This window comes from Garra rufa, chromosome 12 (assembly GCF_049309525.1).
Source record: "Garra rufa chromosome 12, GarRuf1.0, whole genome shotgun sequence".
NCBI classification, from domain to species: Eukaryota; Metazoa; Chordata; class Actinopteri; order Cypriniformes; family Cyprinidae; genus Garra; species Garra rufa.
The window spans coordinates 46,791,559-46,935,737 of NC_133372.1; the positions used below are offsets into that span (position 1 = coordinate 46,791,559).

Genomic DNA, 144,179 nt, shown 5'->3' on the forward strand with positions numbered 1-144,179 from the left:
ACACTTTAACACCTGCATAGCAAGACCCTGACAACAGCACAGCAACACCTTGACAACTGCATAGCAACACCCTGACAACAGCACAATGCGTTGACATCCACATAGCAACACCTTGACACCCGCATAGCAACACCCTGAAAACAGCACAGCAACACATTGATACCCACATAGCAACACCCTGATAACAGCACAGCAACACCTTGACACCCACATAGCAACACCCTGGCAACAGTTGTTTAACCACAGTTAAACAACACCCTGACAACTACATAGCAACACTCTGACAACTACATATCAACTCCTTGACAACCACACAGCAACACTGTGGCAGCCACATCACAACAACCTGACAGCTGCATAGCAACACCTTGACACCTGCATAGCAGTACCATGAAAGCTACATAGCAACACCTTGATAAATGCATAGAAACAACCTTACAATTGCATAACAACAGCTTGACAACTGTACAGCAACATCTTGAAAACCACATAGCAACACCCTGACAACTGCATAGCAACACCTTGACAAATGCATAGCAACACCCTGACAACCACTTACCAACACCCCAACAGCCGCATAGCAGCACCTTGACAACCACATAGCAATACCCTGACAACTGCATAGCAACAAAGTGACAATTGCAAAGCAACACCTTGACAACCACCCACAACACACGGCAACTTTATGGCAGTGAGTTTTGCACTAGTCCTTTTCTTTTCTGAAAATTATTTCTTAAAATTTTATTTTTTTAAAGTATCATCTAATATAATGATATACAATATTTAATACTGAACGATATGCAGTAAAATAAACTATTTCCCCAGTAAATTTCAACCAGATTCAGAGTCTATTCCAGACTCGTGAGGCTGTTACTCATGATTGTACAGCGTTTGCTCTCAGTTTTCACACGAGTGTCAGTGTCATAAAACTCAGCCAATGTATTTCAGAAAAAAAAATCCTTTTAAATGGATGATGGCAAAAAGCCTCAGCGCGGTGAGTTCACATTAGCAGCGGCGCTAAAGTGACGGGACGCCGTTGGTAATTCAGTTTTTAGAACAATGCATCCCGTTCCCATCACACCCCGAAAAAGAGCTTCATAAATGAAAGAGGAGAGCAGCAGAAATCAGCTCTCGGAGTAACGCCGTGAATAATGTGCATATTAGAGGATGTTATTGCTGCTTTTTACTGTCCACCCCAATAATGAATTTATCACTTTATGGCAAAATCCATAATGGAATTACATGAAGGTGTTGTGCAGAGAAGTCATTACAAACTGAATTATTTGTCTCTTTGCGTCTCTCTCTCTCTCTGAGTGATGGCGAGTTTGTGGCTTGAGTCGTGACGGGCCGCACCGACGCCAAACAACAGCCTGCAGCCAACATCACAATCACACCAACAATTACTATGTGCTGCTCTCTTCTCTTTTCTCTCTGCTGTAGTGTTATGAAGCTCGTCTGGTTTGATCAGATGACCTGGTTTGCGGCTGAACTGCTCTCTGCTTATGTTCCTGACACCAAACTGAGTCTCAGGTCTGTTGTGATGCAGAAACACACAGAGAAATGCAATAACAATATAAAAACAAACCATGTAATCGTATTATGTTCACAACTGCGTGCCTCTCTCCCACACTGCTTCCGCTCAATCTCTGCTGTCTTAAACAAAAATAACTGTTAAATATTAAAATGTGAATATCATAATAAATAATTATATACACTGCTGTTCAGTAAGACTTGTAATGTTTTTTAAAGCCTCTTATGCTCATCAGGGCTGCATTAATTTGATCAAAAATACAGAAAAAAACTGTAATATTGTAAAATGTTATTACAAAATAAAAAAAATGATTTCTATTTTAATATACTTTAAAATCTAATTTATTCCTGTGGTTCAAAGCTGAATTTTCATCAGCCGTTACTCCAGTCTTCAGTGTCACATACTTAATACTTAAGTTTAGCAGCTGCCTTAAAAATTTAAGTTAAATCAACTTAAGTAATTTCAACTCACAAGTTAAATCAACTCATTTTTATAGAAATAAGTTAAAGTGACTTGTAGTTTTAAGCTGATTTAACTTAAAATTTTAAGGCAGATGCTGAACTTAGGTTTTTAATTTGAATCTGGTGAAAACTTTTTACAGTGTATGCAATACTGCCAAAACTGGCAAAAATAAAACCTTGGTGTATTATACACGTATTTAGTATGTGAAAGTTTGATTTTAAAATGTTTTTTTTTTCTTTTGTATGATAACATGAAGTCTTTGTTTCTTTGTGTGCAGGTCATCAGTTGGGAATCATGGGGAGGTACTAAGAGTTTCACCGATCCTCCGGTTGAGCCTTGGCTCCGTCTATTAAAGAAGGTCATGCTCTTCTTCTTCCGTTCTTCTTATCAGAGTTTTTGAGGGCATCTTAGTCCTCAGACCAAAGCTTGTCTCCTCTACCTTCAATTAATCCCATTTCTTTAGTCAGGAGATCTCAAACAACAGCATCATCTTTAAAGCGTCGTCCAAATGGTAGAGATCCACCGCTCCATATTTTGCTTTGATGGACCCCCATATTGCAAAATCGATTTCTCGCAGTGGTGAAATATCAGCGAGCGTGTGTGGGCTGATTTGTGTCCGAGTCGCGGGTTTATTATGTGCCGAAGTTAATATTATTGATATTACGCTGCTTTGGAAAGGAAAGACCCTCGATGCGTGACAGATGTCTTTCATTTGAAGAGGAACGCTCGATATCTTCCATCATTATGGAGAGAGCTGAAGGCGTGAGACGTTACGCTTCTCCTTCTGTCGTGGAGAGGATCTCATTTGATCTGCTTCGCTCCTGGTGAACTGGTTGGGTGTTAAAGCGCTGGTGTGTGTTGGAGGGTCATCTGTGAGCGTCTGGTTAGCAGTCTGAGGAGCAGCTCACGCTCACATTACTCTTCATTATGGACGAGTCGAAGTACAGCGCCCTCGCGTCTCTCACGACAAACTCAAATTTATTGAGCTGCCCGACTCGTGCTAATTGAAAGAAATTGTGTGTCTGTTTGCGTTCCAGTCGCTTTGAGGAGCGCGCGTGGTGGCATGTGAACGCGGAGGAGCGGCGGCTCGTGAGCGCCACCTACAGACCGGCGGATGCGGGATACAGCAGAGGTACTCAAAGAGATCCAGAACTAGCTGAAATCAAGTGTTTGTAACACATCACTTATCATCACTATAAATAGCTTTCAAAAGTTTGGGATCAGTAAGATTTTTTTCTGCTCACCAAGACTGCATTTATTTGATAAAAAAAAATACAGTAAAAACAGTAAAAGTCATACACTACCGGTCAAAAGTTTGGGGTCAGTAAGAGTTGCAATGTTTTTAAAGAAAGTCTCTTCTGCTCATCAGTGCTGCATTTATTTAATCAAAAATATAGAAAAAAACTGTAATATTGCGAAATGTTATTACAATATGAAATAATGTTTTTTAGTGTAATACACTTTAAAATTTAATTTATTCCTCTGATGCAAAGCTGAATTTTCATCAGCCATTACTTCAGTCTTAAGTGTCACATGATCCTTCAGAAATCATTCTAATATGCTGATTTATTACTAGAATGATCTATATTCGATCTATATTGGATTATATATTGCAACAGTTGCCCTGCAAAGTATTTCATTTAGAAATTGTGATTTTTTTTTTCAGGATTCTTTGATGAATAAAAAGCTCAAAAGAACAGCATTTATTCAAAATATAAATATTTTCTAACAATGTAAGTATTTGCTATCACTTTTTATCAATTTAACACATCCTTGGTGAATAAAAGTATTAATTTCTTTCAAAAAAAAGAAGAAGAAGAAAAATTTACTGACCCCAAACTTTTGACCGGTAGTGTATATTTATTTGGGTATAGATGATTTTTCCTTTTTTTTTTTTTTTTTTTTTTTAATAAAAACAGTAAAAATCATATATTTATTTATACTGTTTTTACTGTATTTCTGTAAAAAAAAAAAAAAACATTTCCAATCTCACAGTAGCCTACATTTTGGCTTTATTTATGACTTACTTTTATTCAAATGTGTTGTATGTTCAGAAGTGTATTAGCTAACAAAAAAAAAAATATATATATATATATATGTATGTGTGTGTGTGTGTGTGTGTGTGTGTGTGTGTGTGTGTATAAAGTTTTTGGTTTGTTTGTTTTTGTTTGTTTTTTGCTTTAAAAGCATTTAAAAATACATTTTCTTTAAAAATCATAAAAAATCTTACTGATCCCAAACTTTTAAGGTGGCAGTGTGTGTGTGTGTGTGTGTGTGTGTGTGTGTGTGTGTGTGTGTGTGTGTGTGTGTGTGTGTGTGTGTGTATGTATATGTGTATATATATATATATATATATATATATATATATATATATATATAAAAATATATATAATATATATATATAATTATATAATTATAATTATAATTTATTCCTGAAAATATAAATACGTATGTCACATTTGAAGAAAATAATTTTGTTGGCTATAACAGTAAAAATAATGAATGAATAAAGCTGAAATGTAGGTTACTGTGAGATATATATTTTCTTGCCCTTGAAACACATTTTAAAATATATTTATTTAAATATATATTTATTTATTTGTTTATTTATAATGAAAAATTTCTAATCTCACAGTATCTTACATTTCAGCTTTATTCATCCATTTTTTTATTGAAATGTGTTGTGTGTTCACGTGTTTTGCTTACAAATTTTTTTTGTTCAAATGTGACGTGTATATATTTTCTTGGAATAATATATATGCATAGTATTTCACTATAGTATTGTGAAATATTATTTCAATTTAAAATAACTGTTTTCTATGTGAATATATTTTAAAATATAATTTATTCCTGTGATCAGCATCATTACTCCAGTCTTCAGTGTCACATGATCCTTCAGAAATCATTATAATATGCTGATTTATTATCAGAATTATCAACATTGATGATAAATCAGCATATTTCTAAAGACCATGTGACACTGAAGACTGGAGTAATGATGCTTTGTAAACACAAAAATAAATTACATTTAAAAAAATATTCACATAGAAAACAGTGTCAGTGTGTGTGTGTGTGTGTGTATATGCATATATATGCACTGTTTTTATTGTATTTTTTGTATGTATTTTAATAATAATTATAATAATAATTTTTTTTTCTTTTTTTTTGCCATGTGGGATATAGCATTTTAGAAAATACAGTTTGTTTAAAAGCAGATTCATAGTAAGTTTAAAAAAAAGAAAAAAGTATGATGTAAACTTTATCAAATATGACAATAATTCAAATTTAGCTGTAAAGCTGCTTTATAAAAATCAACACTAGTGTGAATATTGAGCTCCAGTGAGTTCAGTAGTGATTTGACTGTATTTTTAGTGTGTACTGTGAAGTAAGCTGATGTTTGGGTTGTATTGTGGATTGTCTTTAGTAAGGATTGTTGATTAGTAAGAGTAAAGTGTGTGGAGCTGGTCTGCGGTCAGTGATGTTGCTGTGGCCGTATGGCAAATGAAACGCAGCCGAGACGAGCGTCGGTCGGTGAGTTAAAGGCAGAAACACACAAACCCCCGAGCTGTCAGAAAACACTGACACCACTGCGCCTTTCTTCTGCCTTGGCTTTATTCCTCTGTCAGCACTGGAACACCTCGTATCTCCAGCACTCAAACTCACAATAATTGCCTGATTCAATATTCACAGTCAAATCGGCACAGAAATGCACCAAAAAGACTTTGTGGGAAAATAAATAACTCGTCCTGTGAGAGTGGCACATTTAAAATCAGTGCTGTGTGTGTGTGTGTGTGTGTGTGTGTGTGTGTGTGTGTGTGTGTGTGTGTGTGTGTGTGTGTGTGTGTGTGTGTGTGTGTGTGTGTGTGTGTGTGTGTGTGTGTGTGTGTCACCTCAGTCATGATGCACAGAGCACACAAGTGCAGAAAGAGAGAGAGAGATGGAGAGATAATGTGAGAAACTGAAGGAGAACGAGTGATTGCTGTTTGAAGTGATTCTTTTGATCATGTGATCAGCGACTCGTCCGCTAATGATCCTGTCCTTTCAGAAGATCACGGGACTTTAGTGCTTTTGATTTATTTCTGACCAAAAATCTAAAATGAACTTTTTCTTGTTTGTATTTCTGTTTTGCTTTCCAGTGCAAACATCAACCATTCATAATGCTTTGGGAGAACAATGACTTCAAATTTCAAGTCTTATTTGTTTTTTAAAAAATTAAGTTTTTGCTTAGAACAAGTAGAATAATCTGCCAATGTGGTAGCCAAAAAAAAAAAAATCTTATTTCAAACAGAAAACTAGATTTATTTTTCTTACCCCATTGGCAGATAATTTTGCTTGCTCTAAGCAAATTTTGACTTGTTTTTTCTGAAAACAAGACAATTTTTACTTGTCTAGAAAATCTTTCTTGATGTAAGAATTTTTAGACATTTTGGCTGGAAACAAGACAAAAATCTAAATAAGAAAAGCATTTTTGCAATGTGCATTGTTTAAAAAAAGATACACAGCAAAAAATGCTTTTCTTAAATTTTTTGTCTTGTTTCCAATTCTTAAATCAAAAAGAAAATTTACTTGTCTAGAAAGTCTTGTTTTCAGACAAAAACTGAATTTCTTTTTACTTAGAACAAGCAAAATAATCTGTCAGTGGGGTTAAAAAAAAATAATCGCATTTCAAACAGAAAACAAGATTATTTTTCTTACCCCATTGGCAGATTATTTGGCTTGTTTCAAACAAAAACGCCCTTAATTTGGACTTTTTCTGAAAACGAGAAAATAATTTTTACCTCTCTAGAAAATCCTTCTTGATTTATGAAAAAGTAAAAAAGCATTTTTTCCAGTGTGCATTGGTTAAAAAAAGAAAATATACACTGCAAAAAAAATGCTTTTCTTAGATTTTTTTACTTGTTTTCAGCCAAAATATCTAAAAATTCTTAAATCAAGGGTTGCTAGACAAGTAAAAAAAAAAAAAATGTTTTCAGAAAAATAAAGTGTGTTTTTGTTTGTTTCAAGCAAAATAATCTGCCAATGGAGTAAGAAAAATAATCTTGTTTTCTGTTTGAAATAAAATCATTTTTTCTTACCCCATTGGCAGATTATTTAGCTTGTTCTAAGCAAAAACTCACTTAATTTTTAACTTGTTTTTTCTGAAAAAAAGAAAATAATTTTTACTCGTCTAGAAAATCTTTCTTGATTTAAGAATTTTTAGACATTTTGGCTGGAAACAAGACAAAAATCTAAATAAGAAAAGCATTTTTTGCAATGTGCATTGTTAAAAAATAAATAAATAAATAAATAAATAAATAAATATACACAGCTAAAAATGCATGCTTTTCTTACATTTTTTGTCTTGTTTCCAATTCTTAAATCAAAAAGGATTTTCTAGACAAGTAAAAATTATTGTCTTGTTTTCAGAAAAAAAACTGAATTTCTTTTTGCTTAGAACAAGCTAAATAATCTGCCAATGGGGTTAGAAAAAATTATTTTATTTCAAACAGAAAACAAGATTATTTTTCTTACTGCATTGACAGATTATTTTGCTTGTTCTAAGCGAAAAGAAATTCAGTTTTTTTTCTGAAAACAAGACAATAATTTTTACTTGTCTAGAAAATCCCTTGTTGATTTAAGAATTGGAAACAAGACAAAAATCTAAATAAGAAAAGCATTTTTTGCTGTGTATATTTATTTATTTTTTAACAATGCACATTGCAAAAAATGCTTTTCTTATTTAGATTTTTGTCTTGTTTCCAGCCAAAATATCAAAAAATTCTTAAATCAAGAAAGATTTTCTAGACGAGTAAAAATTATTTTCTTTTTTTTTTCACAAAAAACAACTTAAAATTAAGTGAGTTTTTGCTTAGAACAAGCTAAATAATCTGCCAATGGGGTAAGAAAAAATTATTTTAAGCAAAAACTCACTTAATTTTTACTCGTCTAGAAAATCTTTCTTGATTTAAGACTTTTTAGATATTTTGGCTGAAAACAAGACAAAACATCCAAGTAAGAAAAGCATTTTTTGCAGATAATAAGAGGACATTCGAGTCCTGAAATGCATGTCATCTTGTGTTTTAGTGTGTCTTTGGTTGTTGTTGTGGATGATGAGGGTTGTTGAGAAGCGCTGCTGTATCTTAATGTTGAGATATTGTCCAGATCTGATGTCTCCTGGTCCATGAGAGGATGTTGCGCTGGAGTTTGATGCGCTGACACACTGACCGTCTGCTGTGAAACTCTCCACAACCGCCTTCCTCCATATTGGCACATTTGGGCTCCTCAGACAGCGGCTCCCAGGAGGCCTCGCTGCCGTCTGTAGGGTTTGAAAGCGCTTTCTGACAGCGTCCGGGCGAGCAGCGCTGCGACGGCCGATCACTGTCACCAATTTGTACATAGCCATGAGGGCCATGCAGGGGACAGACATGCGGCCGGCCCGCTGCTCCGTAATGAGCCTCACAGGACGGCCTTCTGTCCTCAAACACACACACACAGGTGCTCACTCACAGACAGATGCTTCAGTGTCTCTCCAGACTGTGTGTGAAACACATTTTCTGAAATGCATAATCTAGTATCTGCACTGCTGCTGCACATGCACGAAAAAAAAAATGCTTGAACTGGCCATATAGGGAATGCAATTAAATAATCAGGGAAGCAAGATTTATATTGTGAACATAAAGATGATTTTAATTCTACTAGGAGTCATTAAATCAATATTAGCTATGATAATGTTTAGTCTTCTTTGACATAATAAATCTGCTTCTTTCTGCATCGCTTTCTGTGCTAAACACACTCATAGTTGATTAATCACACACAGAGGAATATTAATAATGTGATCGGAACAGAATAATGATCAAACACTGACATCTACTGGCGACTGAAGGCACTGCGACTCATTCATTTATGGAAGGAAGCATTAAAATGTTTTAAATACGTGCTAACTTTTGTTTCTATAGGTCAAGGTGGTAACATTAAACTTCTTTAGGTTTTTCACAATAATACACTGCAAAAACTGCTTTTCTTATTTACATTGTTTGCCTTGTTTCCAGCCAAAATATCTAAAGAATTCTTAAATCAAGAAGGATTTTCTAGACAGGTAAAAATGATTTTCTTGTTTTCAGAAAAAAAAAAAAAACAAGTAAAAATAAGTATTTTTTTGCTTAAAACAAGCAAAATAAACTTACCCCATTGGCAGATTATTTAGCTTGTTTCAAACAAAAACGCACTTAATTTTGACTTGTTTTTTCTGAAAACAAGAAAATAACTTTTACTCGTCTAGAAAATCCTTCTTGATTTAAGAATAGATTTTTGGCTAGAAACAAGACAAAAAAAATCTAAGTAAGAAAAGCATTTTTTGCTGTGTTTATATAATATATATCAAAAGTTTGGAATCAGTAAGAGTTTTAATGCTTTTAAAGACGTTTCTTATGCTCATCAAGGCTGCATTTATTTGATCAGAAATACAGAAAATATCTGTAATATTGTGAAATATTTTTTCAATTTAAAATAACTGTTTTCTATGTGATTATAATATAAAATGTAATTTATTTCTGTGATTCAAAGCTGAATTTTCAGCATCATTACTCCAGTCTTCAGTATCACATGATCCTGGAACCTGTGATTTTTTTTAATTTATTTATTTTTTTTTATTGTTTCTTTAACAAATAAAAAGTTGAAAATCTCTTGTAACAATATAAACTACCGTTTAAAAGTTTGGGGTCGGTACATTTTTATTCTTTTGAAAGAAGTTAATACTTCTATTCATCAAGGATGTGTTAAAGGTGATAGCAAAGACTTATATTGCTAGAAAATATTTATATTTTGAATAAATGCAGTTCTTTTTAACTTTTTATTTGAGAATCCCGAAAAAATAATCACAGGCAGAACAGATGTTTCCAAGACTGATAATAACAGTAATAAATCAGAATATTAGAATGATTTTTGAAGAATCATGTGACACTGAAAACTGATAAAAAATTCAGCTTTGCATCACAGGAATAAATTACATTTTAAAATATATTAATATAGGACACCATTATTTTTTTCTGTATTTTTGATGAGCATATAAGAATTCATTAAAAACATTACACATCTTACTGATCCCAAACTTTTGAGTGGCAATATATATATATATATAAGTTGCTGTTTTTTTATTTGGGGTGAGCTATCCCTTTAACATTTATATCATACGTTGTTTGGTATGGTATGGAGCATGAGTTTTTATTTCAGAAATGTCCATCTCATTTTTGAGCACTAGAGAGCGCTGCTGATGTAATGAGAAATGTAGAACATAAACACATTGTATGTTGTAGTTTTCTTTTACTCAAAGTGAGGCATTTCCAGAAACACCACTGATCTCATGAATACATATACATATACAGAAACATGTTCTGGGTTCTTTTATGCTGTGCTTTATTTTTCAAAGAGTATATGGAATGTCATAATGGACACTTTTGTGAAACAATGTGATAATATGTTTATATAAACATGCTCTTTGCAAGTAATTATGAATATTCCAGAAATTTCAGATTTTATGATTAAATAATAAATACATCAAAATAAACTGCTCTTTTATTTCTTTGTGAGTTTGTAAAAATATTTTGAGTTTCAAGTACAAAACTACTTTCATACTGTTCTGATTTGCATCTTTGTTGAAGTGAATCGTGCTCTATAAAATACATAAATTAACTCAAAAATATATAATACTTAATATCCATTAATATGATTATTATTATGGTAAAACCTGCACTGAAAAAAGGGATGCATGTGTGCAATAAAAAATGGTGTGTTATAAAATATAAAACTTGTGTTGTATCCATCTATTATATAATTACATTTTTAAAAATTGGAAGCAGCAAAAGCATCACAACTCATAATCGCAAAATTTAGTATTTTTGTTTAAATGACAAATACAGTGAAAACTAATTTTCACTTTATTTTGTCATTTTTTTTAAGAAAACAAATTTTTGCAACAAAAGCATCATAACTCATAATTGCAAAAAATAGTACTTTCTCTCAAAAATGACAAAAATAAAGCAAAAACTAATTTTCACTTTATTTTGTCATTTTTAATAAAAACAAATTTTTTTGCAACAAAATTGTCATAACTGATAATTGCAAAAATTTGTATTTTCTTTAAAAAAAATTTTTTTGCAAAATTTTGTATTTTCTTTAAAAATGACGAAAATAAAGCAAAAACTAATTTTCACTTGTCGTCATTTTTAATAAAAAAAATTTTTGCAACAAAATTGTCATAACTGATAATTGCAAAAAATTGTATTTTCTTTAAAAAAATTTTTTGCAAAATTTAGTATTTTCTTAAATGACAAAAATAAAGTGAAAACTAATTTTCACTTTGTCATTTTTTTATCAGCAATTATCAGTTGTGCTTTTGTTGCAAAAAATTTTTGCAATTATGAGTATTAGTATTTATTTAATATTGTTTTGAACTTCTATATTTAGTTTATTGACTTATTTATTTTTGTAGGAATAAGTGTGTCATACATGTGTAATAAAAGTTAAAGGAGATTTTTTTTCTCCATCTCTGAAAAATGTTTGTTTTTCTATCGAGATTAGAATATATTTTAGCTACATTAGAAAATGACATGATCATCAGAATTGAATTTCTGATGACTCTTCCTGTCTACAGTTTAGCAAAAAAAAAAAAGGCAGAAAATTCACTTATGCAACAACAACAAAAAAAAAAATCCAAACAGTTAGTCCTTACAGGACAAATATTTTATTACACAATTAAACAGCCAAATATAACATTGTCTTTTTCAATATTAAATTTCTAATAATATTACACAATGAAATTTTCAAAATAATTAACAGTCGCAAAATTGTCCTGAAATCTCCTAAAAAGCCCGTTTGGTAGAGGTGATTAACATTAGTGTGAACTAAATCAATTCAACTGTCTTACAAGAAGACAAACCAACACATTACAGTCCTTCATTCACTGATAAACTTACAAAAATCACAGCTGATAAAATCAAGAAATGTCAGAAATCACACAAGGACTGTCGAGCTTAAAACTGAAGAACATTCATGAAAGTCCTGATCAGAAAAGAAGTCAAATCAGCAGTGGTTTTGTGAGAGGCACTCGATTCGTCACGTTAATGAACGATTCCACCCGAAGCATCAGATGAGGTACTCTACGCTCTAGAAACGCGCTGCAGGAAGTTAGTGTCGTAGTGGTGCGTGAATGAAGTGCTCTGGAGAAGCTTATGAAGGTTGTGGTTAGCGGCGCTGGAGCTCAAGGGCCGGACGCTCTGGCTCTGAAGAGTCCCGTCTTCCTGAGGTGTCTGACGATCAGAGGCACGGACACCAGCGTGATGCTGATCCGCACCGGAGCGAAGAGCTTGTGGACGGCGTACGCTAAAACAAACGTACTGGTGCCCGCCGCCATCCTGGACTGAACCACCGACTCACTGAAGCCCAGCTTACACAGCAGAGCCGCCATATCCAACCCACTGAAACACAACAAACATCAGAGCATCTGCTAAATCAACCAATGCAAATGCAATGAAACACATCAGAGATTTGACCACAGTATAATCAGTCTAATAGGGCTGCAACTAACAACTATTTTAATAGTCGACTAGTCACCGACTATTGAAACGATTAGTCGACTAATCGGATAATTATTCAATTTTTCTCAAATTTAGCATGAGATTGCTTTAATTATGTGGAAAATTATAGTAAATACAAGAAAGAAGGGGGTACTTCAATGAAAAATGCATATTTTATTGAACTTTGCTGCTGATAGGCCAATTCATACTAAAAGTAAATAAAAATGCCCTGTCTAAAACCATTTAGGCACAATAATCGGTCAGTACAGACATAAATGCATAAATTAAGAAACTCTATAATCTTTTTAAAGGACAGGCACATTTGTTTTATAAGAAAAAATAAATTAAAATCAAGTAAACATTTTCTTCCTGTAAACCAGGGGCAGGCACATCAGCAGCAATAATATCGTAAACAAACATATACATAAACATATAAACGTATATCCAAAACAAAACGTATTGGCTTCCATGTTATTTAAATCTTACCGAGGCCAGCCAAACTGGTTTCATTTAACTGTCCGACGTGCTTTCTCTTTAAATGTTCGTGCATCACAGAGGTGCTGCCGTGATGCACAAGGACTGCTTTACAAACCATGCAGGTAATCTTTTTATTCGCCGTAGCAGGCTAAAATGCTCCCAAACTTTATGCCTGTTTCACACATACTCAGTCTGCATTGCGTCTACAGTCCGTGTGCGTTACGTATGCGGTGCAGAAGCAGCACGGACTCGTTTTGCGCTCACACAGAACGCGTTTACAGTCCGTACATTGTGAACGTTGTAATCCGTTAACATGGGTGTGGAAAAAAAATACGCACTTTAGACGGAGTATGTGTGAAACGGGCGTGTTTTGGTACGCGCAGCTGCTGCATTCAGTGCATTGGACGCCGCCATTTCTGTATGTTATCGCTCAGCATAGAAGCTAATGCCTATGTGCGACTCTCGGCAGAGAGATGCCTCACTCGGTCAGAGAAAACATGTCTGGCGACAACATCGACAATGAAATTCATTGTCGACTATTTCTATTATCGATTTTTGTCGACAACGTCGACGAATCGTTGCAGCCCTACAGTCTAATACAGAAATTTGTGACAAAATATTAAACACATATTGTAATACATAAGCATAACATAATATATTCTAAAATAAACTAAAACAAATAAAAACTGTATAGACAAAAAAAAATATTTTTGTATATTATGTAATTTTTTTAATAATATTAATATAATTTATTTAATATATATTTTTTGTTTTATTTTTTCTTAAATTTTTTGTAGGAATAAGTGTTATGTTGGCTGTCTAAAGTTGCAAAATGTGAAAAATGTGTAAAAGGTTAAAGGTTTAAAAATAGTCTTGCATCACATCATTGTATTTTCTCAAAAATGACAAAATATAAAAAAATATTTTAAAAAATAAACTAAAACTGAAAAAAAAAACTGTATAGACAAAAAAAATACTTTATTATTTAAATTAAAATTATTAAATTTCATGTATTATTTAAATTAAATTTATTATTTATTAATTTTTTTTTACTATTAATTTATTTAATATAGTTTTACTTTTTTCTTTAATTTGTTTTGTAGGAATAAGTGTTATGTTGGCTGTCTAAAGTTGCAAAATGTGGAAAATTTGTAATAAAAGTTAAAAGTTTAAAAATAGTCTTGCATCACATCATTGTATTTTACTAAATACCATCTAAATTTTTAATTTTTCTGGAAAATATTGGTGACATAAAATATATAACAAAATATTTTAAAAACAAACTAAAACAGAAAAAAAAACTGTATAGACAAAAATAAAAAAATTACTACTTTATTATTTAAATTAAAAGTAAATTTAATGTATTATTTAAATTAAATTTATTAATTTTTTTTTACTATTCATTTATTTAATATAGTTTTACTTTTTTTTTTTTCTTTAATTTTTTTTGTAGGAATAAGTGTTATGTTGGCTGTCTAAAGTTGCAAAATGTGGAAAATGTGTAATAAAAGTTAAAAGTTTAAAAATAGTCTTGCATCACATCATTGTATTTTCTCAAATACCATCAAAAATTTTTATTTTTCTGGAAAATATAAGTGACAAAATAAAACAAAATATTTTAAAAATAAACAAACTGAAAACTATAGACAAAAATAAATAAATTAAATGTATTACTTTATTTTTTAAATTAAATTAAAATTATTAAATTTAATGTATTATTTAAATTAAATTTATTATTTATTAATAATTTAATTATTTAATATAGGTTTAAAAAAAATCTTAATTTTTTTTGTAGGAATAAGTTTTATGTTGGCTGTCTAAAGTTGCAAAATGTGGAAAATTTGTAATAAAAGTTAAAAGTTTAAAAATAGTCTTGCATCACATCATTGTATTTTACTAAATACCATCTAAATTTTTAATTTTTCTGAAAAATATTGGTGACAAAATATATTTTAAAATAAACTAAAACTGAACGAAAAACTGTATAGACAAAAAATAAATAAATAAAATTTAAATGTATTAATTTATTATTTAAATTAAATTTAAATTTAATTACTTAAATTATTCAATTTAATATATTATTTAATTTATTATTTATTAATTATTAATAACTTATTTAAATGTTCTATCTAATATAGTTTTTAAAAAAAAATTGTAGGAATAAGTGTTATGTTGGCTGTCTAAAGTTGCAAAATATGAGAAAATGTGTAATAAAAGTTAAAGGTTTAAAAATAGTCTTGCTTCACATCATTGTGATTTTCTCAAATAGCATCTTAATTTTTTTTTTTCTGGAAAATATTAGTGACAAAATATAAAACACAAAATATTTTAAAAATAAACTAAAACTGAAAAAAAAAAACTGTATAGACAAATAAATAAATTTAATTTATTACTTTATTATTTAAATTAAATTAAAAATATTAAATTAAATGTATTATTTAAATTAAATTTATTATTATTTTTTTTTATTATTATTTATTTAATATAGTTTTTTTTTTTTATCTTTAATTTTTTTGTAGGAATAAGTGTTATGTTGGCTGTCTAAAGTTGCAAAATATGAGAAAATGTGTAATAAAAGTTAAAGGTTTAAAAAATAGTCTTGCATCACATCATTGTATTTTACTAAATACCATCTAAATTTTTTCTGGAAAATAGTGACAAAATATAAAACAAAATATTTAAAAAACAAACTAAAACTGAAAAAAACAAAAATAAAAAAAAATTATTACTTTATTATTTAAATTAAATTAAAATTATTAAATTTAATGTATTTAAATTTATTTATTATTATATATTTAATATAGTTTTTTTTTTTTATCTTTATTTTTTTTGTAGGAATAAGTGTTATGTTGGCTGTCTAAAGTTGCAAAATATGAGAAAATGTGTAGTAAAAGTTAAAAGTTTGAAAATAGTCTTGCATCACATCATTGTATTTTACTAAATACCATCTAAATTTATTTTTCTGGAAAATATTGGTGACATAAAATATAAAACAAAATATATTTTAAAATAAAAACTCAAACTGAAATAAAAACTGTATAGACAAAAATAAATAAATAGAAATTTAATTTAAATGTATTAATTTATTATTTAAATTAAATTAAAATTTAATTACTTAACTTATTCAATTTAACATATTATTTAAATTATTTAATTTATTATTTATTAATTATTAATATAACTTAAATTTTTCATTTAATATAGTTTTTACAAAAAAATTTTGTAGGAATAAGTGTTATGTTGGCTGTCTAAGTTGCAAAATGTGGAAAATGTGTAATAAAAGTTAAAGGTTTAAAAATAGTCTTGCATCACATCATTGTATTTTCTCAAATACCATCTAAATTTTTTATTTTTCTGGAAAATATTAGTGACAAAATATAAAACACAATATTTTAAAAAATAAACTAAAACGAGAAAAAAAAACTGTATAGACAAAAATAAAAAAATTACTTTATTATTTAAATTAAAAGTATTAAATTTAATGTATTATTTAAATTAAATTTATTATTATTATTTTTTTTAACTATTCATTTATTTAATATAGTTTTACTTTTTTTTCTTTAATTTTTTTGTAGGAATAAGCGTTATGTTGGCTGTCTAAAGTTGCAAAATGTGGAAAATGTGTAATAAAAGTTAAAAGTTTAAAAATAGTCTTGCTTCACATCATTGTATTTTCTCAAATACCATCAAAAAAATTTTTTTTCTGGAAAATATAAGTGACAAAATATAAAACAAAATATTTTAAAAATAAACAAACTGAAAACTATAGACAAAAATAAATAAATTAAATGTATTACTTTAAATTTAATAATTTTAATTTAATTTAAATAATAATGTATTTAAATTAAATTTATTAATTTTTTTTTTACTATTCATTTATTTAATATAGTTTTACTTTTTTTTCTTTAATTTTTTTTGTAGGAATAAGTGTTATGTTGGCTGTGTAAAGTTGCAAAATATGAGAAAATGTGTAATAAAAGTTAAAAGTTTAAAAATAGTCTTGCATCACATCATTGTATTTTACTAAATACCATCTAAATTTTTAATTTTTCTGGAAAATATTGGTGACATAAAATATAAAACAAAATATTTTAAAAACAAACTAAAACGGAAAAAAAACTGTATAGACAAAAATATAAAAATTACTTTATTATTTAAATTAAAATTATTAAATTTAATGTATTATTTAAATTAAATTTATTATTTATTAATTTTTTTTTACTATTCATTTATTTAATATAGTTTTACTTTTTTTTCTTTCATTTTTTTGTAGGAATAAGTGTTATGTTGGCTGTGTAAAGTTGCAAAATATGAGAAAATGTGTAATAAAAGTTAAAAGTTTAAAAATAGTCTTGCTTCACATCATTGTATTTTCTCAAATACCATTTAAATTTTTTATTTTTCTGGAAAATATAAGTGACAAAATATAAAACAATATTTTAAAAATAAACAAACTGAAAACTATAGACAAAAATAAATAAATTAAATGTATTACTTTATTATTTAAATTAAATTAAAATTATTACATTTAATGTATTATTTAAATTAAATTTATTATTTATTAATTTTTTTTACTATTCATTTATTTAATATAGTTTTACTTTTTTTTCTTTAATTTTTTTTGTAGGAATAAGTGTTATGTTGGCTGTGTAAAGTTGCAAAATATGAGAAAATGTGTAATAAAAGTTAAAAGTTTAAAAATAGTCTTGCATCACATCATTGTATTTTACTAAATACCATCTAAATTTTTTATTTTTCTGGAAAATATTAGTGACAAAATATAAAACACAATATTTAAAAAACAAACTAAAACTGAAAAAAAAAAAAACTATAGACAAAAATAAAAAAAATATTACTTTATTATTTAAATTAAATTAAAATTATTAAATTTAATGTATTATTTAAATTTATTTTATTATTTATTATTTTATTATTATTTATTTAATATAGTTTTTTTTTTAAATCTTTATTTTTTTTTTGTAGGAATAAGTGTTATGTTGGCTGTCTAAGTTGCAAAATGTGGAAAATGTGTAATAAAAGTTAAAAGTTTAAAAATAGTCTTGCATCACATCATTGTATTTTACTAAATACCATGTAATTTTTTTATTTTTCTGGAAAATATTGGTGATATAAAATATAAAACAAAATATATTTTAAAATAAACTAAAACTGAAATAAAAACTGTATAGACAAAAATAAATAAATAATTAAATTTAAATGTATTAATTTATTATTTAAATTAAATTTAAATTTAATTACTTAAATTATTCAATTTAATATATTATTTAAATTATTTAATTTATTATTTATTAATTATTAATATAACTTATTTAAATTTTTTATTTAATATAGTTATTAAAAAAATTGTAGGAATAAGTGTTATGTTGGCTGTCTAAAGTTGCAAAATATGAGAAAATGTGCAATAAAAGTGAAAGTCTTGCTTCACATCATTGTGATTTTCTCAAATAGCATCTTAATTTTTTCTGGAAATTTTTTACTGTTTTTCTTTTATATAATCAAAAAAATAAAACCAAAAAAATGCTTTGTGAAAAGTCTAACTATCGAGATGATATAAAATGTATTTTTACATGAGAAAATGACATGATCATTAGAACTGCATAAATGAATGAATGCAAATGCAATGAACCACATTAGTGATTTGACCACAGTACAATCAGTGTAATACATCATTTAGCAATAAATAAAATAAAAATATATATTTTTTATTTTATAAAATGTAAAATATATATATATATATATATATGTGTGTGTGTGTGTGTGTGTGTGTGTGTATGTGTGTGTGTGTGTGTGTGTGTGTGTGTGTATATATGTATATATTAAATATTAAAATATTAAAAAAGCCTGTTAAGGTAGAGCTTGCACTGATGAAAGTGTGCAATAAATAAAGTCAAGAGTGTTATAAAATACAAAACTGTGTTGTATCCATCTCTCTCATGGCTGCCCAACCCTGTTCCTGGAGATCTAACCATCCTACAAAGTTCAGCTCCAACCCTGAACCAGCTAATTAACCTCTTAGGTAGCACTTGATAATTACAGACATCTGTGTTGGAGCGAGCAGGAACAAGGTTGGGCACCCCTTTTTATGGTTTATGCATTATATAAAGATAACAATTAAAAAAACTTTTTCTTGTAAAGTGTACTCCACCCAGCGTTAGATTTTTCCAGTGTGAGCAAACATTGGCAGAATTAGTCGATATCTATATCACTCATTTACAAACCACAAGTGCTTTATTGCTTTTATGAAATGGGCAGAAAAGATTACACACACATACATAAATACCATAAACACATACTTATTTCAGCTAGTTGAGGAGGAAACATTTTTATTTAGATTTAGTTTCACTTCATATCATAAAATAAACTATAACTGACTATAAAATAACACTGGCTCAAAAAACATTACATTAATGATAATCATTGCAATAAATCTATAAATCTTCAAATAACAGTGATTAACAGGTTTGGTACATTAGTAAAATTTGATATACACACTGTTTTTTTTTTAAGAAAATAGTTATATATAGTCTTAGAAAAAATTAGTGTCAATTCTGTTAAAAAATGCTAATTAAATTTGCATGAATATATATTTAATTATATACATTTGACTGTTTTGTTAAACAAATGAATCTGACTAGTATACATTTTTATTTAGATTTTTCAATAGTAAAAAAAAATACATTTCAATAATAAAATGTTTTCATTGATTGGTTTATTTTTATTATTGATTTTAAGAAAATCTTTATATTTATATTAGGATTTTAAAACAAAAAAAAACAAAAAAACAAGTACATATTATTCAAAAACATGGAATTTTTTCCTCATATTATATTATATTTTTATTAAAAATAAAAAATCCTGACTATGGCTCTGACCTGGATACGGCGAGGTAGAACATTCCCAGAGATATGAGGGAGATTCCGATGTGGAAGGAGACGCCGACGGCACCGTACTCCTTAAACACCTTCCTGAGCTGCTGCGTCTTACTGGGCTTCTCATCTGACCTCTGACCTTCAGATCCGGACACAGACGACACCTGATCCTGCCGAGACACACAGACCAGAACCATCAGAGGAAACACTTCATACATCAGACCGCTGAAAACAACAGAGTCTGACGGAGGGATTCAGGACCAATCTAAAAGCAACTCTGAGCGAAGAAAAAATAAACAAAAAAACTTCATCTTAGTGAGAAGGCAGGGTTGCTAGTTATGACACAGCCTTTTGAAGACTGTGATGGTTGGTTGTTCAAGATGAAAATAAAAGAGCACTTAAGTGTAAGGTCTAGAATAAGCTGTCACTTTGGAATTACAGGCGTAATATATATATCTCCGGAGATAGATATATAATTAGATATATTAATGTGTGACCCTGGACCACAAAACCAGTCATAAGGTTAAATTTTACAAAACTGAGATATATACATCATATAAAAGATCAATAAATAAGCTTTCTATTGATGTATGGTTTGTTAGGATAGGACAATATTTGGCCGAGATACAACTATTTGACAATCTGGAATCTGAGGATGCAAAAAAATCTAAATACTGAGAAAATCACCTTTAAAGTTGTCCAAATTGAGCTCTTAACAATGCATATTACTAATCAAAAATTACATTTTGATAGGTTTACAGTAGGAATTTTACAAAAAATCTTCATGGAACATGATCTTTACTTAATTTCCTAATGATTTTTGGCATAAAAGAAAAATCAATAATTTTGACCCATACAATGTATTTTTGGCTATTGCTACAAATATACCCCAGCGACTTAAGACTGGTTTTGTGGTCCAGGGTCACATATACATATATATATATATATATATATATATATATATATATATAAATAAATAAATTACTTAAAATAATTACTTTTTTCTTCACTAGGATCTTTTCTTAAATTTTAATTTTTCACACTTAGATTTTTTTTTTATGAATACAGGCCCTGAATGTTCTAACCAAGGCCTGTGAAAGCTGCCAAAAGCCCCCCCCCCCCCCCAGTGGGAGGAGCTTAACAGCCCACAACCAATCAGAACGCAGCAGCTCTCCAACGACTCCGGCAGGAGCCAATGACTGCAGTGCTGCCGTGAACAGCGTGAGTGAGGATTCAGAAATAAACATCAGAGCTCAATTTAGCTCTAATCGTCCAATAGAAGTAGATTTGACTGTCTGTGCTTCAGTGAATTTATAGTGTTGGAGGTTTCGAAGAAACTCCGAGTAGAATCCAAACACTGGAGAAACCAATGAGAAGCGTCTGTTTACACGACAAATCAGCGTGTTTGTGTTGGTCCTCGTGTGACAGTGCTGATTATGTTAACCTATGAGCCACAAACGTGACCTAATTCAACCTCCAACAACACAAAGAACACAGCCTTTCATCGCCATGGAGACGCCAGCCGTGTGTGTGGCAACGTGCCAGCGTTCAAACAGACACAATGGTGTGTTGTGTAAGATAAGAGTGTTTGAGACTCACAACATCACAATCTACACACATGCAGACGTTACAGCCCTGAGGATCAAATGAAATACACGTCTACATTTATTACAGTTTGTGTGCCTAAAATACTAGGGTTGTTGCCATGACATTTTGACACTTTCCAGCGATATCGTATACTATTTGAACTGAACTGACCATGATATCACTGAATTGATGAACTGCCTTTAACGGAAAATTGATTGTTTACAATAATGCGTTACTTACACACTATGGTGCTGTTTAAATACTGTGAAGCTGCTTTGACACAATCTGTATTGTTAAAAGCGCTTTATAAATGACTTGACATTTTCACTGTGCCACAAGATAAAAATCAATATAATTAATATTGATATTTAAATCTTGGAAATCATAAAAAATAAAAAGTTCTAAATGCAGGGTTTCCACTCTAAAGGTCATTGCTCACTGAGTCCGAAATTTTCATATGCGTCTTGTTTTTTTTTTTTTGGTTTTTTTGTATTCATCATCCTTTTCTATTCAAATGCTTGCTACTGATGCGAAAACACAGAACATCAAAGCTGATCCGATTTTTTATTTTTTGTGACGGATGTAAGTTTCAGAGTTAATGGGGTTGACATCATGAGGTTGTATTTGTTTTTTAACGTGTGAAACATTCATATGAAATGCAATGACCTTAAGCCATATGTAAAATTTCCCAACTTTTCACTGACTAAAATGCTGAATTTCCATTATCTATAATGAACAGATCCACTTGCAAGCTTTATTTACTTGTTCACAGACATTTTTAGTACAAAACACACTACTCGTTTTTTTTTTTTTTTGCCTTTACCCATTAAATGCACTTTGGCATTATTCTCTACAGAAACTAATTTTTTTTTTTTATGCCTTTAAAGGATACAGATCTGGCCATTAAAAATGCGTCTATTTTCACGCGGCAGCCTGCAATTCGGCACGCGTGGGCACGCGTCCTGCCGCAGCGGCTTTTTTAGATTTTTTTACAACGTTGTTGCACTTCATATAATATCCACCAGGTGGCGCAAGGAACAACATTCTGTAGCCAAACACCATGGCCAGCTCTAGGGGGCGTTGGTCACAAATACCAGTACAATAGTTCAATGATTCCTCTTTCCTGAAATTATGGTTCAAACCAATAGCAAAAAGATAGCCTATTCATAAGCAGGTGCAGTTGTATTGTTATTTTGTTTTCTTTCTTTGTTTTCCTGACGAACATTTATTAGACTGCATCGGAAACAGAAATGTTAATTTCGGTTATTTTATTTCTCCAACCGACAACTGACGTAAACCGCTAAATTCGTTTTCAGGGATTAATTATACACAAGCAAGAAGCAGCATAAACATCAGAACCTCACGTGCAGAGCTTATGCACAGAGAAAAACCCAACAAACCTATATATAATAATAAATAAAATAGGCCCACATAAGAAATATATGTTTTTCTTTTCTGAATGAATAATAATTTAACAAATTAATAAGTAGCAAGCCTATATGCAGAATTTTAGGCAATTTCTGTGATGCGCCCTTAAACCAGCATCTTGTTTCCATTTTTTTTTTTTTTTTTTACAAATAGCCTACACGTTTTTTTTTTGTTTTTTTTTTTATTTTTATTGTGATTGTACACAAATAACAGAAATATGTAAAATATCATAGTTTTAAGCAATGCCGTACTCTTGAACGAGTATTGTAAGCTGTATCCACTTTATTAAGGGGAAAAAAACCAAGTGATCCTGACGGCACCGCAGGCAGTTAAATAACTCGACAACTTTCACCTTCACAATAACATACATTATATATTTCAGCGTTTTAAAGCAACATCAAATTAAGATATGCATGTTTAAGAGGTAGTTCGTCTTTTTCTTTTTCTAAGATACACAATTTTAGATACACTGACAATTAATTTGAGTAGAGACAGATAGAAATGGGAAGGATAAATATAAACTACAGTATTTTTGCGATTTTGGTGCTTAGAAATTTATTCTAAGCGGGCCGCGGGCGAATAATATAGTTAATATAGCGCGGAGCGGGTGGATGCGGAATAAAACCTCGTGGAAGCGGGACTGGAAAAGCACTTTGTTATATCCTATAGACTATTTAGATACTTCATCATCAAGCAAAAATTTATTCATAAGCAGGAGCAGTTTTATTATTATTTTCTTTTATTTTTTTCCTGTTGAACTTTTATTAGACTGCATTGATAATAGAAATGTTAATTTCTGTTTTTTTTTTTTCCAAAGGACAACCGACGCGTTTAGTTATTATTAACGACAAGATTGTCTTAAATTACATTTAAATTGAATCGTGGCTGTGACACATTAATAACAGTTAAATTCGTTTTGAGGGGTTAATTGTACACAAGCAAAAAGCAGCATAAACATCAGAACATCACGCGCAGATCTTATGCACAGAGAAAACCCAAAAAAGCTGTATGTAAAATAAATAAAAATGCCCATATGCGAAATATAAATTTCTTAATGAATAATAATTTAACAAAACGAAATAAAATAAAATTAATAAGTAGCAAGCCTATATGCAGAATTGTAGGCAATTTCTGTGACGCGCCCTTGAACCAGCATCTTGTTTACATTTTTTTTTTTTTTTACAAATAGCATACACATCTGTTTTTTCATTGTGATTGTACACAAGTAACAGAAATATGTAAAATAGCATAGTTTTGAGCAATCCCTTACTCTTGAACGAGTATTGTAAGCTGTATCCACTTAATTAAAGGGGGAAAAAAACGTGATCCTGACGGCGCCGCAGGCAGTTAAATAACTGGACCACTTTCACCTTCAGAATAAAATACATTATATATTTCAGCGTTTTAAAGCAACATCAAATTAAGATATGCATGTTTAAGAGGTAGTTCCTCTTTTTCTTTTTCTAAGATACACAATTTTAGATACACTGACAATTAATTTGAGTAGAGAGGAATAGAAATGGAGAGGTTAAATATAAACTACTGTTTTTATAGAGTTAAAAATTAATTAATTAATTTATTAGTATTATTACTATTATTATTTTGATTTGTTTTTGCGATTTTGGTGCTTAGAAATTTATTCTAAGCGGGCAGCGGGCGAATAATATAGTTAATATAGCGGGAGCGGGTGGATGCGGAATAAAACCTTGTGGAATCGGGATTGGAAAAGCACTTTATTGTTATATCCTGTAGACTATACTTCATCATCAAGCATGGGCGTCGGGAGCAAAAAAAATGTGGGTGGGTCCTCCCCCAGAAAAATAAATACTTTAGTATATGCCATTTTCTGTAGTCTGGTGCCTTTTATTTAATGTTTTTACACAATGCAAATACTCCATATTTACAAATATTACAAAAGACGGCTGTTCTGCAACATTTTCAGTGGCGTAAGTGATAATACGAGTAACACATCGTTTTTGACGCGGGAGACCCGAGTTCGCATCCGCCTTATGGTGAAATCATTTTCGAAATCGTCTCCCTTTTCACTTATATCACATCGGAAAGGCATTTGTTTATTTGTTAATTAATGAAATAATTGAAAAGTTGAAATAAAGTATCAACTAGGGTTAGGTCACCTACCGTAAGTGTATCTGAGCACTATACTGTACTTTTAGGAGTGTTAATAATTAATTTTATTATTATTATTATTATTATTGTCTTTAGATTTGTTCTTACATTTTGATGCCGTACATTATTATGACGCACTGCCCATGCAGTTTTTTTTTTTTTTTTTTTCTTAAAAACTAATTGAAGTGAAAGGGAAGAAACCCATGTAGATTTGGCCTAATGTCCATAAATACTATAGCCTAGTATTGTATCCTAATATAGAAAATAATTTAGACAAATAAACAGAAGGCTCACTTTTGAAAACAATAAAGCTTAGCCTATATGACTGACAACGAATACAACAATTGTTAAGTATCAAAAGTGCTCCAGTGAGTTATGCAATTTTTTTCCACCTTTTTTTCTTTTTCTTTTTTTTTTAAAGTGGAAAAGTAGTTCTTCTATTTCGGAGAAGTTCATTAAGTCTGTCTCTTAACAGCTTCCAGTCACGAACTGCGGGTACTCCGACCAACGATCAGTAAAAGTTTTTTTTTTTTTTTTTTTTTTTATTCATCTTTAAACAGCTCCGATTTACATCATTTTAGCCTGGAACTAGGCTTAAGTCTGTTCTGGGAAACCAAAGGGAAGTGTAGTTTTTTTTTAATTTTTTTTTTATCAGTTTTCTGAAAAGTAGCCGTTAATGAGGCATCAGAGTTAAGCGGCATGCAGTATAAAGAGCGAAATGTTTATGAATGGCAGAGTGGGGGTGGGGTGGGGTGTTGAATGCTGTCTGTTGCCTTGTTGTAATCAACATTTGGAGACTTGGGGGTGGTGGGGGCGGATTCCGACTGCATTCAGTTGCATTTCGAATTCAGCATTCAAATGCATGCCAGGGAGAAGGGGAAAGCTTTCCTCACACGCTCCACTTTTTTCAAAACATTAGTGTCCAACCTGACACGCGGGTCAGTGGATAAACAACCCGAACCCGACCGTTTTCAAATAACCCACCCGCAACTCGGACCGCAGAATAAAAAAAATAAATATTGTACCCGACCCGCCTCCTGACCCGTATGTTTAATACTAAAGTGATTAAGCTGTGGAGATGCAGTCTGAAATATCCCGACATCAGAAATCCATTGGTGTACAAGCTAAAAAATAAAATTAAAATAAAACAATGTGTCCTGTTGTAAAGTCGTTGCCGTATTGTTGTGTATGAAGTTCAGATGTTATTATTTTAAGAAATATATATGTTTTAGGATTCTCCTTATTTTTGTTTTAGACATCCATCAATTACGGTGAATAAAAAAAATTCCGCGCTGGTGGAAACAAGACTTTCGCTTCTACTTTTGAGACCGGTGTTCTGACGTTTTTCTAAAAAAAAAAAAAATAAGAATTCAAAATTCAAAATTTATTGTCATAAAAACAGAAGGTGAATATAATTCAAAAATGTTAAGTATTTGCTGATTAAAGAAAACATGAAGGATGCCGCTTAATATTTGGCTTTTACGTGAACTTTAAAGCATATCCCTCATTCCATTTGTTTTCTTTGTTTTGTAATCTTTATATTATTTTCGTGAAATGTATTTTTGCTCAACATGCATTTCTCGTGGCCACGAGTTTAATGAATAAACCAACCTGCGTGACATTAGTAACCCAGAATTATTTGAGATATTTCGTTTTGAGTTAAGAAATTGTTTGCCTATATTAATTGTTATAGAAATTAATACAATATTAAATAATTATACAGGCGATGCTGTATATGCTAATGCTGTCTGTGCGCAATGTAGACAGCTTTCACAAGTGTTTACATGTATTACATGTTGGCCTACTTCAAATTAAATAGCCCTGCAAGAAACATTTCATGCATCCCACAATCTTGTCCATTGACTGACCTTCTTTTTTTCCCATTATATTTGTATTATTCGTTTGTATTCGTTATTTTTTCCTTCATTTTGATCTCGTTACATAACATTCTGAATGTAAATGATACTGTAAAGGTGCTATGACTGGGGTTTTTACTGGAATGCAGTTTAAAGGTTAAATTTAACATATATTGTATTTTATTTAGTCTAACTAATAGACAAATAACTGAAGAGTGAATCATTCACATAGTTTCATTTGGAAATAATTTATCGTCACACAGTAAAATAGGCCTACATTCCTTCTCTTAACTAAAGAATTGAACATATAAAATATGAATTGAACATATTTTATTTTGTTTAGTCCAATTAACAGACTAGACTATATAAATATTAAACTGTTTTACTGAGAAATGAATCATTCACGTAGTTTCATTTGTAAATGAAAACATCATGTATCGTCACACACGGGGATAAATACAATCAAAAAGTCAAAACGTAATTGGCATAATTGTCAGGCGTTAAAAATAAATAGCCCTAACCAGGTATTGAAATAATAATAACCTATAATAAGAATAAATAATAAGTGATTTAGAGCTATCTACTTTTTTCTTTATTGTGAATCGCTTAACCTAAATAACTTTATATATGCTATTTGGCATATATTTAGCAAATATTGTGAACTACAATTATGCCAATAAAGTTTTGACTTTATGATTGTATTAATGCACGTGTGTGACCATACGATTTACAAATGGAACGTGAATGATTCACTCGACAATGAAACACTATATAGGTTATAATTAGACTAAAAATGAATATATGCCATATAGTATAATCAAAGCTTTCATGGCATGTCAGCATTTATCATTTAGATTCGGAATGTTAAGAGATCGAAATTAAGGGGGACATACTGAATATAAACGAATAATACATTTATTACAGAAAAAAAGGATCAATTAATGGATAAGACTTAAGGATGCATAAAATGTTTCTTGCAGGGCTATTTAATTTGAAGTACTTATATGTAATAAATTCTTGATAAACTTTTGAATGCTGTCTACATCGCGCACAGACATTCGCATATACAGCATTGCCTATTGTTAATATATAACTTAATATTGCATTAATTTCTATAACAATTAATAAAAACATTTCTTAACTCAAAATAAAAAATATTAATAAACCTATCTCTGATAATCCTGGGTTATGGTTACGCAGGTTTGTTTATGCATTAAACATAAGGATGTCGTTACCTCGACAAAATAATCTTGTGGCCACGACATAATATGACATTCCCAGGAATTAATATCTCGTGGCAATGACAAAAAGTAATATGACGTTCCTACGAATTCATTTGTGTGGCCACGACAAACATAAGTGAACCGAAGGTGTCCCCTCCAGGTTACCGTACCTTTTAGTTTGCAGCAATGTTTTCAGCCTGCTCCAGTCCAGTGCGTTACATGACTGCCCCCTACTGATCATGTCTTTCCTATGTCATTGTATTTTCCGTGTTCCTTTGGAATACACCGGCGTCACGCGAGACCACTTTACTTCCCGCGCGCATTTTAAATGGCCAGATCTGTAGCTATTGCCAAAAATGCAACCTGGGCTGTTTTTTTTACTGTAAACGAGACAAACTTAAAAGCATAATTACGACAAATGAGCCGTTTTTGAGATTGACCGTAATTTCGTTTTGCGGTCATTTACAATATTACAATAATGCGTTACTTACACACTATTGTTCTGTTTAAATACTGTGCAGTTGCTTTGACACAATCTGTATTGTTAAAAGCGCTTTATAAATAAAGGTGACTTGACTTGACTTGACTAATGCCTCGTTTCCACTGAGTGGTACGGTACAGTACGGTACGGGTCGGGTCGGAAAACCATGAATTGGCTAGCGTTTCCACTGCCGACAGTACCCTTACTTGATAGGCGTGGTGTATGCCGGAAAGTAGTGATAACGTCACTTGATAGACATGGTGTATGACGGAAAGTAGCTTGACGTCATTCTTGCGCAAAGAAGAAAGCTAAGACCGCAAACATCAATGGAGGACATTCGCGAGTTATGTTTCGCGGTGGCATTGTTTTGCAAGGTGTTGTGTGTGTTTTAAAAATGGCGCCTCTTGTGTTGCGTTGTCGTTCTGTAGCACGCGCAAGTGACGATTCTCTGTCAACCAATCAACGCTCTGCAGTGAGTCTAGCTCCACCCTTTAGTACCGTTCCACTGTGCTAGGTACCACAACGGAAGGGTACCCAAAAAGTGGTACGGTACAGTTCGGCATTTTGGTACCATTCACAACTTTTGATAGTGGAAACGCAAATAAATGCGTACCGTTCCGTTCCGTACCGTACCGTACCGCTCAGTGGAAACGAGGCATAAGGCCTTCTCAACACACCATGAAACTTTGCTGGAAGTATGGCCTGGGTCTCTACACATGAACTCCAGCATTGAGAACATTGTTTGTGTACACAGAGTTTACTAAAAAGAAAGGTTTTGAACAACTCACTTTCACTGTTTGAGTTTCCGCTCGCGTCCGTCTTGCCAGTCAAGAACTATTGATCTCCGAATGCGAATGAATGACTCCATAGGACGAAATATTAGGCTTATATGAGGCTATTTTTACAACTAGAAGGTTCATATTGTTTTTCACTTGCAACAAAACAACGAATTACCCCTGCATTTATATGGAAATATGCTTTAGGAGCTATCCATCCTCGCATTCGGAGATGGACACTTGTTGACTGGCAAGACGGCCGCGAGCGGAAACTCAAACAGTGAAAGTGAGTTGTTCAACACCTTTCTTTTTAGTAAACTCTGTGTACACCAACAATGTTCTCAATGCTGGAGTTCATGTGTAGAGACCCAGGCCATACTTCCAGCAAAGTTTCATGGTGTGTCGAGTCTTCTTAGTGGTAAAAAAATATTGATTTTGATGCGCTCAAAGTTATGCCCCTAGTTCTCCCATTCACCGGCCACTGACCACAAAACGAAATCACAAATCTCAAAAGGGGCTCGTTTGTCGTAATTATGCTTTTATATAAGTTTGTCTCGTTTACAGTTTAAAAAAAAAAAAAAAAAAAAAAAAAAAAAAAAAAAACAGCCCAGGTTGCATTTTGGCAATAGTTATCCTTTAAGGCAGTAGTTCTCAATCCTGGTCCTGGGGGACCCCTGCTCTGCACTTTTTGCATGTCTCCCTTATTTAACACACCTGCTGAGATCATCAGCTCGTTAGGAGAGAGATACATAAACTGAACTAACGAGCTGATGATTTCAATCAAGTTTGTTAAATAAGGGAGACATGCAAAACGTGCAGAGCAGGGGTCCCCCAGGACCAGGATTGAGAACCACTGCTTTAAGGGTTAAATGCCCTGAAAGACTTTTTGCTTGTTCATCATTCAGTCTTTCTATATAGTCACATTTAGGTTTTGCTTTTCTATCGTTTACTTTCAACACCTGAAATGGTCATTTTGTAGCCAAAGACCTTGGAATTAACATTTTCCTGGCATGTTTGCCTAAGTTAACAGGTACAGCCTAACTGGATTTGACTCAAGAGATTGCTGGTGAATGAAGGGAAAGTGGAAGGAAATAAAAAGGCACTGAAATAGCCTTACCATAACAATAGGCAAAACACATGAAACAACACAATTTAAACAAATGGTATAAAAAAAAATTAATTTTGATAAAAGGAAACAACAAAGCAACAACCAAAAATCTGTGATATTCCATGCTTAGAATAGACCTTTTAAAATTCCATGATATTCCAGAAATCCCATGACCTGAGGGAATCCTGTTCATGGACCTGTTGTTATAAAAGCTGCAGTGTTAGATTTTTTCATTTATTAGCCAAATGACAATTGTCCTGTGGTGTGAATGTCTCAAGCATGGTTCAATAAATTACAACTTTTATAAATTAAAAAGAAAAGCATAAAAATGTTGCACAATTGTACAAGTGTCTATTTTAGTAAATGGCAATCATTTTTTTCCATCCATATTTTTCTGAAAGTGTAGGAACTTGATACATTTTGTCTCTAAAAACCATGTCCTCTGGTGTGACACCATCAGCCAATTCCAGAAAAAAAATAAAAATAAAATGTAATTAGTTGAAGAAGCCCATTCATGATCATGTTACTGAGCAGCCAAATTGTTTTTAAAAAAAAATCATTCACATCTTAATAAATATAGTTTGGAAATCAATCATATTTAGCTGTACCACACATGCAGGCTCTAGAAGAGTTTCAGTCACATACTGATTGACTAAGAGACTAAACTGAGACTAAACTTAAAAAAAAAAACAAAAAAAAAAAACGTTAATATTGTTTGTATCAAAATTAAACTTTCTCCTTTGACTTCTTCAAAATTAAACAGAAATACTTTTAATAACTATGATTTCTGTCCTTTAGTGTGACAAAATGTCCTATGGTGTAACACACAAAAGAACCACGGATTTGTTTTTCTGTCAAATTACCTTTAAAAAAAAACAACGGTTGAGTATTGCAATAGGGGAGATATAAATATTGCTCATCTTAAAATGGTATAATCTTCTAGCAAAGTTCGTCTTGAAATTGTCCAACAAGTCATGGAGAAAATTTTTTTAATTATAATTTTATATTAAATAACACTATATGAAAATAAGTGTCTAACAATGAAGATTTAATCACTCATGCTTTTTGCTCAGTTTTTGCTATGTCACACCATAGGACACATTTCTGGAACAGTTCAGTAATAATGTTTTAAAAAAAAAAAAAAAATGAAAGAATTGACGAAGTTAGTGACCTTTTATATTTTTTAAAAGATCAGACTTCACACTACAGAAATATGCATTTCTTCTTTAAAAATCTTTTAAAACAAAAAAAATTAATTCCTGTCTATTTGTCAACTACCCACTACATTCATTACTATACTTAAAATCAAATTTTGACTATTTGAGGTCAAATTATTCTTACGCACATATGAATATTTAATTGCTCATATTTTAATTGAACATATATGATTATATCAACACTTCAAACAATTAGCCTATATGCTTTAATGCAAGCATATTTATGACTTATGCAACCTAATTAATTACAATACAATGCAAAGTCTTAAGTATAAAAATAATGAAATTATGACACATGACCAGAAAAAGTATTTTTTATGGAGAGAAAATATAAAAATAAATAATAATAATAATAATAATAATCTATATATATTTTTTATTATTTGTTTATATTAACATTTATTGTAGTTTTTTTTCCTTCACAAACTAAAATTTTTTTTGCTACAGATCACTATTTTCCAGTTACAGTTTAATCAGTTGACTCTCAAAACTGTTTTAACTCATTAAATGTTCAGATGAAACTGCAAAATCAATAATTCAGCCATTCATCGAGTGTTTTTGTGCCAGTCAAGACAAAATATTACATATGATAAACATTTCATCAATTATTTATAACCTTATTTTAATACTATTTTATTGCGGTTTGTTTTTGTAATATTGCATGTAAACACAACCAAGCCAATAATGTACTTTACAAGTAAAAAAACAGCACAAAACAGCTAGAAACTCGTTCATGAATGTGCTTTTGAACAATGGTGTGATTAACCTTCACAAACCCAGTGCCTCTGGAAATCCAGTGTAGGTCATTCAGACTCTTTTATGTGAAATCTGCAAATGTTTGCAACCCTGTCTTGATAACCAGACTTGTGTGATTACTTTCAAGAAATAGACTAAAAATGTGCTTGTTAAACAGAATATATAAAGCTAAAAGCCACAGGAAGGATGCAGATGACGTAAAGGCTGCGTGTGACCCTTGACCAGGAAACAAACACACACTGAGCCAACTTTTAAAACCTGGAGAAATGCCAGACGCTCTCACTGACCTCAGCAAACCAACCACACCAAAGACTAGTGTTGATGTTAATGTTTTTCTACCATCTAACTCAACCTGTATCACGAAATTACCCAGAACACTACATTAAGATCAACAACAGTGGTTTAAACTAGTGGCTTGACAAAGTATTTCACAATAGAAGCCTCACTAATAAACACACACACACACAAACACACAAACACAGAGAAACCAGAAGAGCAGCGTCATCAGGAACGGTCTGCATTCTAGTTTGACATTACAGTGAAAGTGAAAGATGACTAACTACTAGATCAGCTGTTGATGTAGAACTAGACGAACCAGTCGATGCAAACACCATTAAAATACCACAGCATTACCATCAACACCTATGATACTGCAATCAAAAAATTCCATATCATAACTAAATTAATATAATAATGCATCTGCACCATGGTAACACCAGTGTACCATAGTAAACAGCGTCCAGCAGAACAGAGAGTTTGTAACTTCGAAGAAGAGTTTCTGTATCCAGAGGAAGTAAAAATGGACCACAAAACCAGCCAGAAGTAGCACGGGTATATTTGTAGCAATAGGCAAAAATACATTGAAAGTCAAAAATATTTTTTTTCTTTTATGCTAAAAATCATTAGGATTAAGTAAAGATCATGTTTCATGAAGATATTTTGTAAAATTCCTACAATATATCAAACCTTAATTTTTTAATGAGTAATATGCATTGCTAAAAACTTCAATTGGACTTTAAAAAGAACTTTAAAAGATTATTTTCACAACCACAGCATTACCATGAATGCCTATGATATCACAATATTAAATTCTATAAATCACAATAAATGAATATAATAATGCATCTACAGTCCATGGTAGCTCCATAGTAAACAGCCTTCAGCAGAACAGAGTTTGCAGTAACTTCAAAGAAGTTTCTGTATCCAGAGGAAGTCAAAATGTGACCCTGAACCACAAAACCAGTGTAGCAGGGGTATATTTGTAGCAATAGGCAAAAATACATTGAAGTCAATTTTTTTTTTCTTTTATGCCAAAAGTCATCATGATATTAAGTAAAGATCATGTTTCATAAGATATTTTGTAAATTTCCTACAATATATCAAACCTTAATTTTTGATTAGTAATGTGCATTGCTAAGAACTTCATTTGGACAACTTTAAAAAGTTATTTTCTCAACCACAGCATTACCATGAATGCCTATAATATCACAATCTTCAAATCTATAATCACAATAAATGAATATTTATTAGCGTTCAGCAGAACGGAGTTTGCAGTAACTTCAAAGAAGTTTCTGTATCCAGAGGAAGTAAAAATGTGACCCTGAACCACAAAACCAGTGTAGCAGGGGTACATTTGTAGCAATAGGCAAAAATACATTGAAGTCAAAAAAACAAAAAAACAAAAAAGTTCTTTCATGACAAAAACCGTTATGATTAAAGATCATGTTTCATGAAGATATTTTGTACATTTCCTACAATATATCAAACCTTCATTTTTGATAAGTAATATGCATTGCTAAGAACTTCATTTGGACAACTTTAAAAGGCAATTCTCTCAGTATTTAGATTTGCATCCTCACATTACATAGTTTTAAAAATGTGTATCTGGATACATCAATAGAAAGCTATTTATTCTGGAAAAAGTGACTGGTTTTGTCGTCCAGGGTCTTAAATGACAACATAAACACTGAGAAAAAAAACGAGCCCGAACATGAAAAACTACAGAAAATGTAAACACTACACAAACTTTCTGTGACTGTGACGTTAAACGCTCAGAACGGAACAAAGAGCGCGTCAGCTCGATTACACAAGCGTTCTGCACACAATACAACACGCTCAAGAATATTAGACACTCGCTGGATCCACCTGTCAATACTGTAACTAATAATAAACCACAAATAAACAGTAAGTGTTTTATCGTAACTCCAATATGTTGACGTACCGTTTCAATATTAGCGGCGCGTTCAGCTTGCGTTTTCTCGGGCGTCGTGGATGATTGTCTCGTTTGGATCATGACTGGAGCTGAAGAACGAACGTTTAGAAACGATTCAAGTTCACTGAGTTTAAGCACGTTTCGATCGCCGTTCCTCGAGTCGCTGTATTCCCGCCGCGGCGCTGCAGCGTTCAAAGCAAACGCCGCCATTCGCGCTTGTGCAACGAGATCCGGCGAGGATTCCAACCGAGTCCCGTGTAAACAGGAACGGAGTAGGACAGGTTTGCTGGCAGTTAATCTCCGGTAAACAAGACAGCAGCATGTCGCGCGGTAGTTACGCAATGAGCGGCTCGCGTCGCCGGTGTTGTGAAGTACTTGCAGCGGTCCGGTGAAGTTGAAACGCTGCAGAAATAAAGCCGCTCCAGAAACGTTCCTCCGACAGTGGAACATCGCTCCGACATGAACGGGAATAACGCTAAATATGATACGAGCGTGTGCGCGTGACGAGCCCGCCTCAGCTGATCGGTGATGATCCGTGAAGACCCGCCTCTCTCTCCGTTCACTGACAAACGTTCAAATAAGAGTTGCACATCATCACCAGCCAGGTGCACAATCTCACTGGAAATGTCACACAGTGTAAAATGAGATGAGTGTCTCCAAGTGTCCTTTGCTCCCGCGATCCGGATGTAAAACTATCCGTGTCTTGACATGTTAATGACGAGGGCAAACCGCCAGAGAATGAAATGTAACACGCGAGACTGATATGAGCTCAGTGCCAACATCAATAAAACTCCAGCGTGCAGCGCCGCTCTCACTTTTATAGTGTTTGTTAATTCAGCGTCATATTGCGTCCACAGGATGTGGTTAGACTTTCCACCCTCATTTAAATATAGTTTGAATACCTCTGACATTTCACCCCCCGACTGACACACTGACTGACTGACTGAGAAGAAACTGAGTCACTGATGAAGCTGCAGCCGCTGATGTGGAATTCACACGTGCTTTATAACGGGAAGCTGGAAACCCGCCATCAAAAACAAGCTGAGACACCTGATCACATCCGTGCAACACACTCACTGCGAAAAAAGCTTTTCTAGCGTAGATTTTTGTCTTGTTTCCAGCCAAAATATCTAAAAATTCTTAAATCAGGAAGGACTTTCTAGACAAGTAAAAATTATTTTCTTGTTTTCAGAAAAAACAAGTCAAAATGAAGTGAGTTTTTGCTTAGAACAAGCTAAATAATCTGCCAATGGGGTAAAAAAAAATGTTATTTCAAACAGAAAACAAGAGTATTTTTCTTACCCCATTGGTAGACTAGTTTGCTTGTTTCAAGCTAAAATGCACTTAATTTTGACTTTTTTTTTTCTGAAAACAAGACAATTTTTACTGGTCTAGAAAATCAAAGTGTTCTTCAAAATGAATAAAAACACTGAAATTCAATGCGAACCTGCAATAATTAATCAATCCCATTTAATTAACCGATGTCTTTGCTGCCGACCTTCGATGATCCAATTCATCCATACTAATAAGAAAAAATTACTCAAGATTTGTTCTTCTGCGGTCTACTGTACAGACGGAGATTTTCTTTTCTCTAAGTCTGAGGCTTTTGCTGTGAAAAGGCTTTTACATTTGACAAAAATAGAACTTTTTATATTAAAAACAAACAAGTAAGCCCTGCCCAGATTTAAAAAGTAACACAAAAGTAACGTAACGCATTACTTTCCATAAAAAGTAACTAAGTAACGTAATTTGTTTATAACTTTTATAACTTTTTTAAGAAGTAACGGAATATTGTAATGCATTACTTTTATCAGTATAAAACACTAAAATATACATAAATATAGTTTTTATTTATGTATATAAGGCTGCATTTATTTGATCAAAAATACAGAAAAATTGTGAAATATTATTAGAATTTAAAATAGCTGTTTTCTATATGAATATCTATTAAAATGTAATTAATTGTTGTGATCAAAGCTGAATTTTCAGCATCATTACTGCAGTCTTCAGCAGTGTTGAGGAAAGTTACTTTTAAAAGTAATGCTTTACTCCCTAAAAAGTAACTAATTACATTACTTAGTTACTTTTTATGGAAAGCAATGCGTTACGTTTCTTTTGTGTTACTTTTTAAATCTGGGCAGGGCTTGCTTGTTTGTTTTTAATATAAAAAGTTATATTTTTGTCAAATGTAAAAGCCTTTTCAAATTCACACCAAAAGACTCAGGCTGAAGGAAAAGTAAATTGACGTCTGTACAGTAGACCACAGAAGAAAGTTCAACACTCACAAATAAAAAAATAAAAAGAACAAATGTTATTTTTGCTTATTATTATGGTTGAATTAAATCATTAAACATTTCAGCAGCAAAAACACTGCTTAATAAAATGGGATTAAATACACAAAGGATATTTGTATTATTTAGCATTTAATTATTGTAAGTTTGCATCATATTCTGAGTAGCATTTCACTGTTTTTATTCATTTTGAAGAACACTGTGTCTGTTTTTTAGTGAGTGAGATGAATTAATGCATGTTCACATTTATTCTAGAACTAAAGGAACATCTTACTCACAATTTCTCTCAACATGGGGACAGGAGAGCTTTTGATCAATAAATGGAGGAAAAGTAACTCAGATATTTTCTTGTCAATTAAAAAGTAATGCATTACTGTACTAGTTACTTAAACTACTTGTTGCATATTAGTTGTAATATAAATATTATGTTTGACGGATCACTGCTGTCAGGTTAGAATCACGTTCACAATGTTTCTTTGAATAAATAACAATAAGCTCAAAATCCTCCGTGTGTTGTTGTGAATGTGTTGCACAAGTGTGAACATAAAGCTCTGTTGTGCAATCAAACTCAGACTTTTGTTGAGCAATAAAAACACATCAAACCACAATCATTATGTTTCATAAGAACGTTGGAATAATTAAAAGAACATTATAGGTAGTTCTTTACAGTAAGACACATCATGTTTCTGAATCTGCAACTTTATATTCTTTGATTTGGTTTGATCAAAACACTCTCAAACATTGATGTGGACGCATTAAATTGATGATGATTCATGTTCCTCGTGGTGATTTATGAGCTGTTTGCATGAGTTCAGCAGCTTTTATCCACACTAAACAAGAACTGAGACCTGCTGAATGAATGTATTTCACCATTAGAGGCGTTTCTTGAAGATTGCAAAGGACTGGTCTGTTCGGGTGGAGTTCAGAAGATTAGTCCACCATCGAGGTTCAACAAAAGACAAGAATACAGGTTGGAAACGTCACACCCTTCACTCAGAGCTGCTTCATGAGATAGAGACGCTTTATAAAGGTCACACACTGCAGTTTATTCATTATCTGAGAGTAAAAACCCCACAGAGACCAATGAAAGTGTGTGTGTAACAGCCTCCTCCTCATGCCATTCACTCCCGCTGTGCCTTTGTTTATCTGTTTAGTAACTAATGTTTCCTCTGCTGTTTGAATCTCCAAGACGAGCAGTTCATTAAAACCAAAGAGAAAAACAGCATTATTTTTCTTCTCCCTCTAAGAGTTTGAGCCTGCGATTGATCGCATTCACAAAAACACCCAGACTCTAAGAGAACAGAGTAAACCAGAATATTATCAGAACAAAAAGTTGATATCTATATATATATACAATTAATATATTTTAATTCAGCAAGGATTTGTTAAATTCATAATAGGTGAGAGTAAAGACTGTAAAAATTGTTTTTCTTAGATTTTTTGGTCTTGTTTCCAGCCAAAATATCTACAAATTCTTAAGTCAAGAAGGAGTAAAAATTTTCTTGTTTTCAGAAAAAAATGAAATGAAGTGAGTTTTTGCTTAGAACAAGCTAAATAATCTGCCAACGGGGTAAGCGAAAAATCTTATTTCAAACAGAAAACAAGATTATTTTTCTTACCCCATTGGCAGATTGTTTTGCTTGTTTTAAGCAAAAACTGTCTTAATTTTGACAATTTTTTTCCTGAAAACAAGACAATAATTTTTACTTGTCTAGAAAATCCTTCTTGATTTAAGAATTTGTAGATATTTTGGCTGGAAACAAGACAAAAAAGCATTTTTTGCAGAGAAGACTTTCTAACAAAAAAGAAAAAAAATGTTAGAAAATATTCACATCAAAAAAAAAAAGGCTTGTCTTACATAGTGTCTTTGTCTTGTTTCTAGTCAAAATATATATCTAAAGATTCTTAAATTAAGATGCATTTACTAGATAAGCAAAATTTAGTCTTGTTTTATGCAAAATGCACTTAACTGAGCTTTTCTCCAGAAAACAAGTAAAATACTCTTGTTTGAAAAATATTTTACGTACCCCACTGGCAGATAATTGTACTTTAAAAAAAATAAAAACGTTCACTTAATTTAGTTTTTTTTTTTTTTTTTGGAAACAAGACTAAATGTATTACGTCATTTTGCTTATCTAGTAAATGCATCCTAATTTAAACATTTTTTGACTAGAAGCAAGACAAAAATACTATGTAAGACAAGCCTCTTTTTTTTTTTTTGAAGTGAATATTTTTTGTTAGGAAGTCTTTACTGTCATTTATTATGAATGTAACGGATCCTTGCTGAATTCAAATATTAACTTCTTTCAAAAAACTTTTGAATTACAAAAGATTTCTATTTCAAATAAATGCTGTTATTTTGAACTTTCTATTCATCTGTGAATCATGAAAAACAAAACATGACAGTTTCCACAAAAATATTGTGCAGCACAGCTGTTTTCAACATTGATAATAATCAGAAATGTTTCTTAAGCAGCAAATCAGCATATTAGAATTATTTCTGAAGAATCATGTGACACTGAAGACTGATGCAATGATGCTGAAAATCCAGCTTTGATCACAGGAATCAATTACATTTTAACAGTTAGTCACTTACAAACAGCTATTTCAAATTGTAAAAATATTTAGCTATTTTTATTGTGTTGAGTAGTTCTTCAACAAACTCCAGACTTTTTCATGACAATTAATCTCAATGCAATGCAATTTTGTTTTATTCTGTAAGTATAACATTTCAAATTTTAATTAAATATAACAATTTTAGAATATAAAAACCAGGATCAAAGAGCAGGTATAAAGACGCTCCAGCGGATGAAAGCAGACTGAATCAATATTTACAGTGAGCACGTGTTTGTGTGTTTTCTTCCTCGTTGGTGGATCACTGCTGACTCACTGCAGCTGATCATTTGCAAACACGCTGATGACTCAAAAATCACTTCCTTAAACATTGCCACATTTCCCCAGCAATCCCAGAGATCTCTGATTGATCAGACACACTTATCAAAGACACAAACGGTTTAGAAACTGATCAAAATATACAATTTATTGAAAACATGTTAATACAGTGATCAGTATATTCCAGTAATTATAAAATCAGTAGTTGTGATGCTCTTTTCAATTCATGTTGCTCAGTAGAAATGGAAGCAGAACTCCTCACATCAACACATGAACTCATATTCTATTTCAGTTTCAGAATCACAGGCTACAGAATACTGTACGAGTGCAGGAGTGCAGGAGTGTATACGCTACGTCTTTCTGCGCCGTCGTTTCCATCATCCGAAGGAAACGCATTCCAAGCATTATTTACATTCCTTCCCGCCTCTGACGCACAAATGCAGGGAGTGTTGCGGAGTGGGCGGGGCTACGGGAGTGGCACTGGAACCTCATTGGCCGTTTCTGCCGTCCATCATTCCGGAAGACTTTGGCACTCGAGAGCAGAGCGTCACAATCAAATAAATAAAGCCTTCATAGGGAGCATCCCGTGCAGTACGTGAAGGGTTCGGTCAGCGCTTCCTTCATAAAACACATCTGAGTCATATTTCACATCAAATGAATTTAGATTTGATTTGGGACTGTGACATTTACTTACACTTAAAGAAGTCTGTAAAATTATTGTAATAGAAAAAAATAACAATGCATTTAATTTGATATGTTATTTCAGTTATTTAGCATTTATGCACCATGTTAGTATTTACTGTGCTGCTGATTTAAATTAAATTACAGTTTTTTTCTGCCGTCATGAAAATGCATCACAATGCTTTGAGTGTGAAATGTAAGTTGGACGTGAGATGCGTTCAAATACTTCATCTGGTCATCATAACACTGTCATAGAAAAATACTGACGCGTCCCGAACTCCATCCGTCACTTCATCTCTCTGGAATACAATAAATAATCTTATAGAAGAGTGGCTCTATGCACATATACAAATAAATACTGTACAGGAACACATCTGTCTGTCTGTCTGTCTGTACAACACCACCAACGTGAACATCATACAGGTGGAATGAATGGTCGCTGTTGTTCAGTCAGCGGCCGGAAGTGAAAAAGAGAAGCACAAGTCACACATTTAACCTGGAAGCCTGAATGAGATCATTTCATCATTTCCTTCCGCCTTTGAGAAGTACACATTCCTGCACAGGGTTCATAGAGGGTTCATCAGACCCTCCCAAACGCCTCTTCAGACTTCCAGGATCGGAGTGAGAAATAAAAGCGCTGACGCTTGGGATCTAGGAGACGCAGCAGCAGCTTTGAGGTTTGGGATCCTCGTCTTCTATTGGCTGCTTGAACCTCAGCAGGGGCGGGTCTCCGCTGGCCGGAGTGAAGTAAACCGCGCTGCCATTGGACGAGACCAGCGGCATCCGTGGATCTTCGGGACTGGCTTTGGTGGAGCCGTTTCCCAGGTGGCCGTTGAGGACGGGCTGAGCGAGGAGTTTGGCGGCGGCGCGCTGCTTCTTGAGTTCGGACAGCGTCTGCGGGCGATCTTTGGGCTTGGGCTCCTCGGCGGAGGGCGCGGGGTCGGGCTCGTGGTTGTGGGGGTCGGGGGTCACGGGGTCGCCGTTAGAGGTGGGCGCCGCCGGAGAGTTGGAGATGGAGCCGTTCTGTCGGCCGCCTTCTTTTAGGATCCCGGCCGCTCGAAGAGCATCGTCAGGCTGTGTCTGCAAACAGGAAGTCAAAACATCATGTCTAATATTCAGATTCGCAGTGAATCTGTGCACTCCCAGGTTTCATTAAAATATCTTCACTTGTGTTTTAAAAATAAAACACATTCTCAAGTCTTATGGGTTTGAAATGACAGTAATGATGACAGAATGAAATATGTGACCCTGGAGCACAAAACCAGTCATAACCATTAAATAAACAAGCTTTCTAATGACGTATGGTTTGTTAGGATTGGACAAAATTTGGCTGAGATACAACTATTTGAAAGTCTGCAATCTGAGGGTGCAAAAAAATGTAAATATTGAGAAAATCACCTTTAAAGTTGTTCAAATGACATTCTTAACAATGCATATTACTAATCAGACAATAAGCTGAGATACATTTATGGTAGGAAATTTACTACATTATGTTTTAATGGGACATAATCTTAATATCTTTAATTATGAATGTAAAAGTGAAACATCTTAAATTTAAAATGTTAAAAATGGCTGTAAAATACACTGTAGTTTGTTTTATAATAACTATAAGCACTATCTATAAAAAGTTATAATAATAATATAGTATTATTAGTATTAGTAATATAGTATTATTTGGCAATAATGTAAATTTGTTAAAAAGTTAAAAATATGAATAAAAAATAAAGGATGAGCTTAATTTTTTGTGTAAAAAAATAATTCTCTTGCTAATATGCTTATATTTGAAAAAAATCTATATTATTACTTTTTATTATTATTGCTACTACTAATAATAATAGGTTAAGATAATATAAAAAAATCAAGTTGATTGGGTTTAAAAAATAAGTAAAATAAATAAATAAAAATAAAATTCAATCAACAAAAAATATTATTTTTGGTAAAATTCTAGGATTTTTAAATTAATGAAATGTATCAATATTTTATCATTTTTTTAAATGTTGCATGTTTTGTGTGTATACAAGTGTATAATAATAATAAAAATAATAATAATAATATATGACTGGGTTCCAAAAAAAATTAAGTTTTAATAGGCCAAAGACAGATGAAGCTAAAGAAATTGAAACAAAAAATACTGTTGCTAAAAATAATAATAATTATCATAAATATTATTATTATTAATATTGATAATATTTTAACATTACTATTATTATTATTAACAACATTAACTCTTTCTCTGCCAGCATTTTTGAGAATTTCCCCAAACATTTCATGCTCCCCAGAATATTTTGTTGTATGAATATCTGAACCCTATATATATATATATATATATATACTAGGTTTCATTAAAAAAAAGCAATAAAAAGCTGAGAAAACTGCATTTTTATCATACTTAGTATTATTATCAAACCAAAGATGCAGTAGAATACTTCCATCAGCACCTCCAAAGCATCACAGTCCTTCCTAGATTGCCATTTCACTCAATAACATTGTGCAGTTTTTTAATTCATAAGCTGTTTATTGTTGATGATTTCATTATTTTTCATATGCATATGCTTACATATGTGATCACTCATTTTTGCGTCTTCCTCATTTGTGTTTGATCAACACATTCCTAACTGTATAATAGTGAGAACACGGAAACCCAGACGTTACTGTGTTTGGGAAAGAGTTAATAATAATGATGATATGAAAGAGATGTAGCATCTTGTGGACTCACTGAAGGAGCTCTGTGTTTGGTTTTGGAGTTCAGTGATGGTTTTACTCACCGAATGGCTGTTTTCCTGGTCGGACTCTCGCTCTCGCTCTTCCTCTCGTCCTCCTCTCCATACGATGGCTTCGGTCTGATACTCCTTCCTGCAGAGATTGTGTCTGTCGGACAGACTGGCCCTACGCACCACTTTCCTACACACACACACACACACACACACAGACACAGACACACACACACACACACACACACACACACACACACACACACACAGAAGAAACAATGAGTGTGACATAATCACCACAGAACACAGACAAGTGTAAGACCTGATGATTTCATTCAATAGAAATGGAGCAAAAATTACTAACTTGAAATGAATCATATTTGACCCTGGAACAAAAAACAGTCATAAAGATCTGAATAAATAAGCTTTCCATTGATGTATGGTTTGTTAGGAGAAGACAATATTTGGCCGAGATACAACTATTTAAAAAAAATCTTGAATCTCAGGGTGCAAAATAAAAAATAAAATAAAAAATAAAAAATACTGAGAAAATTACCTCCGAAGTTGTCCAAATGCATATTACTAATCAAAAATTGAGTTTTGATATATTTACAGTAGGACATTTACTAAAAAATCTTTACTTTGACCCATACAATGCATTGTTGTCTATTGCTACAAATATACCTGTGCTACTTAAGACTGGTTTTGTGCTCCAGGGTCACATTTATTAAACTTAAATAGTAATAAAAACAACAAAAATGAAGCAAATGTGAAAAGAAATGTTTTTGTGTGTTTGTGTGTGTGAATCTCTGCAGTGTGTGTGAATAGCCAGCAGGTGTCAGTATGTGTGTTTAGGCTTATTTTAACCATATTTTGAGGAAACTTGTTCCCAGAATTATAGTATTCCCAGATTATAGTATTTATGACTATACCTGTGTCTGTAAACACCAGGGCCCCTATTCACAAAACATCTTCAGGCTAAAAATAGCTCATAACTTGCTGATTTAGGAGAAAATTAAAAAAAAATAAAGGGCGTGTCAATCCTAAATGTAGGACTCCTAAATTTTTGCTCTAAGAGTATTTCACAAAGCATTTTAACACTAAAACTAGCTCCTAAATCTGGGAAACATTAGGAGTAGTGAAGAGGACTCCTAAGACACTAAAACCAAATCCCAAACTAGGCCTATCCTCTCTGCTGAAAAAAAAAACAACCATCACAGAAATTATAATTGTTTCTACTACAAATACCATTACAGATATTACAAACCATCAACTTTTATCCATTAAAAGCATTATTAAATGGATTCCTGTACTGTTTTTTGGGACATATTCCATTAGGATTTAGTGGCCACCAATAGAAGGTGAGCAATTATCAGTAGAGATTAACAGGCACCAATACAGTTACCATTAAAACCAATACTATTTATATTTTAACCAGTAAAAACATATCCTTTTTTTTTTTTTTTTTTTTAAGCAGGGCTTAACTGGCTGTTGCAGGCTATCTACCTTGGAACATAAACATTTTAGAAACATGTTGCATTTATTGGCACACATATGTTTTCCTACCCATCTTTTTTGGTTTTGGAGGTTATCCATATTCCAAATTTTCCATTGATTATATCCTTGTTTTCATTGGGTAAGAAGCTGTTCTTTTGCGTTAGCATGTCTTACTATCAGCCACGATTATTCTAGTCAGTCAATTAAAATGCTGTTTATATGCATATCTGCTAATTGTTTATAAGAAGCACACATGTAAGAGGCTGACCATTAGCTAAACATATACTTGTTTAGTTAGTGACACTATATGATATTAGTAGCAACAACCTTTATTTGAATATGGCAGCATAATATCGCCCTCTACAATATTTTATGAATAAATCTCTGACAGAGACTCCGCCCTATCAGCCAATCACAGTGTGCATAGTTAATGAGCATGCTGACATCATCCATAGCAACAAGGTCAACTCCAACCTTCCTCTCAGCTTAAGACTTCTCTTTATTCCTGAGTAAAAGTTTGTCTCAGCAGCTTTGTTAATAGGTTTTAAGAAAAAATGCTTAGCTAAAAAACTTTTACTGCTATTTAAGAGAACTCTTAGTAATAAGATCAAATGTTTTGTGAATATGGGCCCAGAAGTCTGTGTCATGTCACCAGTTCACTGAGGAAGCATGTGAGCATGTGCAGCACTCATCAACAGCCAGCAGATGTCAGCATGTGTACAGTCGTGGCCAAAAGTTTTGAGAATGACACAAATATTAGTTTTCACAAAGTTTGCTGCTCAACTGCTTTTAGATCTTTGTTTCAGTTGTTTCTGTGATGTACTGAAATATAATTACAAGCACTTCATACGTTTCAAAGGCTTTTATCGACAATTACATGACATTTATGCAAAGAGTCAGTATTTGCAGTGTTGGCCCTTCTTTTTCAGGACCTCTGCAATTCGACTGGGCATGCTCTCAATCAACTTCTGGGCCAAATCCTGACTGATAGCAACCCATTCTTTCATAATCACTTCTTGGAGTTTGTCAGAATTAGTGGGTTTTTGTTTGTCCACCGCCTCTTGAGGATTGACCACAAGTTCTCAATGGGATTCAGATCTGGGGAGTTTCCAGGCCATGGACCCAAAATTTCAACGTTTTGGTCCCCGAGCCACTTAGTTATCACGTTTGCCTTATGGCATGGTGCTCCATCGTGCTGGAAAATGCATTGTTCTTCACCAAACTGTTGTTGGATTGTTGGAAGAAGTTGCTGTTGGAGGGTGTTTTGGTACCATTCTTTATTCATGGCTGTGTTTTTGGGCAAAATTGTGAGTGAGCCCACTCCCTTGGATGAGAAGAACCCCACACATGAATGGTCTCAGGATGCTTTACTGTTGGCATGACACAGGACTGATGGTAGCGCTCACCTTTTCTTCTCCGGACAAGCCTTTTTCCAGATGCCCCAAACAATCGGAAAGAGGCTTCATCGGAGAATATGACTTTGCCCCAGTCCTCAGCAGTCCATTCGCCATACTTTTTGCAGAAGATCAATCTGTCCCTGATGTTTTTTTTGGAGAGAAGTGGCTTCTTTGCTGCCCTTCTTGACACCAGGCCATCTTCCAAAAGTCTTGTCCTCACTGTGTGTTCAGATGCGCTCACACCTGCCTGCTGCCATTCCTGAGCAAGCTCTGCACTGGTGGCACTCCGATCCCGCAGCTCAATCCTCTTTAGGAGACCATCCTGGCGCTTTCTTGGACGCCCTGAAGCCTTCTTAACAAGAATTGAACCTCTTTCCTTGAAGTTCTTGATGATCCTATAAATTGTTGATTTAGGTGCAATCTTAGTAGCCACAATATCCTTGCCTGTGAAGCCATTTTTAAGCAAGGCAATGATGGCTGTACGTGTTTCTTTGCAGGTCACCATGGTTAACAATGGAAAAACAATGATTTCAAGCATCACCCTCCTTTTAACATGTCAAGTCTGCCATTCTAACCCAATCAGCCTGACATAATGATCTCCAGCCTTGTGCTGGTCAACATTCTCACCTGAGTTAACAAGACCATTACTGAAATGATCTCAGCAGCTCCTTTAATGACAGCAATGAAATGCAGTGGAAAGTTTTTTTCGGGATTAAGTTCATTTTCATGGCAAAGAAGGACTATGCAATTCATCTGATCACTCTTCATCACACTCTGGAGTATATGCAAATTGCTATTAGAAAAACTTAAGCAGCAACTTCTCCAATTTCCAATATTTATGTAATTCTCAAAACTTTTGTACATATATTAAACATACATAAAACTGTACATATATATATGTGTGTGTGTGTGTGTGTGTGTGTGTGTGTGTGTGTGTGTGTGTGTGTGTGTGTGTGTGTGTGTGTGTGTGTGTGTGTGTGTGTGTGTGTGTGCGCATGTACCCGCGGCTGCCGGCGCTGCTGGTCCGGCGACACAGTGACGTCTTGTGCTTCAGCTGTGATTTCATGATGATGTCGTGTTTGTGCTTCAACTCCAGCAGATGATTCCTGAACTCCTCATCCTCACACAGATCTGAACACACACACACACACACACACACACACACACACACACACACACACACACACACACACCATTAATGCTCCTGGGCTTTTACTGTTTACTGAGATTTATTCATGAATTTGTCCTATTTAAAAAGGAATGGGTGCTATGAATCACGGGAGATTGGACTGTCAATCCGGTCTGGAATTTATGAGGGATATTTCTCATCATGTCTCTCACTGCTGTTCTCCTGATCTGAGTCTCAGTGTTTCCAGACCAGTGCAGGTTACGGTAACTAACTAATGTCATATTCAGACAATCAGATGGCAATAAAAACGGCTTTAGAGGAGAATATTAATTTTATGGTGAACATAAACCTTCACAGATGAGCAGACGCTCAGGAGTCTCCAGATAAACCACAACACTCGCTCACAATAAACCACTGAGAGACTTCAAACGCAGGAAGAAAAGCAGATTGTAATGTCATGTTTTCCAGTGTTCATCTTGTTGATCCTATTCTGCATTGTAAACTAGGGATGCACCAAAATGAAAAATCTTAGCTGAAGCTGAATGAAATGAAACGATGGGCTGAAGGCCAATTACAGAACGAATTTTCATCTTTTTCCCCCATGCCAATTTTTTTTCACCATTGCATTAAATAAATAGCCAATATTTGCTTTTTATAGTTTTGTCTTGCTTTTTTAAAGAAACTAATCAATTACAAAACAACAATTTAAAAATATTTACTTAACACTGAACATTTTAACATTCTAGTAGACATTATAGCCCACCAACAAACCACAGCTGAACTTAAAATGAATAAGTTAGTAAAATAATATTCTTTGGCCATTTTTAAGAGCCCCTTCTTGAATAAACACAATTGGTGTCTGGTGTATTAGACAACAGAACGTTCTGGAGTTGATTTCATTCATCATACAGTAACCTTTCTCTTCTCATGAAGACATGCGATGCGCTTCTAAACAGTCTAAATGAGTTTTGAGTCTTTCTCGGACAGTTTTAAATGCTTCCACACTGAACACGTTTTCTGCATTAGTGCTCGCCTCTATTTGATCACGTCATTTATTTGGCCTTTTTGCTTAATCGGTTGCCAAACATTTGGTGCATCCCTATTGTAAAGATTTTTAAGCTCAAATCACTGTCTACACATATATTGATGTGCTGTAATGAGCAGAATCATGTCCAGTTTTTATCTGTGATGATGGGTTTGTACCTATGGGCGTCTCCTCCATGTACGTCTTGGCGTTTAGATTGGCACCGTGAGAAACCAGCAGCTCAGCCACATGGACCTGCGGAAGGACATTCATCATTTTTATCATTCATTAGTGTTACTATTAGCAGAATTCATTAGCATTATTATTAGAGAGTTATGAGTCTGACACATCCATCTCTATATCACTTATACTGAGGACATGGATGCCAGGGTTATTATTGCAACTGAAATATATTTTTGTTAATTAAAATATAGCTGAAATAAAATATAAATAATAGATGCACTCCCAAAAAATAAATGCTTTTCTAACTTAGATGTGTTTGTTTTCTGAAAAAAAAAAAAAAGTCAAAATTAAGTGAGTTTTTGTTTGAAACAAGCAAAATAATCTGCCAGTGGGGTAAGAAAAAAAGCTTGAATATTTTGCTTGTTTCAAACAAAAACTCACTTAATTTGTTTCTGAAAACAAGACAATATTTTTTTTACTTGTCTAGAAAATCCTTCTTGATGCAAGCATTTTTTTTTTAGATATTTTGGCTGGAAACAAGATAAAACATCTAAGTAAGAAATGCATTTTTGCAGTGTGAAGACAGAAAATTAGAAAAGCTGCTTTGGCAACTAACTGAAATTAGTTTAGGCTGAAGCACTAAAATGAATAACCTGAAATAAATAATATGTGACCATGGACTAAAAAACACAAGCTGAATAAGCTTTCCATTGGTGTATGGTTTGGCAAAAAAATCTAAATACAGAGAAAATCGCCTTTAAAGTTGTCCAAATGAATATTTCTTAGCAATGCATATTACTAATAAAAAATTAAGTTTTGATATATTTATGAGAGGAAATGTACAAAATATCTTCATGCAACATGATCTTTACTTAATATGCTAATGATTTTTGCCATAAAAGTGCTCCAGGGTCACATATATTAAACTTAAATAGTAATAAAAAATAACAAAAATGTAGCAAAGCTACGTAACATTTCTAATTTAAAATGAACATGAAATCTGAAAAAATAAAAACAGTAAGCATGTAGCACATAAATAATTCTAAAATAACCGGTTGATGCTCATTACTGGTGAATTATTAGATTTTCAGAACTCTTTATAGTCTCATTTGTAAGTGGTTTTGGATAAAAGCATCTGCTAAATGAATAAATGTGAATGTAATGAATACACTGGCCGCTCAATCTGCTGTGACGTACAATATCATTAACTTGATGGATTACACTAAACGTTTAACTCTTCAAGAGCTCTTAAAGACACTTCACAGGCGTTCAACATCTGCCTGTAGATTTCAAAATACTTTACAATGTTGTGATGCCTAACCTCACTTATAATTAAAATGACTGATTTTAGTTTTTTTTTTTTTGGACAAAAAATATAGATTTGTAATATAATAACAACAATTATAGTCATTTATAAAATATATAAAATATAATATAATTTATACTTATAATATTTATGAGCCAAATAATGTTTTTTAACCCTAACATACATAAACTACTGGTCAAAAGTTTAGAATAATTAAGATTTTTTTTTGTTTAAGTCACTTAAAATGAGATGGGAGTTTTTCGACATGACTGTCTTGAACCAGAGTACACAGAGATGAGCATTTGAGGTTAAAAAGTATATCATTTATAATAATATATAAACTATTTTTTTCAGACAATAACAATCTAGATAAGACACTTCTTCCTCGTCTGGGATAGTTTAGAGTCCTTTGAAGCTGCATTTTTAACCTTCAATCCATTGAGCACCACTGAAGTCCATTATATGGAGAGAAATCCTGGAATGTTTTCCTTAAAAATGTAATTTCTTTGCAACTGAAGAAAGAAAGACTTGAATATCTTGGATGACATTTTGACATTATCAGGAATTTTTTATTCTGGAAATGGAGTAATCTTAGCATTTCTGAACTAGTAATGAGCAATGCAAATGTTTAAATGTTGAAATGAGTTTTTTAATCAATTGGATTTTCACCATGCAATCAGACTATATCTGTATTAATGTGTTTAAATTAGAGTGTAAGTTTCTTTTGCTCTTCTAACTTTTTAAAATAACTGTTTTATGTCGGAATAATATATCAAAATATTACTGTTTTTACTGTATTTGTGTGTGTGTGTGTGTGTGTTTGTGTGTGTGTGTGTGTGTGTGTGTGTGTGTGTGTGTGTGTGTGTGTGTGTGTGTGTGTGTGTGTGTGTGTGTGTGTGTGTGTACCTGTCCCCAGCATGCCGCAGCGTGTAACGGCGTCCACCCGTCCGAATCCCTCATGTCTGTTCTGGCTCCGCCCTCTAACAGCATCTCTGCAGCCTGTGCGAAACCATTCGCTGCTGAGATGTGGAGCTGAAAACAAAACACACACAGATAAACATATGATGACCCAAATGATATTTCACATTTTGTTTTGTTGCAGCATTACTTTAAACTGCTTTAAATGAGTTTTCCCCCACATCAGTTTACACTCCACACACCATAATAATGACAAAGCAAAAACCAGATTTGCAAATTTTACAAATGTATTAAAAATAAAACACTGAAATAAGTAGATTACATAAGTATTCACACCCTTAACTCAGTCCATAGTTGAAGCACCTTTACAGCCTCAAGTGTTTTTGGGTCTGATGTGAGCATCTTTGCACATCTGCATTTGGCAATTATCTGCCATTCTTTGCCTCACCTTTTCACCTCTCCATCTCTGTCAGCTTGGACATTTTCTAGAGTCCTAGTTGTTCCAGTCGTCTTCCATTATGGAGAATGCTTCTGTCAACCTTCAATGCAGCAGATTTGTTTCTGAACTCTTCTCTAGATCATCGCCTTAACGCAAGTCTGTCACTGAGCTCTACAGGCAGTTATCTTGGTTTTTGCTCTGATGTGCATTTTCAGCTGTTAGACCTTTTCTGAGAGGTGTGTGCCTTTCTAAATCAGACTCATTCAGATGAATTTGCCACAGTTTAACTCCACTCCAAGTGTAGGAACATCTAGAAGCAATATGAATGCTCCTGAGATAAGTTTCCAGTGTCCCAGAAAAGGGTATGAATACTTATGCAACGGGATCTTTTCAGTTTTTTATCTTTAATAAATTTGTTACAAACCTGTTTTCTGTATGAGATGTAGATTGATGTGGGGAAAAAAGTAGTTTAACATATACTGCAACAAAACGTGAAAAAAATGAAGGGGTATGAAAACTTTTGCAAGACACTGTAGTAGTATTTACATCATAAAAACTAGATTTGCATGTGCAACACAACTACTGCAGATGGATCTCTATCATCCATCAGGACCGGCATTAAAACACATTAGTATGGGTGGATCCGCTTCCCATGAGGCCAATCACTAGACTACAGCAAACAGGAGCGGGACGCGTCTGATGAAAACATCAGCTCAGCATGTTGTGATGTTCATTCTGAATACTCTTTATCTCATTTGTTTGCTTTCATTCAGCAGCTTCAGCTTCATAAATACATGAACGCTCCGTCTGAGAGGCTCTGAACGCACTCAGCTTGTCGGAGGATGCATTACGTGACGCTGATACAATGCTCCGGTAAAAGCGTCTGGTATCTGAATGATGAAGGGACAGCTGTGGTGCATTAACCCTGATCACACTCACACCAGAGAACTCAGAAAACAAGAGAAGACCACTGCTGTAAATAACAATCTGGTTCTTCAGTGTTTCAGAGCCTGGATAATGACTCTATATTATAACAAGTTCAACTCCTACAGCTATTACAACCATCAGCAACACTTCTGTTCTGATCTGATCATGAAGATGTTAATATATTATAAACATTAACATCACGATCGTCTGCTTCCAAAACAATGCATATTGTGAAAAGATCTATATAAATAAACTTGACTTTATTACACCTGAAGTATCAGTTTAATACACTAACTTTAATTTCCTAATAATTTACTCACCCCCATGTCATTCAAGATGTTCATGTTTTTATTCAGTTGCAAAGAAATTATGTTTTTTGAGGAATACACTCCAGGATTTCTTTTCATATAGTGGATCAACGGTGCTCAACAGAATGTAGAATGGTCTCATATCATTTATTTCAAGTTATTCATTTTAGTGCTTCAGCCTAAGCTTGTTTCAGTTAGTTGCCAAAGCAGCTTTTCTAATTTTCTGTTTTCACACTGTAAAAAATGCATTTCTTACTTAGATGTTTTGTCTTGTTTCCAGCCAAAATATCTAAAAATGTAGTTTCAGAGCAGCTTCAAAGGGCTCTAAATGATCCCAGCTGACGCATAAGTGTCTTATCTAGCAAAACGATTGGTCATTTTCTGAAAAAATGTATATTTATATTAGTGCTGTCAAACGATTAATCGCAATTAATCGCATCCAAAATAAAAGTTGTTGTTTACATAATATATGTGTGTGTACTGTGTATATTTATTATGTATATATAAATACACACACATACAGTATATATTTTGAGAATATTTTCTATATTTATTTTGAAATACATTTTTATTCAACAATTAATATTATATATAAATATATTTAATATATAAACATAACATATTTTTCTTAAACACATCCATGCATGTGTGTGTATTTATATATACATATTAAATATACACAGTACACACACATATATTATGTAAACAACAACTTTTGGATGCGATTAACCACAATTAATCGTTTGACAGCACTAATTTATATACTTTTTAACCACAAATGCTCATCTTGTCTAGTTCTGCGATGCATATGCGTGAGATCTGGTTCAAGACAGTTAGGGTATGTCTAAAAACTCCCATCTCATTTTCTCCTCCAACTTTGAAATCATCCTCCATCGCTGCAGAAGAACCGACCCAGTGTTTACAAAATGAACGTGCAAAGAAGATCAAACACACTTTACAAAAAAGTTAAACAATGATGTAGGACGATTTTGAAGTTGGAGAATTAAATGAGAGTTTTTTGACATACCCTAACTGTCTTGAACCGGAGTGCATCACGTATGCATGCACATCGCCGAGAATTTGAGGTTAAAAAGTATATAGATTAAAACAATTTTTTAGAAAATAACCAATTGTTTTGCTAGAGAAGACTCTTATTCCTCTGCTGGGGTCTTTTAGAGCCGTTTTGAAGCTTGCATTTTTAACCTTCAATCAGTTGTGCACCATTGAAGTCCACTATATGGAGAAAAATCCTGGAATGTTTTCTTCAAACTTTTAAAAACAAATTTCTCTGCAACTGAGGAAGAAAGACATGAATATCTTGAATGACATGCGGGTGAGTAAATTATCAGGAAACTTTTATTCTGGAAGTGGAGTAATCCTTTAAAGTTGGTGCATTAAATTTATCCTTTTTGGTGCATTAAAGTCAAGTTTATTTATATAGATCTTTTCACAATAAGCATTGTTTTCAAATCAGCAGCACAGAGTTAGACAAGATGAGCATTTGAGGTTAAAAAGTATATAATTTCTTTTTTTTTTTTCAGAAAATAACCAATCATTTTGCTAGATAAGACCCTTATTCCTCGGCTGGGATCATTTAGAGCCATTTGAAGCTGCATTTAAACTGCATTTTAAACTCAAAGTTCACTATATGGAGAAAAATCCTGGAATGTATTTCTCAAAAAACTATTTTCTTCTTTGTGACTGAAGAAAGAAACTCACCTTGAGGTGAGTAAATTATCAGGAAATTTTTATTCAGTAATCCTTTAAGGCGAGACACCGCAGAACAAATAACTAACAGTTATCACCTTATTTACTCAGTTGATTAGTTACATTGATAATTGCAAACATTTCTTGTATTACAAGTTTTCTAAAATGTGCTAATTTGCATACATTCCTAGTACAAAAATCTAAACACTGGACCAAGTCAGTTTCAAAATTTAATTTTTTTGACATATTATAGTCAAATGCTTTTACAAAAGGAATTTTGGGAATCTCAGAATCTCATTTTAATTTTTTAATTTTTTTTTTCAGATTTTTGTAGAATAAAATGTATAAAATCAAGCAAATAATAGATGAATAAATCCCTCTGTAAAAACCTTCAGGATATAGACAGGAATACAAATGTAAAGTGTGGTGTGTGTAAGTGCTGCTGAAGTGGAGATTTGTGGCTCAGTGTAGGAGAAAAAACTCATTTTTAGAAAACAGCCTTTAAAAATATGCATTGTAATTGAAATCTATTGACACAAATAGATAAAGTGCTATAAAAGAAACACTTAACAGTGTCTTTTTGGGTGTTTTCTTTCCACTAGTCTGAAAAAACACTATTAAAAACCAAAAAGCCTAAAATCTCAAACTTGACAGGTGCATGAAAAAAACAGTTTTTGCCTGCAGTGTCTCCCCTTAAACAATGAGAAATGCATTTTTGAACTAGTAATGAGCAATGCAAGTATTTTAAATGTTGAAATGAATATTTAATAAATTGGATTTTCACCAGAATATATCTGCGTATCAGTTTAAATGATAGTGTAAGTGTGTGTGTGTGTGTGTGTGTGTGTCTGTGTGTGTGTGTGTGTGTGTGTGTGTGTGTGTGTGTGTGTGTGTGTGTGTGTGTGTGTGTGTGTGTGTGTGTCTGTGTGTCTGTGTGTGTGTGTGTGTGTGTGTGTGTGTCTGTGTGTGTGTGTGTGTGTGTGTGTGTGTGTGTGTGTCTGTGTGTGTGTGTGTGTCTGTGTGTCTGTGTGTGTGTGTGTGTGTGTGTGTGTGTGTGTGTGTGTGTGTGTACCAGTGTGGCGCCCTGTGAGTCGTGTTGGTTGACGTCAGCTCCGTCCTGCAGGAGGTTCTGAATATCTCTCAGCATCTTCCTCTCCACCGCCGCTCTCGTCTCATTGATCATCTCCTGCGTGATTCCTGTCATGCACACAATGATTGGTCAATACAGCTGTCAATCAAACAGAGCTGATGTGATCCAGACTGTGATTGGCTGAGGCCGTCACACACTGACAATCACAAATCATCAAACACTGAAATAATGAGCATCATTGATTGAGTGAAACGAGACGAGCAGGACATTCACACTTGAATAACATCAAGATGAATTCATCTAGAACTACTCTAGTTATTAATAGCTCACTGTTTGACTGACTGCTGGGTGATGAATTTTACTAATGTTGTTTCTGTTCTTGTTCCGTGTTTACGTCATAATCGCAGTAAGTAAAATCCAAATCCTTTTTAAATCTCCTCTCATCATTCAGTGATGAGATCTGCTACCTGAGTCTTAATATCTGGACTATGAAACACTCGGTTCTTAATCTTCTGAAACAAACTCATATAATGAATCAAACGTCTGATGACATCAGCACAGTCTTCCTCCGTGATTGGAGGATCTGAGGTTCACCTCGGTTGGCCATGGCGGTCTCGATGATGTCGAGCGTGGGGTCGTCCTCACAGAGGTCATAGGGCATGTTACCGTCTGAGTTCACTGCTAAGAGATCAGCGCCGCTGCGGAGAGACCAGATCAGACCAGATCAGACCATGCTTCTGCGTTAAAAGAGTAGTTCACTTCCAGAACAAAAATTTCCAGGTAATGTATTCACCCCTTTGTCATCCAAGATGGTCATGTCTTTCTTTCTTCAGTCGTAAAGAAATCGTTTTTTGAGGAAAACATTTCAGGAATATACTGGATGCCCACAAGGTTGAACTTCCTTCAAAAATGCAGTTTCAATGCAGCTTCAAAGGGCTCTAAATGATCCCTGCTGCAGAATGAGGGTCTAATCTAGTGAAGCAATTGGTTATTTTAATTTGGTTCATTTTAATCAAGCTCTGCGTGAACTCTGTGTATTCTGGTTCAAGACAGTTAGGGTACGTCTAAAAACTCCCATCTCATTTTCTCCTCCAACTTCAAAATTGTCCTACGTCGTTGTTTTTTTTTTTTTTCGTAAAGAGCATTTGATCTTCTTTGCACGTTCACTTTATAAACACTGGGATGGTTCTTCTGCAGCGATGTAGGGCGATTTTGAAGTTGGAGGAGAAAATGAGATGGGAGTTTTTAGACATACCCTAACTGTCTTGAACTGGAAAGTTGTAGCAGAGCTAGACAAGATGAGCACTTGAGGTTGAAAAGTGTTCAAATTGTATATTTTTTTTAGAAAATAACCAATGGTTTTACTAGATAAGGCCCTTACTCCTTGACTGGGATCGTTTAGAGTCCTTTAAAACTGCTCTGAAACTGCATTTTTAAGCTTCAATCCGTTGAGCACCATTGAAGTCCACTATATGAGAAAAATGTTTTCCTCAAAAAACGTAATTTCTTTGCAACTGAAGAAACGACATGTGAGTGAGTAAATTATTAGGAAATTAAAGTTGGTGTAGTAAATTGTTGAAGCTGCATTTAAACTGCATTTTGGAAGTTCAAACTCGTGGGCACCATAGAAGTCCACTATATGGAGAAAAAAATATTTACGACTGAAGAAAGAAAGGCATCAACATCTTGGATGACAAGGGGGTGAGTATATTTTTTGTAAATCTGTCAATTTTTGTTCTGGAAGTGAACTAATCCTTTAAAAATATACACACTATTCATCAAAGGGTTGGGTTTTTACTAAAGAAACTTTTATTCATCAAGGATGCAACTGAACAAAAGACATTTCTAATGTTACAAAAGATTCCATTTCAAATAAGTGCTGTTCTTTTGAACTTTCTATTCATCTGTGAATCCTGATGAATAAAATGTATCACAGTTTCCACTGAATATAAAGCATACACACTATCTCACACACACACACACACACACACACACACACACACACACACACACACACACACACACACACGCACACACACACACACACACACACAGAGAGAGACTCACTGCTGGATGAGGAGCTTGACGAGGCCGGTGTGTCCACATGTCGCTGCAGCATGAAGCGGCGTCCAGAGCTCATTGTCCTGAGCATTGACCGTCGCTCCATGAGCCAACAGGATCCGCACCATATCCTCATAGTTATCAATGCAACACTGAGACAGACAGACAGAAAGATGGAGAACTTCAACTACAAGTCAAAACTTCATGGGATGCTTTTAAACATCAGTGTGATGCTGCTGCCTCCTTCCTTCACACTGCAACTCAAATATTTCAATATTTCATTAAAGATGTAGTTCACTTTCAGTACGAAAATGTTCAGATAATGTACTCACCCCATTGTCATCCGAGATGTTCATGTCTTTCTTTCTTCAGTCTTGAGAAATTATACTTTTTGAGGAAAACATTTTAGGATTTCTCTCCATATAATGGACTTCTATGGTGCCCCCGAGTTTGAACTTCCAAAAGCAGCTTCAGAGGACTCTAAACAATCGCAGCCGAGGAAAGAAGTGTCTTATCTAGCAAAACCATCCATTATTTATTTATTTTTTTAAACTACAATTTATATACCTTTTAACCTCAAATGCTTGTCTTGTCTAGCTCTGCGTGAACTCTTGTGTATTCATTTTCTCCTCAAACTTTAGAATCGCCCTACATCGCTGTTTTACTATTTTTCTGTAAAGTGTGTTTGATCTTCTTTGCACGTTCACTTTATAAACACTGGGATGGTTCTTCTGCAGCGTTGGAGGACGATTTTAAATTTGGAGGAGAAAATGAGATGGGAGTTTTTAGACATACCCTAACTGTCATGAACTGGAATACACAAGAGTTCACGCAGAGCTAGAAAAGACCAGCATTTGAGGTAAAAAAGTATATAAATAGTAATTTTTTCATTTCGCTAGATAAGACCCTTCTTCCTCGGCTGGGATCGTTTAGAGTCCTTTGAAGCTGCATTTAAACTGCATTTTGGAAGTTCAAACTCGGGGCACCATAGATGTCCACTATATGGAGAGAAATCCTGAAATGTTTTCCTCAAAAAAAAACAAACTAAAAGTTCTTTACGACTGAAGAAAGAAAGACATGAACATCTTGGATGACAAGGGGGTGAGTACATTCTCTGTTAATTTTTGTTCTGAAAGTGAACTTCTCCTTTATGTGTCCATTTTCACAACATGTGAAGTTCGAAAACAAAAGCTGCAAAACAATGTGATTTTCCAGCTCCAGTTCAGACGAGTGTGTGTGTGTGTGTGTGTGTGTGTGTGTGTGTGTGTGTGTGTGTGTGTGTGTGTGTGTGTGTGTGTGTGTGTGTGTGTGTGTATATGTGTGTGTGTTGGGTGGGGATGGAATTTTCCAGTAGGATTCAGGATGTAGGTTCATATGTTGTCAACAGACTGACACCAGTACAATCAGGGCATGTCCAGTAATTTGTTAGAAATGGTGGATCTCGCATGTTTTAAGTGTTTTTTGCATGCTGCTATCTGGTTTCTAGGGTTCTGAAGGGTTAATACACTGCAAAAAATGCTTTTCTTACTTAGATTTGTTCTTGTTTCCAGCCAAAATATCTAAACATTCTTAAATCAAGGAGGATTTTCTAGATGAGTAAAAATCTTCTTCTTTTCAGAAAAAAAAAACAAGTGAAAAAGAAGTGAGTTTTTGCTTAGAACAAGCAAAATAATCTGCCAATGGGGTAAGAAAAATATTATTTTTTTAAACAGAAAACAAGATTATTTTTCTTACTCCATTGGCAGATTATTTTGCTTGTTTCAAGCATAAATGCACTTTTTTTCTGAAAACAAGTAATTTTTACTTGATTAAAAAATCCTTCTAGATTTAAGAACTTTTAGATATTTTGGCTAGAAACAAGGCAAAAAAATCTAAGTAAGAAAAGCATTTATTTCAGTGTACTTAGGTCTGGTCTGATAACTATTAACACCACTGCAAAAAATGCTTTTCTTACTTAGATTTTTCTAAGAGGTTCCAGCCAAAATATCTAAAAATTCTTAAATCAAGGAGGATTTTCTAGACAAAAAAAAAAAAAAAATTTGTTTTCAGAAAAAACAATTTAAAATTAAGTGAGTTTTTGTTTGAAACAAGCAAAATAATCTGCCAGTGGGGTAAAAAAATAATCTAGTTTTTTTGTTTGAAATTAGATTTTTTGCCTACCCAATTACCCCATTGGCAGATTATTTTGCGTGTTCTAAAAAGTCACTTAATTTTGACTTGCTTTTTCTGAAAACAAGAAAATAATTTGTCTAGAAAATCCTCCTTGATTTAAGAACTTTTAGATATTTTGGCTGGAAACAAGACTATCTCTAACTAATCTAAGTAAGAAAAGCATTGGCTTAGGAAAGACCAGTAATGACGTATCCAGACATACACATTAAAACCAGACTGGTATGAACATAAAACACTGTGACCAGCTGAGTAAAATGAGAGATGTTTGCAGGAGATCAGATGGAGCGCTTCTGTTTGTCCTGATGATGTTTGTTTTCAAGCTTTTATTTCAATTACCATCAGAAATACCTTCAGATCAAAGAGTTGCATAACACTGTGACAGATAGAGAGGATTTGTTTACTAGCAGTAATCCAGAGAAGATACGACACTCTGAAACAAACACACACGCTGCAGTCTGTTTGTCTGCCGTTTAATCCTGACGATCCGGCCTGGAGAAAGAGTGTGAGGCATTCTGGGAGAGAAATGCACTGAAAGAGGGAGCAGACCAACACAAAGAGAGTCTTTCATCACCGCTGAACACCCACAGACAGATGGACTGACCGACTGAGACAGACACACAGACAGATGAACGGACACCACAGAAACACACTCATCTACAGTCAACACTCAAAACATTTACATCAGTAATAAAGACTATGATGGAGCTGCTGGAACTAATGAATCACCAGACGTTCAGGTGCAGGACTGCAGCAACACAGTGAACATAGATTCAGCCGTTAACAAAAACTACGATGAAAAATACCCATGCATGACCTTTTATTCTAGACAAAGATGAGACAACACTGATAGGCCTACTGTAAAATGAAATTCCAGGACTTTAAGCACTACTTCTTTGATCTTCAAGGACTTCAAACTAAGATCTCACTTATCAATGTCTTTCAAATTCTAAAAAATAAAAAATACTAATATTACAAAACAGCAAAAATAAAGCGAGGCATGTGCAAAATATGTATAAGGTCACCTTTAAGAACTGAAAGAGAAATAAAGCACATTTAAATTGGACTGTCAATTGTCATCATATGTGTTAGTGCTGCTCGATTATGGCAAAAATCATCATCACGATTATTTGGGTCAATATTGCAATCACGATTATTTAATACGATTATGAGTGGGTCCGGAACTTTATATGATTGATTCATTTAAAGATAGCAATACAATTAAAAAAAAAAGATACAAGTGTATCAATGTATATAAATTGAATGTAAAATAAACAGCATAGTCTTCACTGTAAGAATTAAACATGCTTGGTTTCTTATAAAAACTACAAAAGTCCCTCCGTCGAGAGCAGGGAGTGATTTAGTCTTTGTCTTTTGTTGTTTGATGAACATTGAGCACAGAGACGACAGAAGGAATATCACTTGTGGACACTTTAAGAGCTGAACGGATTTTCGGATTTTAATTCTCAACTGTTTACGTTCATTTGAGACATAACTGATGAAGGTTTACACGAATAATCAGCAAACGGCACATTTTGACATATATTTGCATGTATTTGAGTGTTTAGGTACGCAACTTAAGATAAACGTTCACTTTACTTGTCCGTGTTCTGCTCCGTCTCTGAGCGCAAACACAGAACAGAGCAAATTTTTTTCGTGCCTTTAAAAACACCACATCAAATAAACATTAATAAGTCAAGCACGACCCATTTTATGCAAGTCACATTACATGATTTCACTGATTTGCATCTGAAATTGGGCTTTTATAGAGGAGCAAAAGCACACAAAGGGGGAGGAATCGGGTGCAATAATTGTTTTATCTCGATTATTGTATTTTCACAATTGTTTGAATTCGAAATCGAAACTAAATTTCAATTAATTGCACAGCCCTAATGTCTGTCCTCTAAGGTGTACACTAACCATAGTTAACCATGGTATTTGTAGTAAAACTGTGGTTATACAAAAAACATGGTAACTTCACTTTTACTATAGTAAAACCACAGTTCATTTTCTTTAGGGATTTGTAGTTGTGTATAGTTTTTTGTTTGTTTGTTTTGTTTTTATAACTATGCTGCCTTAATGGTTTCATGTTTTCTATAATTGAATAAAAAGCGAGCCCACTCCGAAGTCCTAAACCAAACTGAATCAAGTCCTTAACTGAATCAAAAGATTGACGATCAGTGCTCCTAAATTCCGATTTGAATCAAGATTCATAACCTGCTCCGATGCACGCTCAGAAGTTTCAATAAGAATAATGATTTGCGAACTATCAATTCAGATCAGGACTTGAAGCATGGATCGAAATCATTTCATTTGCTAAATAATTCGGTCCGATCCGATTTGTGATCCGATGGTAAACAGTGAATCATTTTGCAAGGCAATAATTTAACTGATTCGGAGTTTCGGAAAGCTTAGTATCAGCCATCACTATGTAAGTGCTTTTTAAAATAATTACAAGCAATGTTGAAAATTCGAAAATGAATGGCTGTTTTAATTCGATCTAGTTTTTGCTAGTGAATCGCTTGAAATGAACGGGTTTGAATCAATCAGAGCGGTTCCTCCGTAAATGATTGTCTGTTCCTCCACTTTTGGTGTCTTCAGCCATGTTTACACGACACTAGGTGCTTCCATCACAGATTTGCGCAAAACTTTGACACTATTTTATAAACATCGATTAGAAAGTAATGCGAAATGACAGTGTTTCCATTAACCGATGTTATGCGACTAAAACATATTTTTTTCCTCTCGGGATAAGTCATGGAAATGGATTTTTGTATGATTTTGGCCATATTTAATCGAATGTGACCTGTAAATGCGAAAAAAAAAGTTTCCATTGCTGTTTTGTAAAACATTCTTTTTTCTAGGATCTAGGGACATATTGAGGTGAGGTTAGCAGTTTACTGTTAACTAAAGAATCACTCCATTAATATGACGAGCTGAGCTCAAAATACATGTTAGATGAAAATATTGTGCATTATGATGGAGTTAATTCACTATAATTGAAATAGTTTGAGCTGCAGTTCAGTTGCTGACAGTTCAATGGGAAATCAGCTGAAAGCATTCAGTCATCTCATTCCATTCAACTCAATCTTACATTTATCAGTATATACTGTAATAAATATTTAAAAGTAATAATGATTGTAATGTTTGCAGCAGTGCTGAGGAGGGTCGGGGCTACATAAGCTCAACAATCAGACGGGCCGCAGCATTCATTTTGAGTGATAAGATACGTGCTTAGTGAAAAAATTAAACACTTATTTCATAGATACAGTGTCTTTCAATAATTCAAGCACCTTTCAAGTACCTCTTCAGGAATATTGCTATTTTCAAGGGTTTTCCAAGCATTACATTTCAAAAAGTCAAATCCAAGTACTTTAAGCACCTTGTACAATCCCTGAGTGGCATCATTAAACCCTAACTGTGACTAGATCAATGTGCAATATCTAAAACTACTAAAAATGTAGTTTAAAAGATAAAAAAAACGTATTCAAAATCTCTCTATAGTTTATTTAACAAAAAAAGTGGGAACAAAATCTAGACTTCCAAGAGTTTTCATGCTTGCGGTTGCCAGACATCAAGAGTTTGAATCCCCCAATCAGAGCTTCACTTTTAAAAGGACATATTTTCTTCTGTTTAATTTATCTTCTCAAACTGGCAACCGTTCTCATTCACTCTCTACACTGTAGAAAAGGCACTGATGATCTGAAATCATCTGCAATCATGCAAGTTTGAGTTTATTGCTCTCAATAAGATGTTCTTCTCAAATAAAAGTCTAAATACAGCCAGTTTGTGTTGATTCACACCATCATAAAACTAAATCTGCCATCAAACTGTCTCATGATGACCTGTAATAAATCCAAATACAATCCATCCTCTGCACCACAATACAAAGCTATTTTGGTGTTGTTTATTAAAAAATATTGGAATTAATATAAGAAATGTTGCAGTTTTATCTTTTGAGTTTTACTAGTTATAGCAGAGAGTAGCTCTGTTGAAAAAAACAGCATCTGCTGGTTAGATAGGCATTGATGTTGGTTTATGCTTAAACCAGCATAGCAGCATCAAAACCTACCTACTAATGTTAAAATGCCATTTATATGTAATGCAGTAAAGCAATACTGTTGTAGGGGTGCTTTCTTCTCACAAAAAGTGAAACATGTCTGCTAGTTATATTAGAATCAGAACCAGAATCAGCTTTATTCACCAAGTGTACACAAACACAAGGAATTTGTTGTGGTTTTACAGGAGCTCTTGATACATACATATATATATATATATATATATATATATAAATAACCATATATACACTACCGTCCAAAAGTTTGGGGTCAGTACATTTTTATTCTTTTATTCACCAAGGATGTATTAAGTTAATAATTACAAGCTTATTAAAAGTTAATAATAAATAATTTACATTGTTATACAAAAATATATTTTGAATAAACACTGTACTTTTTTAACTTGTTATTCATGAAAGGATCCTGAAAAGAAAAAGAATCACAGGTTCCAAAAAATATTTGGCAGCACAACTGTTGATATTATCCAACATTGATCATTCTAATAATAAATCAGCATATTAGAATGATTTCTGAAGAATCATGTGACACTTAAGACCGGAGTAACAGCTGATAAAAATTCAGCTTTTCATCATAAATTCTATTTTAAAGTATGTTAAAAAAAAAAAACATTATTATTGTAAAAACATTTTGTAATATTACTGTTTTTTCTGTACTTTTTAATCAAATAAATGCAGCCTTGATGAGCAGAAGAGACTTCTTTAAAGACTATTACAAGTCTTACTGACCCCAAACCTTTGAATGGTAGTATATATATATATATATATATATATGACACAAGATTGTAAAAGTTTGAAGAACTGACTCAGTTATTGCATATCACATTTTTCTTCAATAACGCACAGCCCTAGTAGAGAGTGTGTATATAATTATGATAATATCATAAATCAGGAATCTAGATGAGGTTAAATAAAGCGTGTGTGAGTTGACATTCTCTTGATTTGTGTTTATAGATGAAAATGCAATAGTTCAACAACAATCATGATCAGCAATCGAGATTACATTATCAGTTTAACATCATGCAGCATGACCAAAATGTGAGCAAACTTTAACTGACTAAAACTAGACTAAAATTCCCAGACTCTTAGTCAACTAAAACTTGACTCTACAAAAAAGCACAGGTTTCAATAAACACTATTGTGCAGAAGATCTGAGAGATGAAAACACAAGTCCATCTATTCACTGTGAAGTAGATGAGTAATAAGCAGGCTAGTGCAAATGAGAAAAGACAGGTTCATAGTGTGTGTGTGTGTGTGTGTGTGTGTGTGTGTGTGTGTGTGTGTGTGTGTGTGTGTGGTGTGTGTGTGTGGAACGCCTCCTGAAATGCACTCTGGTCTTTTCTCAGCGTTCTAAAGTTCTTCCCCTTTAATCTGCCTCTTCAAACACACACTTGCTATTAATGGACAGCTATGTTTGACGCCAGCAGACAAGAGAAGCTGATTGAACAAGAAACAAGGACAGAGAGAGACACTATCAGCTCATGCGTTTCATTTCTCACAGCAGCGGAAATGAAGATGTGCTGAAACGAGCTGTAGAATAGAAGAGAGGCTTTGTAAAACACACTTGTTTAGAGTCAGTGGTGTAGTTGTGTGTGGTTGGCGTGCCATGTTTACAGTCACACACACAGACTCACAGAAGACGAGGAGAAAGATCCTCTTGGTGCGGCGCTGCATTCCTGCGCAGGGAGGAGACGCAGAAGCAGACGCTTCCAGAAAGATAAAACCCACTCCGATAAACACACAGACAGGAAGCGCAGAGCCGCGCCCATCTTATCAGCGCCGCTCGTGAGGATGAAGAAGATGATGAGGGTCAGCGCTCTGAGCGCTCATGTGGGTTCGTGTCAGGACCTCTAGTGGGCTTTAATGAGCGGAGAGATGACTTGCACATTCATGCACTATCAACAGATGCATGCACTCTTTATTTTCAGCGTCACACGACTCTGTTCAGCTCCTCATCAACACACAGATGATTACAGTAATCTCTGCAGGACCAGCAAACACTCAAGAGTCAATAAGCTGCTAGCACAAGCTCATGATTTTCAACCCTGATCAGAGGAATTTAACAACACAACACATCTTTCAGCGTTTATATGCATTTATATATAGTATATAATAAAATAATAAACTGTATCTAATCAAAATCAGGGTTTCTCATACTGGAGCTTGTGAGTTAGAAAAAAATATATATAATTTTTTTATATATTTAATTACATTTTTTATTTTATATATGTGACCCTGGACCACAAAACCAGCCATGAGCGTCAATTTTTCAAAATTTAGATTTATACATCATCTGAAAGCTGAGAAATAAGCTTTCCATTGATGTTAGACTAGGACAATATTTGGTCGAGATACAACTATTTGAAAACCTATAATCTGAGGGTGCAAAAAAATCTAAATATTGATAAAATCGCATTTAAAGTTGTCCAAAAAGTTCTTAGCAATGCATATTACTAATCAAAAAATTAAGTTTTGATAAATTTACATATATTTGTATTAAAAATATATATATATTTTTTTTTACTCTTGGCTATTGCTACAAATACACTTGTGCTACTTAAGACATAATTTCATATTTTAGATTTTATTTTAATATTTTAGATTGTATTTCTAAATATTTCTTGTAATTTGTTACTTTATTTTATTACTGACTGTTTAGCTCAATAATTCAACAGCTCCATTCCAAATTACTAACATTGTTTTTGTTGATGTTTTCAATAAAGGAATTTATTAAGCAGCATATAAATTAATTTTAATATTTAAAAAATGTATATATTAAAATATAAATTAAAAAAATTATATTAAAAAAATAACATGTATAAAATAATATTTAAAAAAATTATATAAAATATAAATAAATAAATTATATTCCACGTCCACTGACCAGATAAGCACATGAATAATTCATTAAACATCAAATGCTTATATAATTAAGCCTTGAATGCACATTAAAGATCAATTATATATTATTATAAACACTTATATTTATCATATAAGTATATAAATCATATTAATAAATCATAATAAATAAATAAAAGTAAAAAAAAAATATTTATATATATTTTTTTATTTTTTTATTTTTTGCATTCATTAAACATTTGTAAACAAATCTTTACATTTGTTACTTTTTATTTCATTTCTTTTTATTACTGACTGTTTAGTTCAATAATGCAACGGCTCCATTCCAAATTAATAGATTTTTTAATTTCACATTTTTTGTGTTTTAAATAAAGGAATATGTTAAACAGCCTGTCAATCTGAGAACATTAATAATCAGCTATCAGTTTGATAATGCGCAGTAAAAGCCTGGTGTTTGTTCACTGCTGTAATAATCAGACGATCCGTCAGTAACGGAGATGATAATGAGTCTGTGAGACGATGATAATGATTCTGATGCAGATATTCAGATTACAGCTCATCACGGCAGCGTCTGATATGAATTAACAGATCAATAAAGATCAGCGAGGATATCTGGCGGCATCCGAGCAGCCGTTTCTAAATCTCCTCAGTTAATTTAGTGATATTCAGTGCTTTAATAAAGCTGTGAGTCACTGACGGTTCGCGTAATGAGAGCGAGACGCTTCACGCTGAGATGAAAGCTCCAGCGCCGGCCTGAATTTAGCAGATTCACTTCATCAGAGAAACACAGCCAGCAACACGTTACTGATCTGATGACGCTCACGGCACAGAAATGCACCAAAATATCTGTAAAACACTTCTAATGAACAATTACAGGCTGATACACAGAAACAGCTTTGACACTTTGACTCTAATGGGTTAACATGAGTTAACTAGAGATTAGAGCTTACAATAACTCTCATATCTGATTTTTCTTTTCACGTCACAACCATGTTAACCAGACGACATGATGTGTGGTAGAATACTAGATACAAAACACACCCGCAGAACATTTCAACACACTTTATATTCAAAAAGGCTTATAATTCCCTACAAACGCACTGTTCTTCTTCATTATTTCCAGCACAAATATCTATTCAAGACACATCACAGGAAATGCACAATGACAGAAGATAAGAAATGTTTAAGCGAAAAAGAAGCAAGTTTATGTTTAAAACAAGAGGGAATCCCTGCCAATAGGTTTAGAAAAATAAACATAATTCAAAAGAAAAACAAGTTGATTTTTATGACTCCACTAGGAAATATTTGTTCTAGGGATGCACCGAAATTAAAATTCTTGGCCGAAGCTGAACATGTTTGTGTTTTTCCCCCATGTATGTTTGCTTTTTACAGTTTTGTCTTGGTTTTCAAAGAAAAGAATCAATTACAAAACAACAATTTAAAAATACTTACTTAACACTGAACATTTTGAACATTCTAGTAGACATCATAGCCCACCAACAAACCACAATTTAACTTAAAATGGAATTAGTAAAATAAAAAGTAAAGCAAAGTTAGTTAAATTCAGTTAATAAAATAATATTCTTTGGTCATTTTTAAGAGCCCCTTCTTGAATCAGGCATGTGTTTTTAATGGACAAATAAATGCAGCCTTGCCGAGCAAAGGAGAATGTTAGAATAAATGAATTAATAGAGCTGTTGGAATGATTTTTGTGTTACTTTTTTATTTTATTTTACAGCAATTTGGCCGTCCACATCAGACGCAAAAGCCACAGAATCACTCAACTATCAAAGCCAGTCAGAAGCGCAGAAGTGCACTGCACTCCCAACGAAATGGACAAGTTTATAATCTAATTCATAAATAAACCTTTTTAGCATTATCAATACTTTATACTGGGTGACTGATACCATCTTTGTCATTGAAAACATTTGTTGGTTCAATTTAGTTTGCAGTTTTATTGTACATGTTTGCTTTAATGTATTTTCAAGGTCTGAGGTAAACTATCTGTTGAACTATCTGTTTAAAAATATTTATTTTTATTTACCACTGAGCATTTTTAACATTCTAGTAGACATTATAGCCTACCACAATTTAACTTCAAATTAATAAGTTAGTAAAATAACATCCTTTGGTCATTTTTAAGAGCCCCTTCTTGAATCAGGCATGTGTTTTTAATGGACAAATAAATGCAGCCTTGCTGAGCAAAGGAGAATATTAGAATAAATATTTTAATAGAGCTGTTTTAATGATTGCTATCATTATTTTTGTCTTACTTTTACAGAACAACAGTTAAATGCCAATACTAACATTTCTGAATGTTGACTTTTATTTAATGGTAAACCCACAAGAAGAGCTCAGTCCTAGTTTTTGCTGGCAGCAGCAGATTTGTGAATGATTGTCATCTTTGGTCTTTGAACCCTGGCTAAGGAGCTGCTGTCAGAATAAACACAATTGGTGTCTGGTGTATTAGACAACAGAACGTTCTGGAGTTGATTGACTAATGGATGATTTCAGTCATCATACAGTAACCTTTCTCTTCTCACGAAGACATGCGATGCGCTTCTAAACAGCCTCTCGCTGTCGCTGCTTGGAATAATTTTTGCGTCTTTCTCGGACAGTTTTAAATGCTTCCACACTGACCACATGTTTGATCATTAGTGCACGCCTTTATTTGATCCTATCATTGTTCGCTATCATTTATTCTTGTTATTTTAAGCATAAACTTCACTTGAACACTTCATATCTTCTGTCACTGTGCATCTCCAGTGCATTTATGAATATTTAGAGGCAGAAATAGTGAAGCACAGAATGTAAGGATCTGTAAGGAATCAACAGAAGCATCAGGGTAAACAAGTTTCTGAAGAGATTCTGAGAGCCTCTTCTAACTACTCGTACTCAAGTCATCTCTCAAACATCTGCTTTACAGCATGAAATGCTTCTGTGAACTGTCTGTGTCAGTAAATAAACAGATTAGAGGAATAAACCCTCTCCTTCTCTCCATCACAGACTTGTCCGTGTGTTTCTGGAGCTTCATTTAACATTCATGAAGTGTGTTAGAGCTGCAAAGTGTTCACTTTACTGCGCTCACTCTCTTTATAGACATGCTGGGATCTTCAGATGGACGAAAGAGAGACGATCTGTCCTCTGATCGCTGATGAACGCCAGTGTACACTGAACATCTAGTGCACTACAGAGTGACCATCAGAGCGCCGATCAAACTACTGGATACTACTGTGTGTCCCATATTCACAACAGCTGCCTCCATCAAATATTTATTCAATAAGAGCGTTAATGAAATATTGAAGATATAAAGCAGCAGTGATGAGGACGGATCAGAAGAACCATGATTTTAAATTACACTCTTAAAAATAAAGGTGCTTCACGATGCCATAGAAGAACTTTAATGTCTAAATGGTTTCATAAAGAATCTTTAACATCTGAAGAACCGTTCTGTTTCACAAAAGGTTCTTTGTGGAGAAAGAAGGTTCTTCAGATTATAAAAAGGTAAGAAAGAGATGGTTCTTTAAAGAACCTTTAACTGAATGGTCCTTTGTGGAACCAAAAGTGGTTCTTCTATGGCATCGCTGTGAAAAACCTTTTAAAGCACCTTTATTTTTAAGGGTGTACATGACAAAAATTGTAGTTAGAAATATAATCCATCACATTACACATTTTAGGTAAAATAGTTAGACTGCTTTTGACCTGACTCATTTATCAAATTGCTTCAAATAGGATAATCTTGTACCATTTTGATATAAAAATACAAAGAGTAAGAAAATGTATTCCATTTGTTGTTATAAACAACATGAAGTGCATCATCATTATATATTACGTCAAGGTTTCCCAAACTAGTGTTTGTGAAGGAATTGCAGGGGTTTTATGAGTTTAATGTAAAACTGTCCAATAAAAAAATGTTAAGATAAAATATATAGTTTTAAAATCAATTAAAAAAAAAAAATTCAATCTGCATTCTCATACCTATTATTTACTCAATTCACTATATACACGGAAAGTTATTCATCTGAGAATAATATCATCTTTAGTTTTAGTGTCAAAAAGCAAAAATAATCAACTGGAATTAAGAATTTGTCAAAAACAAGGCACTTCTGTATATTATAGACTACTGCAGAGCACATAAACATTTTAATATGTAATATTATAGATCAGTATAAACCATTTTTACTAAAATATTATAGAACATATAAACCATTTTTTAAAATATGAAGAGTTTATTTGCAAAAAACATTTATTTATTTTTTTCAATTTTTGAAAATCCTGATTTTATTTTGTTCGCTAGCTGTATATTTTAGTTCCCTTTTACTTAATCAAAATAACCCAACTGAAGTTTGACTGGGGTTAACTGGAATGCACAATAAAGATTTTGTTTTTTAATTGCAGTTATCTGTTTTTGCAAATGAACTCTTCATATATAACTAGAACAATATAAACCAATTTTTTAAAATATATATTTTATATGAATATATTTTCATTCTCAACTGTTTACATTAATTTGAGACATAACTGATGAAGGTTTACACAAATAATCACCAATCGTCGCATTTTGCATATATTTGCATGTATTTGAGTGTTCAGGTACACATCTTAAGCTAAACGTTAACTTTATTGTCCGTGTTCTGTTTCGTCTCTGAGCGCAAACACAGAACAGCGCATCAAATAAACATAATATAAATCAAGCACGTCCCATTTTATGCAAGTCACGTTACATGATTTTACTGATTTGCATCTGAAATTGTTTTTTATAGAGGAACGGAAGCATATAATAATATTTTTATATAGAATAATATTTTTTCAATTTTCTGCAGAAGTAAGTCTTTGATATATCCATACGGATACATGATATCAAAGCTCTCTAGTGCTCTACAGTGATGCATGATGGTCCTGGTGCAAAACACACAACCGTGTTCACATGGGAATCACTGCTGCCGTCATAATGAGTGTTTATCATGTGATCTCTGGTGGAGCCCAAACGAGCCATTACTGAAGAATGAAAAACATTTAATCCACATCCCTGATCACACACACACACACACACACACACACACACACACGTTGGGTTTACATGTTTTATGGGGACATTCCATAGGCGTAATGGTTTTTATACTGTACAAACCATATTTTCTATCGCCCTACACCTAAACCTAGCCCTCACAGGAGATTGTGCACACTTTTACTTCCTCAAAAAAAACTCATTGTGCATGATTTATAAGCCTGTTTCCTCATGGGGACCTAAGAAATGTCCCCACAAGGTCAAAATCTACTGGTATTCCTATCCTTGTGGGGACATTTGGTCCCCACAACGTGATGAATACCAGGTACACACACACACACACACACACACACACACACACACACACACACACACCCAGAGCAGGCTGGCATGAGGATATATAGGTGGATGTAGTGTTGCTGAATAGGCAGCGAGTGGTTTTCGCTTACTAAACTACAAGCTCATCTGATGTACACACACACATAAAACACACACACACACACACACACACACACACACTCAAATCAGCTGCAATTAACAGACTGGAGGAACAGTGATATAAACATCAAGATACAGTAAAGTGCTTCTGAAATCTTGTCAGATCTTATTACCCGCTGCAGTGTGGGTCCTCAGGGTAATAGGAATGCACTGCATTTGATGGTGGATTATCATCACTCACATAATCAGAAGAACATGTCTAAATGTAGTTAATTATTCATGAACTGAATATCTTCACATATCTTCCTTTGCATGCGCAGTAAATGCAGTCGCAGCATTTGTGACAGTGATAGCAACAGCAGCAGCAGCGCTTCACGGAATGTTCTAGACGGCCAAAGAATGTTAATGTGGAGTTCTGATACAAAGACAGTGAGATACAGAGAATGAGCAGTGACCTGATGAGGACTGATGAGCGCACACACACACACGCACGCACACACACACACACACACACACACACACACACACACACACACACACACACACACACACACACACACAGTGTTGGGGAAAGTTACTTTTAAATTTAATGCATTACACCGTGTACTAACTACACACGACACCACAAGATTCCAGCTACAAGCAATTTGGCCGTCCACACCAGACGCAACGCCACAGAATCACTAACTATCACAGCCACTCAGAAGCGCAGAAGTGCACTGCACTCCCAACGAAATGGACAAGTTTATAATCTAATTCATAGATGAACCTTTTTAGCATTTTCAATACTTTATACTGAGTGACTGATACCATCTTTGTCATTGAAAACACTTGTTGGTTCGATTTATGCCAAGCAGTGTTGTCACGATACTGGAATTTCTAACTTCGATACGATACCTTGAAAAATATCGATATTTTACAGAGAAAAAAACTGCCACAATATTAAAGAAGTAAATTTCTTTTTTAATCTAAAGATAAATATAACAAGATAACATGCCAATGAGTAATGTGCATATGTTCACTGCTACAGCCCTGTTCAGCTTCTTAGCTTCATTTGAGTTTGTTTCACACTTTATTTGCTGTTCAAATACAAATACAGCTGCTAGTGTAGGTTGTGAGTGTGTTGTTTTTGTTGTTTAACAAACTTTTTTTTTCTTTTTAGACCACACTTTTAAAATGAACTGAACTATAACTAATCTTAGAACTTAAGTTAATGGTAATAGATATTTGTTAACATTAGTTAACATGAATAAACAATGAAAAATACTTCCAAAAAATGTATTAATCTTAGTTAAAAGTTAACTTAAACTAACATTTAGTACTAATACATATATTAAAATAGTTTTTATTGGACCAGAGCTAACATGATCAGTTGTAATTTTATTACATACCGTTATCAAAAATTCAAATATATTGTAACAAATGCATTGCTCATCGTTCATAAATGCTGGTTAATACATTAACATTATTTGACGAACAGATTTTAATGCCAGATTCACATGTAATCACTGATCCGTGCAAACGTGCGACAAATCGGTGCTCGTTCACGCGAGTGACAATCACACAGTGTGAACTATCAAAGACGCGATCTGAGAGAATCGCCGACACCCGTGACATGTTTCATTAAAACAGCAATTAAGATATTATTGTAGATGATATTTATCATAACATGAGGAAGCAGGATTTATTGACAGAGGACTGGAGACGTCAGATCTTCCTGTGTGTTAGCGGCTCATTCACACGCGTGTGTTTGAGAACAGACCGTCTGTCAGCGGCTCTCAGTTTGCTAGTAAAGTCGTACGGCGGATGGGAGGAAGCAGATCTGTGGAGCTCCAGACAGATGGAGACGGATCCATCAGACTGTTGCTCTGATCCAGATCAGACGTGAACCGGTTCAAACACACACTCGATCTGCACTGGCTCATCATCGTTTGCACCTGTGTGTTACCATTCACAGGAAACCAAAAAAAAAACAGGAAAGTAAAGCAGCATCTTGTGGTTGTTGACTGATTTTCTTTGAAACAGCATCTGAGAGATATTCAACAACATGTTTATTCAATAACAATATGACTGCAGTTCTTCATTCACTGGCCGTCGACGCAGAGACTCAATAAACCACAGATACAACAGAAGACTTCAAATGCGCTCAGCTTCCTCTTTCTCCTCTGTCTATTTCTGGTCAACCTGTTTACCCAGAATTTACCAGTCGTTTAAAACAATAAATGACCAATGTCTACCACTTCAACTCAACATCCTCATCTGCCAATAAAACAAGACATGTGTGCATGAAATGCATTGCTGTCAGCGGTTTGTGCCACACATTAGTGCTGAACGATTAGGGAGACAAAAAATTGTAAATTTACGGTAACAAATTGCACTGCAACTGTAAAATCATAATACTAATGCACTAATTTCTGTGTTTATAAATGCTGAACCATCAAGCTTTTATATTCATGCAAAACCAAAGAAAGCTTTTAAAGCTTCTTGTTTGTTTGCAGATTTCCAAATGCTACTCATTACAAATTTTACAAAGTAATTATATAACATTATTTTGATTACATTAACATTTTTTAATTTTTTCAAGTTAGAGAGCCAACAATTTTTCATTGTGTTACAAGTTACACTGGTCGTTGATGATTCATCGTTGAAAAGTTGAAACAAAAATGGTTAAATAATTAATCGTTCAGTCTTGCTACAAATGATAAACTTATAAACAGACTAAAATCAGCTGCAATCAAGTGACAGACGAGCAAATCGATAGTGTGTGACATGACCTCAATATGGAGCAAACATTGATTTCCAGCATGCCAGCCAAAATGTTTCCTAATCCAAATATAAATTCACATCAATATGGATATAAGCAGCGTCCATTAGCAGCGATTCCCGCTGGATGTTGTGTGTATGCAGCTGAAGAAAACCATTTAGGCGCAGCAGTGCAATCTAGGAGCCGTTTCAGACACTTACTGTACGCTCAATGTCACTCCACCGGCCTCTCAATGACAGATTAAAGGGGAAAATAGACAGGAATTTACAGAAGTAGGGTTTTAAGATTTCAGTGATACAGATAATATAGACATATTCACTGAATCGAGCCATTAAAACAAAGTTTAAAATATAATGCAGAATATCATTCAGTTTGAATAAATACATTGAAAGTACGACTGTACACTTAATAAAAAGGCCTCATCTCATCTGTGAATATTGAAGTTCTGCACTGTAAATCTGAAATCGGCATGTTGTGAATTTGTCTCAGCATTTCACCATTTCATTCGAGAAAACACAGAAATTCACAGATCTTCAATACTCAAAGTTTGGTTTAACTTAAAGAAATGATGACAAATATATCACTGGTGTACAGTGGAATGTACTTCTCAAAATAACTATTATTATTATTATTATTATTATTACTACATTTTTCTTCCATGTTTTAATTTAAACAGTAAACCTCTCTTGAGCAGCACTTTGTTGAAATTCGATTGCATTTTAAAAGATTAATTAAATTGCTAAATTTTCATGCATTTTGTTACCACCGTTTTTGACGTCATAAAAATACAGCATTCAAAAATAGACAACAAAGAATTTCAGAAAAAAAAATACTATTATTAATTATGCTTTTTAATCATTATAATGTAAAAAAAAACATTAAAGGATTACTCCACTTCCACAATAAAAATTTCCTGATAATTTACTGACCCCCATGTCATCCAAGATGTTCATGTCCTTCTTTCTTCAGTTGCAAAGAAATAAATTTTTAGTGAGCAAAACATTCCAGGATTTTTTCCATATAGTGGACTTCAATGGTGCTCAACGGATTGAAGGTAAAAAATGCAGTTTCAAGGGTCTCTAAATGATCCTAGCAGAGGAATAAGGGTCTTATCTAGCAAAATGTATATACTTATAAATGCTTGTCTTGTCAAGACAGTTAGGGTATGTGGAAAAACTCCCATCTCATTTTCTCCTCCAACTTCAAAATCGTCCTCCATCGCTGTAGAAGTACCGACCCAGTGATTACAAAGTGAATGTGCAAGAAGATCAAACGGCCTTTACAAAAAAGGTAAAACAGCGATGTAGGACGATTTTGAAGTTGGAGGAGAAAATGAGATGGGAGTTTTTCCACATACCCTAACTGTCTTGAACCGGAATACACAGAGTATGTATCGCAGAGCTAGACAAGACCAGCATTTGGGGTTCAAAAGTATACAAATGTTTATGTTTTTAGAAAATGACAGTTTGTATTCCTCGTCTGGGATCGTTTAGAGCCCTTTGAAACTGCATTTTTAACCTTCGATCCGTTGAGCACCATTGAAGTCCACTAAATGGAATGTTTTCCTCAAACTTCATTTATTTACGACTGAAGAAAGAAAGACATGAATATCTTGGATGACATGCGGGTGAGTAAATTATCAGACAACTTTAATTCTGGAAGTGGAGTAATCCTTTAAATCAGAATGTAGAGAGAGTTATAATGCTTCCACACTGACCACATGTTTGCTGCATTAGTGCACGCCTCTATTTGATCGCTATCATTTATTCAGCCTTTTTGCTTATTCAGCCGAACACGAAAGAGCTTTTTCCCTATTTTTGGCCGAATAATTTTGGTTGCCGAACATTCGGTGCATCCCTAGTTTCTGGGTGAACTAGTGCTAGTAGACATCAGCTGCTGTAGTCTGAGTGACATTATCTGTGATGGACAGAGCTGTAGATCAGACAAAGCTAAACAAGCAGCAGAATCACACTGACATGGACACAGAACAACATCCTGAAGAACAGCCTCATTCAGACAGACTCTCATCCAAACACAGTAAATGATATGTTGGAGAAACACTGCTCTGCTCCAGGGTGTGTGTGTTTGTCTGTTCCTTCTCTTTCTCATGGCTGTCTATAAAAATAAAGCTGCGTCTGATCTCAGTGAGGAATGTTTAATAAGACACACACGCCTCGCTCCCTTTCTCCACACATGCAGACAAACCAAACCGAACCCGGAGCAACAGATCAGCTCATCACAGACACCAATGAACTACAGCTGCAGATGACACACACACACACACACACACACACACACACACACACAACACAACACACGCACACGCACACGCACACACAACACACACGCACACACAACACACACGCACACACAACACACACGCACACGCACGCGCACGCACGCGCACAACACACACACACACACACACACACACACACACACACGCACGCACACGCACAACACACACACACACACACACACACACACACACACGCACGCGCACGCACACGCACACACACACACACAACACACACGCACGCGCACGCGCACGCACACTCACAGACACACGCACACGCACACACACACACAACACACACGCACGCGCACGCGCACGCACACTCACAGACACACGCACACGCACACTAGAGCGATTTAACAGCTCCAGATCAATAGCTCAGGTTTAATTATACTGATTAACAGATCAATAATAACGTCGCTGGAACAGCATCACTTGGACTTATTACACGCTTGTTTGGAAACATCTCAGAATTTTCCTCAGACTGCTGACATGAGTGGGTTATTACAGTTTACTACAACTAAAACATTAAATCCCAAACCCAAACCCTAAAACATTAAATGTGTAAAAAAAAAAATAGTTATTTGAAATAAAATGAAAATAACTGAAATAAAATATTCAAAAACATGAACTTATTTATGTTTTTATTTCAGCTAGTTGGCAAGATTTCTCATTTTAATTTAGTTTAATACACTAAAATAACTACATTTAGCTTTAAATGTACTAAAATAATTAAAACTAAAACTGAAATTAAAATTAAAATGAATGTAAACTATACAGACATGAAAAAAAAAACACTAAAATGGAACTAAAACGAAAAAAAAAATACTTCAGTTATTATATTATAGTTTACTGCAAACAAAACATCAAAAAAATAAATAAAAATGGTTTTATATATATATATATATATATATATATATATATATATATATATATATATATATATATATAATAACTAAATTTAGCTTTAAATGTACTAAAATCCCTAAAACTGAAATTAAAATGAAAATGAATGTAGACTATACATACACTATACACTAAAATGAAACTAAAACAGAAAAATGTTCAGTTATTATATTATAGTTTACTACAACTAAACCATCAAATAAATAAATATAAAATTGTTATTCGAAATAAAATGAAAATTAACTTAAATAAAATATTTAAAAACACACTAACCCCCAGTTTCACAGACAAAGTTTAAACCTAGTCCCAGACTAAAATGTAAGTCTAAACTGTTTCAACTGAAGGACACTTGCACTGACTGATCTTAAAATCTATTAGTGCCTTTGTTTTGTATCAAGATGCACAGCACTAATGTTTTTTCTAAGGCTTGTTCATAAAAGTATTTAAATGTCCTAATTGAATTATGGCCTAATTCTGGTTTAGTCTAAACAGGGTTGCAAAAATTCCAGTAAATTTCGGGAACATTCCAGAAATTTGGAAACTTTCCAGGATCTTCCCGGGATTTGTGGAAAGTTTCCAAAAATGTACGATATTTTCCACCCCTTTGCAACCCTAAGTCTAAGCCCTGTCTGTGAAACCAGTCCTTAAATAACCAAATCTAGCTTTAAATGTTCTAAATTAACTAAAACTGAAATTAAAATAAATGTGAACTATATAGACATTTAAAAAAAAAAAAACACAAAAATGGAACTGAAAGGAAAATCTAAAATTTGATTTAACGATGCTAAAATTAAAGATTTACATTTTCATCGACAGCTGTGATGATGTAACAGCAGAATTTGCATACTGAACTCTGACTGGTTCCAAAATTATGTGTTTATTTGCATAATCATTCCTGATTGGTCTGCACTTTCTTGCATCCGTTGCATCATCTCTAGGTGTTTTTACTCTAAAAGAACAGAATCACGTTTCGATTCCTACAGACGGCAGAAAACAGGATGCTGAACTTGTTCACACATCTTCACACTAAACCAAAGACGCGTCATCATTATTATTCTCCCGCCGTGTCAGTCTGACAGCTGATCCGTTACGCATCTGCTCATTTACCACGGTATCTCTGAGGTCGTGACCCGCTTTACCTGCGCTTAATGTGATTAGTAAATATGAGATGACAGCCTAACCAGCCTGATTTAATCTCCTCATTAATGAATTACAAGATGCCACGACTGATGTGTGAAACGAAGGAACATAAAATAGTGAGTCAGAATGATAAAACACAAACGGCTTCTCTTATTCTCTTACACGACCAGCACGTGTGGCAAGCCGATTTAGCCGAAAATATACTAAGCATTACTCGCTGTAATTGCATTTTTACTAGTAACAATTCCATTTAGAGAGCTCTCTAATTTAATTATTACTAGTAAAAATGCAATTACAGGGCTCAATTTTTACTAGTAAAAAACTACATTAAAAATATGTTTATTTGCAGAGAACCAATATACTAGAGAGCTCACTAATTGGAGTTATTACTAGTAAAAATTAATTGGTAGAGCTCTCGAACTGTAATCATAACTAGTCAATATTGATTTAAAAAGCTGTCTAATTGGAATTGTTATTTGTAAAAATGCATTTACGACGAGTAACACTTATGTATATTTTAGGCTAAAATGGCTTGCCATAAGCACGAGCAGAAATGGAAACTACCAAACATCCTCTGAGAACCTCAATCATATTAGCAGCTTTGCTTTATCCGGAAAACTCCGGCTAAACCGACTAAATGTTCATCTAAAGCTGGTGTATGAAGCACTGCCATCTGTCATAATGAACCCAAAACTCTTAATCAATACAACGCTGAACGGGTTAGTCTGAGCAAAAATAGCTCCATCAAGCACAGTGTAATCGCCCAGGCTGAGATTACGCCGCAGTCATAATCTGGATTAAAGCGCAAACAAATCCAGGCTGAACTGCAGCCGCAGCGCATTTCTCAGCGCATGCATGGACTGCATCTTCTCCTGAGAACCGCAGGCTGTTTTCATCATTTGGCTGTGGAATGTGTTCCCAGGCTTTCAGAAAAGACAGCAGACGCTCATTTGACCGCCGCTGTCATTTTCCGCTGCTTTCAGCCCATTATCTCACACTCAGAGCGTCGCTGAAGAACTCGCTCTCCACCACACGGCAATTTCGGCGTTCTGGCGGCCAGCGGCACTCGGACGGGTTTCAATTTGAACACAGCAATCAGGGCGACGGCACTGTTTTTAACGGCTTGTTAAATGACGTGGGAAAGCAGACTTCACACGACACCGCTGGCAGATGCATAAACAAGTTTATAAGGTCAATCGTCGTTCAGACGCTCTCTGTTCCATTAATTATTCTGCAGAGGCAATGCACTGCTTTATGGATTCACAAGTTGTAAAAAAAATATTGCAATTGGCCTAGGGGTGGGAGTCTTCGGTCACGATCCAATTCCAAAACAATTCTTGATCTACATTTTTCCCCAATTAATTCTTCCGATGTGCAAATTCATCTTTGTTTAATTTTAACAAAATGTAAAATTGCAGTTTCTATGCTTTTTGTAATCTCTGTATGTCAGGACTGCCATCCTAAAAGTAGGGCTGTGAATCTTCACAATCTTCTTAATTACGAGTTTCATTATCAACTAAATATCACGATGCGTCACGTTCCCAGTTTTCAATATTACTGCACATGGCTACATTTTCAGATACATTTGTGACCCTGGACCACAAAACCAGTCGTAAGTGTAAATTTGTCGAAATTGAGACTCTTACGTCATCTGAAAGCTGAGAAAATAAGCTTTCCATTGATATATTGATGTTGATATAAAATAGGACAATGTTTGTCTGAGATACAACTATTTGAAAACCTGGAATCTAAATATTGAGAAAATCACCTTTAAAGTTGTCCAAATGAAGTTCTTAGCAATGCATATCACTAATCAAAAATCAAGTTTTATATATTTTATCGTGTAACGCCGTCGCATGTAGTTAGGACACAGTGTTACAATTTGCATCACTTCCTTAAAAAAGTAACTAATTGCGTTACTTTTTATATTAAGTAATGCATTATGTTACTTTTATGTTACTCTCTCTCATCTGAGCTGGGATTGTTTATCCTTAATATGAAAAGTTCTATTTTTGCCAAATGCAAAAGCCCTTTCACACCAAAAGTGAAATGAATTGTCCTCAGGTTGAAGGAAGTGTAAATTCACGTCTATACAGGAGAGGTCACCACTATTTACTAATGGATGATTTCAGTCATCATACAGTAACCTTTCTCTTCTCATGAACAGTCTCTCGCTGTCGCTGCTTTAATGATTTTTGCGTCTTTCTCAGACAGTTTTAAATGCTTCCACACTGACCACATGTTTGCCGCATTAGTGCGCGCCTCTATTTGATCACGTCACGGCATTGTTTGCTATCATTTAATCTGCCTTTCGGCTGAATAATATCAGTTATACTAATAAATCCAGTCATTCTCACCTTCATCCGGATCGTTCCTCGCCGAGGCCTCCAGCAGAGCAACACTCGCCGCAAACGAAACCCTTTTGCGGTTCTCCAGCAGGTTCCCGTGGCCGCGGCGTTTGTCGGCCTTGCGTTTCTTGTTCTGCATTTCCTTCTCGTAGACGGCCCATCGCTTGAGCTGCTGCGTGCGCCGCTTCTGCGCGGCCCGGAGGCGTTCCAGACTGGGCACCTTATCCAGCTGCTGCAGCTCCGTCAGCAGCTCCAGGTGATTGGCCATGATGGGCTGCAGGAGCGAGGAGGAAGCTGGAGCGCGCTGATGATGATGATGATGGTGATGGTGATGAAGGTGAGGCGGTGAATCTAGCAGGGGCTGCAGCTCCCTGCCAAACCTCCACCCTTCATCCTGAACCTGGAAGACGACACAGATTGAGAATTATGATCTGATCCCGACAAGAACAAACACTCAGATCAGACGATGATTCGACGCAAAACACAAAGCAGCTCGTAAAACAAGATCCACTGGGTTTAATGTGTGAAACTGTGATAAATCACAGCAGAAAACCAATAAGAGTTCAGCGTTTGTAATATAACGCCACTGGGTAGCTACAGTATAAAGTTCACCAGCTGTTATTTTATCACAAATATGATATTTGTCTACTATTGGCTTCATGTTTGGTGAGCAGAAAAATTTAAAAATGTTCTTGCTTTGTGATGTTTCCTCATATGTGAAATATGCTTTAATATCTAAAGATTTATCAAAACATATGTGACCCTGGACCACAAAACCAGTCATAAGGTAAAATTTTACAAAACTGAGATGTATACATCATATGAAAGCTCAATAAATACGCTTTCTATTGATGTATGGTTTGTTAGGATAGGACAATATTTGGCCGAGATACAACTATTTGAAAATCTGGAATCTGAGGATGCAAAAAAATCAAAATCCTGAGAAAATCACCTTTAAACTTCTCCAAATTAAGTTCTTAGCAATGCATATTACTAATCAAAAATTACATTTTGATATGTTTACAGTAGGAATTTTACAAAAAATCTTCATGAAACATGATCTTTGCTTAATTTCCTAATGATTTTTGGCATAAAAGAAAAATCAATAATTTTGACCCCTACAATGTATTTTTGGCTATTGCTACAAATATACCCCAGCGACTTAAGACTGGTTTTGTGCTCCAGGGTCACATATATGCATGGTAAAAACAGATGAACTGAGGTGAATATTTACTTCTGGTCTATTAAATGCCATGTCTAAATTAAAATAGAAATCTGTGTTAAATGACTTAATATTTAATTAAATATAATAAAATATATTTATAAAATATCTATGATTTTTGGGGCAGGAGGACACATTAAATCGATCGAAAGTAAAGACTTAAATGATGCTGTTCTTTGAACTTTCTATTCATCTGTGAATCCTGAAAAATAAAATGTATGATGGTTTCCACTAAAATATTGGGCTGTGCAACTGTTTTCAACATTGATAATAATCAGAAATGTTTCTTGAGCAGCAAATCAGCATATTCGAGTGATTTCTGAAGGATCGTGTGACACTGAAGACTGATGTAATGATGCTGAAAATTCAGCTTTGATCACAGAAATAAATTACATTTGAACAGATATTTACATTGAAAACAGCCATTTTAAATTGCAATAATGTTTCACAATTTTACTGCATTTTTGATTAAATTAATCCAGCCTTGGTGAGCAGAAGAGGCTTTCAAAGCATACACATATGTGACCCTGGACCACAAAACCAGTCTTAAGTCGCTGGGGTATATTTGTAGCAATAGCCAAAAATACACTGTATGGGTCAAAATTATAGATTTTTCTTTTATGCCAAAAATCATTAGGAAATTAAGTAAAGATCATGTTCCATGAAGATTTGTTGTCAAATTCCTACTATAAATATATCAAAATGTAATTTTTGATTAGTTATATGCATTGTTAAGAGCTTAATTTGGACAACTTTAAAGGTGATTTTCTCAGTATTTAGATTTTTTTGCACCCTTAGATTCCAGATTTTCAAATAGATGTATCTCAGCCAAATATTGTCCTATCCTAACAAATGAAATATATCACTAGAAAGCTTATTTATTGCGCTTTCATATGATGTATACAACTCAGTTTTGTAAAATGTAACCTTATGACTGGTTTTGTGGTCCAGGGTCACATATGTGACTTACACTGAATGGGTCAAAATTATAATTTTTTATTTTATTCCAAAAACTATTAGGATATTACATAAAGATCATGTTCCATGAAGATATTTTGTAAATTTCCTACCGTTATTATATCAAAACTTAACTTTTGATTAGTAATATGCATTGCTAAGAACTTCAATAGGACAAATTTTAAGGCGATTTTCTCAGCATTTTTGCACCCTCAGATTCCAGATTTTCAAATAGTTGTATCTCAGCCAAATATTATCCTAAAAATTGTCCTAACAACTTTGCAAATTTATTAGAAATAAAAAACTGAAAAGATCTCGTTGCATAAGTATTCATACCCTTTTCTGGGACACTCAAAATTCAGCTCAGGAGCATATCAGAGCAAAAACCAATGATCTAGGGAAGAGTTCAGAAACAAATCTGCTGCATTGAAGGTTGACAGAAGCATTCTCCATAATGGAAGACGACTGGAACAACTAGGACTCTAGAAAATGTCCAAGCTGACAGAGATGGAGAGGTGAAAAGGTGAGGCAGAGAGTGGCAGATAATTGCCAAATGCAGATGTGCAAAGATGCTCACATCAGACCCAAAAACACTTGAGGCTGTAAAGCTGCTTCAACTATGGACTTAGTTACTTATGCAATCTACTTATTTCAGTGTTTTATTTTTAATACATTTATAAAATTTGCAAATCTGGTTTTTGCTTTGTCATTATTATGGTGTGTGGAGTGTAAACTGATGTGGGGAAAAACTCATTTAAAGCAGTTTAACATAATGCTGCAACAAAACAAAATGTGAAAAAAAATGTTAAAAAGTGCAAGGCACTGTATGTATATATTTGTGGTGACTTTTATCACATATGTAACACCTTCCCACAACATCCTGCAATGCACTGAAAGCAGCCAACGCATAGAACTGTTCTGTTGGGGGATGTTGAGATTGTTCTATATAAATGCACCAGCAAAGCCCAATATAGCACATGTGTTTCTGCCGTATGTGTGGGGATTTACCAGTCATTTATCAGGCCGCAGTCAGAGACCTTCTGAGGAACGTGGGCTTTACACATTAGTGAGCAGATGAAGACGCCACACTCGCAATTTTCCACTGGTGAAGTGGGCAAAAACTGCAACACACACACAACTGTCACATCCTGTCACCACCGGACGCCATCGACACACACGCAAACAAGCCTCACCATTTCCTGTGCTTATCGCAGACACTGATCTCAAACGCGCTCATCCTCCAGAGGAGAGAGCAGGTGAATCATACTTTTTCCACTCCTAGCCCACGACACACACAACTTCCCCTCGCAGACGTCTGAACCCCTCACACACAGGTGACTCTCAGGACACCAGAGACACATCCGCTCATTATCAGACAGCTTCATTCAGCATCACTAATTTTGCTCACGCTAAACTCTGATCCGAACTCTTCTGTAGACGTCTCCGATGTGTCAAAGCATTAGCGTTAAACTTCTGGCCGGCACACGCTCTACAGACCACAATAAAAATCACAGAGTGATCATAAGATTAGAGGTGTGCCATATGAATCTGCTACTATTGTTTTTTAGAAAATGTGCGAGCTGACAAACAAAACAACACCAAAGAGTCCATGCACTGACTGTGATGTACAGTCACAATAGTAATGCTCTTCATTGGCATTGATGAAGAACCTTTAACATACAGGTAAAAAAAAAAAGTTAAAAACAATCTACTCTTTAGATCATCAAAATATTCTTTTTTTTTGGCATTTTTGCCTTTATTAGGAAAAAAATATTATTTTTCTTTTTTATAAAAAAAAAAAATATATATTCTTTTAATATTGAAAGGGATGTAATGATATCAAAATCTCATGATACGATAATATCACGATTTAAAGTCCATGATATGATATTTATTGTGATTTTTTTTAATAAAAAAGACAAATAAACACTTGAAAAATGTTAAATTATTCTATTGCACTTAACTTAACAGCTACTAAGAAAGCCTAATTCAGTGAATTGTACCTGAACTTTAAAGGGGACTCAACCCTGTTTTTAGTTGTGATATACTAGAAGCCAAACAAATTAGAATATAATAATAATAATAACAACAACAGTGACAGTAATAGCCATACATCATAAAACAACTGCACTGCAAAATAAATGAAAATGAATATTTCACAGATCTATTATTTTTGCTTTACACTAGAGTAGGGAAATTGCAATACTTCTTTTCTACTTCCTACACCTGAAAGAGATGTTTTAAATTTGGACTGCAGTAACGTTACCCATTTTAAGCTTTTATTTTGACGGAAAACTCCAGCTTCAGTGAAAACAGGCGCACGTAAGTAACTTACACGCATTTAAATAATTAAAGTGCATTACACCTGCATCGCATATATATTTAATTGAATCGTAGCTTTTGCGCTTTTTTAATGGCATTATGCTTTATTATCATTTTAAATGGGTTTAATATGTGGAATGCGTATTTCGGCGATATTCGTCGAATATTCGACACAGGCAAAAAGCAATCAAGGATTTTTTAAATCGAATACTCAAATAGAATCGAGGAATTATTACAGTCCTATGAAAATGACTCTGAAACTAAAACAAAGGTGGGGAAGGTGATTTAGGAGAGGCTAGCAATAACAAGCTAGATTTGAACGCATAAGATCCCAGCCTCCCGGCATAATCACTCTCCAAAGACACGCCTCCTCCAAAAAACATGAGCAGAGGCGGACCAGCGACACGACGAGAGACACCAGATTACCTCACGTCTCTCTCACCGCTGACTAAACATTACAGTACAAACGCTTAATATTACAATAATAACAACACCTTCCCTTCTCACTCTGTCTAATGGAACATGCTGAAGACAGATCACGTCTGCATCAACACGAGCTGCGGAGAAATGCAAACACATACGTTGACAGGCAGAATATGCCATCCACAGACAATATCAATACATTTAAATCACTTAACTTACTGACTGCTACAAGCATAACAAAACTTGTTTTTGAACCAAATCACCGACTCTGCCTTAAATGGAAAAATTAATTTATATCACTGCTGTACAGAATATGATATATATGAAAAGCTCTATGAGACAGCCATGAACAACAGGCCTAAACCTGTCAAAGCACCAGCATGAAAACACACTCAGAAGATAAATACTGCCTTATTATCGTTATGAAACAAAATCCCAGAAAACACTGAGATATCATTATCTGTCACTATCCAACTCCTACAAGACTGCAATAGAAAGCATGTGTGTGTGTGTGTGTGTGTGTGTGTGTGTGTGTGTGTGTGTGTTCACAGGGATGTACGTTACTTTTTTAGCACATAGCACTGGTGTTACAGAGGTTGAAAGTTTTGTAGCACAGGCCAAACAGATGTAGCACAAGTTAGGGGTTGGCGATATGACAAAAATATCAAATAACAATTTTTTTCAGGAATATCATGATTCTTTGTCACGGTGGCTTTACTATTTACTGCTAATTTCCCTATTGTACAAAAAAAGCCTTTCAAGATTAGGGTGGAAAAAGTCCGGGAAATTTCTGGAAATTTTCTAAAAATCCCAGGAAGATTCCAAAAAATCCTGGAAAGTTTCCAAATTTTCAGGAATGTTTCTGAAATTTACTGGAAATTTTCCACATTTTTTGCAAATTCAAGATAAAAAAAAAAAATAAAAAAAAAAAAGGCAGACATTTAGGCCAAAGTGAGTGAAGATAAAAATCTTTGTCATTATTTTATGTGTTATTAGAAAATAAGAACAAAAATATACATACAAAACAAACATTATGCTGCTTTATTTTTCAGGTACAGTTTTTAGCAGTAGCCAAACATTTAAGAAATTGAATGAATAAATATTCAAATAAAACACTATATACATCAATTATATTTTATATTATATTTAAGCAACTGTATTAAAGTTTATCAGTCATGAGCAGTGAGTGATTTTTCTCCGTTTTGTTGTTTTATTAACATTAAAACTGAAAATTCTGTCAACTGTCTGTCAATCCTGTCACTGTGTTTTATTTTTACACCATCATTTACTCACTCTAGTTGTTTTAAACTAGAATTAGTTTCTTTCTGCCGAACATAAACATTATGTTAAAGAATGTGGGTAACCAAAAAGTTGCTGTAGACTTCCATAATATTTTCTCATCTACTATAAAATGTAGACCAGCTACTGTTTAGTTACCCACATTATTTGAAATATCTTCTTTTGTGTTCAGGACAAGAAAGAAATTAAAAGAGGTTTGGGACAACATGTGAGTGAGTAAATAATGACAGAAATTGTATTTTTGGGTGAACTATTCCTTTAATTACAAGTGGCACTATGTTTAGTTCTGTTGCTTTAAGAGCAAGCACCTGTTTCTCTCTCAACCATTTACTTTCATTTTAGGACATAAGCAACTGTGTTTATGTTATGTGCTTTTGACAGATGCAAAATCAATCAGACGCGGAGGACAACTTAATCAGGAGCTGTGTCAGAAAAAGTGCAAGTCAGAACTGCATGTGAATTAAATGTATAACCCACAAGGATTTAAAGCAAATGCAAAAAATGCACTTTTGTGATTGTGAATAAGTGCAGTTTTTCTTCTGCGGTCTACTGTACAGACGGAGATTTTCTTTTCTCTAAGCCTGAGGCTTTTGCTGTGAAAAGGCTTTTACATTTGACAAAAATACAACTTTTTATATTAAATACAAACAAGCAAGCCCTGCCCAGATTTAAAAAGTAACGCAAAAGTAACGTAACACATTACTTTCCATGAAAAGTAACTAAGTAACATAATTAGTTACTTTTTTAGGGAGTAACTCAATATTGTAATGCATTACTTTTAAAAAAGTATATATGTTGCACTGTACAGCTCTGGTTCATCAGTGAGAGTGCAGGTGTGCTGAGAGGACAACAGCATCAAAGACACACACACACACACACACACACACACACACTCTCTCTCTCTCTGTAATGCTGGGTCACACTAACCGCAGCTACTAGAACATGCAGTTTCAACCAGGACAAAACATCCTGCACAAATAAAGCAATAGCAGCAACTCATTTTCCCATTTGACCCCATGACCTCATGATATCAGCTGATCAGCTGACACTACACTCCCAAAGAACCTTTTAGTGAACAGTTCCTAAAAGAACCATTTTGAAAAACATTTTTCACCTATAAAGATGCTTTTCTGCATTTCAAAGGTTTCAAGGATGTTCAAGGTTCTTAGGAACCATTGATGCCAATATAAAACCTTTTTTAAAGTTAAATAATAGACTGCACCAATCACAGTTACCTGAATAAACCTTTAGTGTCAAAACTATCAACAATATGCAAATGTAATCCAATGCAATCCTCTCTCCTCAGAATGCCCCGCCCCTTTAATTATAAACACCACCCACTACTGACAAATTAAAACAAGTGAAATCACAGAGATGGCAACTAAAGACTACTAGCTATTTAAATCTTCACTATGCCCCACCTCAACTTTAATAACATTACATTACATTAAGAGACATGTGAACTGAAGGAGGAAAACGGGTTCTCATGCCAGCATATTATGCACTAACCACACGCTCAGACACGCTCATCAACATCAGCAATCACCTGCATCATCCAGAGACGAAGAAAGATGCAGACGCTGAACTGAACCAACAATGAAGCAGCGCTTGACTCAGCAGAGCTCATCTGAGACAGAGAACATCCGAAATGAAAGAGAAGACCAGCCCTTGATTATGGGATTATTCACTGCACTAAACATTTACATTTTCTACTTGAATGATGGGGTCTGCTTGGAAAAAATGAATTCTGAGCTAAATGTATAAATTATATGCCTTTTGACAGTATTCTATATGCAAATTACTCTTGAACAAAAAGTGGTCAGAGGAAGACACAAAAAAAAAGCATTTTTGTTGGTGACAAAAAAAGTCATTCATTAGACATTTTTTGTTAACATCTAAAAATCTGATATTTTAAAAGTTAAAAAAATTTAAAATAGTAATAAAACAATAATGATTGTTTTTATTATTATTAAAACATTAAAAAAACAAATTCAATAGATTTCATAGGCCTTGCCTGCTAACCTGCACAGATTTTTGTTGATCATCTTTTTATTGACGACAAGAATCTAGGGTCATTCCATGTCAACTCAACTAGAGATCCACAGCTTTCTGATTTAGCTCAAATTTATTCTAAAGAAAGATAGACATGTATAGTGTTGAAAGCCAAAATATTAAATGTCATGGATAGATATTTACTGAGTAATCCGCTATTTTGTAGAGCGAGGTCAAAATGGCAATTTTCAAGATTCAGAGTCAAATTTTAGGGGGTAAAAATGACTTCAGAAAAATGGCAGCATCATTATATTATTTTTACACATAGATTGGCAGGTCTGTTAGTAAAATCTGTTGACTTTATCAATCTTTGTTGCATTATGTGCCAATGGTGACCTTTCAAAAATGGTGAAACAGCCAAGTTGTTCTAAAGTTTGCATGCCTGTAACTCAAGCAGTATTGAAGATATCTTAATGCCATCTTAGATATTGGGTCTTAACAAACTTTCCTTTTGGCATCTTTATTTTTATTGGTCTGTGAGATTTAGTTCCAGAGATATTGGAATTACAGTGTGGCTCCAGGAGTAAATGGTTCAAATGTACACATTTTCAGTGGTCAAAAACCAAATGTTAATCAGTTTGGAAAAATATGATCATTCTTTATTTTTAAAGAGGAATGTCTGCTCTGAAAAAATAATGTTAAACTTGAGATGTGTCTTGTTTCATTCTGTCAAGACAACCGCATTGAACACACTTTTTGAGTGCCATAAGTGTTCTTTTTCCAAAGTTTGCGAGGCTATAACTCAATAAGCATTAAAGATATCTCAATATGATTTCAGACTCTAGTTTTTAATGAACTATTCTTTTGGAATTGTAATTTTCAGGGCCCTATATTATTCAGTCCCAGAGATATAGGGATCTCAACGAGGCTACATGTCCAAAATTGTTGAGTATCACCCATTTTCAGTGGTCAAAAACCAAATGTTGATGACTTTGTATACAACTGATACTTATTTTATTTAAAGAACAATGTCTGAAGAAGAAATAATGTTTCAATTAAAAATGTATCTTGTTTCCCACTATCAAAACAAAACTCTGGAAAAATAATATTTATGGCACTCAGACAAGTATGTTCAATGCAGTTGTCTTGACAGAATGAAACAAGATATATCTCTAGTTTCAACGTTTTTTGTTCTTCAGACATTCCTCTTTAAAACAATAGAAGTCTCATATTTTTGCAAATTGACCAACATTTGGTTTTTGACCACTGAATGTGTGTACAACTTAACAATTTACTCCTGGCGCCATATTGAAATTCCAATATCTCTGGAACCAAACCATGTAGGGCCTTAAAAATAAAGATACCAAAGGGAAAGTTTGTCAGGACCCAATATCTAAAAGGGCTCTAAGATATCTTTAATACTTCTTGAGTTACAGGCATGCCAACTTTGGAGAAAAAAACTTGAAAAGTGCCGTTTCGTCATTTTTTAATGGTCACCATTGGCACATAATGCAACAAAGATTACTAAAATCAACAGATTTTATCAATAGATCTACCAATCTCTGTGTAAAAATAACATTATGATGCTGCCATCTTTCTGAAGTCATTTTACCCCCCTTTAATTTGACTCTGAACCTGAGGTGAAAAGTGCCAATTTGACCTCCCTCTACAAAATAGTGGATTACTCAGTAAATATTAATCTATGACATTTAATATTTTGGCTTTCAACACTATACATGTCAATCTTTAATGAGAAAAAATATTAGCAAAATCAAAAATTCAAGCCGGGGAAGTGGGGAAAGTGAAATTGAATTGATTTGATACAAAATGACCCTATATAATAATTAATATATATAATGATTTGAATCGAAAATTCTAACATTTTAAATGGAAAAAATAGAAAAAAAAGTCATGTTGATGTCAAAAAAAAGGTTAAAACATTTTAAGATTTTTTATATAGGGCCTTTGGTTACCTGCACTGATCTCCGTGGAACTTTTAATATTTCGTATGATTTTGGTATCTGAGACTGATCACACAGGTTAAGTGTAATCTAATCAACACCCACCAGTGTATTTCATCACCAGAGATGATTCAGATCAGATTAATAAAGTGTCTCATTTATGAACCCTAACCACTAACCCTCATCAGCAAACGCACAGAATGATGGAATGTAACCGGCGCTTCATATCTCATCAGCATCATCCATCAGACGTGTGTCAAACAGCAGTAAATGTCAGCGGTGTTGGGTTAGTGCAGGTTAACTCCGCTGTTAACGTGTGATGTGTCAACAGCCATGATCTGTTTAGAGGCAGCGGATACTTTCAGGCTGTTTTCAGCACTTAACAACATTAGAGACGCGCACAAGAGCCGCCAGCGCCCACTGATCCAATAACAAGAGAAGTAATTACATTACCTGACACACACACACACACACACACACACACACACACTCGTGACATGGAAGGAGTTAATAAAGAAATGTTACATGCTGACCGGGTCGAGCCGCTGTCAGTCAGGAACTCCTGAGCGAAACTGGAGAAGAGCAGAGATAAGACAGACTCCTTTAAGACACTAATGAAATCATACAGACTTTTGAATGGCAATATACAATAACCAATACATCTGTTTTCTACAAAGGGGGCTTATTACAAACCTTTGTTTTTGCTCTCATAAAAGTACAGGTACTTGTGTTACATGCAAAGAGTGAAACCTGCATTTAATATCCAACAACATTATATTAGCTTTTTGTTATTAGTGCAATCACATTTTCTCGCACACATCTATCTGTGTGTCTGTAAAGTTTAACAAATGCTCACTATCTGTCAGAACGAGGCTTTGTGCAAACATTTATAGATGAGAATACTACTGGACTATGTACTATAAGTCATGCTGAGGAGAAAATGCATCTCCTTTTTTTTTCTTTAAAATGTATTAAACAGCACATGCATCTGACAGGAGGCCAAAACCACTTTAAACTATGTGTGCAACTTTATTTTGATGCTTTTTAAGTACAATATGCATTGATGTAAATAGTCATTGATCATCTCAACTCTCGTCTGAAAATATATTGATATATCTTAAATATAATCTTAAATAAAACCACCCAGCCCACATGTGTTGAACACTAGAACAGCACAAGCAGGACCTAAAATTAACACTCAAGAGCCAAATGAGAGTAAAAATCCGCATTGGTGAGTATATAAAACAGTGCTGCTTAATAGTTGGTCGAACACTTTATTTGTGTGTCTAATAGGGATGTAATGATAGAAAATCTCACAATACCATAATATTGCAATATGAAGTCTTTGATACAATGATACAAAAAAAAAAATTTTAAAAATGGAAAAAAAACTAACATTTTGTACATTTTGAAAGTTAAATCATTCTATCTAATGCACTCTGAGAGTAAGAGCTCCAACCTATGTTCTTGACTAAGAAAACTAAAAAAAAGTCAGTGAAGTGACTCAACCCTCTTTTTAGTTGTGAAATACTGTCTCAGTCTAAATTACATTCACACTGGTGTTTTAAGAAGCCAAACTAATTAGAATATAATAATACTAATAACAACAATGACAGTAATTGCCATGTATTGTAAAACAATTGCACTGCAAAATAAATGAAAATGAATATTTCGCAGGTCTATTTTTTATTTTTATTTTTTTGCTTTATACTAGAGAAGGGAAATTACAATACTCATTTCTACACTTGAAAGTGATATTTTGAATTTGTACTACAGCAACGTTACTCATCCAAACCATTCACTGTCAGCAATTCATCCTGCACTTTTTAGCTTTTTATTTTGATGGAAACGGCAGTAGAGCTTTTATTTTGAAGGAAAACTCCAGCTTCAGTGAAAACAGGCTAACAAATGCGTATTACTACAAATCTAGTGAAATGCTGTAATCATCTGCAGTGAAAAAAAAAGAAAAATTGGTGGCTGTTGTATTTCCAAATGCATGTTAAACTCACAGCGCATATAAACCAGTTCACTGCATTCAATCACTGTGAACTGAGCCGTTCTGATGCATGGAAAACACCAGATCACGAGCTGATCGCCTAAACGAAGAGCCGCTGTGAAACGTTAAGGCATATTGTGCTTTCAGTTTACGTTCGTTTGACAGATACTGTGCCCAAGCATAATGGCCCAAAACACAACTTTAAAGACCTTTTATGTTAGAATAAAAGTTTATGTGATCATGATAGCATAGAGACAGTTTTGCTATCGTGATATCACAATCCCTAATGCCTGAGAATCTGATATGGTTTAGTCTACTTATCTAATCACAAAGACTGCTTGTGATCATATAAATATGTCATCTGAAATGCTGGGATTGTTTCACAGTAAACACTGCTAAACATGAACTATTGTGAGTCTATAACGTGTTTGAAAATGCAAAAACATCTAAATATCTTTCCTAGTTTGTAATGAGAAGTGTTTATGAATCTGTTGTCTACAAAAGAGAAGTTTACCTGTGGTTTTCCGCTAAAATGAAGCTCTTTGGTTTTTAGTGAAATACACATACAGTTTCACAGCTGGTAGAAAATATATAGATGGTACATTTTCACTGGACAAGAGCAGGTGTGACCAAATACATTAAAACTCTCCCATCACAAATAAAAAAACACATGAAAGAAATAAAAAAAAAAAAAAAATAGATTTTGAGGTATAAAAGTCATTTTTGGATTTCCAGTATTTAGTTTTACTTGTTTATTGTCTAAACTACATTACTGAATCAAATTAGTGTGAATCAAAACAGAATTAGAGTTTTTTTTAGAGTTTTTTCTAAGCCTGAGGCTTTTGTTGTGAAAGGGCTTTTACATTTGACAAAAATATAATGTTTTATATTAAAAACAAACAAGCAAGCCCTGCCCAGATTTAAAAAGTAACGCCAAAGTAACGTAATTAGTTACTTTTTTAGGGAGTAACTCAATATTGTAATGTATGACTTTTAAAAGTAACTTTCCCCAACACTGATTATATCAAACAATTCTGACTTTATAACTTGCAATTCTGAGTTAATTATTTTTTTTAAAAAGGAGAGAAAAAGAGAATTATGAATTATGAGATAAGTCTCAATAACTGTTATTTTTATTCAGTGGCAGAAACAGACTCCCACAGATTCTTGCGGGACGCCAGCTGAACAAAACCAGTCAGTATTTAAACTTAGTTTTGACCTCTGACCTCCTCACACATGTGACCCTGAACCACACACACACACACAGAGACATGATATGAGTAGTGTGTGAGGGAAAATGTACGGTGAACGCCTTATAAAATAAACACAGACCCAGTGATCAGGGTCAGAAAACCACCATAAACCGGTTTACCTTGTGATGATAACCATCATATATCCGGTTTAATAACACAGCAGTTCAATAAACAAACATCATACACTGATTGGAGTTGAAATGCCTATATAAGCAGACAGAGAGTGTGTTAAATTATGAGATATGGAGGAGTCACTAATCAATGATAGATTTACAGTGCCTTGCGAAAGTATTGATTTTTTTCACATTTTGTTATGTTGCTGCGTTATGTTAAACTGCTTTAAATTACTTTTTCCCCACATCAATCTACACTCTCAACTCCATAATGGCAAAGCAAAAAATAGGTTTTTAATATTTGTGCAAATTTATTAGAAATAAAAAACTGAAAAGATCCTGTTGCATAAGTATTCATACCCTTTTCTGGGACACTGGAAATATTGCTTCTAGATGTTCCTACACTTGGAGTGGAGTTAAACTGTGGCAAATTCATTTGAATGAGTCTGATTTAGAAAGACACACACCTCTCAGAAAAGGTCTAACAGCTGAAAATGCAGATCAGAGCAAAAACCAAGATAACTGCCTGTAGAGCTCAGTGACAGACTTGCGTTAAGGCGATGATCTAGGGAAGAGTTCAGAAACAAATCTGCTGCATTGAAGGTTGACAGAAGCATTCTCCATAATGGAAGACGATTGGAACAACTAGGACTCTAGAAAATGTCCAAGCTGACAGAGATGGAGAGGTGAAAAGGTGAGGCAAAGAATGGCAGATAATTGACAAATGCAGATGTGCAAAGATGCTCACATCAGACCCAAAAACACTTGAGGCTGTAAAGCTGCTTCAACTATGGACTGAGTTAAGGGTGTGAATACTTATGCAATCTACTTATTTCAGGGTTTGATTTTTAATACATTTTTAATACAATTTGCAAATCTGGTTTTTGCTTTGTCATTATTATGGTGTGTGGAATGTAAACTGATGTGGGGAAAAACTAATTTAAAGCAGTTTAACATAATGCTGCAACAAAACACAATGTGAAAAAAATGAAGGCACTGTATCTGTATGTGTTTCTGCTGATTCTGTGTTATTCTTGAATCTGATGCATGAGTGTTTTGAAAGAATTAAAGATTTCTGCATGTAATGACAGTTTCAGCTTTAAGTCCTCGACAACTAGGACAAGAAATACAGCCTGAATACATCAACCTTCAAGGACATCAGAGAGAGAGTGTGTGTGTGTGTGTGTGTGTGTGTGTGTGTGTGTGTGTGTGTGTGTGATTGTCAGTGTTAGCTCAGGCTGTTTCTGGGTCAGTGTCTCCCCAGTTATCAGCCCAAATCAGGCCAGCTATAGAAAGACACACACACAGGAAGTGAGAGAAAGAGCGGCTCTGCAGCAGCAGAAGAGCGGCGGGTCAGCAATGTGACGCTTTATCTGGTCAGGTTAGAGGTGAGACACGATTACCTGTGACAGGTGAAACAGCCGTAACCAATCATTCTAATCATCTGGAACGATCCTGTAGAAACACACAGCTGCACCTTATGGATTAATGTCAGACTGTAGTAAGAGCCTTTATGAATAATACATACGGACAATTAGATCAATGCCGGCCGTTAAAATATCAGTCATCACATCAGTCTCAGGTACTTACTGAACCAAAAACAAAAGCATGACTGCAGAAATGTCACACAAACTAATGGTGCTGCACAGATTTTGTCCATCGTTTGCTAATCTGTTGAGTATGGAAGAAGTTTCTGCCACTAAATAAAAAATAAAAAAAGGTTATTGCAATTTATCTCACAATTCTGACTTTTTTTCTCACAATTGCTAGATATTAAAAAAAAATATTTTACATCATGCAATTGTGATTTTATTGCAAATGCATGTTATAAACTGACAATTCTGAGAAATAAAGTCACAATTGCATGATGTAAACTTGCAGTTGCGAGTTATAAATTCAGAAATGCATGATATAAACTCGAAATTGTGAGAAATAGTCAAAATTGTGAGATATAGATATAGAGATATATAAGTTTGCAATTCTGTGAACATCAGTCTTTTTTTTCTCAGAACTGAACTTTATAACTCACAATTGTTAATTTTTTTCTCACAATTCTGAAAAAAAGTCTGAATTGCAAGTTTATATCTTTCTCACAATTGTGAGTTTATAACTCGCAATTGTGCGTTTACAGTTCTGAAACAATTACCTTTTTTATTTTTTATTCAGTGGTGGAAACAGGCTTCCATTGTTCAGTGCTAGTAAAAAAAAATATATTCTGTAAAATATATAATATCTGTAAAATAATCTGTAAAACATTTTCATTAATTATTTATTTCCAGGTCACAGCTTTATGAGTTTAATTCATCAGACTTTTCATTACAGTAAATGGTTACAAGTTCAAAAATTCAATAGTTCAATAATTTAATGAAATAAAATCACTAATTAAATCCATTTATAAAATAAAATGATTTCTGACTTGATTCTGTGAATGTATCAGTCTTTTTTTCTTCTCAGAATTTGACTTTATAACTCGCAATTGTGAGTTTATATCACACGGTTCTGAGAAAAAAGTCAGAATTGTGAGATACAAAGTCGCAATTGCAAGAAAAATGTTAGAATTTGAGTTTATATCTTGCATTTCTGACTTTATAACTCACAATTGTGCATTTATATCTCACAGTTCTGAGAAAAAAAGTCAGAATTGTGAGATACAAAGTCGCAATTGCAAGAAAAATGTTAGAATTTGAGTTTATATCTTGCATTTCTGACTTTATAACTCACAATTGTGCATTTATATCTCACAGTTCTGAGAAAAAAAGTCAGAATTGTGAGATACAAAGTCGCAATTGCAAGAAAAATGTTAGAATTTTGAGTTTATATCTTGCATTTCTGACTTTATTTCTCGCAATTATGAGTTTATATCCTACAATTATGACTTTATAACTCAAAATTTGTGCGTTTATATCTCACAGTTCTGAGAAAAAAAAGTCAGAATTGTGAGAAAAAAAAAGTCGCAATTACCTTTTTATTGTTTATTCCGTGACGGAAACGGGCTTCCACAGTTGAGTGCTAGTTACATGAAATTATGAAAAATTTATATTCTGTAAAATATATATCTGTAAAATTTTCATGAACTATTTATTATTTCTAGGCTGCAACTTTGAGTTTTATTCATTAGACACTAAAAACATTATTTGTTTTACAAAAATGAATGGTTGCAAGTTTGACAATGTAGCATTTCAATAATTTAACGACATTAAATTATTAAATAAATCTATGTATAAAATGAAATATTTAAGTGTTTTTCAATTTTTCACCAGTTTGGGAAACTCTGCAATAAATGATTCAAACAGAACCTAGAAAAAAATCAAGTGGAAAACAGAATTTGGGAAAAATACACAGGACTCAAAAGGCCAGAGTTAAGCAAACGGTACAAAACCAAACCAAAAATGAAATCACAACCGCCGCTTCGGGTCACCCCAGCAGCGTTTTTTGCATTAAAGCAAATGAATCTGTCAGTCGTTCATAACAGAGTCGAGTCCATGGAAAAGCTCTGTGGAACGGGAAAGGCTTGTGTGTTTGTTTTGTCTATTTCAGGCCGTTGTGACCGCAGCTGTACATCACACACACTGAGCTCTGACATCACTGCAGCCGCTCATTTGGGAAAAAGATTGGGCTTTTATTTTCGAGAGACGTGACCACGCCAAACCCTCCACAGACCGACTATTGTTTGGGCTGAAACACGGACGTCTGCCACGTAAAACACAGCACTGAGTCTGACTGACTGTTTGAATAGAAACCAATTACAGGAAAGAAATAAAACATTTTATACAAACACAAGCTCACAACATTATCCTCAATCAGGAATTATAATTACGTGAAATGTTTTAATGACTGATGGCCACAGTCATAAAATCGTAATTTACAAAATTTGGCAAATTTGAATAAATAAATCAAAAGTAGCGCTGTGCACTTGTGCACAAATGTTTGCTTGTTATTGTTTATTGAAGCATTATTTTTAAAATTAATATGTCTTAAGTACACAGTACTTAAAACCAGTCTTATTTGTAGAAATAGGCAAAAATACATTGTATGGGTCAAAATTATGACAAAAATCATTAGGATATTAAGTATCATGTTCCATGAAGATATTGTGTACATTTTCTACTGTAAATAAATCAAAACTTACATTTGTGATTAGTAATATGCATTGCTAAGAACTTCATTTGGACAAATTTAAAAGTGAGTTCTTAATATTTAGATGTTTTTTTGCAACTTTAAGATTCCAGATTTTCAAATAGTTGTATCTTGGCCAAATATTTATAAAAAAAATGTCCTATTCTATCAGGTCATACATCAATGGAAAGCTTATTTATTCAGCTTTTGGTTGATGTATAAATGTCACTTAAAAAAAAATTAAACCTTATGACTGGTTTTGTTGTCCAGGGTCACATATAATAGTTTTTGTCTGTGTTTTAATTTAAACAGTAAACCTATTGTGCAACCATTTTGACAGCAAATGCAAATTTAACGATATTACATTTTAAAACTGTAATTACATTTTTGATTAAAAGATTTATGCATTTATTTGATTTATCCAAAGCAACTTAGTGCATTCAAAGTAAACTTCTTATCAGTTCATGCAATTTCCGGGAACTTAACCCTAGCAACAACCCTGAACTCCCTAGCAACACCTGAACAACAACATTAAACTCCCTAACAACACTCAAACAACAACCCGGCCTGAACTCCCTAGCAACACCCAAGCAACAACTCAACCCTGTTCTAAACTTCAGGGATTGTGTAAAAAATGTATTGTTTTTTATTAATAATATTAAAAAAACATATTAAATAATAAAAAAAGAATCCAGAGCACAGAATTAAAAAATAAATAACATTAAAGGCCAATATTATTGTTAACATTTAATAAATTATTTAGAGCTGCAAAACGACTAGTCGTGATTAATTGATTCAAATTAAAAGTTTATGTTCGCATACTATATGTGCGTATGTATATATAAATACAACCATATATGTATAAATATAAAAAATATATTTGTATGTATTTGTATGTAAACACTTGTATATAATTTATATTATATATAAATATTTTCCTTAATATATACATGTTTGTAATTATACATAATATACACAGTACACACATATAGTATGTAAACATAAACTTTTATTTTGAATCGATTAATTGCGACTAGTCGTTTTGCAGCTCTAAAATTTAGTCAATTTGTTTAGATGTCCTGTTAGAGTTATTTAAATTAAATAATACATTCAATCATAAAATGTAATCTAGAAGAAAAAAAATCAAAAGGAAAGCACAGAATTTATAGAAAAAGAAAGCGATTTTTCAGGCTCATCAACACATCTCCACAGGCGTCTCCGTCACGCTCCAGCGTTTCCTTATTGCTGGTCAATTCACATTTCCTGCCAACTCATGGGAGGCCATCAGCCGAAGCTTTACGACGACTATGTCAGCGTCAGACACGTGCAGCAGACCTCCAGCCCCACCTCGCCGTAACCCACCGTTATCTCCTCCACCGCTCTTCTAAATGTCAAATTAAATGGAAGACACGCTGGCGATTCTCTCTAGATTTAGAGCTAATTAAAGAACAGGAGCGAGAGCAGTCAGTCTCTCGTCTGCTCCTCCAGCGCAGGACGCTGGGAACTAATCGCTCTTTTTGGCTGCTTTTAAAGCTCATGCTTTCAGAGTAATGATTGTGCTTTCATTAATATTTCACACTGGATGGACGTCTTGATGCAGCAGGAGAACAAACAGGTTTCGAGACTACAGTGGGCAATAAGCAAAAGCTTCGAAAAGCCATAAATGAAATACGGATGCATGGGTAACGATACCAGTCTGCAGCAGCCGCAAGCATTATGCACATCATGCAGAACCACACACATCCACTGCTGCTGTGCAAACAGCTCTGCTGACTGTCAAACACACACACACACACACACACACACACACTGCTCCGGCAGAGCCGCCTGGTACAGGAAGGTACAAGTAGAGGCTGCAAGAACGAAGCTCTCAAAATATCTGACACCAAACCCCATTCAGCTTAACCCGAAGGGCAAACAAACAATCCAGAAGCAGAGAGGAGCTGCGCCGATGTTACTGTTCATGCCATGTGGCTGAAGAAGAGCAGATGTGAACCTCCAGACTGATAATGAAACTTCAGAAACCAAAGCCACACTTGAGACTTACACCGTCACCGTTACAGCCAAACAATCTCTCAGTCTCGTCATCAGGATCTTCACACTGGTAAACGTGTTTTAACTCTTTACAAAGCAACGTCTCACACTTCATTTGGAGGGTTGATGTAACTCCCTGAGATAGAATGTTACAGTAAATCAACAGACAATCACACGCTGCTTTAATGCTTTATTAATGCTGCAATTAAGCTGAAGTAGCAGCAGATGTGTGTGACATATGTGACCCTGGACTACAAAACTAGTCTTGAGTAGCACAAATCTAAATGACACTTTTTTAATTTGGGCCAGAAATCATTAGGATATTAACATCACGTTCCAGAAAGATATTTTGTAATTTTTCAACCCGTAAATATATCAGAACTTAAATTTTTGATTAGTAATATGCATTTCTAAGAACTTCATTTGGACAGCTTTAAAGGCTTTAAAGATTTTTTTTGCACCCTCAGATTCCAGATTTTCAAATAGTTGTATCTCAGACAAATATTGTCCTATTCCTAGTCCAAACCATACATCGATGGAAAGCTTTCAAAAATTCAAAAAAGAAAAAATGTTGGGGCGGGGCTTGTTTCTGTGCATTGGTTGTTCATTGGATGTTCAAATGTGGGCGTGGCTCTCAAAAAGTATATGCGGATGAGTGTGAGCTTGTTTAAGAGCATGAAACTATTAATAGATTTGTATGCTGACATTTCCACACAAATGAGTAAATAATAAAGTTAACCCAGAGGCACCCAAATGTGAGCTGACCCAGAAAAGCTCATGTTTTGCACAAATACACATGGAACATATTTGTGACCCTGGACCGCAAAACCATCATTATGGTCAATTTTTTTTAAATTTGAGATTTGTACATCACTCCAAAGTGGAATAAATAGCTTTCCATTGATGTATGGTTTGTTAGGATAGGACAATATTTGGCCGAGATACAACTATTTGAAAATCTGGAATCTGAGGGTGCAAAAAAAAAATCTAAATATTTAGAAAATCGCCTTTAAAAGTTGTGCAAATGAAGTCCTTAGTGATGCATATTACTAATCAAAAATTAAGTTTTGATATATTTACAGTATAAACTGGAAGTATAAAACATGATCTTTACTTAAAATCTATACAGATATGTATTTTCGGCTATTGCTACAAATATACCCGTGCTACATAAGACTGGTTTTGTGTTCCAGGATCACATATGAAGGGTTAATTCACATCACTTCTGTCTTTAAAACGAGAAGCACAACACAAAGGCCGACCGTTGCCTGATTGATGTGTACACATCCAGGACGAAGACAATCAAATCATCTAGATGTGTTAGTCTTTACCAAGATTTTAATGCACAAAAGCTTTAAAAAAGACATTACTGCTTCAGTCAGATTACATTTAAACCATTAAGTGCATGTAAACTCACTTCCATTTCCCCACCAACACAAGACACTTTCCCACCAATTTACCACATTTGTGGAGGATTTACAGCATAAAGCAACCTGTTGAACTTGAGTTTATGAAACACCAGCATGAAGAAAATGATAAACCTTAAACCTGATCAGATCTGACTCACGTGTCCTTATCAGAATTACATAACGAACTAATTCGTCCTCTATCTCTCTACTGCAATATGAGTGTGGTAGTAAAATGTTTATATTGAGTACAACTGTAGCATCAACACGTGTATTACATGTTTATGACTAGATTGTAAATTTTGCATCTGCATTAAAATTTAAGACTGATGTTGATTATTTCATGTAACTGCATCAAACAGCAGCAGCAAACCAAAACTCTGAAGCACTTGTGTATTTTGGCTCATGTTCACCCAACAACAATGCAAGGAAAAGTCTTCTACAAAGTCACTTCGGCACCAGTGAGGTCACTTCCTGTGCAGGATGTAAGGCTGTATCTGATTGGCTGAGGGTTTCATTAATAGCTCTCACATGGGGGAGAAATGTATGTAAACACACAAACGGTCTGATGGGCAAACGTCACAGCAGACTGCACAACATCAACCATCTCCTACGTCACGATTAACAGGGTTCTGACATCCTTTTGACACGTCAAACTGAAAAGCCCTTGTGCTAATGCAACATTTGCCTGGAAAAGAAAAAAAAATCTGTCATGGCTCAGCAAAAAAGCAGATTTGTGGGTTGCTTGCTCTTCAGAGTGAAGTTGAGGTAGTTTGTTCCAAATGCAACCAGCAATTATCACAAAAATAACAAAATAAGCTTGAAATTTGTGTTGCATTTGCAAAAAAGGTTTCTGCAGCACTGCATCTGTAAAGCTGCAGCAGACAAACTCATGCACTGACACACACACACACACACACACACACAGTGTGTTTTAATCTCATCCACCCACGGTAAGCTGTAAAGCGCGCTGTAAACAGGTCTGTACCCAGATTAAACTCACGCCGTAAACCGGGGTCACTGTTCAACTCGACATCTGAATTATACAGCCACAGGTGTTTGTGAAAATCCAGAGACGCCGCACCACTCAGAAAACAGCTTTTGATGTCAATCAGCGTGTGCTGAGCTTATTAATTCATAACGACCACGTCTGCTTTACCCAGCCTGTTAATATTACATGAGTAACAATCTCACTCCTGCTGCTGGAATTATTCAACAGCACAAACTCCCATCAAAACACACACACGCGCTCCCAAATCAACAACTTCAGAGGATCATCGTGGGATATAACGGTCTCCACACTTTCACATGGCAACTGTTTACAGCTCATAACAGAGCGAGAAACCAACTGAAGGCCTGTTCACACCACAATAAACATTTCATTTGAATCAACGCCTGTTAATGCATCTGTTCAGATCAACACGAACATATGCATGCTAATTACAAAGAGGCGAGCCAATCGCTTTGCATCACACTGCAAAGAAAACTAGCCAAGCAATAGGAATTGCAACTTTGGTTAAATAAAACCACAACTTGGTGGCACTCATGAAAGGAGTATTTAACTAAGCGACAGTAAATAACAGTGAAAGACTGGTGTTTGATAAACATGTAAATACTTAAATACTGAATCACAGCGTCATCAAACTACGCCTTTGTTCCTTGTTTGTTTTGAACATGTGCCCTCTAGTGGCGAAAACGAACATATTGTGCCTTTAAATCACAATAAAATGGAACTAGCAACTAATCTTTTGTATTGAGATGTACATCTGAGTGCAACCGGTTATCAGAAAAAAATAGGGCGGGACATGTTTCTGTCCATCAGTTGTTGACTGGATGTTGAGATGTGGGCGTGGCTCTCAAACAAGGAGGCGGATCTTAATGTGAGCTTGCAGCTGATTGTCAGAAAGGGGTGGTAAACGTCACCAGAGAGAATCTGTCATTTCACAAAAACAAAATCATGACATAAAGCATTGCTGAAATGCATGATCAACAGAGGGAATTTACATTTCACGCTGACTGTAAAATGGGCCGCCGTCTGCAGCAGAGGAGATAAAATGCGTCCGTCTGATGGCTGTCAGTGTGTATGCAGGCATGCAGGACAGCGCCGCAGGTAGACACGCATGACGGAACATTGTCAAACGGATCAGACAGGCGGAACAGAACTCTTCCTCCAGCAGCTGAAGGGAGTGGATCGTCTTCAATCGCACACACACACACACACACACACACACACACACACACGTACCTGAACACTTCATAAAGCATTTAAAGGTCGCAAAAAGTCTCACTAATGCACCTGATCAAAGCAGAAGCTCAAATGCCACTGAAGCCTTGCTGTTCAAAGGACATCGCTGTATAATCCTGAGCAGACATCTCAATTTAAAATGAGGAACAGTCTTGACTTGAGCAAGGTTGTCTGTCTGACAGGCGTGTTTACAGCAGTCCATATTAAAGAACTCAAATCATGCAAAACAACCTGTTTAGGACCTAAAGCTGTTATCTGTATGAGTTCATTCACAGGAGAGGGAACTGCAGCTCACGCAAACCACAAACACACTTTGTTCTGAGGCTGACTTGTTTGGACGCCAAAGAGAAATGTGACCCTGGACTACAAAACCAATCATAAGGGTCCATTGTATTATTAAATTACTAAATAAGCTTTAAATTGATGTAAGGTTTGTAAGGATAGGACACTATTTGGTTGAGATACAACTATTTGAAAAATTGGAATCTGAGGGTGCAACAAAAAAAAATCTAAATATTAAATATTAAGAAAATCACCATGTCCAAATGATGTTCTTAGCCATGCAAATTAGTAATCAAAAATTACGTTTTCATATATTTATGGTAGAAAATGTACAAAATATTTTCATGGAACATGATCTTTATTTAGTATCCTATTGATTTTTGGCATAAAAGAAAAATTGATCATTTTGACCCATGCAATGTATTTATTGCTACTCAAGACTAGTTCTGTAGTCCAGTGTGATAAATAGGCTATTAAATCATAAGTGATTTCAGCTGAGCTGAAGAACATCAAGAGTCTCCTGCACCGTTAATAAAGTATAATGAAAATACCACAGTTTTGGGCCATTTACCCTGGTTAAACCAAGGTATTCTGAAGTACAATGCAAATATCATCATACGAAAATACCACGGTATTACCACCTGACACCATCATACCATGGAACCACCACAGAGACTCTACTTTTAACTTTGTTTACATTCCACAGATGTTTAATATGGAAACTAAACACAGGATGTGGTGAAAAAATCGACTTCTGATAGTTGTCAAACCGTTTCAAAAACGAACTTTGCTGATGTACAAAGGCAACATCAAACAGCAGAACCAAACCGCGTTAGTATTACGAACAACAAGAGAATTACTTGTAACAAAATGATGCTACAGTTCGATGTTACAATTACAATTCAAAACAGCGGCGCGCGTTGCGTCCCAACACATCAAAGACAAATAACGGTCCCGCATTCCGCAGTCACCCGCATCGATTTATTGATTTATCCCAGATCGATACTCATTCAGACTCAGACAGACAACATCACCCCGACCGCGAGCGACTACTCAAACTAAACACACTCGCACAGAAGCACAGCCGAAGCCGCAGCGCGTGGAAATGCCGCAGTAGAAAGTAGGCGAGCAAACCGAGCCGTTCAACGGACACAAGCGTTCACAAAGTTGCTGAGGAGCGAGAGGAGGCGGCTGGAACGACCTCCCTTCCTCCCCTCCCGTGTCTGACTCCGACAGCCGCCGATGAGGCGACAACCAGCCCGCGCTGTTTTCTCTCCAACACTTTGTGCGGCTGAAACGAGTTCCAGCGGCGGAATCGGCGGCGACGTGTACGTGCTACTTACCGCGCGCGGAACGCTGTTATATTCCAAACGTGAATCGCGGGAAAGTGCGCTGATGTGTGGCGCGTGAACCGAAGGACGCTGGAGAGCTCGAGCTCCGCTCTGAAGTCACTCCTCTCGGGCGGGGCCAGACAGCGGTAACGCGCTCACATCCTACAGGAAATTACTCTCATCTTCTTCACATGTCTGTCTGCATGTCTGAAATGCAGTTCACTTATCATATTATTTTGCAATGGCGATATATTTGATAAACATCCTGGCAAAAGAAGCATGGTAAAACCTTGTTTTTGGACATGTACCATGTTGTACCATAAATATATCATAACTCACATTTTTGATTAGTGATATTCTAGATTTTCAAATTGTTGTATCTCAGCCAGATATTGTCCCGTTGACCCTTATGGTTTTGTGGTTCAGGGTCACATATATCTGAGTGTAACATTAACAAAAAAGAAAAAAAAAGGGTCAGTTTTTTTCAGTCATTAGGGTAATTTTTTTTTAAATTGAGATTTATACAAAATCTCAAAATCTCAAAGCTGAATAAATAAGCTTTCCATTAATGTGTGGTTTGTTAGGATAGGACAATATTTGGCTGATTTAAAAATCTGATATTTGAGGGTGCAAACTAAATTTAAATATTGCGAAAATCGCCTTAAAGTTGTCCAACTGAAGTTTTGATAAATTTACAGTATAAAAATTACAAAATATCTTCATGGAACATGCTCTTTACTTAAAATCTATACAGTGTATTTTTGGCTATTGCTACAAATATACCCGTGCTATTTAAGACTGGTTTTGTGCTCCAGAGCTTAAGTCGTCTTAAATATTTTGAGACTATTTAAATATTGTACATTTTCTACCATAAATATATCATAACTTACATTTTTGATTAGTAATATGCATAGCTAAGAACTTCATTTGGACAACTTTAAGGGTGTTTTTCTCAATATTTAGATTTTTTTGCTCCCTCAGATTCCAGATTTTCAAACAGTCGTATCTCAGCCAGATATTGTCCTGTTGACCCTCATGACTGGTTTTGTGGTTCAGGGTCACATATATCTGAGTGTAACATTAACAAAAAAGAAAAAAATGTTGGGCGGGGCTTTGTTCTGTGAATCAGTTGTTTGATTGGATGTTCAAATGTGGGCGTGGCTCTCAAAAAGTATATGCAGATGAGCGTGAGTTTGTTCAAGAGCATGAAATGATTGGAGAAACTAGAATAGATTTGTATGCTGACGTTTCCACCGACACAAAATGAAACTAACTATAAATGAGCAAATAAGAAAGTTAACCCAGAGGCACTCAAATGTGCGCTGACTACTTCTGAAAAGCTCATGGAACATATTCGTGACCCTGGACCGCAAAACCAGTCATTAGCTTAAGTAGTCTTAAATATTTTGAGACTATTTAAATATTTTGTAATATATTTGATATATTTGATTTGGCGATATATTTGATAAACATCACTACACTGATAACAAGTAAATAACCACACTGGCAAAAGTACCATGGTAAAACCTTGTTTTTGGACATGTACCATGTTGTTTGTTAGTGTGTTTGTTTGTTTTTTAAACTCTAATAATAACTCTAGCGTCCTCTATTCTATTCTATTCTAAAAACAAAAACAAAAAACTTGCCCTTTTAGACTCTCTATTAATTTACTTACTGCTTGTTTTCTTAAAAAAAAAACCTAACTAACACTAGCTATTCTGTTCTTGTTGATCTATTTTTTTTTGCCTCTAACACTAGCTTGCTTTTTCTTCTTTTTCTTCTATTTTCTTTTCATTTAGTATATAATTTAAAAAAACTTGATACGTGTACCGCATGTTATTGCTCATTTGTTGATTTTGATTGCTTCCATTGTCCTCTTTTGTAAGTTGCTTTGGATAAAAGTGTCTGCTAAATGACTAAATGTAATGTAAATTGTACAAAAATCTTTAGGAAAACACTGAAAAGAATCGGCAGTTCAAATGAGGTTAAAAGACGAGAGAAAAATAAACTAAACTAAACTAAATTATTACTATTTTAAATAAATAGAATAAAAGTAGTAAGCAATTTTTAACTTGAACTGATTTTATTTCAGTTTTCACTAAACATGAGACACATTATCAGCTGTCATTGCAATCTGCTGTTTTTGATGCTCATTCAGAGTAATGAAATTAAGAACAAAAGTACATGTACAGATTTAAAATAGAGATAGAAATCCTAAAAATATGGGATGTAATATGGTTATAAAATAAAGAGGATAAAATAGCAAAAAGGCAGCCCAGTTCTTTCAAACTAAAATAGCTTGGCTGTATGGCTACATTTATTTTTCAGGGAATGTGAAATTCAGCGAGTAACATTAAAAGATTCATAAATCAAGTACTCATTCATTCTCTGTTTTGATCTAGGTATCGAAATTCTGATTTATAAAAATGAATCCAGAATAAAATTACAAAAAAGAAAGGACAGTTTCACTAGAGACACCACATAAATAAATAAATACAACATTGCAATTTTGGCATTACAAGTAATGTGAGTTCCGTAATCAGATTACTTTTTTAAAGTAACTAGTAAAGTAACACATTACCACTTGAAAGTTACTTTTTCAAATAAGTAACGCCAGTTACTTTTCTTTTTCCCATTAATTGATTGAAAGCTCTCCTGTCCCCAATTTGTGAGAAATCAGGAGTAAGATGTTACTTTAGTTCTAGAAAAAATGTGAGCGTGCTTTAATTCATCTCACTCAAAAACAAATTCAGTATACCTCAAAATGAATAAAAACAGTCAAATGCAATTTGGAATATGATGCAAACCTGCAATAATAAATATTAAACAAAACAAATATCCTTTATGTATTTAATCTCATTTTATTAACCAGTGTATTTGCTCAATACAATATTTTTCTCAAGATAAACTAACATTTGTTCTTCCTTTTAATTTACTTTTTTTTTTACTTTTCCTTCAGCCTGAGGCTTTGGGTGTGCAAGGGCCTTTACATTTGACAAAAATAGAACTAGTTATTTTAAAAACAAACCAGCCCAGATTTAAAAAGTAACTGACTAACGTAAGTAGCTACTTTTTTTAGGGAGTAACAGAATATTGTAATGCATTACTAATAAAAGTAACTTTTTCCAACACTGTTTTATAAGGGCTTTGGCTGGGTGGAACCTATGTATTTTTTTGCTAAATGTTTTGTGAGGGTAAATAATTTATCTTTAAAATATGAGCGTCCTCCCATCTGACACATTGACATGTAATAAGCAACTTGATAGAAACAATGGGGGAAAAGCAACAAAAACAGTGCTGGTTTCTATTTAAAAAAATAAGAAGAAATAAAAAAGAGTAAAAGAAAATGCTGAACATTGTAATTTGAAATGGCAATCTGTACAGTGAAAGATATTAAAGTTTTCGTGAAGGGGCATTTCATGCACCAATTATGACATCTAATATGCAACTTTTTAAAATAATAAAGAACAATAGAACAAAAACAATGCTGGTTTCTAAAGAAGAAGAAGAAAATGGCAGGAATAGGAAGCTACGATAACTGTACAACTTCTCCATTAAGGTCAACATTTACCCTCCTAAATTGATTTCATGGGTGCTGATGAAGCTTTATTAAACATCATATCAGTTCATCAATAGTCTGTTTACAAAAAGCAGGCGTGAAACCAGTGTGTATCCAAATAAAAACGAATACAGGAGGGAAAACATCATTTGATATTCTCCTGGTCTCGCCACATATCCCTAAAAACTAGGTCAGCGCTGAGAGCGTGTGTGTGTGTGTGTGTGTGTGTGTGTGTGTGTGTGTGTGTGTCTTCTCAAGATGGTGACTGAGTGCTGCTCTCTTTAGTCTGTGCATATTTGATAAGCATCATCATCATCCTCTTCCGTCTCCTCCTCTTCTGCTGTATTATGTGTGTGTCACAGACAGACGGTTTCCCCACAGGGAGAGAGAGAAAGAGAGACGAGTGGAGGAGACATTAGTGAAAATATCACTGTGATTATGAGATGCATATTTCAAACACACTCATTCTTATTTGAAAACCATGCACTATGAACAGAAATATTGCAACTAGTCTTGCAAGAGATGTGTTCATGTTTGCAGCATCATCTCTGAGACAGTCACACACCGATTTTGGTCGATTTTGAAATCTCAGCCTGATGCTGAAACTAGAAACACACATGAACGGTGCCACATGTGATGTTCCTGCAGGCGCTGGTGCTTCTGCGTCCATAACGCTGCAAATCATCCCGTCTCCAGCAGTTGCTTTGCTCCGTATCGATTGCTTCTGCAGCCGAACAGGCCCGTGAGGATCCAAACGGGTTCTTCATCAAAGCGTCCCGTCGAGACCTTCAGCATGTCAGCGTGTCTTAAATCATGTCCATCTGCTTAAGCACCCTCCAGACAATCCATTACATATCGATTAGAGCCGCATCGATCGCAATTATGCACATGCTTGTATTGTACTCGTGCTGATAGTAAATTGAGTTATGTCTGCACTGAAGTATTGCATATCAGAAACCACACTAAAAGCTTCCTCAATCATAATCTGGGCTTGAAACTCTGCTTTAACCACAGTGATCTTTCTCTTTGTCTTCCTTTAGTCTTTTCAAAGTAGACGACAGAGACTGGACTGGAGTGCCACAACAACATGAACTGGAATTGGTTTTGACTGGAGCTCTTTGTCGGGTCAGCTCAGCTGTGACACAGACGGGAACATGAATAGTTAAAGATGAGTTGTAAGTTTTAAAGCTCCTCTCACAGCTGTCCTGAACTCCTCAGAGATGCTCTCGGTTTCTGTCTTTCAGACTTCATGCAACTCTGAGCACGTTTGGATTTTAGTTTCTTTGTTTTTGCTGTGCAGTCAGACCCAGCGGTGGTAAACTCTCATGAATAAAACACTGCATCAACACACTGACACACACAAGATGCCTGATCCATAATCTCATAACGCTTGTTAGATTTTATTCAATTAGATTTTAGCAAACAGCTAAACTCATGATCATGTCTGCATGGTTAGTCATGTCTACTAAAACCTAAACAACCACACTGAACACAATTTGCTATTAAGCAGATGCTTATTTATTCAAAGAGGCTTCTATTGCACTTCTATTTGCATCTCACATTCCAGTGCCACATTCACAATTCCAGCGAATCAAACCAATACTCTACACTTTAGTAACACCCATAAATCACTAGCAACATCCTAGAACTCCCTAGAAACATCCTAGCAACAACCAAGAATTACTTGGCAACACTTTATCAACAGCCCAAAACTCCATAGCAACTCCTCTGAATACCTTGCCTCACCTCCAATGATCTGATGTTAAAACTACAGAAATGAACACCCTAGCAACACCCCAGCACTCCCTAGTAACACCCTAGCAACAAACCATAACTTCTTGGTAACACCTTAACAACAACAACCCATAAATCATTGGCAAAACCCTAGCAACAACCCAGAACTCCCTAGAAGCACCCTAGCAACAAGCCAAAACATCCTGGCAACACCCTAGCAAGAAGACCGAATTCCTTGGGAACATACCAGAATGTCCTGGCAACACCCTAGCAACAAGCCAGAACATCCTGGTAACAACCCGTAATTCCTTGGCAACATCCCAGAAGTCCCTGGCAACATCCTAGCAACATCCCAGAAGTCCCTGGCAACCCCCTAGCAGCAAGCCAGAATTCCTTGGCAACACGCTAGCATCATCCCACAACTCTCACTTATACCAAACGTTCTGCTCATATTACCCCAATCTTGTATGACCTTCACTGGCTCCCAGTTGCATACCGAATCAAATTCAAAATTCTCCTCCTCGCTTTTAAATCCATAAATGGCTTAGCTCCCTCTTATCTTAGTAATATGCTTGTCCCATCACTACGTTCCTCTGATTCTGGCCTTCTTGCTGTCCCTCGGTACCGCCTCTCTTCTATGGGGGGCAGATCATTCAGTGTTATTGCACCCAAACTCTGGAACTCTCTACCATGCTCACTTTATTCTGTCAATAATATCTCGGAATTTAAATCTTTACTCAAAACTCACTTGTTTTCTGAATGTTATACCTCTAATTTGATAAACTGACCATTTTGTCTGATCAAGCTGTACTCCCCATACCTGTCTCTTTGGTCTTGTCTTGTATTTCCAGTTTGTTATATTTGACTTCTTGTACATTTGTTAACCTAATGTTTCTCTACTAAATGTTGTTTCTTTCAATGTATGTTCGTATTATCTCGTCTTTGTTACATTCATTGTAAAGTGTCCTTGAGCTCTGGAAAGGCGCTATATAAATAGAAATTATTATTATTATTATTATTAACTCCCTGGCAATGCCCTAGCAACAATCCAGAACTTCCTAGAAACACCTCAGCAACAACCCAGAGCGTCCTGTCAACACCTTAGCAACAACCCAGAATTCCTTGGCAACACCCTAGCAACAAGAAAGTACTTCCTGGCAACACCATAGCAACAAGTCAGAACTCCCTGGAAACATCCTAGCAGCAGGCCAGAACTTCCTTGCAATAACCCAGATTTCCTTGGCAATACCCTAGCAATATCTCAGAACTTTCTGGCAACACCATAGCAAAAAGCCAGAACTCCCGGGCAACACCATAGCAACAAGTCAGAACTCCCTAGAAACATCCTAGAAGCAGGCCAGAACTTCCTTGCAGCATCTTAGCAACTTCGCAGCACACCTTACCTCACCTCCAGAGCTCTACTGTTTGAGGTACAGGAATGAACACCCTAGCAACAAGCCAGAACTCCCTGGCAACACCCTATTAACAGCTCAAAACTCCCTAGCAACTCCTTGGAACACATTGCATCACCTCCAATGGTCTGCTGTTAGAGATACATGAATGAACACCCTAGCAACAACCCAGAACCTTCTGGTAACATTCCAGAAATTCATAGCAACGAGTAAGAACTCCCTGGCAACACCATAGCAACCCCTCAGAACAGCTAAGCTACGGTAAAGTAAATATCATAAGGGCAGATTTTGTTCAGGAAGTGTCCAGTTGTAGTTTATATATAGAGCTTCATGAACAACTTTAAGCTTTGATTGAGGTGAAATGAGCAGATAATAAAACAAAACTGTGGGACTGTGTGAAATAGTGTCTGTTTTAATGCTGTACGCTGCTGTAGTCTGTCATACAGTGTGTTTTGTCTGTATTCACCTTGAAGCACAAGTGCTGTCCGTCACCCACAACATGATCCTCTGATCATCATCAGAAGCTTGTTCTGTGTTTAATTATTGTTCAGATGATCAGCACTGGACGGTTATTGTTACTGATGGCGTTCAGATCACCGCTGCTCAGTCCTGCTCATTTATCTGAACACAAACCATGAATCAGACACAATCCTCTATCACACTCACTGACCTCCTCATTAGGATCAGCTTGAGACATTTACATCTTGATGAATGATTCATGTTCAGAGTCACTGGAAGTCCTGAATAGTAAAATGTTCGTAAATGATTTGGAATATAGTGCCGTGTACTAAGGAAACAAAAAGGAAAAATTTAGCAAAAATCCTTCATTGTTCAAATCAAGTTTAAGTCTGCAGTGAAACATTGGTTATTTCTTTGAGACAGTGTTGTTTTATGTGCTTCACTTGCTTCATGACTTCATACTGATGTAGTTTTACTGGAGCAACAGCGCCACCTAGTGCTTCATCTCTATTACTGCCACATATACACTTAAACACAGATGAACAAAACAGATAAAGCTTCATTGCATGTGTGTGTGTGTGTGTGTGTGTGTGTGTGTGTGTGTGTGTGTGTGTGTGTGTGTGTTTAAAAGATCTTCATTGCTTTTTTTCTTTCTTTCTTTCTTTCTCAAAATACATCATTTTGTTCTTCAAAAAAAACAAATTTAACTAATGCATTTGCATTTATGCATTAAAACAATATATGCATTTATAATTAAAATATATGTTGGCTGGCATAATCAGTCAGTAACAATATTTACACAGTCTACAAAAAGAAATGAATTTACTGAACTATGGGGGATATTTCAGGACAAGGCGCCACCTTCAGGAGTGAATATCAAACTACACACACAACCTCTCTCTCTCTCTCTCTCTCTCTCTCTCTCTCTCTCTCTCTCTCTCTCTCTCTCTGTGTGTGTGTGTGTGTGTGTGTGTGTGTGTGTGTGTGTGTACCTGGTATTCATCACGTTGTGGGGACCAAATGTCCCCACAAGGATAGGAATACCAGTAGATTTTGACCTTGTGGGGATATTTCTCAGGTCCTCATGAGGAAACAGGCTTATAAATCATGCACAATGAGTTTTTTTGAGGAAGTAAAAGTGTGCACAATCTCCTGTGAGGGCTAGGTTTAGGTGTAGGGTAGGTGTAGGGCCATAGAAAATAAGGTTTGTACAGTATAAAAACCATTACGTCTATGGAATGTCCACATAAAACATGTAAACCCAACTTGTGTGTGTGTGTGTGTGTGTGTGTGTGTGTGTGTGTGTGTGTGTGTGTGTGTGTGTGTGTGTGTGTGTGTGTGTGTGTGTGTGTGTGTGTGTGTGTGTGTGTGTGTGTCCTCCTGCACTTGAAATCAGTTCAGTTTATACTGGATCTGGCTTCAAAAAACAAAATAGCACATGGCAATATTTCTTAGACATATGTAGCTGTGGTTTATTAATGTAAGGAATTTCAGTCTTTCATTTCTTTTTTAAAATTTGATTCTTACATAAAAGCATTTACTCTCCATGAACTCCCATACTCCCCATCACTTTAGAAGGAATTAGAGGTTTTTATAACATTTTTTATTTCATTTTTGAGATCTAGACTGAAACAATGTTCAACATACTGATATTTCAATAATGGAACTCTGTTTAATGAATATATTTACACATGATGTGATTTTGACCACACTTGGTCATCAGATCTGACAGCAGCAGGTTCCAGGTCTCTGGTCCAGTAGAACAGTGTTTCAGTGATCAGCTTTTATATAATTTTCTCTCTCGGCCTCTGGTGAATGAGGCTAATCCAAGTGTGGATCTAAAACTGAAGCAACCCAGCAGAGATTTGTTAAAAATAGCCTTGTTTGAACAGAGCCCTTTGTGCTGCTCTTTATGTAACAAAAGCTGCCAGTGTTCACCTGCCTCATGCTTCAGTCCACCATATGAAATATTGCTTTTATAACAGCAAGTGCAAATACACCATCTCCTTAATTTTTACAGAGGGATACTCACTGGAGAATGAGCAGAAATTTCTGTGTTTAGCGCATATTTATTGTGTGTAGTGTGTTGTGTGTGGTGGACTGAGAGTCACTCACGTGTGGGACAGACGTGGAGCGCGGCCAGCAGTGCAGGTGACAGATGCATCACAGAGAATCCCGTTAGATGTGCTGCTTACAGTAATACACACACGTCACACACACACACACACACACACACACACACACACACACACACACACACACACACACACACACGCCAACACAAACACAACAGCAGCTCATGAACATCACAACAAACACCAAACTGCAATTCCAACATTCTGCATTTCATTTAGATCAACACTACTCTGTTGCAGATATTTCCTTCAGCAAAAGCAAATCTAGTTCCAAACAGATCATATAGAGACTGGGCTGAATATATGCACAGAGCACACACACAATACATACAGGGTAGATAATAGTCCAGTCGTCATCAGAATATTTCATGCATCTTAGTGCATACTGTATGTGTGCTATTCTGATGGTTATCATAGCAACAGTGTGTACTATGCTGCAGGGTACCATAGCAACAGCGTGTGTACTATAGTAACAGTGTCTAAACTATACTCTAGGTTAACATAGTAACAGTATGTGCTATGTTGTGGGTTACCATAGTAACATTGTGTGTACTATAGTAACCGTGTCTGAACTATACTCTAGGTTACCATAGCAACAGTGTGTACTATGCTGCAGGGTACCATAGCAACAGCGTGTGTACTATAGTAACAGTGTCTAAACTATACTCTAGGTTAACATAGTAACAGTATGTGCTATGTTGTGGGTTACCATAGTAACATTGTGTGTACTATAGTAACCGTGTCTGAACTATACTCTAGGTTACCATAGCAACAGTGTGTATACTATAGTAACAGTGTCAGAACTATACTCTAAGTTACCTTAGCAACAGTGTGTATGTACTATAGTAACCGTGTCTGAACTATACTCTAGGTTACCATAGCAACAGTGTGTACTATGCTGCAGGGTACCATAGCAACAGCGTGTGTACTATAGTAACAGTGTCTAAACTATACTCTAGGTTAACATAGTAACAGTATGTGCTATGTTGTGGGTTACCAAAGTAACATTGTGTGTACTATAGTAACAGTGCCTGAACTATACTCTAGGTTAACATAGTAACAGTATGTGCTATGTTGTGGGTTACCATAGTAACATTGTGTGTACTATAGTAACAGTGTCTAAACTATACTCTAGGTTAACATAGTAACAGTATGTGCTATGTTGTGGGTTACCATAGTAACATTGTGTGTACTATAGTAACAGTGTCTAAACTATACTCTAGGTTAACATAGTGACAGTATGTGCTATATTGTGGGTTACCATAGTAACATTGTGTGTACTATAGTAACAGTGCCTGAACTATACTCTAGGTTACCATAGCAACAGTGTGTGTACTATAGTAACAGTGTCTGAACTATACTCTAGGTTACCATAGCAACAGTGTGTATACTATAGTAACGGTGTCAGAACTATACTCTAGGTTACCAAAGCAACAGTGTGAGTACTATAGTAACAGTGTCAGAACTATACTCGAAGTTACCTTAGCAACAGTGTGTATGTACTATAGTAACCGTGTCTGAACTATACTCTAGGTTACCATAGCAACAGTGTGTACTATGCTGCAGGGTACCATAGCAACAGCGTGTGTACTATAGTAACAGTGTCTAAACTATACTCTAGGTTAACATAGTAACAGTATGTGCTATGTTGTGGGTTACCATAGTAACATTGTGTGTACTATAGTAACAGTGCCTGAACTATACTCTAGGTTACCATAGCAACAGTGTGTATACTATAGTAACGGTGTCAGAACTATACTCTAGGTTACCAAAGCAACAGTGTGAGTACTATAGTAACAGTGTCAGAACTATACTCGAAGTTACCTTAGCAACAGTGTGTATGTACTATAGTAACCGTGTCTGAACTATACTCTAGGTTACCATAGCAACAGTGTGAGTACTATAGTAACAGTGTCAGAACTATACTCTAGGTTACCATAGCAACAGTGTGTACTATGCTGCAGGTTACCATAGTAACAGTGTATGTACTATAGTAACAGTGTCAGAACTATACTCTAGTTTACCATAGCATCAGTGTGAGTACTATAGTAACAGTGTCAGAACTATACTCTAGGTTACCATAGCAACAGTGTGTACTATGCTGCAGGTTACCATAGTAACAGTGTGTGTACTATAGTAACAGTGTCAGAACTATATTCTAGTTTACCATAGCAACAGTGTGAGTACTATAGTAACAGTGTCAGAACTATACTCTAGGTTACCATAGCAACAGTGTGTACTATGCTGCAGGTTACCATAGTAACAGTGTGTGTACTATAGTAACAGTGTCAGAACTATACTCTAGTTTACCATAGCATCAGTGTGGGTGGGTATTATGCTGCAATTTATCATAGTCACCTAGTAACAGTGTGTGTGTAATAATATGTGTACTGTGCCCAAGGTTGCCATAGTAACAGTGTGCATACTATGCTGCAGGATACTGTAGTAACAGTGTGTGTACTATGTTGAGGGTCACTTCTGTAATGGTATGCATACTGTGCCCGGGGTTGCCATAGTAACAGTGTGTGCCGTTGTAAGTGGGTGTGGCTCAAAGCTTCATGAAGGTCTGAGCTGGAACAATAGAAGGAAACAGCTGGGTAGCTACACACACAATTACAGCGCACTGCCTTTAGTCGAAGACGCTGAAGTGAAAAAGAAAACAAAAACAGGAAGTCAGGCTGCACTTTATCTATAAAGGAGAATTGAGGGATATTAAAGACACATTACACTGTATAAACAAAGAGCATAAGAGACAAGTGTGGATGGATGAATGATACTGAAATAGATATGAGTGCAAATATTAAGATGGAAATGCTGTTAGTAAATATACAGCCATAGATATTGTGCTGTGAGTGTATGAATGTCACAATATTGTTTGAAAGCAGCTTCACAGAGAACTGAGCTCTAACACCTGCAGCCGAATGAAGGGAGAAACATCAACATCCCTCTGCTGCACATATTCAACTCTTACATACCTGGACATACTCTCAAACTGTGCAGTAGATAGAGAATATCTAAATATGCTAGCATCTAAATTAGCTAGTTTTATTTAAGTCACTTAAGATCAATGAATCAAACTATACATTGAACACACTCATCATCATAGTCTTCATTTTATCTCAGCCCTATTTACTTAGAATGTAATAGTTGTGATGTAGGGGTTTTACATTATATGTAAAATATTGATTTATTTATAAGATTGTCATCTAATTATGGTAAAGAGACTTAATTCCTCGTGAGGATCTTACAGAGGTCACGGTCAAACTACCTGGCGCGTGACACACAAACTCACACACAGAGGCGCACGCGCACGCCGTGACGTCACGTGATGATGATGGCCTCAGCACCATCTGTCTGTCAGACAATAGCGGCTCCTGCTTTTGTGTCTCCGCAACATCAGCGATATTAAAGCATCAGACGGACACCGGACGCGCGGAGAGCTCGACTCACAGGTCAGATCCGTTCTGTCATTCTCATGATCCGCCTTATTACCTGCTTACTGTCCTCTCATTTACATCTCACTCACACAGCGGCATGCGACATTATTAAACCGTTCATTTATACCAGGGATCAGACACTATTTCTGCCACATAAATGTCTTGTATTTGTAATACTAGCGCTTTTTGCCGTTACCGATTGGCGGTTGCTATGGGCAGGAGACCTGTTGCTATGGGCGCGTGTGTGCCGCGGGAGCGCGCGCTATCAATACAACATTGTCTTTGTCCTGCTGCTGGAGACAACAAACATGAAAATCTGCATGATGCAGCGATGCATGCGAGTCTCACTGCTGCAGGTCTGCTCATGGCTGCGGATCACATTTTATGCTGACACTTAATGCTGATAAAATTCCTTTGAAGAAATAGAACAGACACAAATGTATCACTAGCTGTCATTTGTGACACAAATGTATCATATGCCTTGTCAAATCTGACAGATGCAGGAAACGCTGTTTATTTTGAATCTCATTGATTTCTGAACGAAACTGTCTCAGTTTCAACATTAGTACATGTATTTTGGTGATGATTGTTTTTCTGATTGTGTGTGGAGGCTCTATCTGACCCTACAGCCCACTGAACGCTGTAGACGGACGGCTGTAGAACATGAAGCTCAGGTGGGCAAGAGAACAATTACATAAATGTACTTCTCACAAGCTGTCTTTATCAGAATGTACAGATGATGAGAACAAATTCTGTTACAATCAGATGATCTGAGCTGCTCATGTAGAGGAATTATAAGAGACGAAATACACACTTCGTGAAAGTGAGAATGCAATGAAGTCTACAGAACAATAAAAGAAAACATCTGAGTACTAATGTTTTCCTGTAGGATCATACACAAAATGAGTTTTTGAATGTGTAAATAAAAAGAAAAAAAAGCTACAACAAAAGCTGCCACTGCACTGCAAAAGAATGCTTTTCTTATTTTTTTTTGTTTTGTTTCCAGCCAAAATATTTACAAATTCTTAAATCAAGAAGGATTTTCTAGATGAGTAAAAAATTATTGTCTTGTTTTCAGAAAAAAATACTCAAAATTAAGTGCGTTTTTGCTTGAAACAAGCAAAATAATCTGTTAATCTTCTTGTCTGTTTGAAATAAGATTTTTTGCTTACCCCATCGGCAGATTATTTTGCTTTTTCTTAGCAAAAATTTTGAGTTTTTTTTTTTCCTGTAAGCAAGAAAGTAATTTTTACTCGTCTAGAAAATCCTTCTTGATTTAAGAATTTGTAGATAATTCTTATCTAAAAAAATCTAAGTAAGAACAGCTTTTTTTTGTACCTCATTTACCTCTAAAAGCAGCATTTTAGTACCTCAAGTGCCCATATTAGTATCGAAATGCGACATAGTACATTTTGAAAGTGAAAACTCTTGTACCTTTTTTCTGAAAGTGAACAATTGAGTATGTTCACATATTTTACTTAAAGATTACACATTTAATTCAATGTGTTGCCATTTGTTTGTAATTATTTATTAAATCTACTAGGAATTTGAAAAGGTTGAACTGAAATGTCAGGTGTGTCTGTGGGTGATGATCCAGTGAGAGTGCAGATGTCTCTGGATTATCTGCGGGTTCGGGAACAGTGAGGCGCGTTGTTTGTGTTGTTGATGTTGTCACGATGTGTGTCAGTCTGTCATGTCTGGATTATTTTAAAGGCCTGATGTGAACTCAGAGATGATGGTATGTTTGTGAAATGAAGGAGAAGATGACAGATGAGATGAGAGATGGGATTAGATAAAAGAGTTTGCACACTCTAACTCTGCTGAGCTGCAGATAAACTATATTTTATGATATTAATATTAGATGAATCCTTTGAGCTGCTAATATGATTGTAAGACAGTATTTGCATCTCTCATCTCTCATCTTTTCTTCTCAGATTCAGTGGAGAGCAGCAGATGAGTCAGTAACTAACTGCAGTAAAGTAGTTTAGTCAGTTATTGGCCATCTGTGGGCTGTTTTTTGTCCGTCGCAAGCGTCAGTCTCTCTGAAGCAGCTTTCACACAAGAGTCTGAATCTGGAGAAACTGCCAAACAGAAGATCAGCACAATGTCAGTCTGTGTAAGTGCGAGTGAGTGAGTGTGTGTGTGTGTGTGTGTGTGTGTGTGTGTGTGTGTGTGTGTGTGTGTGTGTGTGTGTGTGTGTGTTTGTTTTTGTGACATATCAGGACACAAATGTGTGTAATAACATGGGTATGACATAGGTATTACAAGGAGAGGGTGACTTATGAGGACATTGCCCATGTCCCCACTTTTCAAAAGGCTTATAAATCATACAGAATACGTTTTTTTGAGAATGTAAAGATATGCACAGTCTCCTGTGAGGGCTAGGTTTAGGTGTAGGGAAGGTGTAGGGTGATAGCAAATATCGTTTGTACAGTATAAAAACCATTACGTCTATGGAATGTCCCCACAATTCACAAAAACAAACATGTGTGTGTGTGTGTGTGTGTGTTTGTGTTTATCTCACGTGCTGCGCTGATAATTGGCTTCAGACTCTGGCGATCTCTGCTGCTGTAAGACGGATGAGACGCTCACCTTAAACTCAGGCCATCTGCACAGGTGAAAACTGATGTCTTTGTCTGTGAATATACGCAATTATGAGGTTTCATTATTGATTTTGTAGTCTTAATTTTACACTAGAAAGGCTTTGACTCTAAGCAGTTTTGTGTGTTTCAAGGTGAAATTCTGCATTGAGGCGACACTGACGTTTTTAAAAAGGAATCAGATTTCTAAAATGATTGCGGTAGATGCCGAAACTTCAGATCATGTACAGCATGATTAGAATATTTGGAAAATGAATAGAAACTATTCACATAAAAGCGAACATAAAAATGAAAAGTATTCAAGAGAAGTATTGCTCAGTAAATATTTAGAAACACTGCTGTTTAAAAGTTTGGTGCAATTTTTAAATGTTTTTTAGATTTGAAAGTCTCTTCTGCTCACCAAGGCTGTATTTATTTGATCAAAAATACAGTACAAATTGTGAAATATTATTATCATTTAAAATAGCTGTTTTCTATGTGAATATCTGTTCATCTGTAATTGATTTCTGTGATGCACAGCTGAATTTTCAGCATCATTACTGCAGTCTTCAGTGTCACATGATCCTACAGAAATCATTCTAATATACTGATTTGCTGCTCAGCAAACATTTCTGATTATTACCAATGTTGAAAACAGTTCTGCTGTGCAGTATTTTTGTGGAAACCCTGAAACATGTTATTTTTCAGGATTCACAGATCAAAAGAACAGCATTTATTTGAAGTGGAAATCTTTTGTAACAATATAAATGTCTTTACTGTCACTTTTAAACAATTAAAGGGGAGACACTGCAGACAAAAATAAATTTTTTCATGCACCTGTCAAGTTTGAGATTTTGGTCTTTTTGGGCTTTTCATAAAGTGTTTTTTTTTTAGGCTAATGGAAAGGAAACGACACTGTTAAGTGTTTCTTTTATTGCACTTTATCTATTTGTGTCAATAGATTTCAATTACAATACATATATTTAAAGGCAGTTTTCTCCACTTCAGCAGCACTTACACACACCACACTTTACATTTGTATTCCTGTCTATATCCTGAAGGTTTTTACAGAGGGATTTGTTCATATAGAATTTGCTTGATTTTATACATTTTATCCCCCCCCCCCCCCCAAAAAAAAAAAAAAATATATATAGTGTTCTGTCTGTTCTAAGTTTTTTCTGAATTATGGAGTGACAAAATGAGATACCCAAAATTCTCACTAAAACATTTGACTCTAATATGTCAAAAAAATTTAACAAGAACTTAGAAACTGACTTCATCCAGTGTAGCTTTTTGTACTAGAAATGTATGCATATTAGTGCATATTTCATTAAATAATATTTAAACCTAACATTTTAGAAAACTTGTAATACAAAAACAACTATTATTTAGTTTTTTTACCCTATTCACCTGCAGTGTCTCGCCTTAATGCATCCTTGATGAATAAAAGTATTACTTTTAAATAAAAAACTACATTTAATGACCCAAAACTTTTGAACAGAAGTGTCCTCGTATGCACAGATTAGTTTTCATGTTGCGTTCAACTCTCGTCAGAACGATGGTGTTTCTGAGATGACCGACTGAAACCACCACGATATTTTCCTTTGGGAAAAGTAGGATTTCTAGTCCATTTGGACTGGTTATGTATTCTATTTTGGCAAACAGTGAAGAAACAGTTGGTCTGATTAGCTGACGTAGATGTATGTCACAAGCCTATTATTCCTTCAAACAAAGAGCTCAGTTTTCCTGAAGATTGTGCAAATGCAGGTCATCAGATTATGATCCTGAGCTGTGAACGTCTCGGTTTGATCTCAGTTGAGCTGGAGAAGGTCCATGGAACAGCAGCGATTATTCATTTTGGTTTTGTGTTTAGTTTGATTCTGGAGGAACTGGTTTTAGGCTGGAAGTAGCTTGTTTTGATTGTCTAAACCAGGAGGTATGCGGTGTCTAAATGCTTAGTTAAAGTTTGAGCAGTCAAGCTCAGATAATTGTCTGTGAGTAGAGAGCGTTGGCCCACATCTCGTCCTCCGCTTCCCGTGTTGTGGCATTGGCTCAGGCACGCTGCCCTCCTCCGTCTCCTCTTCCTGTGGCAGGATGCTGGGCTGCGCTGACGTTCCTGTGCGGAGCGTTCTGGCTCTCATGTGTTTACACGCCGAGGAGCTCACAGGCGCTCGACGCGGCCAGCTGCTGCTTCCTGCCCTCCGCGGGACCAGCGGCACCAAGATCCAGAGCAGGATGCCGTGGGGGAAAAGCGCGGGTCGGTCGCGGCTGCTGGGCAAAACGGCTGGACACGCTCACGCCAGGTAGGAGCGACGGAGTCTGGGGGTCACTGGACAGATGTAGGGCTGGGGGATACGGCAAAAAATACAATCTGCCCGGTTTAAGACTATTATTTTGAATTTGTAACATTTAACTAGTCAACTACATAACTACAACATGATTCAAGTAACATTCTCTTTATTAACCATCTAATAAAGTTCAACATGGTGTGAATGTGAAACTAATTAATTGTTAAATATCTTTACGGAAAAGTTGCAAAAAAATGAAATTTGAAGGCAAATTTTGTCTTAAAAATATCCATTATGTTTAGAAATAACGTAAATATTATATAATATTTTATGGGTAAAATATAGACACACTATAAAATTCAAAATGACTAAAATGATAAGAGCAGTAGTTTATTATTAACACACTGCTCTTACTTAGATTTTTTGTCTTGTTTCCAGGCGAAACATCTACAAATTCTTAAATCAAGAAGGATTTTCTAGACTAATAAAAATTATTGTCTTGTTTTCAGAAAAAATACTTAAAATTAAGTGCGTTTTTGCTTGAAACAAGCAAAATATTCTGGCAATGGGGTAAGAAAAATAATCTTGTTTTCTGTTTGAAATACCCCATTGGCAGATTATTTTGCTTTTGTTTTTAAGCAAAAACTCACTTAATTTTAACCATTTTTTTCTGAAAACAAGATTTTTTTTTTACTTAATCCTTCTTGATTTAAGAATGTTTAGATATTTTGGCTGGAAACAAGACAAAAAATCTAAGTAAGAAAATAAAAAAAGGCCTGTCTTAGTATTTATGTCTTGTTTCTAGTCAAAATATCAAATTTTTTAAAATTAAGATGCATTTACTAGATAGATAAGCAAAATGAAGTAAGATATTTAGTCTAGTTTCCAAAGGGAAAATTAAAATGCATTTTTCTTAAAACAAGAGTTAGTATTTTTGTCTTGTTTCTAGTCAAAATATCTAAAAATTCTTAAACTAAGATGCATTTACTAGATAAGCAAAATGACAAGATATTTAGTCTTGTTTTAAGCAAAATGCACTTAATTTATTTATTTTTTTTCTCTCTCTGGAAATAAGTCATATTATCTGCCAGTGGGGTAAGTGCATTTTGTTGCAGTGCAGTAAATGTTTTGTAAAAACATCATGCAAGCATGAAATAGAAACAAACATATTTTCTTGTATGTTATCATTGACAACTTGTCAGTGTGTTTAAGTGTAAAGTTTGATAATATTTTTATTCAAAACTGTGATTCCTTTCCTGAAAATAAAATCATGGCAAAACATTACATTCAATAAAATCTCATAACAAATCATCCAGCCCTAACTGAACGTCGGTCTACTAGTTAACCTGCTCTTGAAGTTACTAACATCTGGACATGAATTGAGACTGAATCTCCGTATTTGGTTTTGGAAACAGGTTAAACGCTACAGAAATGATGTAAGAATAGTAGGACTATGGATCAAACACTGCATGACTCATTTTCTTGCATAACTCGTAAACCTGATTGGCGGTTCACATTACTTAACGGTTGAACTCTGCAAACTATAAGAAGCTTTGCCAGTGCAATCTGGATTAAGACTGTGAGCAAGACACTGTAAGTGAGTGTGAAGCAGATTACAGGGCTGCTGAGGAGAAACTAAAGCTACTCAAGATGATAACCGTCTCAGTCGTCTGACTCCAGCTCAGTTTTTGTCATGTTGGAATAAAAATCTGAATCAAAAGCCTCATCTTAAACACCTTTAAAGTTTGAGATAATCAGAACAAGTACTGTACTGTGCAAAGCCATGAAATCTCTGTGGACTGAATCATTTTAGTAAATCTATTTGTTCAGATGTTTATATAAATGCACCGGTTCATGAATTCACTGGTTGAGTCACGCATTCATTTGCTGCATGTCTTCTTTGTACAGAAATATTTAGTGAATGCCGCTGTTTATTAGCATCACTGCAAAGTATCACTTTTTGTCCTGTTTCCAGCCAAAATATCTAAAAATTCTTAAATCAAGAACTAAAAATGATTGTCCTGTTTTCAGAGAAAATAAGTCAAAATTAAGTGAGTTTTTGCATTAAATCATTTACACTAAACACAACAGACATAAAAAAGGCTTACTTTCTGGTCAAAATATCTAAACGTTTTTAAATTAAGATGCATTTACTAGATAATGGCAAGAAAATGGCATAAAATATTTAATCTTGTTATAAGCAAAATAATTTAGTTTTTTTCCCCCTGGAAACAAGTAAAATTATTTGCCAGTGGGGTAAGTAAAATATTCTTAAAGGTGAGTTTTTGCTTGAAACTAGCAAAATACTCTGCCAATGGGGTAAGAAAAATAATATAGTTTTCTGCTTAACATAAGATTATTTTTCTTAACCCATTGGCAGATTATTTTGCTCTAATTTTAACTTTATTTTTCTGAAAACAGGACAATCATTTTTACTGGTCTAGAAAATCCTTCTTGATTTAATTTTTTTTATATATGTATTTTGGCTGGAAACAAGACAAAAAGTCTAAGCAAGAAAAGCTTTTTTTGCAGAATGTCCTCACCTTGGTTATATTAATTGTGAGACTGCAACAAAAAAACCTATCTTACTTAGTATTTATGTCTTGTTTCTGGTCAAAATATGTAAACATCTCTAAAAAGATACATTTACTGTACTAGATAAGCAAAATGACATAAATCTTGTTTCAAGGGAGGAAACTAAGAGCAGTTTGCTTAAAATAAAACAGTAAAATGATCTTTCTCTTGATTTAAGAATATTTTACATACAACTGGCAAATAATTTTACTTGTTTCCAGTGGGAAAAAAAAAACTAAATTAGATGCATTTTGCTTTAAACAGGATTAAATATCTTATGCCATTTTCTAGCCATTATCTAGTAAATGCATCTTAATTTAAAAACGCTTAGATGTTTTGACTAGAAAGTGAGCCTTTTTTATGTCTGTTGTGCTTAGTGTAAATGCATCAGTCACAATGTTGTGTCCGTAGTTCAGATGGTGGTTTTTGGTGCTGTGACTATAAAAGTAAATAATATCATTAAGAACATTACGGCTAAATTGCATGAAGTAGCTTCAGTATAGATTCACTGTACACTCTTATAAATAAAGGTGCTTCACGATGCCATAGAAGAACCTTTTTTTTGTCTAAATGGTTCCATAAAGAACCTTTAACATCTGAAGAACCGTTCTGTTTCATAAAAGGTTCTTTGTGGTGAAAGAAGGTTCTTCAGATTATAAAAAGGTAAGAAAGAGATGGTTCTTTAAAGAACCTTTAATTGAATGGTTCTTCTATGGCATCGCTGTGAAGAACCTTTTAAAGCACCTTTATTTTTAAGAGTGTACAGTGGACTGCCTTTATCTTGACTGTAGTTTGGTTTGGTTTGTATATAATGGAAGCGTAACCTTTAGTGTTCATTCTGTGCTTTTGTTCTCTCGCTCTATAAAAGTCACCTTATTGTGGCGTGTCGTATGAAACAACAATGAATCTCAACATGTGGATGGAGGGGATTTCAGGTTTAAAAATAAGCTGACCGTTCTTCCGGCATGAGGACCTGAAGCAAAAAAACAAGCCTGATTGTCTTCATTCCATCAGCAGAAGAGAGTTTGATTCAGATGATGTGTGTAACTCAAACTGTGTAGCATTTCTCTAGTTTTAATGCACATTTAATCACTACTAGCAGCTGAGATTAAACAGAACAATGAAATGTCTATCTGCGTCATTCAGCTTCCTGTTAGCGTTAGCCAGGAGATTCTTTAAATGCACCATTGACAGATTTAATGAGTGATGACAGACCTGTGTCCGCCTCTCTGCTCATTAAAGACACGAGAATGTCTAACATCTAAACACACACGTCTGTGTGCTTTTGTACATCAACATCAGTGTTTTCAGGGTGACATTTACATTCATGCATTTGCATGCACTTTTATCCAAAGCAACTTGCATTGCATTCAAACTGAACATCTGATCAGTTCCTGCTTTCCCTGGGAATCAAACCCATGACTCTACTGTTTGTCCTATGGGAATGCTGTATGTGTTTATGCATAAGAGAAAGTGTCTATTTTTGGTTTTTAAATGGTAAATATTGCATCTGTCAACTGGTATCAGCTCATAAATAATGCATGAATAGCAGTTATAAAAAAATGACACATACAGTTTTAGATTGTCTATCAGAGAGTTCAGATGTTACCCATCTGCAGAAAGAGCCACAGAAGGTTTCTTTCAGAAATGTCTACACATCCTGCTCCTTCTGTGTCTGTTTATGACATATTTTGTCTAATATGTGACACTGGACTACAAAACCATCATATGGGTACATATTTTAAAATCTGAGAGCTAATTAAATAATATTTGAATATAGTGCCTTGCAAAATTATTCATACCCCTTAATTTTTTTTACCCAAAAAAGGTGCTTCAACTATGTACTGAGTTAAGGGTATGAATACTTATGCAATCTACTTATTTCAGTGTTTTATTTTTAATAAATTTGCACAAATGTTAAAAAACTATTTTTTGCTTTGCCATTATGGAGTAGGGAGTGTAGATTGATGTGGGGAAAAAAGTAATTTAAAGTAGTTTAACATAAGGCAGCAACATAACAAAATGTGAAAAAATGAAGGGGTATGAATAATTTCACAAGGCACTGTATTTCAAATATTTGAGATATAACCATTTGAAAATCTGCAATCTGAGGGTGCAAAAAAAAAAAATGAGAAAATTGCCTTTAAAATTGTCCAAATTAAGTTCTTAGTAATGCATATTACTAATCAAAAATTAAGTTTTGATATATTTACAGTAGGACATTTACAAAATATCTTCATGGAACATGATCTTTACTTAATATCCAAATGATTTTTGGCATAGAAGAAAAATCGATAATTTTGACCCTTACAATGTATTTTAGGCTATTTCTACAAATATACCTATGCTACTTAAGGTTTTGTGCTTTTTTGTGAAGACAAACATGCATAGTGTGTGAATGGTCAGTTTTTTAGTATTTTAATAAATGTGACCCTGGACCACAAAACCAGTCAAAAGAGTCTATTTTTTTAAAATATTTTTAGATAATATTTGGCCAAGATGCAACTATTTGAAAATCTGGAATTTGAGGGTGCAAAAAAATCAAAATATTGAGAAAATCACATTTAAAGATGTCTAAATGAAGTTCTTAGCAGTGCATATTACTAATCAACAATTACGGCAGGAGATTTATAAAATATCTTCATGGAACATGATCTTTATTTAATATCCTGATGATTTTTAGCATAAAAGAAAAATCGATAATTTTGACTCATACAATGTATTTTTGGCTATTGCTACAAACATACCTGTGCTACTCAAGACTGGTTTGGCCTCCAGTGTCACACATGATGTTTTTCTGCTGATATGACTGAAGTGCTCAATTATTTGGTTTAAATCTTTAGAATTGAAGTGTTAGAAAATGCAACTAGCTGTCAGCAAATAAATGCTGGTAAATCACTGTTTGTAGAAACCGTGTCCTTAACAACTGAAAATGACTGCTTAAGCAAGAGTGAAACAACCTGACACCTGAATAGAAGAAGCTGCTTGATCTAACAGCAGATCTTCACCTGTTTGAGATCAAACCTGGTCTGACTGATGCTCATAATGCTGCCTGATCTACTATTAAGGCCTTTGTTTTGACGAGTCACATGTAGTTTAGAGGTTACAGATTATTCCTATAAGATCTATTTATGGTTTGTTTATGTGTCCGACTATGAATGGCATGTAGTATGTGTTCATGAGCAGCAGGGTGTGCCCTAGATAGGCATGTTTAGGTGTCATGATGAGGTGTTGCTGCTTTCCCTCCCATCCCAGCACAGACACACACACACACACACACACACACACACACACACACACACAGAGACACACACACACACACACACACAGAGACACAGAGATTAAAAGTACTGCATAAGAGCAGTGAGCAATAGACGAGACAATGAGCAACTGATAAGAAGAACTGATCTAAGGAGCTGGAGATACGTCCATGCACATCTTCTGTCTGATGGACATTTCTACACTCAAAACTGGAAAAGTGGAGCATAAAAAAACAGCAAATCGAGGAAAAGAGATGTGATTAGCAAACGTGTGTCAGAGGAATAATCTCAATATTGAAGCAGAGGAGGAGTTTTATTATTCAGGACTGTAAGTGAGAATGTATTGTATGGATATAAAACCGCGTTTGGTTCGATCTAAACCCGTCCTGCACGGGAATCTGTATCGACCGAGACGCTTCCTTCTCCATCCGCAAACCAAAACTCACCCGATTACCAGGTAAAGTCGGGACTAAACCGCCTTGTGAATGTGCTCATATGTGTGATAGATCTGCTTCATTATCAAATCATAACTGATGATTTTAATAACTACTGTCAGATTAATCATTACGCCATGAAATTGGTTCTTTATCAGTATCTTTGTTTTACAGTATAAATATCTGAGTCTGAAAAGTGAACTTGTTTTCCTCTTGAAAGTCGATTTTATGACTCCGTAGATCTCAGAGCGTTTGATGGATTGGACTGTTGTTTAACAACATACCGATTGTTCAGCTGACGCAACGTCTTTGTAAAATAACTTTCCTTACACAAACACTGTGAAAATTCCACTGCAAAAATGCTTTTCTTACTTAGATTTCTTGTCGTTTCCAGCCGGAACATCTAAAAATTCTTAAATCAAGAAGGGTCTAGACAAGTAAAAAGTATTTTCTTGATTTCAGAAAAAAACAAGTCAAAATTGAGTGCATTTTTGCTTGAAACAAGCAAAATTATCTGCCAATGGGGTAAGAAAAATAATCTTGTTTTCTGTTTGACAAAAGATTTTTTGCTTACCCCATTGGCAGATTATTTTGCTTGTTCTAAGCAAAAACTCACTTAATTTGACTTGTTATTTTTGAAAACAAGATCATTTTTACTTAAAACAACAAAACATAAACAAAAAATACTTGTAAGAAAAGCATTTATTGCAGTGTCTACAATCTAAAGACTCTCAGCCTTGTTTTCATCCATGTTAATTATATTATGACATCTAATCTGATTCTATTGCCATCTATTTGTTTAGAAACTTAATTTTGATACATTTCTCAGAAACAGTTCTTCTGTCAATTTGCATCTCTAGTAAATGTGTCTTAATTAAAGAATGCTATAAGTTTGTACTGGAAAACAAGACAGAAATACTGAATAAGAACAGCACTGTTGTCAGGGCAGGCGATTAATTAGTCATTTGGTTTGATTTTAGTTCTGAAATGGAGTATCTTGGGCTGAATGGCCTGGATCTAAAGAACAGATCAGAGCAGAGTAGAACAGCATGTTCTGTGTTTTAGTGTTTTTACTCTGTTCTTTACTCTGTATCTCTATTAAAACCCACATCAGTTGCAGGATGTCTTAAAGAACATCAAATTTGCTTCTACAGATGTTGTGTTTTGAATATCTAACATGTTGTGAAATGAGTTTAACACACTGCAGAAGTCGACTGACATGTTTCCACAGGTGTCCAACAGGTTTCAGCATTGAGTTAATCACAGCAGTTTAACAGAAACCGGTTTTATACCAGGCGCCCCTCACTGACGGCCACTTAGTATCTATTACCAGAAACTCATTAGCACTTCAACGAAACGAACGAAAATTCTTAAATCAAGAAGGATTCTCTAGATGAGTAAAAATTATTGTCTTGTATTCAGAAAAAAAAGTCAAAATGAAGTGCATTTTTGCTTAAAACATGCAAAATAATCTGCCAATGGGGTAAGCAAAATATTCTTGTTTTGTCTGTTTGAAAAAAGATTTTGACTTGTTTTTTCTGAAAACAATAAAATGATTTTTACTGGTCTAGAAAATCCTTCTTGATTTAAGAATTTTTAGATATTTTGTCTGGAAACAAGACAAAAAATCTAAGCTAGAAAAGCATTTTTACTAGGGCCGGGACTCGATTAAAAAATTTAATCTAATTAATTAGAGGCTTTGTAATTAATTAATCGAAATTAATCGCATTTTAATCGCACATAAATATTTGACCTGAGAACAGTGAGAAGTAAGTTTTTTTATATGGATTTTTATTATACCATTGAATAATGACTGAATACATAAGCTTAAGCAACAAAATATTGTTTATTTTTGTTCAACCAAGTCCAACAGACCAGTGCAATATTGCCATTAAGTGTAGCAATAGGCTCGATGTGATGTGCTGTGGTTTAACGGACGCTCTGTTGCTTAGTTACCTGAATCCTGTCACTGTTTAAACTGCCTTGTCAATCATCACAGTTAACATTATCTACATTTCGTTTAATTTAATTTCCTACCGTATTAGAGAGAAATGAAGAGGCACGTTCTTTAACGAGTCTTTCATGCCGAGAACTTTGCTCTTGTGTTTGCTTAATTATGCATTTAAACGTTAATGACCAAACCTATCATTATAAATGTTGCTGCACATGGAATATAACGCAGATAACATTTAAAAAATATTTTTTATCAGGTTACACACTGATTATTTATCACTCAAACCCCTTTCTCTACCTGTCCGTTGGTCACGCATATCCTCCATGTTTGTAGTTTTTTTTAACACTTTTTATGCGTGTTTGTAGTTCTAATCGAATCCTTGTTCACGGCGCAGTGTGTTGTTGGCAATATTAGCCGTTAGAGTGTGCATTGATCGTTAAGTAGTAGACCATCCGGGAATCTTTGGAATACTTTTTTAAACATACTGCGATTTGGGACATACAATACTATTAAGGACGGACGCAGCTTGTCTGAATGCTAGTTGGTGCTCCAGTATAATCGGTCCGCCGAATCTCATCCAGTGAGAAACGTTCCGCGGTGCAAAACTAAGTGCGATTAAAATGCGCTAAAAAATTTTAACGCGTTATTTTTGTGTAATTAATTAATCTAAATTAACGCGTTAAAGTCCCGGCCCTAATTTTTACATTTAGGATTTTTAAAATGTAATGCATTTTTTGCAGTGAAGTACTGAATTATGGGGCTCTTGTGTAGAAGACATCTCATTCACATGCTTTTGTCCTGGATGTACCTCCAGACTGATGCTTCTTTGTCACCGTCCTCATCTTCTTCCTCCTCCTGTGTGTTTCAGGGACTGCAGCCTCACCGCGATGAATGTTGAGTCCTGGGCGGACCCTCGGGACCCGCAGCCGGACTCATCTGACCTCCCGACCCCGCAGCAGCCCGACAGGTTGTGTCTGGAGTCCTTCTGGAGTGAAGTGGAGACCATACGGAGCGACTCGGAGCCGGACAGCAGCAGACGGGATTCCCGACAGTCCGAAGGTGAGACCGAGACACATCACATTATCAGATGATGCAGAGACGCTCGCTGCTCAACTAAAGCGCAGTGTGTTTGTGTGACAGACGGTGAGCAGGAGGAGTTGTGGCTGCAGGATGCTGGTTTGTCTCCGCTGGTAACAGGTGAGGAAGAGGACGTGGATAAAGCGGTCCTGTTGTCGACTCTCACTAAGACTCAAGCGGCGGCGGTTCAGAGACGCATCGACTCCTACACCTGCTCGCTACGCAAGAGGAACAAAACGCCACCGCGACACGTCAGAGACATCTTTGCGTCCCCCATAGCTCAGGTAAAACCACACCTGTGTGTGTGCATAAAGATATTTGACAGTGGACACTGCAAAGAATGCTTTTCTATCTTAGATTTTTTGTCTTGTTTCCAGCCAAAATATCTAAAAATTCTTAAATCAAGAAGGACTTTCTAGATGAGAAAAACAAGTCAAAATTAAGTGCATTTTAGCTTGAAACAAGCAAAATAATCTGCCAATGGGGTAAGAAAAATAATCTTGTTTTCTGTTTGAAATAAAATTATTTTTCTTACTCCCCTAGCAGATTATTTAGCTTGTTCTAAGCAAAAATTCACTTGATTTTGACTTGTTTTTTTCTGAAAACAAGAAAATAATTTTTACTTGTCTAGAAAATCCTTCCTGATTTAAGAATTTTTTAATATTTTGGCTGGAAACAAGACAAAAAATCTAAGCTAGAAAAGCATTTTTTGCTGTGGATCCATTAACACATTAAGGGTCCATTCACACAAAACACATTTTTTCCATTTCAAAACACAATATCCCATTGTGTTTCTATGTAAACATGCTAGACAGATGTGTTTGACCGTTGTGCTCGAGTCACGTTTCTTTTGCAGCGTCTCGCACATCTCGCCTTCACATTCTAGTATAACCGCTGTGACTACACTGCAAAAATGCTTTTCTTACTCAGATTGTTTTGTCTTGTTCCAGCCAAAGTATCTAAAAATGCTTAAATCAAGAAGGATTTTCTAGACGAGTAAAAACGATTCTTGTTTTCAGAAAAAACAAGTCAAATTTATGTGTTTTTGCTTGAAACAAGCTAAATAATCTGCCAATGGGGTAAGAAAAATAATATTGTTTTCTGTTTGAAATAAGATTTTTTTGCTCAGCCCATTGGCAGATTATTTTGCTTGTTATAAGCAAAAACTCACTTGATTTTGAATTGTTTTTACTGAAAACAAGACAATAATTTTTACTTGTTTAGAAAATTTTGATTTCTTCTTGATTTAAGAATTTTTTGATATTTTGGCTGAAAACAAGACAAAACAATCTGAGTAAGAGTCAAGTGCATCATGCACATCCCATGATGCATTTATTAAATAAGCAAAATTACATAAGATATCTAGTCTTGTTTTCTTTCTAAATTAAGGGCAGTTTGCTTAAAATAAATATTTTTGCAGTGTTTGTAAACACAAAAATGCATTGAATGGTCACTGTTTTAGCATTTTAATAAATGTGACCCTGGACCACAAAACGATTCATAAGGGTCATTTTTTTAAAACTGAGATTTATGCATCATCTGAATAATCTATATACCGGTAAGTTAGCTTTCCATTGAGGTATGGTTTCTTAGGATAGGACCATATTTGGCCAAGATACAACTATTTGAAAATCTGGAATCTGAGGGTACATAAAATATTGAGAAAATATTTGAGAATATTAAGAAAACAAATATGACTGAAAAATATAGAGCATGATGGCAATGTTTGAATGTAATGCTCATTCGGAGAACGTTCAGATGTTTGTCTGCCAAACTACATCAGATGAAGAGCTCATTCATGACCCTGGACCACAAAACCAGTCAAAAGGGTCAATTTTTTGTAATTGAGATAATATTTGGCCGATAAAATGTGGAATCTGAGGGTGCAAAAAAATTTAAATATTGAGAAAATCGCCTTTAAAGTTGTCCAGATGAAGTTCTTAGCAATGAATATTGCATAATGCATACATTACAGTAGGTAATTTACAAAATATCTTAATGGAACATATTCAAATGATTTATGGCATAAAAGAAAAATTGATCATTTAGACTCATAGAATGTATTGTTGGCTATTGCTACAAATATACTATGCTACTTACGACTGGTTTTGTTCTCCAGGGTCACAAATAATAAAACTATGATTGCACCTCTTTAATAATGAGATGCGTAGCTAAGATCAACTAAAGAGGTAAAGGTGTTTACAGTTGTATCATGACAGAAGGACAGTGTGTGTGTGGAGGAACAGTCAGTCGTGGCATTTGTAAAGGCCTGTATGTGTTCGTGCTCCACAGCACACAATAGCACTCTCACGTCATGTCAGATCATATCAGGCTTGAGTTCTGTTCATCACACACACACAGATAACACATCCCTCATGTGTGTGTGTGTGTGTGTGTGTGTGAGTCTAACTAATTGTTTTCTATTCAGTCGGCAGTTCCTGAGACACACAACAGCGAGCCTGACACACACAGAAACATGGAGAGTGTGACAAAGACACAACGATCAGGTATACACACACACACACACACACACACACACACACACACACACACACACACACACACACACACACACACACACACACACACACACACACACACACACACACACACACACACACACACACAAACTTTTCTATTGGCTGAGAAGCTAATAAGAACCCTGGTAACGATCCACAACACAAGCTGTTTTGCAGAGACACTTTATTTGTGAGGATCTCATTCTGTGATTCCCATTTAGAAGGAAATAGAATGTAGGATGTAATGTTAGAATTACACTGCAAATAAAATGCTTTTCTTACTTAGATTTTTTCTTGTTTCCAGCCAAAATATCTAAAAATGCTTAAACCAAGAAGGATTTTCTAGACGAGTAAAAAATATTTTCTTGTTTTCAGAAAAAAACAATTAAAAATGCAGTGAGTTTTTGCTTAGAACAAGCTAAATAATCTGCCAATGAGGTAAGAAAAATTATCTTGTTTCAAGCAAAAACACACTTAATTTTGAGTCGTTTTTTTTCTGTTAACAAGACAATAATTTTTACTGGTCTAGAAAATCCTTCTTGATTTAAGAATTTTTAGATATTTTGGCTGTAAACGAGAAAAATCTAAGTAAGAAAGCATTTTTTGCAGTGTCTTTACTAATGAGCTGATGAGTTGAAACAGGGCCCGTATTCACAAAACATCTTAAAACTAAAAGTAGCTCAGACCTTCGCAATTTAGGAGAAAAACGTAAAAAAGAATGGGTGACAACCCTAAATTTAGGACTCCTAAGAGTAGTGTTTTAGCACTAAATCTAGCTCCTAAATCTGTCAAACATTAGGAGTAGTGAAGAGTTCTCGTAAGTCACTAAGACCAAATCACAAACTATCCTCCCTGCTGAAAAAACAACAGAAATTCTGATGGTTTTTAATACAATTACCATTAAAAAACATTACAAACCATCAAATTTTAACCATTAAAACCATTCAAAAATAGTTTCCTGTAGTGTGTTTTGGGACTTGTTCCATTAGGATTTAATGGTTTTAACAGAAGGTGACCAATTCCCAGTTCTCATTTTAACCAATGTAATAAATTCTGTGATGGTTTCTATTGTTTATTTCAGCAGGGCTAAAATGGCTGTTGCCGGCAATCTGCCTCAGAACGTAAACATTTTAGAAACACGCTGCATTTATTTGCACACATATGTTGGTTTTTTGGTTTTGGAGGTTATATCTTTCGACTCTTTGACTCAAAAAAAAAATGTCTTCCCTTTCTATCTAAACAATGCCTGATATATGGCACTTCCTATGTTGATTTGCCTCTTTAGGATGAATCGCTTGTTGTATTCCCCAATTGGATCAAAGCGTCTGCCAAAAGAAACAATTTTAAAGTAATTTTCCTTTGATCATATCCTTGTTTTTATTAACAAATTGGGCAGGATGTAACAGCTGTTCTTGCATCCAGTTTGGTTTTCATTTACGTTTGCATGTCTTACCATCAGCCATGATTATTCTACTTCGTTCATTTAAATGCTGTTTCCATGCATATCCGCTAATTGTTTACGAGAAGCACACATGCAAGAGGCTGTAAGTAAGCTGAACATATACTTGTTTACTTAGTGACACTTAGTGCCTGCATATGATTATGGCAACACAATATCATGCTCTACAATATTTCAGTTAACAAATCTCTGACAGAGACCCTTCCTCTATCACTGTCTGCGTAGTTAATAAGCATGCTGACATTATCCATAGCAATGAGCTCAACCTCGCCTTTACTCTTAGCTTAAGACTTCTCTCTATTCCTTAGTAAACGTTTGTCTCAGCAGCTCTGTGAATAGGTTTTAGCTAAAAACCTTTACTGCTATTTAGGAGAAGATAAAATGTTTGGTGAATATTGGCTCTGGAGAGATTTTGGGATGTTCAGACAGATTTTGGGATTCTCCATGATCAAGATTGGAAACGAGTGCATTACAGCATCACGATCGTAACGCTTCAGTCTGTTCATTATTCTGTGATATTTTCAGATCTGCAGATCTTCACCTGTCACATCTATTAATATAAGAGCGTATGTGTGTTTAATAACATTCAAATGCTTCAGATTCAGAGAGATGAGCAGTGATTATACATGAACTCTATTCAGCAGCAGCGCTCATGAATGCAGCACGTGCCCTTTGAACACAAGATGCAATTTCCTGCCCTTTCACATGGAAATCATATTCAAATGGATCAGATAGTGAACGCTTCCCGCTGTCAATGGAAACAGCCGTTAACAGTGTGTGTGTGTGTGTGTGTGTGTGTGTGTGTAGCTGTGAGTGGTCAGGAGACTCAAGGGCTGCAGATGGACGAGATCTTTATCACAGACGTGGCGTATTGTGAACAAGCGGCCATCTTACTGAAACAAGCCAAACTACCACAGAACAACATCAGCCAGTGCAGGAGAGACGACGGAGCGCTGCCGGTGAGACTCCCAATGTCTCTGCAATGATTGCCTGATGCTCGTAATCTCAAAATGGCTTAAAGGTGCCATAGTATGTAAAACTGTATTTACCTTGGCATAGCTGAATAATAACAGTTGTGTACATGGACATGAGTCTCAAACACCATCGCTTCCTCCTTCTTATATAAATCTGCTGTTTGCAAAAGACCACTGAAAATAGCCTAATCCTAACATAACACAGACTATCATGTTATATTCGCAATCATTAATAGTTACGCCCCCAACATTGGCATCGACCAATCATCAGACGTTCTACAGCTAGGTTATTGTGAAAAAACAAAGACAACAGTGAAAATGGCAGATTACAGAAATAAATGTGACAGTGTTTCCCCTACCATTATCTTAGGCACCCCCCGCCTCCCTTGAACGTCAAGCTCGTTTTATTTTCGATACAGCGCCAGATCACAATAGAAGTCATTTAAGGTTATCTTTCCTATGGAACAGGGCTATACATTGTTCTTTTATTAAACAAACTAAATTGCCTTATGTTATTTATCTTATTTACACGAAGGCATGTCATTTCTGTCTCTACATGGTCGCGCGTTTACAATACAATACAATACAATTCATAAAAAACGAATTTACTCTATAGCGCGAAATGCCACGGAATTCATCGATTTTTGGATGAATAAATCAAAAGTTGGTCTGTCACTTAATTCAAATCGCGATATGGACTAGTGTCTGTGAAAACTGAAATGCAAAAAGACCATTCTAATATGATTCCTGCATGTTCCGTTTGCCTCTGTATGTATGAATGGCGGAAGCGCGTTTTTTTTTTTTTTCACTACACTCATACTGAAGCACGCGTGAAGCTCCCGCTAATTTTTGGCCTTTGCATCTCACATGAACAGATCAACTCAATCTCCAAAACTGATGTGAGTGTCACTTTTAACGTTTCATTTGAGAAAACTAGCATCATATCAAACTGTACACAGAAACTTCACGGCAACCTATAAAAAGTAAGGTTTAACATGTAACAACAATATTAGTCTTCTATTACTTTTGTACAGTATAATGTAGGTGTTTATATATTCCTATTTAAATAATTTACATAAAACAATATATATGATAAAAAAATATTACAACAAGATTAACCACTTAATTGTAAAGAAAATCCTACAATTATTATTTAAACGTTTTAAACTGAATATACATTTTTTTCCATGTATTGATTTTAACAGTAAACCTCTGTTTGTTTGGCAAAAATGAAAAGGGTTTATTTTTCATTTGATTAAAATCAAATAAATGTTTATGCTTTCATTTGATTATCAGAAAAATTAAAACACATAAGAATTTCAAAAAAAAAAAAAAAAAAAAAAAGCAAAAGATTGTAGAGCCTTATTGTTCAAAATGTTAAAATAGAGAGTTTTGGACTTATTTTGCACTGAAAAAAAGGTTTTCGTTATTACACAAAGTAGACACTGTGTGATGTTCCAGGTTGTGCAGGAGATGTTAAGTGCAGGGATGAGTTGGTGTCTGTACTCAGAAAGGAAATAGAAAGAGAAAGAAAACAAATAATGCATTCTAATAAAATAAGACGAGCCACTGAAGGGACACGGTTAGCTTCTTGCTAGCACTAGCCTGTTACATTACAGTACATAAGGTTTCACTTACCATATAAACAGAGTAAAGAGAGATGACTGATTGGACGATGGCGAATGATTTACAGATCCTGAGCATCACTAACAAGCATCTAAACTTGTCAAATATGTGGTAAGTACTGCCGCTGTAGTATAACGTTACACAGAGCACATGCGATCTCAAATCTCAAAAGTGAGAGTAAAATGATCCTGCATTCAAACGGCAGATTCAATGATCCGCATATTAATAGAGACTCGAGCTCCGTGATTAAATATATATTTCCTCCATGTGTGAGCTACTGAAATGAGCCGCTCTGTGAAACAGCCAATCAGAGCAGAGCTCCTCATTAATATTCACGAACCTTCCAAATAAGGCAATAACAGACCATTTCATTCTAGGGGCAAATCCTAGGGTTGTAAATGGAGCTGTAAATCCGTTTCTAGAGAATTTTTGCCCTTTCCTATGCCATATACCTTCTATGTAGATATCAGAGAACAATTTAAAATAATGTATCAATGCATTCTATGGCACCTTTAATAATGATAATAAAATCAAAGCAGTGAACAGAGAGGTGCGTGTCAGTCGTCTTACCTCTGTCTGTCTGTCTGTGTTCAGAGGGTCATCTGTCCTCAGTGCCGGTTGGGGGTGACGCGAGTGCTGGATCTTTCCCATCAGGACATGAAGAAGGTTCGTCAGCTGGCTCTGATTGACATGACGGCGCTCTGTGACCTGCTGGGGCTCGAGGTCAAACGACACAAAACCTGCAAAAGGAAAATCCCTGGTGAGCTCCCTGTCACATGTCCACACTCATTCAGATCTGTGTGAGCAATAATCAGAATCCTAAATGTCTTCCTGTTTGTCAGAGAGCTGTTTGTTTGGCGTTCCTCTCGCCTCCTTGGTGGAGAGCGATCAGAAGATCAAACCCAACACTCAGATCCCATTCTTCCTCCAAACAGTACGTCACGACATCATCTCCTTCTGCACCAATTTACTACTTGTTACTACATCAGTTTACATCAATTTAATAAGCTTTTCGATTAATGTGTGGTTTATTAGGATAGGACAATATTTGGCCGAGATACAAGTATTTGATTATCTGGAATCCGAGGGTGGAAATCACCTTTAAAGTTATCCAAAAGTTCTTAGCAATGCTTATTACTAATCAAAATTTTTGATATATTTATGGTAGGAAATTTACAAAATATCTTCATGAAACATGATCTTTACTTAAAGGAGTAGTTCACTTTCAGAACAAAAATGTACAGATAATGTACTCACCCCCTTGTTACCCAAGATGTTCATGTCTTTCTTTCTTCAGTCGTAAAGAAATGGTGTTTTTTGAGGAAAACATTTCAGGATTTCTCTCCATATAGTGGACTTCTATGGTGCCCCGAGTTTGAACTTCCAAAATACAGCTTTAAAGGGCTCTGAAGGATAACAGCTGAGGAAAGATGGGTCTTATCTAGTGAAATGATTGGTTATTTTCTAAAAACATTTACAACTTATATACTTTTTAATCTTAAACGCTCGTCTTGCCGAGCTAGACAAGATGAGCATTTGAGGTTAAAAAGTATATAAATTGTAATTTTTTTGCTAGATTAGATAAGACCCATCTTTCCTCAGCTGTTATTGTTTAAAGCTGTATTTTGGAAGTTCAAACTCGGGGCACCATAGAAGTCCACTATATGGAGAGAAATCCTGAAATGTTTTTCCTCAAAAAACATAATTTCCTTACGACTGAAGAAAGAAAGACATGAACATCTTTGATGACAAGGGGGTGAGTACATTATCTCTAAGTTTTTGTTTTGAAAGTGAACTAATAATGATTTTTGGCATAAAAAAAAACAATAATTTTGACCCTTACAACATATTTTTGGCTATTGCTACAAATATACCTGTGCTACTCAAGACTGGTTTTGTGGTCAAGAGTCACATTTATCCGTCCATATGTTTCATATGTTAAAAAAAAATGTTTTGACTGTGTAATGTTTAACCAAAAGCATAACTGGATCTTCCAGTGAAATGACTCTTAAACTCTGTCCCTCCAAGCTCACGATCAGACTCGCCTTCATTTTGGAGAGCCACACCCACATATCAACATCCAATTAACAACAGATAAACAGAACCAAGTCCCGCCCTACATTTTTTCTGTTTTGACAATTCGTCTTGGATGTACGTCACAATACAGAAGAAAAGATCTGACACTCGTTTCATCGACTATGTCTGACTTTCAAATGAGTAACTAGGAGTCTTGGAGAGTTTGCATGATTGTTTTCTTCTCTCTGTTTCAGCTTCTGTCATTTCTGGAGAAGAAGGGTCTGGATTCTGAAGGGATTCTGCGGGTTCCAGGATCTCAGTCCAGAATCAAAGTAACATAAAACATTAGAATAAACAAGTACTTTGGTAGTACCATGGTATCCATTGAAGTACCATCTGACACCATAAGAGCTGGTCCACACAGACACAAGACACATTTTTTAAAAGTACAACTTGTTTTAACTTGAGTGCCAGGTTTTTAGAAGCATGGGATGCCGTAAAAGACGCAAATGCAACAGTCAAACACGTCTGCTTAGCACTTGTTTACATAGAAAAACAATGGGAAAGTAGTGCAGTGGAATGGAAAGACATGTTCTATTTGAAAGGCCGCTTACTGTACCATGGTACCACCACAGTATTTTTATGCAATGCATATAAAGAAGCGCTGTGTGAGTTTGTTTCGGCTCACAATCATTGTGTTGGTCATAGATGCTGCAGCAGAAGCTGGAGAACTCGTTTTACAGCGGTTCGTTCAGCTGGGACGAAGTCAGTCCGAATGACGCCGCCGCTCTGCTCAAGAAGTTCATCCGTGAACTCCCGGCGCCACTGCTGACCGCCGAACACCTCAACACCTTCAGCGCCGTCAGAGGTACGTGAGGGGATGACAATGGGTCTCAATGAGGTCCTGTGTGTCATTGAGTGTGTTGTGAATCTACATCACAGTAGTTGGACCTTCATCAGAAGAACAGACCAAAATACTCGCTCATTTGTCACCCTGGAGCACAAAACCAGTCTTAAGTAGCACAGGTGTATTTGTAGCAATAGGCAAAAACACATTGTTTGAGTCAAAATTATCGATTTGTCTTTTATGCCAAAATTCATTAGGATATTAAGTAAAGATCATGTGCCATGAAGATATTTTGTAAATTTCTTACCATAAATATATTAAAACTTAATTTTTGATTAGTAATATGCATTGCTAAGAACTTCATTTGGACAACTTTAAAGGCAATTTTCTCAGTATTTAGATTTTAGATTCCAGATTTTCAAATACACTTAAAAAAAAGCTTGTCTTAAATAGTATTTTTGCCTTGTTTTTAGTCAAAATATCTAAAAATGCATAAATTAAGATGTATTTACTAGATAAGCAAAATTACGTAAGACATTTAGTCTTGTTTCCAGGGGAAAATAAACTAAATGAAGTGCATTTTTCTTATAAAAAATGCACTACTATCTGCCAGTGGGGTAAGTAAAATATTCTTGAAACAAGTATTTTACTTACCCCACTGGCAGATCATTTTACTTGTTTTCATTGGGAAACAACTACATTAAGTGCATTTTGCTTAAAACAAGACTAAATATTTTAGGTCATTTTGTTTATCTAGTAAATGCATCTTAATTTAGGGTTAGGGTTTTGACTAGATACAAGGCAAAAATACTAAAATAAGCTTTTTTTTTTTGCAGTGTACACTACAAAAATTGCTTTTCTTACTTAGAGTTTTTGTCTTGTTTCCAAGCAAAAATATTAAAAAAAAAAAATCTTAAATCTAGAAGGATTTTTTGGACAAGTTTTTGCTTAGAACAAGCTAAATAATTTGCCAATGGGGTAAGCAAAAAAGAAAACAAGATTATTTTTATTACCCCATTGGAAGATTATTTTTCTTGTTTTAAGCAAAAATACACTTAAGTTTGACTTGTTTTTTCTGAAAACAAGAAAATAATTTTTACTTCTAGAAAGTCCTTCTTGATTTAAGCATTTTTAGATATTTTGGCTTGAAACATTTTTTGAAAAGCATTTCATTTGCAGTGTAGTTGTATCTGAGCCAAATATCGTTCTATCCTAACAAACCATAAATCAATGGAAACCTTTATTCAGCTTTCAGATGATGTATATATCAATTTAAAAAAATGACCCTTATCGGCTGGTTTTGTGGTCCAGAGACAGATTTATGGATGAACAGTAATGATCATTTTCCACAGATATTGCAGACCTGAAGCAGAAGCTGCACATGTTGAATCTTCTTGTTCTGCTGCTGCCAGAACCCAACAGAAACACACTAAAGGTACAAACCCCACACACACAGACACACACACAGACACACACACACACACGCACACCAACATGTGTCATAGACGTGACTCATCGGCAGCATTACACAAGACAAATTCATTAACACACTGAACATTTGTTGTATGTGTGTGTCGCTGAAGGTCTTTCACACAGGAGTTTCACTCGAGCGTAACGCAGCTCACAGTCAACCGTTTAT

The 144,179-nt window shown here is 34.8% G+C and overlaps 3 protein-coding genes across 3 annotated transcripts in view; 1 reads left to right on the plus strand and 2 right to left on the minus strand.

The window, feature by feature from the left end:
* Nucleotides 1–11,692: 11,692 nt before the first annotated feature.
* fam210b (family with sequence similarity 210 member B) lies at nucleotides 11,693–35,412 on the minus strand. The gene is made up of 3 exons (XM_073852209.1): nucleotides 34,691–35,412; nucleotides 19,914–20,080; nucleotides 11,693–12,444 (listed from the first exon to the last, which is right to left on the minus strand). The coding sequence occupies exons 1-3, from the start codon at nucleotides 35,129–35,131 to the stop codon at nucleotides 12,228–12,230; spliced, it is 825 nt and encodes a 274-aa protein (XP_073708310.1). The 5' UTR covers nucleotides 35,132–35,412; the 3' UTR covers nucleotides 11,693–12,227.
* A 4,573-nt stretch (nucleotides 35,413–39,985) lies between these two features.
* Nucleotides 39,986–106,312, minus strand: ppp1r16b (protein phosphatase 1, regulatory subunit 16B). The gene is made up of 13 exons (XM_073851906.1): nucleotides 106,210–106,312; nucleotides 81,255–81,645; nucleotides 72,961–72,977; nucleotides 68,826–68,828; nucleotides 59,994–60,018; nucleotides 57,249–57,429; nucleotides 55,776–55,879; nucleotides 55,164–55,288; nucleotides 50,699–50,824; nucleotides 48,483–48,558; nucleotides 47,152–47,281; nucleotides 43,311–43,446; nucleotides 39,986–41,625 (listed from the first exon to the last, which is right to left on the minus strand). The coding sequence occupies exons 2-13, from the start codon at nucleotides 81,511–81,513 to the stop codon at nucleotides 41,197–41,199; spliced, it is 1,611 nt and encodes a 536-aa protein (XP_073708007.1). The 5' UTR covers nucleotides 81,514–81,645; nucleotides 106,210–106,312; the 3' UTR covers nucleotides 39,986–41,196.
* Nucleotides 106,313–123,274: 16,962 nt separating this feature from the next.
* The window catches only part of arhgap40 (Rho GTPase activating protein 40), a 26,840-nt gene continuing 5,935 nt past the window's right edge, over nucleotides 123,275–144,179 (plus strand). Inside the window, exons 1-10 of the mRNA XM_073852410.1 lie at nucleotides 123,275–123,815; nucleotides 132,891–133,081; nucleotides 133,163–133,383; nucleotides 135,528–135,606; nucleotides 137,885–138,036; nucleotides 140,272–140,437; nucleotides 140,520–140,611; nucleotides 141,948–142,025; nucleotides 142,402–142,561; nucleotides 143,893–143,975. Coding sequence (XP_073708511.1) covers nucleotides 123,607–123,815; nucleotides 132,891–133,081; nucleotides 133,163–133,383; nucleotides 135,528–135,606; nucleotides 137,885–138,036; nucleotides 140,272–140,437; nucleotides 140,520–140,611; nucleotides 141,948–142,025; nucleotides 142,402–142,561; nucleotides 143,893–143,975 — 1,431 coding nt within the window. The 5' untranslated portion in view covers nucleotides 123,275–123,606. The remainder of the gene's footprint in view (nucleotides 123,816–132,890; nucleotides 133,082–133,162; nucleotides 133,384–135,527; nucleotides 135,607–137,884; nucleotides 138,037–140,271; nucleotides 140,438–140,519; nucleotides 140,612–141,947; nucleotides 142,026–142,401; nucleotides 142,562–143,892; nucleotides 143,976–144,179) is intronic.

Bases quoted from the DNA above. Each gene is read 5' to 3' on its own strand.
- ppp1r16b (XM_073851906.1), bottom strand. From the start codon at position 81,513: ATGGCCAATCACCTGGAGCTGCTGACGGAGCTGCAGCAGCTGGATAAG. The intron at 55,880-57,248 runs GTGAGTCTCTCT...GTCTCTCCGCAG, and splicing joins GTCAAGCTCCTCATCCAGCA to CGGCGCTGATCTCTTAGCAG. The intron at 48,559-50,698 runs GTACACACACAC...GTCCTTCCGCAG, and splicing joins CTGCGGCATGCTGGGGACAG to GTCCATGTGGCTGAGCTGCT.
- fam210b (XM_073852209.1), bottom strand. From the start codon at position 35,131: ATGTTCCACTGTCGGAGGAACGTTTCTGGAGCGGCTTTATTTCTGCAG. The intron at 20,081-34,690 runs GTACGTCAACAT...GTGTCTCGGCAG, and splicing joins GCGCCGCTAATATTGAAACG to GATCAGGTGTCGTCTGTGTC. The intron at 12,445-19,913 runs GTCAGAGCCATA...GTTGTGTTTCAG, and splicing joins TTCTACCTCGCCGTATCCAG to TGGGTTGGATATGGCGGCTC.